The sequence below is a fragment of the Oryx dammah genome, unplaced genomic scaffold (genome assembly GCF_014754425.2).
Source record: "Oryx dammah isolate SB20612 unplaced genomic scaffold, SCBI_Odam_1.1 HiC_scaffold_1, whole genome shotgun sequence".
Classification (NCBI taxonomy): Eukaryota; Metazoa; Chordata; class Mammalia; order Artiodactyla; family Bovidae; genus Oryx; species Oryx dammah.
Genome location: NW_024070185.1, coordinates 99,965,720 through 100,087,615, shown reverse-complemented (window position 1 = coordinate 100,087,615; position 121,896 = coordinate 99,965,720). Strand labels below are relative to the sequence as shown.

Here is a 121,896-nt window from a genome sequence, read left to right as displayed (position 1 = left end):
TAAAAAGCCTCTTGATGAAAGTGAAAGAGAAGAGTGAAAAAGTTGGCTTAAAGCTCCACATTCAGAAAATGAAGATGGCATCTGGTCCCATCACTTCATGGGGAATAGATGGGGAAACAGTGGAAACAGTGGCAGACTTTATTTTTTTGGGCTCCCAAATCACTGCAGATGGTGACTGCAGCCATGAAATTAAAAGACGCTTACTCCTTGGAAGGAAAGTTATGACCAACCTAGACAGCATGTTGAAAAGCAGAGACATTACTTTGCCAACAAAGGTCTGTCTAGTCAAGGCTATGGTTTTTCCAGTAGTCAGGTATGGATATGAGAGTTGGACTGTGAAGAATGCTGAGCGCAGAACAATTGATGCTTTTAAACTGTGGTGTTGGAGAAGACTCTTGAGAGTCCCTTGGACTGCAAGGAGATCCAACCAGTCCATTCTGAAGGAGATCAGCTCTGGGATTTCTTTGGAGGGAATGATGCTAAAGCTGAAACTCCCGTACTTTGTCCACCTCACGCGAAGCGTTGACTCATTGGAAAAAGACTCTGATGCTGGGAGGGACTGGGGGCAGGAGGAGAAGGGGACGACAGAGGATGAGATGGCTGGATGGCATCACTGACTCAAAGGACGTGAGTCTGAGTGAACTCCGGGAGTTGATGATGGACAGAGAGACCTGGCGTGCTGCGATTCATGGGGTCGCAGAGTCGGACATGACTGAGTGTCTGAACTGACTGCCTGATTACTTCAGTAATGAAAAAATGAAGAAACATGATGCTGTGAGGTGGCGACTGTCTTTCACTTTCTTGTATTAGTTCAGTCCATTTAGTAAGTGAGGACTTTGGGCATTTTGGGATATGTGGCTTCTGGCCATATTATCAATTTAAAAGCAAACATATCTTTCTTCTAGTGGGTAATGATCTGATATTGCAGAGTCCCTTGAAATTATATTCAGTAAAATTTTTAAACCAAGCTTTGTAGGTTGCAGTATATCTTTATAAGAATAGTACATATATGGTTTATTTCCTGAATGTTATAACCAAGAATATGTCCCTTATCTTTACACATAAAATGTGTACAACACATAAAATGTTATCATATGCCAAAGTCACAACTTTTCCCCTCAGAATTTCCTATTGTTTCCTGGAACTTGGTGCAACAGAGAAGTCTGGAGTCAGAATGTTCTTTTGTTTTCTGATAGGTAACTTATTACTGTCTGACTGAATGAAAGGCTACAGGATTTTTCATTCTCTCTCCTTGGTAGTTTAAAATTTTGCCAGGAGGTGATTAGGAACAAATTTCTTTCGCTTTCGGCTTGGAATGCAGTGAGACCTTTCAATCTAAACATACAGATTTTCATTTTGTTCAGGGAAGATTTCATTTTTATAATGATATTTTTTGTCAGTCTGGTTTTTCCATCAGGAAAGCAAATGTCAGTAATATTAGCTAATGTTCTGTTTTTCGAATCCATTATCTTTCCCATATTTTCATCTCCTGTTTCTTTTGAAAGAACATTAGGAAGAAAATATCAAGTTTGCCCTTCACGTTTTTTTTTTTTAAAGCATCGGTATTATTTTCTATTTCCAATGTGGATTTTAATCTGTTACTATTTTCAGCTCCCTTGAAATCCTTCTTTCTAGTCTTTTTCATCGTATTCTGCCGTCTTTCTCGCTTAGTCCATCCCCGTCTTAAGGTAGCGTACTACTGCCGCACAGAAGCGATTCTTCAGTTCCTTCAAATATGACAGAGAGAATTCTAAAATTTTTTCCCTGCAGTAGATCACTTTCAAGTGTTCTGGAAGCTATTCATTTTCCTTGATTCAGTCACATTTTTTTTTTAATGCCCCATTTTTTTCTCTATACTCATCCTTAAATGCTGTCCTCAACTTCGTATTTGCCTTTGGTTATGCTATCTGTCCACTTAAGTGTTTGTCAAATCCCTTCTTTTGGATGTACAGGTTGAAGGTAAACAGATGTGCGTATTTCCAAGCCCAATTTCTACTTTCACACTTTTCTATTGAAGTGGCATCCTCTTCCTTTTTATTGCTTGGTTTTCTGGATCTCTGATCCTATACTGTAAGTGAAAAATCACAATATTTGCATATTCTGCTACTTGCTTATCTACTGTTTTTGTGTTTTTCTCAAAATGCATGATGCCACCGACAGACTCTCTCTGCTTTCTGCTCACGTGTTAGCCCTAGGACTTGGAGTTGGACTGAATGAAGAGGAGGTGGGTGGGGAGATGGAAGAGAGAATGGGATAGACAATCTGGTTAAGAGAAAGGATAAGCCAGTTACTTCCCTAGCGCCAGGGCTTTGAGTAAGGAGATAGACATGGTTAATGAGAACAAGTATTAAATACCTTTCAGATTTTCTGTTTCACAGAAGTTGTTTCATGACTCAAAACAAAAGAAAGCAGTGAGCTACAATCTGAAATGTTTTTTCTCAGTCCGCCTCCAGATGCCTTGTAAATTGTAAGATTTCTCCTATATTCTAGAATTGAGAGGCAGCCTTCTTCTGGGTCTTTATGAGTGTTTTTCTGGGAAGGCTGCAATTCACCAGAGGCTTCTGCTAGCCAGATGTTCTGCCAGACACAGTCCCATTAATGAATTTTAAAAAATCCAAATCTTCCCAGCTATGGTAAAGAGGGAAGATTCTGGATTAATTTTCCACTCTTCGCTCCACTACTTATTGCCTTGCTGACCTTGGATGGGCTCTTTAGTATCTCTGGGTTTCCATTTCTTAATGGTAAAATAGGGGGATTTGACTAGGCTATCTCACAGTTAACAACCAAAACCACCAGAGCCTTTTGTTTTTTTTTAAGTCTCAAAACAGAAAAACATGTACTCATAAAGGAAAGAACAGAAAATAGCTTTAGCTTAAAGATTATAAAAATTCTCTGATGTCAAAATTAAAAAGCGAAAGTAAAAACCCTGAGCATATAATTGTGACGTAGATTAGGAGGTCCTTTACGTTTCAGCAGTAATACCCATGTCAAAACAGGTACAGTTTGTAAACGACTTGACTTTTATTAGACTAAACTGGCATGATTATCTCCCTTTAAGGTGGACAAAAGATAATACAAGTAATTTACTGGATAAACACAGAAGGTTCTCGATAGGCAGACAATGTCATACTCATTCAGAGGAAACAATCAGGCTTTCCAGGAATTATTGAATTATATAAAAATATTAAATAAGTAAGAAAGCACATACAAGGTATGACACAATATGGTTTGAGAAAGAAAATATTTCCCAAACAAGCAGAAATTGTTTAATTTTTCAAAAGTTCTGTGATAGGGAGTTCACTGGTGGTCCAGTGGTTAAAACTTGGGCTTCCATTCCAGGGGGCATAGGTTGATCCCTGGTTGGGAAACTAATATCCCACATACTGGACAGTGTGGCCAAAAAATAAACATGTATTAAAAAAAAAAAAGCTCTGTGATAAATTGACCTCTTTGGGCCTGAAGAAGGTAGTTTAGGTTTGGGGTTTTTGTTTTTTTGGCTACCCATGTGAGATCTTACTTCCTGACTAGGGATCGGGGTCGGAATCCATGTCCCCTGCCCTGGGAGCATGGAGTCTTAACCACTGGACCATCCATGCCTCGAGCACTACATTTGGAGTGAGAAGCCTCGGGCTCAAACTTAAATTCTCCAATTTACTAGCTCTGTGAGACTTAGGGAGATTTACTTAACCTCTCTGAGCCTTGGTTTCTCAGTTAATGGGAATAATTAGACCTAGCTTGCAGAGCTGTTGTGAGAATTAAATGAGAATACAAGGCAGCCGTGAGAAGCACTTATCATAGTCAAATCTGAATCTTTCAGAAACTTATTGGAGTCAATCAGTAACAATAACTATGGCTAAATGTAAATTAATCAGATCTGTTATACTGACCATCAAGTATTTAGGAGCCCATTCTCATCTCAATGTCAGGGAGGGATCTACCTAATTGCTTTTAGTATTAATGGAAGCAATATGCATCTACATATAATCCAGTGATCTTTTTCTGGGTCTTAATAACTATTTCCTGAAATTATTAACTTCCAAATGAGCCACATTAGATAAATAATAAAGTATTTTAATTGAGCCTAAAAATCTGACTCTGATCAACAATTAAAACATAAGGAACTTCTCTGGATTTCTTGGGCTCTGAAGAACTAGAAGTGCTCCAAACCATCATCGTCATAATCGGTGAACTTGGCCAGGACAGGAGACCTCCCCCAGAGGAGTTTCAGGAAACCCCCTGATGTCAGGATACATGGGTACAGAACAGAGGGATTTCCAGATCAACTAGTTCTTCATCTCCCCAAAGCCTCCTCTTCTCTTAGAAAGGGAGTTTGGCTTTAGGTCATCACCAGTCTCCCTCTCATGTTTTTGCTCAGATAACAATTTATATGGGAAAATACAACAAAGATTCTTACCTAAGAACTCTGCCTAAACAAATTTGTTTTCTCTTAAAATAGAGCATTAAAAGACCACCCCCAAAGTAAAAGCATTTAAAGATATACAAGAATTTGAAACTTTTAATGTATTCTTCGGCTCAGGGCTGTTGGTTAATAGTTACTCAGTATGTATGGGCCTTAACTTAGACTAAATTGGAGCTCCTTAGAGGAAATGAGGTAACTCTTCTTTGAGGTCTTCATTGTTTGTATTCCTGGAAGGCTAAAGGTAACTGGTCACTAGCTCAAAAATGGTGAGCAATCCAGATTTCAATAAAAGCAACAAAGGGATGTATTATCTGATAACCGTAATATTTAAACATTTTAAGTGGTAACAATACATGTTAATTACCAATGGTAATTAGGTGTTAGCCTAATCTAAGAAAAATAATCAACATTCTGCTGCCTCCAGAGATAACAAACTATTAATTTTAAGGAGTTGTGAAACTTGAAACTTGAAGAAAATTATTATTCCTAAAGAAAGCATTCCAGTATACTGAGTAGGACTCATTGAGGAGATTGAGTGTATGATCTTGAGGACTTAGGAATTCTGCCTCCTGGTTTTGCCACTTCCTGACTAGACGGCCTTAAGGAACTGCAGAGATGTTAACAGTGATCACTCTGGAGATGATCGATTCGAATCATCTCGCCACACAGCTGAGGAAACGGAGTCCAGCACTGACCACCCGAGGAGAGAAGGTGCTGCCAATCTGGCCATCCTTCCTGTACAGCCAGAGGCTTCCACTTCTATAGGAGGACTATTTTGTCTAGACTCTCTCCGCGGCTGTCTATGAACATGCTGACAGAAGTAGGCATAGTGCTTGATGTTTTAATAAGGCTGAATTGAGATAAAAATCAAAGTAACAAGAGTTTCACATTTCTACAAATACCATGTATCAGTCAGGGCATGTTAATACAGCACATAACCCAAGGAAAGCTGGGAAATGCCACATCACTGAGGAGACCAATCCTTTCACAACTTTGGTTAGGTTTTCCCATAACACTCCCCTTTGCAAACACTGTAAACAATGGAAAGCTTTCTCATAAAGCCTCTCAGGGCTTCTCTGAAATTCTTTAACCATTTTTGCTTATATCTGAGGTATCCAGGCTTCGAGGGGTAGGAGGTAGAATTTGATGTGTTGGGTATAAATATGACCAGATTATAAGGTTTGGTTTCCTCTTCAAGTTTAACAGTTTAAAGGAGACTTTCCATCATGGAAGGAGTAAGTGGTATGAAGCAGGTTAGCTGAGTATCATTATTGCTTTTACCAAAGACTGTAAATACATAGGGAAGACTTACTGCATAATTACTGTATGTCCAGTGCTGTGCTAAAGCCTTTACATTTCAATGAAATCGCACCCTTCAAGCTGATGCCCCAAGTGTCTCTGGCAGAATAAACTTCCCAGGGGAGACTGGGGAGATTCTGGGGAGGAGGTACCAAGCAAGCAGGGCTCCCTTTAGAGCAGATGCAGAAATACTGCAGGCAAGAGCTCGCCCACAGGACTTGCTGGGTCCTCCCGAAGTACCTTCAGCCCCACCATTCCTGACAGGAGCCATGGCAACTTCTGCCTCTGTGAACATGCGAATTCCCCCTATTCAATTCCACTTATAAAAAAAAAACAAAACTACAGGTAAGTGGAGAAAGTACTCATAACCTTCCCCTTTCTTCTCTTGGATTCTCCCTGCTGCTGGCTTATTATTAGGCCAAGAGGAGAAAATCCCTGAGAACCCAATGGGTATGATTTAGAGCTGGCTGAAAAGATAGAACACAGCCTAAGCTTTGAAGGCTAGCGAGCTAGCTACGCGGCCCCCTTAGATCGCCTGACCATGGATGCAGCCATGTAGCAGGACAGGTGTTTGCCAGGTTAGTGGGTTTATTAGGTGTTCCTACCTATAAGCTTAAACTGTGTGTGCATACACACACACACCTCTACACACAAATACACAGCGGATGGCGCAGAGTAGCACCTGATACCTGTGCTCTTTCTCACTCGCGTTCCCCAAGGAGGCACGCGATGAAGGGCAATTAGGACGCTGAGACAATGACTCTTTCCTTCCATCAGGTATCACTGGAGATTCTACCTCCTGACTCTAATTATAATCATCCCCTTCAGAACTCTTGAGGGTTGAAAGTTCACCACATGGGTGATAAGTGACAAAGTTGAGGCAGAGATTGTTATTCAGTTGATGAAAAGCCACTACCGGCAGAAAGATTATAGCCTCTGGATCAGTTATTACTACTTTTGGAAACGTAAAAATCTGAAAAGATCCCAGCGACACCTAATGGCAATTTTTTCTTGAATCTATTTACAAGAAAAATGGAAGTCTTATTAATTAGGCTGCAGGCTCTGCCCAACAGTTTCATATAGGTTATATTTCTGTTTAACAGCAGTACTGACAAGAAAAATGACCATCTGCTTTCTTCAAGTGAAATTTCCTTTGGGTGTTCAGCAAATGAGGGCAACTGTACCTCAGGTTCTGTCTCTTTTTAATCAAAACCCCAAAATCCCTATAGGAAACCACAACAGTAGTCAATAGCTTATAATACTGCTTACTACATATTACCTGTAATTTACATACAGATGGAGACATACCAAAGTTAATCTATATTCAGGAAAGATCAACTGATAAAGTAAGTGTTGCAGGAACTAAAAAGGGAATAACATGAAACCTTAAGGCAGCATTGGTTAAGTCTTCTCCATTGAAGGAAGTACTACATATTTCAAGGGCCAGTGAATGATTTTTCAAAAATGATTAATACTAAAACAAAATTCTGAAAAAGAAATCTGACTAATTTTGAGACTCCTGCAAAATGAATGTATACTGGAATTTTAATTGTGGGTTAGAAAGCACACACAGGAACAAAATGGTGTAAGGTTGTGACAGTCTTTCCTCAGATACAAAATAAAGATTCCCTAGAAGTTATTTTTATTAATTAGTACTCTTTGGGTTCCTTTTTCATTTATAATTGAGAGCAGTTATGATAACTTTCTGTTAATGTGTGAATAACATATGGTCAGATTAAATCTCACCTAGTGAAATGTGTTCACGCTGTGTTAACAGCCTATCACCACGGTCTGATTTTTACCACTACGTCCTTGAGGCTGGGTTTGCTTACCTGGCAGGCTGACACATCACCGTGTCCCAAGCATTGGTGCCAACCTCAAATGATGACATCTCTTGTGGCTGAAAGAGTCGTACTTTGACAAATATACTTCAAAACTCTTTAATATAAACACATTTGGGGATTTGTTTTCTTTGCAGCTTATTTTGTTAGACTTTTTTTCCTGGGTAAGCCTGAAAATTACTTTCAGGTGTTTTACATATCCAGTGCTATATGCTGACAGAACAACTGCATGACACAAAGAACAGATTAAAAAAAAAAACAACCTCTAAACAGTGGTCAAACAAAAACACCTTTCACAGCACGCTGAGAAAGAAAATGTAGGCACTTCTGCTTCAGGAGGTTTTTCACGTTTTGATCACAGATCGCTTTTCCAAGACACTTTCTCTCACTGCAGGAAGTTCCCTCGAACCACCTAGTTCACTGGAAATCTTGTTCTCACACGCACTGTTTGGTGTATTAATCTTTTTTCATAAAACTGTCTCCATTGATGCAGAGATCAAGCTCCTCCCAGGGCTGAGAGCAGCCCTGCTTTCCCATCAGCATGACTGAGTGGCGCTCCGCGACCTTCCACCAAGCGAGGCGGCATACTCTGCAGGATCAAGTTACCCACCAACAAAACATAAAGAGGAGTGCCGAGCACAGGCTTCCTCCCGGAAGTAGTTCATCTGTCTGCCTCTCTCCTCCTAGATCCTCACTGTAAGTCATTAAAGTGTTTAGAGTCTTCAAAACATTCTAAAGCTACTAGGCTACTGGGATTTTTTTTTTTTTAATGACTAATGAAATAGTTTTTTTTTTTCTTTTTTTGAGAAAATCTGTGCTAAAAAGGCACTAGATAAAATGAACTTCCTTGCTCTTGTGTATGTAGTTATTTATACATTGTATTAGATTCTATAACTTAACAGAGGTGACACACATCTGGATAAAACATTCTAAATCTTCACTTGTCTACTTTCAGTTAAAAAAACAAATCTGAAGTCAAAGAAACAGAAGTCCCACACCGTGACCATGAAGTCATGGTCATCCCGGCCGCCTCGGAGCTCTAGCCTTGGCTGCGGGGCGGGGGGGTCGCCCCCTGACCGGGATGAGTGGGGTAATGGCCGGGACGCAGGGGACACTCACTGGCAGCAGCTGTGGGAGCTGAGCCTCCTGGACACCTGAGTGAATGAGACAAAGGTGAAGTTCTCACAGTTTTCCAGCTTGACCTTCTTGGCTAAGTTCGGGACAACTCCCCGAAGAGACCGCAGGCCCATCCTCTGCTCCTCGTACCACACCCTGCCCATGTCTGCAGCCTCCTTCCTGGCTGTAAGGTAGAAAGGGGACTTGGCCTCCATCTGGGTGGGCGGCCGGTGGACATACATGTACTTGTAGAGGAGGCAGTAAGGACACTGTTTGTGGCCCCGGGAATGCTCGTGGTAGATCTTGCCGTGGCAGACGCGGCTCGAAGCGCTCCGGCTCTCCCGCTTGACGCTGTCTGTCCGGGCGAAGTAGGAATGGTTCTGTGGGTCTGTGAGCAGCTCAATGTCGCCGTACATCAGGTCGGCATGCTCCTGCAGCGTCCTCATGTTCAGGTACTGGCTGTTGTACTTGACCACGGTGGACAGCAGCGTGATAGGGCTGTCATCCCCCAGACACCCCGCCTGCCACATCTCCTCCTCGTCCGAGATGGAGAAGTAGACGATGTTGCGAGAGCGGGCCCCTGACATCCCTGCCTTACTCAGCACCCACAGCTTCTCCTTGAGTTTCTTGGTGGACGAGCTGAAGGTGCTGCTGGTGATGGAGAAGCCCACCCCTGCATTCTTCAGGATGCGGTCCAGGCCTCGGCGGATGGCATGCAGCGACGTGGCCAGGAAGTCTGAGCCGTCACTCTTCTTTACGGTGACGTAAAAGTTCTCGAGCAACTCGTTCAACTTCACTGCAGGGATCTCAAATGAGACAAACACTGAGGTTACACGTTTTGTGGACACCCAGGTAGCCAGACCCCTCCTTCCTTCTCCTGATCCTCACTAGGGGCTGTGCTGGGGACAACCCTCTAGAGGGCTGCCCTCTTAGCATGAAATAATGGAAAAAACAGTGAGCTTCACACTGGGAGATCTAGGTTCCATACTAGGCTCTTTAGACATCAGTGTTTCAAGCAACAAGACAGGAAATAATACCTTCTCAAAGAACTACTGTAAAGCTTAAATAAAGCAGTGGACATGAAAGGGTCTGTAAACAGTGATGAACACATATACATACAACACAAGTATATATACACATATATTTTATTACTGGCCTTTGTAACTGACTATTTGTCTCTGGAAAGCCCTTTCTTCTCTTTTCTAGCAAATCATTTCCTTCCCTCCCCTTCAATAAAATCCAACCATCCTCTCTGAACCATGCCTGAATTAAACTGATCAAACTCTAAATCATTCCAACATTAATTTCCTTGATCTCTGCACTGTTTGGCACAGCTGGTATGAAACATTCTATAGAGAAAGACGACTAACATGTCCAATTTGTACAGCAAGATTTTGCTTTGATTTTTTACCTGAATTTATCTGAATAAGTCTGGAAATATCTCTGACTTAATGCTCCACAGAGTTTCAATATCAATATTTGCTCAAAAGATATGAAAAACTTAATGATTATACTGACAGTTAAAGACTGCTCCTTAGGTATGGTAGGAGGAGCAGGAAGGTTGGCTGGAAAGAAAGCTTTACTTTCAAGAGGGAGTGATAAAGATAAAACCAGACCCTGCTTATTGTCAGTTTAGGTTGAATACACATTCTAGGACAAAAGGTTGTCTCAAAACAAAATGTTTTAAAAGTAGAAACTATACAGGTAACTTTCATTCTTCTAAGAGACCTTGGGTCAAAGAGAAAATAAAAACAGAATTATACATTAAAAATGAACCAAACTGAAAACATTAGATATCAAAACATATGAGATGTCACCAAATACATTCCAAAAACATCACAGCCTTAAATGACTTTGTTAGATACTTTATTGAAAATAAGCAAACACTATTCAACACAAAAGGCTAGAAAAAGAAGATCAAATTCAAAAATAGTAGAGTGAATCAATAAAAATAAAACAAATTAATGAACTGGAAAAGACATAAATTGGGGTAAAAAATGAAACTATTACAAACTCCTAGCAAATATGACAGAAAGAAAGAGAAAGAAGAGAAAAGGAAATATACATACAGACAATTTCTTAAATGAGAAAAACTATAAGTACAGAAAACAAAGAATATTATAAACTTTATTCATATTAATTTGAAAATATAAATAACCTGAACAATTCCCTAGCAAAATGTAAGTTACCAAAGCTGGTTCAATAAGAGGTAAAAGATCTGAGTGAAATGATTGCCAAAGATGTATGTCACTCATAAAGAAATGGCATTATGGAGTCAATTCAGCTTTTCTTTTGTGTTTAAACAATTTCAGAGCACAGAAAAAAGAAGCGTTCTTCATTTTTTCCCCTAATCCAACTCTGACAGATACTATACCAAAAAACAAAGTACATGACTCTAAATGTACTAAGTAAAATATTGGTGATTTCTGTTTTGCATGGCACAAACGTTAAACAGAATGCATATGTGTTAGAACCATGCAAATGAGGCCATGGCTCTGGGCTACTTATGTTATCACGTCAAATTCAGGACTGCAGGAAAGCAATGGACATTGAGACCAGCAGGGATTATGGCAGAGTGTAAGGACGGTTCAAACGTAATACATAAGGTGACTAACTCATTCCATATACTAAGAGAAGTAATATGAACTTGATAATTACTGAAAAATTATTTGAAAGAATGTGCTATCCCATTTCAAATTTAGAAAAATTCAAACCAGGAACTTTCCTGGTGGCACAGTATATAAAAGAATCTGCCTGCCGATGCCGGGGATCTTGGTTCAACCCCAGGTTCAGGAAGATTCCACATGTCTAGGAGCAACTAAGACGGTTTGCTACAACTACTGATCCAGTGCTCTAGGGCTGAGAGTCCCATCTACCGGAGCCCGCACCCCTAGAACCTGCGCTCCCTCCGTAACAAGAGAAGCCACCTCAATGAGGAGCCGGAGCACCACAGCGAAGAGCAGACCCTGCTCACCGCAACTAGAGCAAGTCTGTGTGCAGCAACGGAGAGCCAGTGCAACCAAAAAATAAATTAAAAGAAAAAACATTCAAACTAAACTCAGGTTGGAAGAAAAGATATCCTCTTAGTATGATGAAGACTATTTTACAGACATGAACTATAAAAACTATACCCAAGATGAAAACATTAAAGTCTTTTTTCATGAAGTGAGTAATAGGATAAGAATGATGAATATCACTGCTATTACATAACACTGCTCTATTACATAACCCTGGAGCACTGGATCAGAATCTTTAGATTCTGACCAAGAGACGAAAAATAAATTACACACACACACACGTGTATATATGTATACAGGAAAGGAAACAGACAAAATTTAACTGTTCTCTGATAATCTAAATGTTAGTCTAGGAAACTCCAAGAGATTCAGTCAAAAAGCCATCAGAAAGAGGAGAGTAGCTGCACATAAAATATAAAAAGCAGTAGCTTTCTTACATACCAGTAACAGTTAATAAAACTTCCAATTACAATGACCCCCCAAACTCAGCTGGTTTCAGATTTTTATGCTGTCATTTGAAACTCCCTACTTGCAGGTATTAACCTCTCTTTGTATTAGCTGGGATTCCTGTGGTTACAAGAGAGAGAGAGAGACCAGACCTGAACAAGCCTAGGCAAAGAGGGCTATCAGAACTGGTGGATTCCAAGGCCTTCAGGATTCCATCTGTCACCTTCTGCTTCTCTGTACAAAGCAGCTGTCTTTATGTAGCCACCTAGCATTCCACAAGGTTTGTATCTCACAGTTTCAAATATTAGCAAAAGGCCAACCCTTCTTTTCAGTAGAACAAAAAATATGAAGGGAGGATTTCGACTGGCCCACTCTTGATCCCAACAACTGACGAAAGCGTGGGCCACCGTACTAGCATGATGGCTTCCGGGGCAACCACGGGGACTGTAGGAGAGCCCGATTTTCTTACATAAGAGGTTTTGAGCAGAAAATCACATTACCTTAGTATCTAAAAATAAAACAAGTAACTTCTGATAGCTTCCTGTTGCCTTTAGGGTAAGTTCCAAATCTTTCCCTTATATGCAAGTCTTCACGATCTGCTTCCATACAATAGTAGACTGCTTGCAAAGACAGACACCACGACCTCTCCCCATCCTGTTCCTATCTGTTCAGTTCAGATCAGTTGATCAGTTGTGTCCGACTCTTTGCGATCCCTGGGACTGCAGCACGCCAGGCTTCTGTGTCCATCACCAACTCCTGGAGCTTGCTTAAACCCATGTCCATAGAGTCAGTGATGCCATCCAACCATCTCATCCTCTGTCGTCCCCTTCTTTGCCTGCCTTCAATCTTTCCCAGCATCAGGGTCTTTTCCCATGAATCAGCTCTTTGCATCAGGTGGCAAAAGTAGTAGAGCTTCAGCTTCAGCATCAGTTCTTACAATGAATATTCAGGGTTGATTTCCTTTAGGATTGACTGGTTTGATCTTGCAGTCCAAGGGACTCTCATGAGTCTCCTCCAACACCACAGCTCAAAAGCATCAATTCATCGGCACTCAGCTTTCTTTATAGCCCAACCCTACATCCATACATGACCACTGGAAAAACCATAGCCTTGACTAGACGGACCTTTGTTGGCAAAGTAATGTTTCTGCTTTTGAATATGCTATCTAGGTTGGTCATAACTTTCCTTCCAAGGAGTAAGCGTCTTTTAATTTCATGGCTGCAATCACCATAATTTCATGGCTGCAATCACCATCTGCAGTGATTTTGGAGCCCCCCAAAATAAAGTCTGACACTGTTTCCACTGTTTCCCCATCTATTTCCCATGAAGTGATGGGACCAGATGCCATGATCTTCGTTTTCTGAATGCTGAGCTTTAAGGCAACTTTTTCACTCTCCTCTTTCACTTTCATCAAGAGGCTTTTTAGTTCCTCTTCACTTTCTGCCATAAGGGTGGTGCCATCTGCACATCTGAGGTGATTGATATTTCTCCTGGCAATCTTGATTCCAGCTTGTGCTTCTTCCAGCCCAGCGTTTCTCATGATGTACTCTGCATAGAAGTTAAATAAATAAATAAGGTGTCAATATACACACTTGTCGTACTTCTTTCCCAATTTTGAACCAGTCCATTGTTTCATGTCTGATTCTAACTGTTGCTTCTTGACCTGCAGTTTTCTCAGGAGGCAGGTCAGGTGGTCTGGTATTCTCATCTCTTTAAGAATTTTCCACAGTTTGTTGTGATCTACACAGTCAAAGGCTTTGGCATAGTCAATAAAGCACAAGTAAATTTTTTCTGGAACTCTCTCACTTTTTTGATGATCCAATGGATGTTGGCAATTTGATCTCTGGCTCCTCTGCCTTGTCTAAATTCAGCTTGAACATCTGGAAGTTCTTGGTTCATGTACCACCGAAGCCCGGCTTGGAGAATTTTGAGCACTACTTTGCTAGCGTGTGAAATGAGTGCAACTGTGTGGTAGTTTGAACATTTTTGGGCATTGCCCTTCTTTGGGATTGGAATGAAAACAGACCTTTTTCCAGTCCTGTGGCCACTGCTGAGTTTTCCAAATTTGCTGGCATACTGAGTGCAGCACTTTGACAACATCATCTTTTAGGATTTGAAATTACTCAGCTGAAATTCCATCACCTCCACTAGCTTTGCTCATAGTGATGCTTCCTAAGGCCCATTTAACTTCACACTCCAGGATGTCGGGCTCTAGGTGAGTGATCACACCATCATGGTTATCTGGGTCATGAAGATCTTTTTTGTACAGTTCTCCTGATGAGGTCGCAAAGAATCGGACACAACCGAGCAACTGAACTGAACTGACTCTGTATGTGTGCCAACTGACTCTGGGTATTCTTGCCATATCTTCTGTTTCTGTTAGGTCCATACCATTTCTGTCCCTTATTGTGCCCATCTTTGCATGAAATGTTGCCTTGGTATCTCTAATTTTCTTGAAGAGATTTCTTGTCTTTCCCATTCTATTATTTTCCTCTATTTCCTTGTACTGATCACTGAGGATCTCCTTGCTAGTCTTGCTCCTCCTTTCTTTTCTCTCCTTGCTATTCTTTGGAACTCTGCATTCAGATGGATATACTTTTCTTTTTCTTCTTTGACTTTTGCTTCTCTTTTCTCAGCTGTTTGTAAGGTCTTCTCAGACAAGCATTTTGCCATTTCCTTTTCGTGGGGATGGTTTTGATAACTGCCTCCTATACAATGTTACAAACCTCTGTCCACAGTTCTTCTGGGACTCTGTCTATCAGATCTAATCCCTTGAATCTATCTGTCACTTCCACTGTATAAAAGTGTAAGGGGTTTGATTTAGGCCATACCTGAATGGTGTAGTGGTTTTCCCAACTTTGTTCAATTTAAGTCTGAATTTTGCAGTAAGGAGTTGTTGATCTGATCCAGTCAGCTCCTGGTCTTGTTTTTGCTGTAGAGCTTGTTTTGCTATAGAGCTTCTCCACCTTCAGCTGCAAAGAATATAATCAATCTGACTTTGGTATTGACCATCTGGTGATGTCCATGTGTAGAGTCGTCTCTTGTGTTGTTGGGAGAGGGTGTTTGCTATGACCAGTGGATTCTCTTGGCCAAACTCTGTTAGCCTTTGCCCTACTTCATTTTGTACTTCAAGGCTACACTTGCCTGTTACTTCAGGTATCTCTTGTCTTCCTACTTTTGCATTCCAGTCCCCTATGATGAAAAGGACATCTATTTTTTGTGTGGTAGTTTTCGTTATACTCTGCTTTCCAGCCTCACTGAACGCTGTGCCAGTCATATAAACCACAAGGCTCTTTCATGCTTCCAAGTCTCTGCATATGCTACTTCCTCTACCTAGAAAGCTTTTTTCCCCCACTAATCTTCTCTACTTGGAAAACCTCTATTCCTTATTTCAGACTTAGCTCAAAATAGAAGACTACTCCAGCTTCCCTAAGCAAGTTACTGTCTCAAGTGGGATCCCACGAATCTTTTTAGAACAAATAACTCTATTTATTTATTTCGTTTTGGTTGTGCAGGGGCTTCATTCCTGCTCTGGCTTCTCTCTAGTTAAGAGAAAGCAGGGGCTACTCTCCAGCTGCAGTGTGTGGGCCTCACACTGCAGTCGCTTCTCTTGTCATGGAGCACTGGCTCTAGGGTGTGCTCGCTTTAGTAACTGCAGACACGTGGGCTTGTTAGTGCTGGCTCCCAGGCTGCAGAGCACACTCTCAGCAGTTGTGGCACCGGGGCTTAGTTGCTCGGCAGCATATGGGATCTTCCAGGATCAGGGATTCAACCCATGTCTCCTGCACTGGCAGGCAGATTCTTTACCACTGAGCCACGAGGGCAGCCCCGCATTTATAGTCTGTCTCTCAAGGTGGACTGAAAGCTTCCTGAAGGCAAGAATGACATCTCACACACGACTGGTTCTTTAGGTTGAAGACCCCCACTAGCAGGTCTGAAATGTTATCACTGATACCCCATGCACTGACAAACACGGGTTAAAGCAAGGACCTGACCTCAGAGTCAAGAGAACCAAGCTGAGTTAGGGTGCAGATCATCTCTCTTGATTTATACAAGTTTCAAAGAAAAACTAGAGCAAAAGCAATTCCTGGAGAAATGTCAAGGCACAAAATTTATATTCTTTGCACACAAGAAACTCTTCATTCTGGCCCATGTTGGCTGCCTCCTTTGTTTTCTCAGATTGTGTTTTGGTTGACGGTCATTCCTCCAGGTCTTTAATTTTTTATGAAGACATTGCCAAAAACTATTTCCCTCTATAAGCCACTCTGAATAGATTTACTACATTAAATTCACTATGGATTGCAAACCTGGCTTCCTTGATGTGAAAATGACCAAAGAGAAGTAAGAGCTTGGTCATAGGGCAGACGACGCCAGATAGGAAAGAACAGTATAAGAAGACTGACTTGCTGATAAATCTCAAAGTTTTGGAACTATGTAGTAATCCTTGGCAATTGAAAGAATTCTAAGACATGTAAAACCAAGAGTTACTTTTGGGGAATGCCTCAAACTTCCTTTTGTGATAATCTTGACCAAGGGATGAAGAAAGTAGAGAAAATGCTTGTGAACTATACATACTCTAATAGGAAAACAAAACAAATTTTCAAGTAACCATTGCTGACAACAAAAATGATTTCACTTTTGTAGTTACCAAATTTCCATTTATTGAGAAAGACAGATACAAACTTCAAGAGGCTCTATTTTCTCAGTAAGGCTAAGGAATATATAAATCAATGAGACAGCAACTCTGAGAAAGACATATTAGTGAGGATTAGATTACATTTATGAAGAAAAAACACTCTGTGGAACAAATGTAGTAGACCACAGGGTAATGAGAGTGAGACTGGCAGGGTTTACTCTGCTTATTGAGATGACTTGAGTCTGATCTGATTTCTTGCTTTCCTCCTTAAAAAAAAAAAAGAAAGAAACTAAATTTGAGGTCCAAAGTGAAGTGTTAGCTGCTCAGTCATGTCTGACTCTTTGTGACCTTATGGACTGTAAGCCTGCCAGGCTCCTCTGTCCATGGGATTTCCCAGGCAAGACTACTGGAAGGGTAGAAATTTCCTTCTCCAGGGGATCTTCACAACCATGGATCAAAGCCAGGTCTCCTGCATTGTAGGTGGATTCTATACCATCTGTGCCACCAGGGAAGCCAGCTGCCAGACCATGATCAACAGCTGCAACTGTCCTGTCTGCTGCTAGCTATATCTATCTTTAGAGACACAACTAGACTAAAAATACCTTGCACCAGGACCAAAAAAGTGAGAGTAAAGACTGTAGGTAGACCTTGATGCCACAGTTCCTTTTAACTAAATACTGCTAATTCTCTAAGAGACTGGCTTTTCTTAAGAACTTATCATTAAAAATATTTAAGTGGCCCATGTGAGACAGAGGATTGAAATACATTTTCTTCTTCATCCACATTCCTCTAGACAACACAGGAGAAACTACCCAGAAGTGATGATAAGGCACACCCAACTGGACAGGTGAGACATTTCACCACCTGGGATGGATGTATGCTACCTAAGCTGTGGAGGTTGTGGGGAAATGGGGTTCTTTCCACGGATTCCTGCAAGGAAGTGTAAAGTTTCCCAGTAACACATAACTGTCTTCACAGTGACTTCACAAAGTCTGGAAGACAAGATCCTCTGGCCTAGAAAAGGTTAAGGTTAAGGGCTAAAGAAATGGTGATAAGGGCCTACGAGAATAGATGAGTTTTTATATTTTTATGAATTAAGGTGAACTGTTTAAATTGATTTGCTAGGTTATTACAGTAAGATACACATACAATTTACTATCTTAATAATTTACAAGTGTACCATCCAGTGGCATTGAAAGTACACTCGCAATGTTGTGCAACCATCATCACTATTTATTTCCAGAATTTTTTAAAAAAGAAACGTACTCATTAAACAGTAACTCCACATTTCCTCCTCCTGCCAGCCCCTAGTAATCTCTATTACACTTTTTATCTCTGTAAACTTGACTGTTCTACCTACTTTGCAGGAATGGAACAAGACATACTTGTTCTTTTGTGTCTGAGATTTCATATAGTATAACACATTCAAGGTTCATCTATGCTGTAAGCATGTATCAGTACTTCATTTCTTTTTGTTGACAAATAATATTCCATTGTATAGATATGCCGCATTTTGTTTATCCATTTATCTGCTGATGGACATTTGGGTTGTCTGGATCATATTTTGGCCATTGTGAATAATGCTACAACAAACACTTGTGTGCAGGTTTTTGCAGATATATGTTTTAAATTTTCTTGAGTTTGTGTCCTTGAATGGAATTTCTGGGGGATACAGTAACTCTACGTTTAACTTTCAGGGAACTGCCAGACTGTCCAAAGCAGCTGCATCATTTTACTTTCCCACCAGGACCATGTAAGAGCGGATGAAGGTTCCAATTTCAACACTTGTTATTATCTTTTTCTTTTTCATTCGAATCTTCCTACTGAATGTGAAGTAGAATCTCATGTGGTTTAGGCCTGCATTTCCCTGAGGTCTAATGAAGTTGAGCATCTTTTCATGTGCTTTTATCTTCTTCATAATAACTGCTTACTGTCCTTGTCTGCTAATTCTAAAATCTGTGTCAGTTCTGGGTTGGTTTTGATTGATTCATTTTTTTAAGTGATATGTTTTCTTGCTTCTTGGCATGTGTGCAGATTTTTGCTTAGTTGCCAGACATTCTGAATTTTATTTCTTGGGGTCTGGATATTTTTATAATCCTATAAATGTTGTTAAGGTTTGCTCTAGGACATAGTTAAATTACTTAGAACCCTTGGATCCTTTTGGGTCTTGCTTTTTCTTCATTAAAAAATTAAGATGTAATTTCTATATAACACTGTATCAGTTTTGGTTATATAAATAATGTTTTGAAATATATATATATATTACAAAATGATCACCACAATAAATCTAGTCAACAGCCATCACCGCATATAGTTTAATTTTTTTCCTTATAATGAGAACTTTTAAGATTTACTCTTAGCAACTTTCAAATACACAATACAGTATTATTCACTACAGTCAACAAGCTATAACATTACATCCCCAAGCATTTTGACCACCTTCACCCATTTCAATACCCCTCATTCCCAATGTCTAGCAACCACCAATCTGTTCTGTGTGCTCTGAGGTTTTTGCTTTTAGATTCCACATAAAAGTGAGATCATGTGGTATTTTTCTTTCTCTGTCTGAGTTATTTCACTTAGTGTATAATGCCCTCGAGGTCCAAACATGTTGTTGCAAATGGCAAGATTTTCTTCCCTTTTATGGCTGAGTAATATGGTGTATGTACACCATATATTCTTCATCCATCTATGGACACTTCAGTTCAGTTCAGTCACTCAGTTGTGTCCAACTCTTTGTGACCCCATGAATCACAGCACACCAGGCCTCCCCGTCCATCACCAACTCCTGGAGTTCAGACTCACGTCCATCGAGTCGGTGATGCCATCCAGCCATCTCATCCTCTGTCGTCCCCTTCTCCTCCTGCCCCCAATCCCTCCCAGCATCAGAGTCTTTTCCAGTGAGTCAACTCTTCACATGAGGTGGCCAAAGTACTGGAGTCTCAGCTTTGGCATCATTCCTTCCAAAGAAATCCCAGGACTGATCTCCTTCAGAATGGACTGGTTGGATCTCCTTGCAGTCCAAGGGACTCTCAAGATTCTTCTAACACCATAGTTCAAAAGCATCAATTCTTTGGCGCTCAGCCTTCTTCACAGTCCAACTCTCACATCCATACGTGACCACTGGAAAAACCATAGCCTTGATTAGATGGACCTTTGTTGGCAAAGTAATGTTTCTGCTTTTGAATATGCTATCTAGGTTGGTCATAACTTTCCTTCCAAGGAGTAAGCGTCTTTTAATTTCATGGCTGCAATCACCATAATTTCATGGCTGCAATCACCATCTGCAGTGATTTTGGAGCCCCCCAAAATAAAGTCTGACACTGTTTCCACTGTTTCCCCTTTTATTTCCCATGAAGTGATGGGACCAGATGCCATGATCTTCATTTTCTGAAAGTTGAGCTTTAAGCCAAAGTTTTCACTCTCTACTTTCACTTTCATCAAGAGGCGTTTTAGTTCCTCTTCACTTTCTGCCATAAGGGTGGTATCATCTGCATATCTGAGGTGATTGATATTTCTCCTGGCAATCTTGATTCCAGCTTGTGTTTCTTCCAGCCCAGCGTTTCTCATGATGTACTCTGCACAGAAGTTAAATAAGCAGGGTGACAATATACAGCCTTGATGTACTCCTTTTCCTATTGTCTGTTGTTCCATGTCCAGTTCTAACTGTTGCTTCCTGGACACTTAGGCTGCTTCTATGTCTTGGCTATTGTAAACAATGTTGCAATGAACAGAGAGGTGTATATATCTCTTTGAGTTAATGTTTTCACTTCCTTTAGATAAAGGATTGTATGCTAGTTCATGTTTCGATAATAGCCATGCTAACAGATGTGAGGTGATAGCTCATTGTGGTTTCGAGTTGCATTTCCCCGATGATGAGTGATACCCTACCTTTTCATGTAGCTGGGTCTTGCTTTTAAGATTTGCTGGGTGGGATCAGAGCAGAGTTCAATCCATGGCTAATTCTTCTCCACATGTGATGCAAGACCTTTCTGAATACTCTACCGCGTGAATCCTGAGGTTTCTCCAGTCTGGCTGGTGGGGAAAGGCACCATCTCCAGCTCGGTGGAGCTCCAGGCACTAACACCTTTCATTCTTCTCCTCAGGCAGTTCCCTCACACGCAGGTGTTGATCAGTATTCAGCTCAACATTTGAGATGGAATGTGTTCAGTTCTCTCAGGTGTTCTTTCTGGGTAACTCTACTTTCAAATATTCTGTCATGACAGTCCTAGTCACCTGGGTCTCTCTGGACTCTTAGCTCCATTTCCTCAACTCAGCAAGTGTGCTGGGCTCTGCCTGCATGCCCTCTCCCTGCACCACAGCCCTGCAGACTCTCTCAAGGCAGCAAGCTGGGACACACCTAAGGCTCACCTTGTTTCCCATGTCTCAGACATCATGGCCCTGTGTGTTATACAGTAACTTACATATTAGTTATATCATTTGTCTGCTTTTTGGTTGTTTTTGGCAGGAGAGCAATCTCCTCCAAATTGGTTGGAAGTGAAAGATTTAACTAATTTTTCTCCTGGGTATGGGTTACATGTTCACACTTCTTCCTATGAATAGCAACTTCTGATTGGATGCTAGAAGCTATGGATTTAACATTTAATTCTGGATTTGTTCCATCTTTTCAATGAATGTCGTAATTTCTTTTTAGTTCTCATGTCCCCATCCTCCCTGAGTTCTGATTTCTGTCTCCCCTCAACTCAGCAAGACTGCCAGGCTCAGTCTGGGTTCCCCCTCTCTTCCCCGCAGTTTAGATATTGTCTCCAGGCAGAAAGCCTGAGAGGTGGTGGCACTCATTTTAGGGATCAAGGCTGTGTTGCCTGTTCTGTCGGAAGACATATTTCAAACATTTTGCTCAGTTTTCTGGTTGTTGCGGAGGGTAATTCTGGACCCTTCTATTCCCTTATGATCACAGGTGGAAATGATCTGCTGGGTCATTTTGATTAGTGTGCTGTTGCTCGTTCATTGTTATAATTCTTTTTATTCTTTCAACAAACATTACATACATACTTAGCCTATAATCTACTGTCTGAAGTTCCTGCTGTCTAAATCCACTTTCTGTTTCTAATCATTCTCATTCATGGTGGTTTATTTCCTTAAGTGGCTCGTGATTTTTTTTTTTTTTTTATGAGCACATATTTACTTGATCTTTATTAACCTGTGAAAAATTTGCACCTACATGTTGGATGTTTCCCTTCTAAGATTATTAGCATATGACTCTGCAAGGAGCCAGAGTATGCTATTGACTTAGAACTTCTTTAGACCCATTCAGGGTCTTCTCAATAAAGGGTTCTTCAGTTTGGCTCCTAGTGGTTTCCCTTCCTCAATGGTTGCTATTAACATAAGCCCTGAGGGGAGAGCCTGATTTTCATATGTGCCTACTGCTCACACCACTTCAGTTTCAGCCCTTGGATGACTCCATTTCTTTTTGCAAAGGTCCCTCACAGTATCTAGGGCACTATGCTTCCAGAAGTAGAAACTTGGATTTCCTATTTCATCTCTTGTTGGTACCCTAAACACAGGCTTCAACTTTGACTTCTATTTGCAACACCTCTGAATTTAGACTTCCAGCTTTAATATTTCCCCCATGTTTTAAACTCATGTTCCCAAATGTTTATTTGACATATACATCTGGTAGATGTAACTATTATTTATTTACACTCAACATATCCAAATCAAAGTACATATTTCTCTTCTCTTTTTTGGTCTTAAAAAACATGTTAATTTAATATAATTTTAGACTTACAAGAATAGTAGAGAGAATCCCCAACTAATCTTCACTGAGCTTCTCCTAATGTTAATATCTTTCAGAACAGTTATTGAAACCAGGAAATTAACATTGTTGCAATGCTGTTAGCTAAACTTCAGACTTTACTCATATTTCCCCATTTTTCCAGTAAAATTTTCTTCCTGTACCAATATAGTCCCACATTTCATTTAGCTGTCCTGTCTCCTTCAGTTCAGCTCAGTCGCTCAGTCATGTCCGACTCTTGAGACCACATGGACTGCAGCACGCCTTAGTTTCCTCCAAACTGTGACCATTTCTCTCTCTTAATATCTTCTGTGACCTTGATACATTCCTTGCTACATTTGGAGAGTACCAGTTAAGCAATCTGTAGAATTTTCCTCAATTTGGATTTGTCTGCTTTTTTATCATGAGTACACTGAGGTTATGAATTTTTAAGAAAAAAATCCCATACATGCAATGTGTTGTCCTAGGCACATGGGAAATATTAATCTTGATCACTATGAAAGTGGCATCTGAATAGTTACTATTTCTCTCTAGTACATATTTAAGAGGGTCTTACGTTGATGCAACACAAAAATCCTGTTTATCCTTACACTTTCACCACTAATTTTGCCATTACCAATGGATCTTGCCTGAAGCAATTATCATTGTGGTGCTCTATGGTGATTTTATACCTCTCTTGTTCTACATTTTTTAAAATTAATTAATTTATTTTAATTGGAGGCTAATTACTTTACAATATTGTGGTGGGTTTTGCCATACACTGACATGAATGAGCCACAGGTTTACATGTGTCCCCCATACCGAGCCCCCTCCACCACCCTCCCCATCCGATCCCTCTGGTTTGTCCCAGTGCACCAGCTTTAAGTGCCCTGTTTCATGCATCAAACTTGGACTGGCAATCTATTTCACATATGGTAACAGACATGTTTCGATGTTATTCTCTCAAATCATTCCACCCTTGCCTTCTCCCACAAAGTCCAAAAGTCTGTTCTTTATATCTGTGTCTCTTTTGCTGTCTCGCGTAATGGGTCATCATTACCATCTTTCTAAATTTCATATATGTGCATTAATATACTGTATTGGTATTTTTCTTTCTGACATCTGTCTCTACACATCCTAGAATTTTCCCTTCCGTTAACAAATGTCAAACATTTCAAGTCAGAAGAGATTTTAAGAGCTTGTTTTACAACTGGGAAAATTAAGAATCTACCAGATACATTTTTGCTCATCACTTCCAGTTAACTGCTCTAAAATGTTACATTTCTTACATTGCTTCCTGTTCAAAAAAAAATTCAGTGTTTCCCTTTCATCTGACCCTTAAGACATTTGCAGATCCTATGGTCAGTGTTCTCCCAGTTATGACAGTCCCTTCCCTGCTGCTCCTGCAATCATCTTTCAAATAAAATCTCTCCTTATAAAGAAACACAGGAAAAAACTTTAGTGGCCAATATTCACAAGGTTTTGGCTTGGCATTTAAGGGTTATCAGAATCTAGCTTTATAGTTCATTGTTCCCATACACAAAGCCTCTGCTGCAGGAAGGTGAATATGTCCCTCTGAATTTTACTCTTTCTTACATGATTCATCTAGAAGACTCATGTCTCTATCCAATTCTCTTGAAACTCTACCTCTCTCTCAAAATACAAAATTAAGTTTAAGTATCAATTCCTTTGTCAGTCTAAACAAAGTCAAATTAATTTACCCATCTGGATTTTTTGGCATTTAAATTCTGCTGTGTACTGTGGTTATTTTTCTATTTTAGGGTTTTTTCAAAGTTTCCCCAGACAGAAAGCACCTGTTCCATGTTCCCCGCAATGGTTAGCACCCTGCCTGACACAGGCAAGCTCAGTAAAGCTGGCTGTGAGAAGTCAAGTCAAGAGTTTCTTACCTTGGTGATGTCTGTGTGATCTTTGAGCCCATTGGTCATGCACCAATATCGCCACACATTCAGGGCATACCGCGTGGCTTTGGTCGTGTTTGGGCTTACTGCACTGGTACATAGATCATTCAAGTCATCATTAATATTAAATACAGGAAATTTGTTGAGCTTAGTAGAATAGGCTAGAAAGAAAAACAATAAAAGGCATTAAAATAATTTGCCATTCCCATCTTTGGAGAATTAAATCTTTGGATCATGTTAAATAACAGAAAACTTCTAAGAGACAACCTTTAAGAAACGAAAGTTTCTATCAAGTATATCTATATTAGAATATAGTATGAAACAATATTTATAGCTTTACATCATGCAGTATCCTTGGATTTAATCCCCCATATATACTAACTGATGCACTAATGCACGCATTTCAGTAACAGTTGTGGAAATACGAATGAGGAGAAACAAAGAATGATTCCAAAATTTTCACTGAAAAAAAATAGCATTTCAGCTAGAAAGAAGGGAAAGAAAAGGGAAGACAAGTTATACATTCTTTCTCTTTACCTTAAGCACATGAAGAACTGTTATTTTTCTGTAATAGTCTCAAAAGTGTTATGTGTCATTCTGGGCAGCTTCAAATTAAATGGTATTAGCATATTTCTTTATTTCTTTTCACAAACTGATAAAGAGAGAGATTTCAACCCTGACTCCACAACCCATCTGCTAGCTTAGAATCTGAATGGAAGGTCAAGTAGAATATTAGGGAAAGAGAAGGGGTACACCAGTCAGGTCCACATCTGAGAGTGAATAGATTGTAAATTATAACTGCTAAATGATTTTAGATGAAGACTCCTCTTTTTCAATGTGTCCACTGGTTGCCAAAGAGACAGCTAAATCTACAACCATTAGCTGGCCTTTCTTCACACTCTGTGATCTACTAAAGCTGGGCTTAAACTGTTCAAATTGTTGTCTTTCGATAGAAAAAAAAAGTCAAGGTAAAAACCACTGCAAAGTTAAAACAATGCCAACTTGTACTCTAACCAGTGATTCTGACCCACTTTGGAATGTTTCTGTATTCAAACCAGGCTCAAAAAGGCTGAGAAATAGCAAAACCCAAAGCTAACACATTACCAAGGTGATCTGCAAAGTGCTTGTATGTGACTCACCTCACCTGTCTCTGCTCCCAGTGAGGAACCCAAACCACCAGCCTCCTGTTTTCCAGCATCCACCTGTGCCCAGGACACCACATCACACCCTCCCACACCCTGAGAAATCTCACTCAGGTCTTTGCGTCAATCAAATAGCATGTTTCTTCAATTCCAATTGCAAAGTCGTTCCCCATATAATCCAACTCCCTTATTCTGGCTTTTGGTATGAGCCCCACATTTGCTTTCTTATTCCTTAGAACTAATAATCTAATTGTGCCCGGGAGATCTCTTCAGTTGGTTTATAGGCTCCTTAAGACTGTGTCTTCACGCTTTAAGTTGGCTTTGAATTGCTGAACACACAATATGCTTTAATAAATGCTTAAAGACAGAAACAATGCTAGAAATGCTTCACAAAGCAGCTGAGACATGCAGACATATTCCTCTCACCACCCTCCTAAACCGACATACAGCTTGTATTATTTCTGGGACTTGCTTGATATTAATGAAAGAATTCTAGTATAAAATTTACTATTATGCCCAGCACTAATTAAATGCTCACTATATGCTAAGGATCATATAAATTATCTGCATCTCTAAGCAATCCTACTGTTATGCCTATTTTACAGTAAGGAATCTGAACCTTATACACTTAGTAAGTTCATACATCATTAATCCAGTATTTACTGAGGTACTCTCTCTGTACCAGGCACTGTGCTGTCCCAAGTCATGGAGGTGGAAAATATTAGAGCCAACTCCTGGTTTGCTCCTGGGTCCTGCTGACTGCACTCTGGTCACTACAGCAAAGGAATCAGGTACTACAGGGATACAGCGTTTAGTAAGGAACACAATTTAGGTACTAGCCATTTGTGCTTCTGAGAAACATCCTTGCTTCCCAAATTTACTCAGATTAACCTTCATAAGTCTGATTTAAATAACCACTATAGGGACTTCCCTGGTGGTCCAGTGGCTAAGACTCTGAGCTCCCAATGCAGGGGGCCCAGGTTCGATCCCTGGTCAGGGAGCTAGATCCCACATGCTACAACTAAGACCCAGAGCAGCCAAATAAATAAATAAAAATTAAATAAATAAATAAATAAATAAATAACCACTATAGTTTCACTATAGCTTTTCTGAACAACAATACAAAAATGACTTATTTGCAACACAGCCTAGTCCCTATCACTTTAATATGCATAGGAGTAGAAAAGAGTACATCACAAGACAGGATGCCTAAGTTTAATTATTACATTAAACAATTATAAGGGCTTAAATAATTTAATTTTCTATCACAGAAACAGAGTCTGTACACTGAAAATGGAAACCAAGTCCTAGTATATAAAGAAACAGGGAAAGAATGCTTGTATACTTACATAATGGGAAAAGAAATTTGTTAAAATAAACAGCATACACGGTTCCTTCATGACTGTATTTAAGGATTAAATTATGTCTCTTTAACTGCTTTTTAAAAATTCTGAGTATAAGTTGTAGTGCTGTGGTGCTAGGGACATTTTTAGGAGAGCATCCTCATGGAGAAACAAACAAAAGTAAGAACTAACAGCTGAATACCAGGAAAAGAAGGGACTACTAAAGAAGCCTTTGAATGATTTCCCACTAGAGAATAGGCAAACTCTGAGCTCAGAGTTAGGAGGCGCTGTGGGAGTAGAGCCTAAGGATGGCCAGATCTGAATGATTATCCTACTTTCTATACACAGCTTCCACTTACATCATTTACAGCACAGTGTGTAAAGTGAGTGGATCTGCAGTGGAAGGCTGCTACCCCCAAGGTCAGAGAGAAAAGGGGGCACTGCCTAAGGTAACTCTGGGCAGCCCCATTGGATAGAGAGGGGAAAACAGGAAAGCAGCTATAAAAAGTAAGAAACCCCCAAGGTACTCCATCTCTCAAGTAGCATCTCTGCTGTGTCTACATTGGAGAGGGTTCCTGGCTTCCCAGCCTATCTTCTATTTTATACTGTGCAGGGAAGCTTCTTCATGGACACTTCTTTGTCCAGCATTACAACTGGGTGAAGTCCAGCTGCAGAACCCTGTGCTCAACTATTACCCACAAAAGTGAGCTCTGCCCAGGTTCAAACAGGACCCTTGAACATGGTCTAAGGAAATCCCTATAAGCTATCAATAATGTTAAACCTAGACTTTCATTTTAAAATGTGAGCATACAAACAAGCATCACCTGGCAACTGGGTAAAACTTAAAAGCATGGAAGTTACCAAGTTATACAAGCAGAGCAACTAATTTCATGTTCCCTATCCTCTACCTGAAAACAGACAATTCAGAAAACCAGAAAAAAAAAAAAAGAATTTAAGAGATCAATACATAGGTTTGAGAGGATAATGCATACTTAAAACAAGAACAGCTTTTATTGTAAAAGGAGAAGAGAACCAAGGGGGAAAGGGGGTGCATGGGAAGAACTGGGAGGTTGGGATTGACATATATAATTATTGACACTAGTATAAAATAACTAATGAGAACATACTGTATAACACAGGGAACTCTAATGACTGCTCTGTGGTGACCTAAATGGGAAGAAACTCCAAAACAGAGGGGATATATGTACATGTATAGCTGATTCACTTCGCTGTACAGCAGAAACTAACACAATACTGGAAAGCAACTATACTCTAAAAATTAATTTTTAAAAAAAAAAAAGGAAAAGAGAAGAACAAGAAAGATCCTGGAAAGTTTAAATGATGGAAAAAACACATTTTAAAAATTCTCCCAAGAGCCGAGTATTAGAATGAACATGGCTAAAGGACAAATTAGTTACTAGGAAGGAATTTTCCCTGAAGTGTAGGCAAAATAATAAAAAACTGATGAGAGTGAAGTTAAGAGGCATACAGGACAGATTAATGAAACTAAAAACCCATCTTATAAGAATTTAAAAGAAAAAGAGAACAGGATAAAATAATCCAAGATATATGAAAACCCCACTGATCAAAGAAAGATTTTAATCCTTAGAGTGTTAAGGTTCATGAACTGTCAAAACACACACACTGGAAAGACACATACGTAAACATATCTTGGTGAAATTTCCAAAGCTTGAGACCAAAAAGAAAATTCTGTCATCTTTCTGGTGCAGGGGGTGTGGAGAGCCATCGGGATAGTAACAAGAATCAGATTTTTCAGCTGTGATACCAAATACTAAAATACATTGACTCAAGTCTACTCAGAGTTGTGAGGGAAAACAACCAAAATTAAGAATTCTATTACCTAACTAAAGTATCACTTGAAAAAGAAAGGTATTTTCAATCATAAAAAGAGTATCATCCAAGCACCCTTTCTTAAAAAAAAAAAAAAAAAAAAAAAACTCATGGATATTTGCAAACAAAAGAAAAACTGAATCAAAGAGAGGGAAAGAGACTGGGTACAAGGTCTAGTGAATGAGAAGCAGGTCATTTACTCCTAACACCAGGTAATGTGGCAACTGAGCTCAACACAGGAGTTAAGACTGAAAAGAGATGGGGTGTGATAGAACAAAATCTTCAACTAAACTTCCCCATAATTGCAATAATAAGGGAAAAAGAGGAGAGGAAAGATATTAAAAAATATGATTAGGATCTCATCCTCTTTGGGAAGGATAAGGAACAAAGAAGAAAAAAAGGGAGAGATGACCAATGTGAATTAATTTTTTATATTAAAAATATATATTTAAATCTGTTAAAAACAAAAAAACATGAAAGAAATAACTATTAGAATGTATTTTCAAATAAGAGAGTAAACAAAAGGTATTAGCCAGAAAAAGTTAAACAAAAACAAAAGTCTAACTAACAGCTGCAACCTATCAAGCGAAACTTGGGACAAATTAACAAAATAAGGAACCCAGAAAGCAAGCATGATGTAAAGAAGACATACAGATGGCCAACAGGCACATGAAAAGATCCTCAAAATCACTTATCAATAGGGAAACGCAAATCAAATCCACAATGAGATATCACCTCACACCTGTCAAGAAGACAAAAAACAATAAGCGTTGGTGAGCATGTGGAGAAAAAGGAACAACTGTGCCCTGTTGGTGGGCATGAAAATTGGTCCAGCCACTATGGAGAAGCACACTTGTTCTTTTAGACATAAAGCTTATTGCACACTTAACAGACTACGGTATAGCATAAACATAACTATAGGCACCGGGAAATCAAAACTCTAATAAAATTTATCCAAGAGAGTAAATAATGCTTAAAAAAGGAAGGCAACTATTGCTTTCACATTTTTAGATCATTATAAATTTCAATAAAGTAAAAAACATTCAGTCTGAAAATGTTTGCCACCAAATTCAATATTTTTTAAACATTACCTTTTAGATACAGTACCAACATTAAATATTTTATACATATTAGTTATTTTTAGTAATTTGAAACCTTCTTAGAAAAGCTTATCATTAATTAAAAATAGATGAATAAAACTTTTAAAAAGAAAACATTTTCTGACTTGTAGGGTAAATATTCCTCAACTTAAATTCTAATATTTTTCCCCTACTGGGAAAATAAAATTTGTTACATTTTAAGTGTTTAACTTGTAAACACATTTAAAGATGAATCCTTTGTGTCTAGAGTTCTAAAAACACAAACTTAGTTATAACCATTTATAAAGTTGTTTCCAATACAATTTAAAGTATTATAATACAAAAATACAGTAATTATTTCTACTTGGAATGTTCAGCTTTCTATGAATAAATACTTTGGGAGACTATCCACAGATATGGAAGAAATTTATTTGCACTTTTGCAAAATAATGAACTGTGAGAGAGAAAATTATATGTTCTGGGGGTTTCTTTATTAAGTAATTTTAGTGACACAACAAGGATGTCTGAAACTGATAATCATTCTGAACAACCATTCCTATTCCAAGAACATTGTCAAATGTGCTAAACGCAACAGATTCACACAGAGAACTGCATCTGAACAGAAAACTTTTCCTACAAATGAAGTCTAGAACCTGACATCTACTTAGCTTGGTATGACTTCACACAGCTGGCTGACACAGCTCCATAGATGGACAGAAAGACAGAGTTTGCAGTGGAGACTTCTGCTCCACCAACAGGACTGTTAGGCCTGGGGCTCCAGGAAGCATGTGATTAATTAGCTAAACATGCCTTCCGAAAGCGTCTTCCCTACTTAGGAGTTTGTCTGACCGCTCACATGTAGAAACACTCCTTGCGTGACTTCCCCTCCTCAGTGGTTAGAAAACAACTGATGCGGAATGCTTTGCTCGGTCTGCACTGACTATAACCTGGGCTAATGCACGATGACCAGGACAATTTTTTTAAAATGCGGTTTAACTTGCCTTTTAAACTGTTTGTTGTAGCTATAAAAATCAGCCAGCTTTGCAGAAAACCATTGAGTAAATGAATGAAGACTAGTCATACCCAACCACAGATAAAACACTATGATTAAAGCACGCTCTCATTATAGAGACATCACTGATGTTCATTAACTGATTTTATTGGATTTTTTTATTTCTATAAGTTTTAGGCTGTACCAACAAATACTGAAAACAATAGAAAGTCACACTACATTAGAGATAACCATTATCACATAACAGAATAAGCCACTGGGACATAAAACTGTAATTTTATTTAGAGCACAGGTACACAGACAAATATGAAGCAAAAACTGAACTGATAAAGATGAAAACATCTTGGTGTTAAAGATCAGTGAGCAGCAAGACAAAAATGAAACCAACAGTATATTCTTAATAACACTGTATTATTACAAATATCAAAAGGCAGAGGATTAATTAACCAAGGGTATCACAGTTACACATTTTAAATATTAACAGAAATTTCCCTCTTCCTCAATTCACCTTTCTCTTCCTTCTTTCATACATTATAATTGTAGCAGCTTAAAAAGAGAATTTTAAATATGGTTTGAGTGAACAGGCACACATATACTTTTTTCATGTAAATCAATTAAAAGCTAAGTGGCCAGAAAATATATATTCAAATTGACAATCCATCAAAAGCGGGGAAATAAATCCATCTTCAAAGAACAGTACTGTATTTTTTTCATATGACTTTTCTAAGTATTAACTGTGTTAATTACATTTCTAAACAGATGCTTAGTGTTAAATTATACTAAATTGGTAAACCTATCTTTTTATTTCCAATTAACTTATAAGTGGTAGAATAAAAAGAATCTCAAAGTCATTCTTATAAGAAAGATGGAAGAACTTAAGTTGTATACAGCATTCATTTTATGAAATCACCAAGTTCTTTACATTAACAGATAAATGAGTTTCTATACGAGATTCTACTGAATCCAAAATGTTTCTCGTCATTATCTAACAGGCCTATGGGGTTATAAGCTACACTTTCAGGTTACAACAAAAAATGTCCAAACTATGAGGCTAATCTGGCAAATCTATGTCTAACTTTAGCAATGAAATAAAGTTTAAAGTCATGGTGAGAACAAACTCTATAAATTAGAAACCTAATAAATATATATTATTTGATTAAAAAGTTGCCCTAGGCATAAAGGCCTCAGGACAGACATACAAAATGTACAAAAGACCCAAAGAGGGCAAATAAACCCAAGAGCAGGATTCAATAAATGTATCCATAGCTATCTAATAGAAACTATTAGTCATCGTTTCAGGACATATTACGCCAGAATCTTTGGTGTTCATATAAACAGAATTCTAAGTACAAAGATCTCGCCTGAAAACTCCAGATGCAGGAAACAAGAAATATTTTTGTGTCACTCCGGAGGCCACTGGACAAGGGCATAACTTCTTTAGAACATACATAATTGAATTTCCTTTATTTCTTTGTCACCTCCATTGAGTGACAAATGTTTAAAGCATATTCTGGAGAAAAGGCTCAACATAAAATACACCTTTTTTTCCTATAAGCAAAGAAGTGGCAGGGGCCTTGATGAATTCATTTTAATATTCTTAGAATTAAATCAGCAATTTCAGAAGCAACGTTTCCATATACAGTATTGCCTGTCACCGACAGTCACACAGAAAGCCTCAGTGTAACTTGGAAGACTGTCCCTTTATTATAAGGATATTATAAGTATAAACCCACTGAACAGACAGAAGGAAATCCTGCACTTGAAGTGAGGAGCTTTGCAAAGTTGGTACGAAAAGGTTCTTTAAGAAGAGTCTTTTTTCTTAACGTTTTATATTTCCCTTCCATTTTAAGTGAAAGTCACTCAGTCGTGTCCAACTCTTTGTGACCCCATGGACTATACAGTCCAGGGAATTCTCCGGGCCAGAATACTGGAGTGGGTAGCCTTTCTCTTTTCCAGGGAATCTTCCCAACCCAGAGATCAAACCCAGGTCTCCTGCATTGCAAGTGGATTATTTACCAGCTGAGCCACAAGGGAAGCCCAATAATATATTAAATACATATGCAATTTACCCCCACTAAATTTTAATAAAGTAGAATTAACTCACTGGAATAATGTTCTAATGTCACAGTAAGTTGGGAATTGTTGAGGCAAGTCACAAATATCAGGAAGCAAACTAAAGACAGGTGGGCATGAAAGAATTCTGATGGTCATAAGGCAACCAGGTATCTTAAGTCTATGCAGATGCTAAATATACAAGTTAATACTTGGGAACTCTGGGGGTTTCATGTTGTTGTTTAGTTGCTAAGTCATGTCTGACTCTTGTGACCCCTTGGGCTGTAGTCTGCCAGGCTCCTCTGTCCATGGGATTTCCCAGGCAAGCCTACTGGAGTGGGTTGCCATTTCTTCCTCCAGATCTTCCCAACCCAGGGATCAAACCCGTGTCTTCTGCATTTGCAGGTGGATTCTTTACCACCTAGCCATCTGGGAAGCTGGGCTTTTCATGGCCCCTTATAAACAAAATGAAAATACTAAATACTCTTATTAAATGAAATTCAAACAATATGGCATGATAACCAACAAAGATAATGTATGTGCCACCACAGTCTTCTTTTATTATATTCTTCAACCTAAAATACCCAGATCAAGGAAAATTATGCTGCTACATTGACATTCTATGGAATTTCTCAAGTATCAGTGGGGAAAAAAAATTAAGGACGGGGTGGGTACTAGGAAAGTTCAGAATTCTTGCTTTCTCTTTTTACAAATGTTTCCCTTTCAAAGAGTTGGGGAAAGTGCAGAAGGAAAGCTGGAATTATAAATATGAAGCAAGACTTTGACGTTGGCATCACCTGACAATTACAACATTTCCTTCTGTAGAGGCCACGAAGTGCTGGCTCAAAATATTAAACAGCTAAGTACATATTTTCACAAGTCACACATACAAATGTTGACCGGCACAGCCTCTTCGCACAGTTTTTCAGTTTAACTACAATAAGTGATAGCAGCAATGGTTAACAATTCCACATCAACACCACAAACACACGTATGAAAGAGCACCTACAACCACATGCAAAATCTCAACAATGACATCACGGAATATACACAATGCATAGACACTGTAATGGTTTTTGGCAAGATGGTGTTTTTTTTTTTTTTTGTAACAAATACTTTATAAAACAAAAATTCTTTTGTTATAAATGCTATTTAAAAAGTTGTAATATAATGAATTGTAGATATAAAAGTTCAGTTAATCTGAGTGGATTAATACTAAAATGAAACTGCTATTTCATCCAGCATAAATAATCAATTATAAATTAATTTCTAGTGGAAGTATGCTAAGGTATTTGATTTATAAAATTTAAGAATCACAGAAAGTAAACAGGCATAAAAATCACTTAAATACAGTATGCACAAATACTGTTAGGATTCTATATTGCTGATTCTTCCTAATTCTACTTACCACAAATAAATAAACTATGCCAAAGCATTCTCAAAGCTCCTTAAAATGAGTGTATGATGGAAAAATGTCTAATTCCAGTGTAATACAAAGAACATTAGAACCCTAGAAAAATCCAACTCTGCATTCAAAAGACAAATAATTTCACTGTACTTTTTAACATCTTAGAATTTCATCTTTCATCATCAACTATGATCTGATAAATATAACTTACAAAATAAAAATTTGTGAGATTTAAAGTATACTTGTTTGAATTCTCGTTTAGAAGAGTAATCTGGATAATATAGAAATTTACAAATAGTTTGTATATCTTCCTGCTGGAGGCTTTTATTAGTTCCCATTTTCTTTCCCCTTTCTATCTCTAAATACACTTCACAAAATCCTAGTTATGTTGATAAAAATTTAATCATTTTGATTCAAGATGTCCCAAACCTCTAAGATGATTTTACCCACAAACTAAAAACTTCCCATAGACTAAAAAAGGTCGGAGTACATTCAAAACCAATAATACAGATGCTATATATCTGGATATTCAAAAGAATACCACTTTAAATAAAAAGTTACTTTTTTAAGTTCATAATCTATGACTGGAATTCACATATTTGAAAACTATAGTTTGTTTCTCCTCTAGAAATGAAAACTGAATATAAATGGGGTAGGCTGAAAGATGTTAAAATAAAAGATGACTGATTATATTTAAGGATTATCCCATCAAATCTCAAAAGAAGTTGCTGTAATCCAGGTATAACATTATACAATGAAATGTAAAAGTTCACATGCAAAATAGCCTATTTGGAAACTGGCAGTTTGAATCTATTTCTTAATAGAAACTTGAGAGCTTAAAAAACTATTACAATTTTCAAAACAAGAAAAGGATACCCCTTCTTACTCAGTGGGAATGTAGGGTTGTTCTTCCTCTCTGAGCCCTATCTACGGACTGGAAGTCAGGGTGTCTGGATTATACTTCGGCTCTAATTCTAACAAAGTGTGTACACCTGGGTATTCATCTCCTCTCTCTGGGGCTGTTTCTCTCTTCTATAAAACAAGAGGGATGGATTAGATGAGATGTTTCCAATCTTGTTTTCCAGCCTGGCACACAAGAAGGATATGTAATAGAGGTAGTTCATTCAGTCTAGTGAGTCTCCAACTAAGAAGTTAGGAGCACAGGGAATATGAGAATTCCTAGGGGATCTGTTTTAGAAAGTGTTTCCTATGCAATCTCCATCCATCCGTTTGCCCCCCCTGCCCCCTCCCTCCTAAGAAGACATGGTGACTCTTCACAGCACTGAAAATCACCAGGCCAGATGATCTTAGGTCCTTTCCAGGTCTGCTGCTGCTGCTGCTGCTGCTGCTAACTCGCTTCAGTCGTGTCCAACTCTGTGTGACCCCATAGATGGCACCCACCAGGCTCCCCCGTCCCTGGGATTCTCCAGGCAAGAACACTGGAGTGGGTTGCCATTTCCTTCTCCAGTGCATAAAAGTGAAAAGTGAAAGTGAAGTCGCTCAGTCATGTCCGACTCCTAGCAACTCCATGGACTGCAGCCCACCAGGCTCCTCCGTCTATGGGATTTGCCAGGCAAGAGTACCGGAGTGAGTTGCCAGTGCCTTCTCCATTTCTAGGTCTAGCCTCTATGATTATAATTCACTAAATAAAGATGGTGGTTACTTTAATACTCTGACCTAATTAATATTCTGATCAAATTAGCACTATGACCTAATTATAGAGTCTAATTCAATAAAGTCATGGTTTCTATAAAAACACAATTTCAATGTATTACAATGCTTTCTTTCAAAAACTAATGCAATCTTCAATACCAAATTATGTGTTTCCTTCAGCTTTGGCAGGCCCAATCAGTCAATTCACAAATAGGGCAGTGTAGGAGAGATTTTGATTATCTTTCTTTTCTGTCTAGAAAGTAAAATCAGAGTTGTAGGCAATTTAGCAAAATCATCCCCTTTTCTGTTTTTGTATGATTAGAAATACATCGACCACCATGGGACTTCTCTGGTGGTCCAGTGATTAAGACTCTGTGCTCCCAATGCAGGGGGTCTGGGTTCGATCCATGGTCAGGGAACTAGATACCTCATGCCAAACTAAGACCCAGCATAACCAAATAAATAGATATATTTTAAAAATTACACATACCACCAAAGGATGATCACATAGTACGTTTCTTTATCCCAGAATGTTCCATGACAAGATCTTTTAAAATCATATTTTCATCACTTTGCCTTATAAGAAGCTATGCATTCATCACCTCAGCCAAATTCAATGGGGAGAAGAAGCAATTATTTGAATACCATGCATTAAGGGAAAAATGAAACAAAAAATGATCAAAGATGCCCTTGCCAATGATGTGTTTCTTAGTAAGTAACTACATCACATCATATGATAGATATGGAGAGATATATAATACCTTGTATAAAGGAGTTCTATTTGAGAGAGATCTTTCACACTGATTGATAAAGAACTTGTTAATTCCTTAGTATTTATAACTACTTTTTCATGAATAAACCTTTTAAAAATACCTTACTGTAATAAATTATCATACACTCTCCCAGATTTTTCTCCCTAGGTTTAGAAATTTATTTCTGTTATCACACGGTAGAGAGTTTTTATCTACAGATGTTAAATAGTACAGCTTTATTTTGGCCAGAGGAACAAAGATCAAAAATGTTCCTTTCCTGTAGCTAAAGAAAACTAATCAGAAGAAAGCTGATTAAAATCAGAAATGTTTGTCTCTAATATCTAAAACTGTGGAGATAGTCAAAGTAGAAACAATTTGAGTGGTTCTAGTTGATCTCCAATACTGAGAATCACAGGATAGCATTTTCCCACAATGTGTTAGTCGCTGAGTTGTATCCAACTCTGTGACCCCATGGACTGTAGCTCACCAGGCTCTCCTGTCCATGGAATTCTTCAGAAATTCCCAGAGTACTGGAGTGGGTAGCCATTCCCTTCTCCAGGGGATCTTCCCAACCTAGGGATCGAACCTGGGTCTCCCGTATTGCAGGAAGATTCTTTACTGTCTGAGCCACCAGGCTTTCTGTTAAAAACCATTCCGACTGACTGAAAAACAAAAACAAAATAATAACAAAATCCTCTATTAAATAGTTAATTTGCTAGCACTGATTTGGAGAGAAGACTAAACTTTCTGGCAGACTGGCTATCAATATTCAGTATCTGGTGGATGACAATATCAGCTCCTGGGCTTAAGAGAGATATTCCCTCTGCATAGAACCTCCCCCTTTTCTGTCTAAATTAGAAGAAACTCTTTAGAAATAGATTTTTGGTTTACATGGGGTAAAAACAAAGGATAACCATTTGTTAAAAATATAATTATTTGTGCATATTCACGTTCACCAGAAGACAAAACTGAGAGTTCTTTAAAGAATGATACAAACTTTTGCTCTCTATTCATGTCTAAGCAAAAAAAAAAAAAAAAAAGGGAAAACTTTGCTGAATGTTTCATCTCAAAAGAACCACAGTTAGAGGGGCTTATACAATTTTATGCCAACAAACAGCCAGGTGAGGGCACTACTCTCAATTCAGAGTTGAAAAAATATGGATGATTTTATTACACCAGGAATTCCATTTATAATTTATCACTTCAGAGAGTCCACAGAAGCACAGTAAATCATCTGGTGAACAGGCAGCTACAGCAGAAAAGGCCAGTGCTTAATGGTATCTGGATCTAGTTTCAGCTCCTGATGCCCTTATGTATTAAGTGATGTGGGCAACCTATTTGACTTCTCTGGATTTCCTCATTTATCAAAGAGAAATGATGATCCTCTCACAGGACAATTGCAAAAATCAAATGAAACAATCTAGAAGCACTCAGTACCACGGTCCACTGTAAGAGCTCAGCAACTGGGATAACTGGCGCCCACTGACGATCGTCTGCACATCCCTGTGCACGTGTGTGCCTCTATGTAAACACAATGGACGGTGTAGAAATGGCTTTGTCTTATTACTGACTTGAAAACAGGCTCTAAGGAAGATCCACCACAAAATACTCAAAGCAGTATTACATATTCTACAACAAACCAACGTATTAAATGGCTAAATAATGGTCAGACGGTATGAGTAAAAGTTCGAGAAACTATGCAAAATAGCCCTGGCATAGAGTATTTTGCTGGGCTCTCAAAAATGAAATCAAACTTTTATCACAGTATCTTTTATAAACCTTTTGAAGGCAGGAACTATTTTATACATCTCTGTACCCCTCTTAGTTTCTAGACACTAGGTTTTCAAGTATTTGATGATATGACTATAAATTTTCATCTCAGCAAAGTCGTCTGATTTCACGGCACCTAGAACCTAAGCCATGTGACTTAGACAAATTAATTCAATGAAAGTATCGGCTAACCAAGGATACCCGATCTTCACTTCGACTATTCTTCTGTAGATCAGAAGTGATTTAACATAGGGAAAAATAACTATAATAAAAATACTTCAAGTACCTGATATATTATAAATCATATTCAGACCAGCCCTAACCATGGAAACAGATGGACTCTTAAGAATAAGTTCTGTTGGATAAACATCCTGAATATCTCTAACCTTTCAAGCAGTATGTTTGATTAAAAAAAAAAAAAAAACTGCTACCATCTATGATGTTCAATAGCCAGTCACCCACATGAATATAGAAGAAAAACTAAATTATGCAGCTATGTCACCGAAATGCTGACAAATGGGTTTGGCATTTTTGTTGTAGACAGAGCAAAACTTCCAGGCATAGGAGGGGCACTAGAAAATGTCCTACATGACATTACACTGACCTTAAAGTGTAAACTTTGCAAACATGGTCTTATTGTTTTTGTATGAGCCACGGGACTGCCTGGAAAGGCGACACGGTCAGTTATAGTGAAGACTGCTGGACTGCTGAATTTCTGCTAAAGCACAAACACAATTTTGGCATCTACTACTGCCACAATATGGATGTACGTTTTTTAAAGTTAAAATAACAAATAATAAAACGGCGTCTGGCAGTACTATATCCTCAGTATCGTTTATACAAAAACACGAAAGTTAGAGGTAGCTGCCAATAATTTTTCATAATTTAACTATCCCAAAGAGATAACATAATTCAGTGAAAATTCTACCAAGTCACTCTTCAGAAGACAGTTTTCTAAATCATGTCACAACGTTCCTATTTGGTTTAAGTTACCAAAGCAAAATATAAATAAGTAAAAAATAATTCACAATCTGCATTCTTCCATATGAAAATGCTAGAGGATTAAACAGGAGCTTTTCACTTTCGTACCTCAATATATACAAATAGAAATTCGAAATTTCCTAGTTCTGCTTTCTAAGAGCATACTGACTAACCTTCCCCAGGACAAACCTACTTTGCTGTCAAAAAACAAATGAAGAATTTTTAAAAGTATGTCAATGCAAAAACAAAACGCACAATTTAAATCTTTTTTTACGAGAGGTAACCTGTTAAAAAAATAATTTTTTTTTTTAAAGATCTTCCACAGTAGGCTGTCACGTGCACTTCTGAGCCCACTACAGAATAAGAAGAGGAATGTTTTGTAAGAGAACAGGGAGAATGAGGCTCTGTGGTTCAAAATAAGCAGAAGAGGGGCAACTAGGGGGCAGTGTGCCATCCTGAAAGATCACTCAGTCTTCCTTTTAATCAGGTAGACCTGAGAGATGGGAAGACATCGTGTCCCCATCTCTGGCTCAAATCACTGGAAACTAATTACAGGCTGGAACTCAGGTAAACAGAAAAAACTCTGGAGTCAGACAACAATACCATCTCCTTAGCATATAACCTGTTATGGATTGATCTCAATGTAAAATGGAGATAATTAACCTTCTTTTCAAAGTTGTGGAAAGGATTAAAGATTACGTATACAGAAATAAATATGTATGTACTGAAATCTGAATATATAGTTACCAAAATATTGGGTTGGCCAAAAAGTTTGTTTGGGTTTTCTATAGGATGTTATGGGAAAACACGAATGAACTTTCTGGCCAACACAATATTAACAGTGGTTATTTTTGGCTAGCAGATTTATAAGTATGTATTTTGTTTTCTTTATGCTTATCTGGATTTTCTAATTTTCATAAATTAGTACTACTTATATAAGGAGAGCATGTACATCACTTAGCACACACATTGCTGGCACAGAGACTGGCTCAAAACTAGTGGCTATCGTCATCACTAACACAAAAAATCAAAGAATGGTATCTTCTGGTCTTGCTTTTGGCTGCTTCTCTATGACAGAAAGTCATGAAATGAAGTTGATTGCTTAACACAAAGGCTGTGGCAGACTTCCCACTCCTAAGCCAAAGGAAAGGTCACAATTTAGAGAAATGGGTTTATGTGTTTATGACTTAGTGTTGGGAAGAGCTGCCTGGTCATGAGAAAGCTCAGCTAACAGGATGACTCAGCAAAGCAAATCAAAACAAAATTTGTCCTGGTCGTATAATTAAAACATAAAATGCCACCTATCTTCCTAGCTAATGTGAATTACAAGGATGCTTTGAAGAGTAAATACTTGCCAACAGGAAGCCCAGATCCAACAAAACAATTAAAATTAGGACTTTTTTTAATGTGTTAATGATTAGACAGGACAGGAACCTTGCTCATCTAAACTCTTTTATTATTGTTAAAGTATCTCAAGTAATAATTCACCACAGGCTTAAAAATAAAGACCTTGGAAAAACCACCACGAAGGGTTGCTTAATCAAAATTATAATTATTATGATTGCAGGATTATCACTCATAAGTGCATTTATATTTACTGTAGCAGAAACAGCACATTGTCAAGAGTGCTTTGAATTCAACTAAATTTGATAACAAAAATGTTACCTAAAGTGTGTGTCAATATTCCTTTTATCTCAATGACAGAGTCAAGCAATCCCCTTGGGAAAACAGACTGAAATTCAGTCCTAATAAATAAACAAGTCGGGATTTGGGGTTCGAAGAGTGTTAAGTTTTTTTGTCATCTTGACTAGTGTTTCTCGATTTTCAGTAAGACTTTTCCATTCTCTACTCTCTATGTTTGATACACAACCTAATGCTTGGGAACATTTCAAAGCTTTGGTAGTTTTTAAAATTTCTTGTAAATCTGATAATAAAACATTTACATTGATTTCTTAGAAAACAACTAAAAAATTCTATCCAGGCTCAAGAGTAATAAAAATGAGCTAGTAACAGTCTTTTTTGCCATAATATTGGACTTTGCATATTAAAAATTATATAGCTTCTAAAAAGAATGGCACCTTTATTCCCATCTTCTAGCCCTCTTTGCCCTCACAACAAGTTAGCTAAACATCTAGATTTTCATAAATTGAAAAAAATGAGGCAGAGAAGTTAAAATCTAATTATTCTTAAAAAAAAAAAAGCATATAAAAATCTGTCCAGTTTCTATCAACATTTTCATATTCTGGACCTGACAGTTTTGTGTAAGCAGGAAAGTTAGTGTTGTCTCCTCCTGATTAATGGAGAATTTTAAAAATTAAAAAGATACTGCCATTTATTAAATAGACTAAAAATGAGAGGTGGGGTGGGAAGGAAAAGCAAGAGTTGAGGACACAAGCATCTAGGCTGACTCTCAGTTTCCTTTCTGACAGTTTAAAAAAAACCCCAAAACGAAATTCCTTCTCTAGTTTGTGTTGCCTGAGAATATGGTTTTGTAAAGTCTATAACAGTAATTACATTTCATCACCACAAGTACATTTGTTTTAAGCCTATAAATACTATGTCAGTAATACTAAACTATCTCCATTGACTTATTTGTAAAAAGAAAAATATATTATATATTTATATTTGTATAAAGTTAATACTGAGGGCAGAGGAGAGGGAACAAGAACCAGTGCTTAATCACAGTTTGTCTGGACACAATCCCCAGACTGGGATCTTGCTCAAGCCACCTGGTCAAGCCGTGTCTGAGGACGAGTCATAGGAGGCAGAGACGATGAAATTGCCACTGTTGGAGTGCCCCGCCACTGACTGGGCGGCCTGCTGGCTCAGATTGTTACAGATAAGCACCAGCTGGTTGCTCTGGGCCTCGGACAAGGTGCTGCAGCTCTGATACACACTGAAGTTGGTCTTCCTGCCCGGGATGTTCCCCTTCTCGCACATGGTTTTCACCATCTTGGCCAGCTTGTTCTTGCCGAGGGCCTGGCAGTTGTACCAATGCAGAGCCGCCAAGTTCACAACTGGCTTGATGGACAAGTAGAAAGGGGCATCCTCATAGCGCATGGCAGGAGGCCGCCGCTGGGCATACTCCTTATAGTCCTGTACCGGGCAGGTCTGTGGCGCGTGCTGGGTGGCATACACACGCGAGTCTGTGCCCCCTCTCTTGGTTTTGGCATTTAGGTCACCAGTATCTTGACCCATCCACTCCAAGTACTCCAGTCCTGTTTCTGTTACTCGGAGCCGAATGTCACCCCACTTCAAGGTAGACCCGTGGAAGCCTGTGCAGTGCCCAAAAGCTTTTGTGTTGTTGAGCCAGACGAGGTTGAGCAGACCCTCAGGGTTATAGCGACTTAGCAGCCCTCTCTTTCGCAGAATGAGCTCATCAGCAAAGGTGAGCTTCATGGACTTGTGTGGCTTATTTCCTTTTCCTTTGCAGCGGAGTTCAATCTGCTTCTGTTTGAGTGCCTCTTGGGAGCGCTTGAATTCCTTATCCCTGGTGATACTGTAGCCATACCTGTGTTCTTTTAGGTACCGTTCAAGTCCACACTGGTAATTGGCCAAGCTGTTGGGTTCATACTCGGATCCATCCTTCTGCCTGGCATCCACAAAGAAAGATGCCAGGTAGGCATCCAACTCCTTGCAAGGGATGACATAAATCTCTCTTGTTTCAGAAGGATACTTGGAGATGAGGAACTCCCGGAAATTGCGGAGCGCAGTCTGCGTGCTCCGGATGGTTTTCTCGTTCTGCTCCCTGCTGAGCTCAGCTGCTCTTTCATCCTGGTCTGCAACAAATTGGGGAGGGGAGGGATAGAGAGGGTGTTCATGAGTTCAGACAATGCACTTTCTACTCTGAAATAAAGTTTCCTTTTATAATGAAAAGGGGAAGAAGGAAACAATTTTACAGAGATCACTGATAAATGTTATTTACATACCTGTTGCATTATAATAGCCAACTTCAGTTTCACAAATGATGTACTAGACATGAGATGACTCAGTATCATCAAAACGAGCTTCTCATGTCACTGGCACATAGTTTAGTGCACGAAGATTTGTGGAAAGAGTGAAATTAGAGGTAGCCTTTGTTTTGGGGGGGGGGAAAGAAAATAATAGAAATGTGCTATTTATTCTAATGCAGAGTGCAAGGGCCCCATGAGAGCAACATACTCATCTTGAACCACTTCATTTGTGAAACCAGAGGTTGTACTGGTTCCATTTTATTGAATTAAAATAAAAATATTCAAATGTGTTATTTAGCATTAACTCTACAGAGATCTATATTTAATAATTACTAAATAGATCATTTATAGCAGTTAATGTGCCATTCTACAGCAATTCAGGTAAACATAGTTTATAAATATTCTATATGTAATTACAGGGTAGATTATAAAAAGTGATAAAAAAATATTCTATGTTTTGCAAAATGAAAACAGACTCACAGATACAGAGAACAAATGGGTAGTTGTAAGATGGTAAAGGGGTGGGAGGGTGGGGAAAAATAGGTGAAGGGGAGTAAGAGGTATATGTAATAAATAATTCACAAGGATGAAATACACAGCATGAGGAGTATGGCCATGAATAGTATAATAACTGTGTATAGGGACAGATGGTTACTAGATTTGTGGTGATCATTTCATAATGTATTCAAATGTCAAATAATTATGTAATATACCTGAAACTAATATAATACTGTATATCAACTATATTTCAACACACAAAAAATTTGGTGTTTTGGGAAAGTAATGAGGATAAAACTTCATAGCTAAAAAGATAGGACAATGAAATCTGAGTAAGGCTATTATAAACAAGATATAAGGAAGGAGGTATGTTTCTTGGATAGTTTTATTTTATTAATTTATTATTTATATTCTGCCACCAAAGACTGGAGGTACCTCTTTCCATTATGAATCACTCATGATTAAGTAATGTTGCTCTGGAATAGCGGTTCTCACACTTCAGTAAGTTTCAGAATCACGTAAGATGCTCAATCAAAATCAGATTCCTAGGTACAGGCCCAGGAATCTGCATTTAAACTAACACCTCTATGCTCTGGGTAAGGTTCAAGAGAACACACTTTGAGAAAAAAGTTAAAGTGTTTATGGCTTATGAAGGAAGCCCTACTCTGTTGTACTAGATTTTTTTAAAACAATGGTTAAATCCAATGGTATCATTTAAATAATTTCCTCTCAGTAACATGTAATTTAAAATTGGGATGTTAATATTAACAATGAAAACATCTGTCAAAATTACCACAATTATGTCAGACATGGTCTGAGTGAAACTCAAAAGAGAAATTCTAAAAATGAAATCACACAATAGAAAAACCAGGTTATCCTAAGGATGTTGAGAGGCAAACACTGAGGTTAATTTAAAACAACATAAAAATATAATTTCTGACTCTATAAAGTATAAAATTATTTTATCCCAATTATCCTATTTAGGAAAACTTTAATTTGTAAGGCTGTTCGGTGGGAAGTCTTTGAAATAACAACAAACAATAAGAAAAATAAAATTTCTAGTAAGTTGAATTTTATTCATAAAGCACACTATTTTTGTATTGTACACATTTATGAGTGTCCATATTATTTTAAAATGACAGTTGTAAGGTATAACCACTAAAGTCCTCATAACTTTATAAAATGAAAAAAAATCACTAAACTAGCTAGCTAATTAGATATTTTTATAGGCATATTTTTGAGATATTTCTAAAATTCCAATACACAACAGTGTATTTTATGCTTCATTAGACTTAACTTTTGGCTGTGCTATCTTCTTCCAGTTGAAACTGTTTCTGGATCAACAATAAAAATGTGTATCTTTCCATTAGGAAGGTGAAGCCACCTTATTAACCTTTTACCACGCTGACTTCCCTGTTTACAATGCAAAGCCGAAGTGGTCAGCACGAAGTGGTCAGTGTTCATTGTGGCTACTTGTTCAAACATTTATCACAAGTTTTCAAACTTTAAACAAAGACTTTTTAAGAAATAAGCATTCACAGACAACTTTAGCGGAAACATTTCCAGTTCTTCAACTTTCACATGGAATCTTCTCTAAAACTTATTTTTCTCAGATGAAGATCGAGTTTTCCCTCCCAAACCTATTGTGTGATGTACTCTGGAGATATCAAAGGCTTTGAGAAGCCAAATAAAATTTAACTTCAGTTTAAGGCAGGTACTAACATATATTCCCCTAGACAGCCATGTAGCTGTTAATTAACAGAGGTGATCAAGGTTGTAGAGAAGGCAACGGTCAGCATAATCTTTCTCCCTTAGGGATCTCTTGATTGCATTACAGGAGTGGGAGCTGCGTAGCTAAATGATTATTTCTTTATCTGTGAATGGCTATAACTTTACTGTGCATCCATCTTTTTTTCTTCTGGTACACAGTGTGCCCTTCCAAGCCATAAACTCAAGCATCTCCCCACTGTCTTATCACTATGGCAAGTGACTTCCTGCAAAGACAGCAAGTGTGCATAGGTTCTCCATTCAGTCCTGCTTCCTCTACTACTCTCTGGTGTCAAACAGGGTCCAGGGAAGCTCTGATCACCAACCCAAGCTCGCCATTCCAGGTCTTCAAAAGTGATGATTAATTTTTTCATTTTTTGGCCACATCCCACTGCATGTGGAACTTCCCTGTCCCGGGAGCAAACCCATGGTCCCTGCTATGGAAGTGCTACCACAAGGGAAGCCCAACAGTGACTGTTAATTCTGCCACTCAGCAGAAGAAAACTGAGGTCTCACACCTCCATTTGATAGTTACAGTCATACTTCTCTTAGCAGCATATCCAAATCCCTGTTTCATCACTGCATCTGGCAGCCTTTCTTTACATACCATGGTTCCAGCTGAAGATTTCTAGTTTTATTTGAGAAAATGTTTGTTTCTGCTTCTTTTTGTCTTGAAGTGCTCTCAAACAGAAGTCAGAATTTTGATCCAGCTCTTTGTATATGAATGAGATGGCTGCAACTTCAGTTAATTTTAAAAATTTTATTTTTGGCCCACACCACACAGCATGTGGGGTCTTAGTTCCCTCATCAGGGTCAAACTGGGGCCCCTGCATTCCAAGTGCAGAGTCTCAACCACTGGACCGCCAGGAAATTTCCAACTGCTGCAACTTCTAGTGCCTGACTTGGTACCTTGCACTTAACACGGATCCCATAAGTGTTCACTGAATGCTTTCTGATCCATGAAATATACTCTATGAAGTAGTGTTACATTCCTGAAAGATTCTGGCATTCATCAAAAACTCAGCAAACTTCATGAAATTCTGCTTGAATGTATGTGGTAAGAAATAGAATTTGGATTCTAAATAACAAAAATTGTTTACAACACAAAGATAAAGATCACTTTTTATTTTCTTAAAAGAAGTATGTATATGGTTTAGCAGGCAAACTAAATGAGCCACTGTCATTAATGAAAAAAAATGCACTGAGATGAGCAAAATGCTTTTATTGTATCAAGGAAGTTGTGATTAATAACAAATTTTTTAAACTGAATGTGGGTAAAATCCCAAAGGTCTTGAAAACTGGATGAAGAAGACAAGGTGGCAGTCCAAAATATGCAAGTGCAAATTTTATTTTCTAAACAGATCGGGCATTTAAAAATTAGAAACGAAGTTTTACAAACGATGAATGAGTAAGCATCAGAATCACTTTTCCTACGCCTACCTTGACCCTCACATACCAAACAGCCTCATCAATGTTAAGTACCCAGACCTAAAACGTAACTTAGCCCTGTCTCCACAAATCTGCTCTTCCACTCAGTCAGTGCCTTCATCACCAGCCTATGTTCCCTAGCCTGAAACCCGAGTACCACCCTTGACATCTGCTTTCCCTCCCTGCTACAGCTAATCTATCAAGTCCTGCAGGCCCGCCGCATTTCAAGCACACTTAATAAGTAACTAAAACATGTCAGGAATTAAGTAAACTGAGTCTGAATGGATGAGTGTTTTTGTGGAATGTATCACAGACCAAGGGAAACAGACAATAACACAAATAAATAAATTTTAGACAAACTGACAAGTGCCATGAAGAAAAACAACTCAGTACTCTGAAAAAGAATTAAAGGACCAGCTTAAGGATGGATGTTCCAGGGAGGACTCTAAGAAGACCTTTCAGGTGAGACCTGAAAATGAGAAGCCGATCACACAAAGTACAGGAGGAAGAGTAGAGGGAACAGCGCGTGAGAAGCGCCTGCCATGGAAACTGAGTTAGTTTCCTGAAAGAACGTCAGTGTGCCCAGAGAAAAGTGATCCAAAGGAGAGTGGCACGAGGAGAGGTCTGAAAACCCACAGGCCAGGTGTTGCCGGGTCGTGTCTGTAAGTCATTATTAATACACTGCATTTTACCCTAACAAAACTAGTTGCTCAGAAAACTACATGGTCAGATTCGTAATACTCTATTATGATATAAACCTATCTCCTCCCATGCTAAGAAAATCTTCAACAAACTCTGCTCTATATTAAAATAGGGGTTAGTTCACATCTGGATGATCTGGTGGAAACATTCCCAGACAATGAAACGATCCATAATGTGAACCTCTTCAGTGGAAGCAGAAGGTCAGAGCCAGGGGGGACAAGAGAACGTCCGAGTCAACCCCCACCTCCCCTCCAAGAAAGCGTATTAGAAAAGGCATGAAGTTTTAAAGCAGATAGCTTTTCTCTGCTTATTTATAGTCTCTGTGCCCCATTAATCACATTGCTTTCATGTATTTACCATCTGTGAATTCTGAGTAGCCAGCATGTGTTCCAGCACCCCAGAGCTACCAAACAGCGCCTGGGTTTGAAGACTGCCTGAATGTGTACTAATAGTTTTAAATCCACGGATCCTGCACATGTATTTTAAACGACTCAATATCTTGAATTTTGGTCTAAGTCTGATATGAAAAAGGAGAACTTCTGGATATGCATGGCTTGCAAAAATGGATTTTAAAAAGGTCTGCCTCTCCCCCAGACCTTCGGTTTAGATTACCTCCCTTCTCACCACATAAGCCTGCTGGGCTACTGCTTTAGGGGTGCTTGCCATCACTATCACTAGTATGGTTTTGGCCATAAGTAGGTTGAGTGGGTAAACTTAGTACACAGAAGATGTGAGCGGCCTTGGTTCTTCAGATCAATGGTTACTTATTTCTTGCCTGTACCATGCAGAATATTTATTGCTATAATATTTATTACTAAAACTTACTCAAAGTTTGTAAAAAGGAGAAGCCATCCCATAAAACTAGTGTAGTGAAATGGGCCTTTGACAAATGTAGCCAACAGACTGAAAGGTTTTAAATTACTGACTTTCAAGGGATCTATGATTTGGAGAAGGGCCCCAGGACTCTTTGGAAAGCCTGCGTAAAAGTTTTTATGCAGAGAGTTTTTCTGTACTTATTTACATAGTCTCCATGCCCCATTAATCCAATTATTTCCTCCCTTGTTAGGAGACAGCATGAAAAAACAGGTAACTAGTTTGGCATCTTGTGTTCTCATTTAATCTGAGGAGATTTATATTAGATTTAAACTCAGAGTGGTTTACTTCTACTGCTGTGGCACTCAGTTTAACAAAAAATAAACTTACCTATCTCATCCCTTTTGTGATTTTATTAAAGCCATACATCTGAAGCAACAAGAAACATTTAAACATTTCCTGATGTTTAACTTCTTTTTAATTCAATCAAGACTATTTTGTCTTTTTACTTGATAGAGAAATGATGTTCAAATTCTCTTTATAAACCAGTGAAAGATAAGCCCATAAGCTTATTAAATAAAAGTATATTTTAAATTTGAAAAGTAAAAGAAATCTGGTGAGCAGATTTATATTTATGAGGCTGCAGTGGAATTAATATTTAATCCACGTGTGAGCACACACTGTGCCCACCTAGCATTTTAAGACGACTTGTGGGCTGTTGACAAAGGCAAGCCTCTGATGCTTACACAGATGGGATCATCATTAGAAGAGATAAGAAACACACATAAAACTAATAAAAAAAGACTGTGCATGACTGTGCAATTAGGCACTGAGTTTGTGGCATGGGTTGCAGATCCTACAGGAATTCAGAAAGAAAAGAGAGAAGTCAAAATGCGTTTGAGATGGGTTGGAGCTCTATATGATGGGGGAACAGAGATTTGGGTTAGGTATTAAAGGACGGGCATGACTTGGTTAAGCAGAACGGGAGGGGAGGACATTCCAGGAAGAAACTGCATGAGCAAAGGGGAAGGGATGGGAAGGTTTGTGTTCATGAGGACTGCGAAACACTGATCCTGGTTCGCGAGTGGGAGAAGGGCTGGAGTGGGGAATGAAGCCAGGCCAGTAGGATGGACACTTAGAGAGTCTTATATAGTAATTAGAAAGATATACATTAAAGAAAGGAGACCGACAAAGATCCCCCACATGCTAAGAAAGCTACTTCAAAAAGTAGAAGCTACTATTAAAAAAATCAACCCAACATTTCTCCACCTCTGACATTCTCTATTCCTCTTATGCTGTTATTTTCTTCCATATACCTACTACCATCTAACATAATATATATTTACTCAACAACCTGTTTAGCATTTATCTCTGCCCAGGTGAGCTGTGAGCTCTGTAAAAGCCAGGACTTTGCTGCTTTATTCCCAGGGTCTGAAAAAGCTCTTGAGAAGTAGGAGCATTCAGTAATCATTCATATTTTGTTGACTGAAGTAACATCAAAGCTGAAAGGACAGTTACTGAGATAACTGTGTATGCATAATTATACAATCTACTTTAGACCAACTGTACTGACTGCATTTAGAAAGAACTAAAAATTAAAATAGGCGACATAAAATTCCATTTGGGGACTCACAGAGTCTCAAAGTCACTTTATCCTTTATTAAGGTTCTTCAGAGTCAGCTGTGGTCAGGAACGGTGATCTGGATGTCTGTAATAATGAAATGACTTATAAGCCCACTGCAAGCTTTTCCTAGGGCTATTTCCTTAAGAAATAAGGATCTATCAGCTCTCACACAAATTGCGACAAGACAGTATCTTTATCTTACTATCGGGATAAGGAAAAAACAAGCAGTAATTCTTTAACCGTACCAGAAATCAATATATCCCCCCAATCCTGACCTCCACTTAAAAGAGATTATACTGGCATTTTGGTGTCATCCATCCACTAGGTTCTTACTTCTTCTATACATATGTTCATTTGATATAAATTTTCTTATGACTCTTATGTTCAAGGAAAATGATCTTGGTATTTTACAAAAATATGCCCTGGTTGGTAATCTTATGATCAAGGCCTACTTTAATTTTGTCAGGGGATCCAAAGTCATATTTGTCAACATTCATGTTTCATTTTTAAAATACTGCAATAGCTTCTAAACCCTGTAAATTTATTTTTAAAAAAACCACCACAAACAGGTATATTTACTTTATAGGTATAAAACAAAGTGCAGTACCCTTATAACTACCATAAAATATATTAAAAAGTCAATGTCATTTTTCTCCTTTAAACACTCAACTCATTGCACATTTCAATGCTTTTTCCTTAAAACCTTAAAACTCAGGCTCTTTTCTAGGATTGTTAACATCACTAACTGAAGCCAGACTTATATGCTATTATAGCTATCTGACCAGCAAATTATTTTTATGCTTGGTTAATCATTTCCAATAATGGAAGTAAAATATATTTCTTACATATACACTCAGGAGCATGAAAATTTAGCACAATAGTACCAGTCAGTCTGGTATGATTTTTGATAGTATTTTTCAATGAAGCAGAAATCACTTAAATAAACATTAGTCATCTGCTCATTTCTCCTGGTTGTACAGCATGTGACTCTAGAATCTCTGGAGAATTCTCTCCTTGATAAAAATTTAGAAATAAAATAGAGCACGAAAAACACCAGTATTTATTAAATAAACAAAGTGTAGGCCGAAGAAACTGAGGCCTCTTCCTCACCCATATTCACTGCTGTCTGCACGTATGAATTAAATCAGGCCAAGGAGCTATGTCTGTTGGAAGGTAAGGTAAGACATCACTTGTGTAAAGACTAGGTACTGACTTGCAGACCCCTGCAACAAGGAATAAATTTATGGCCAACAGGGTGCAGAGTCTCCATTTTTAACGAGCTCTCAGGTGGTTCTAATAGAGCTGTGGGTGAATAGGCCATGCTTTGAAAAACAGAGCTTCATCTCTACTCCCCCCTACAAGGCCTAGAAAATGACTCTTCTTTCAAATAAGCCTCAGCCCACGTCTCGGTTAGAGCAGCTGCCACGCTGCTGGGATGGCTAGATTTTCCAATCTGAATGTTTTTAATGTCCCAGACAGAAGAGGTGCTTCCTAAATGTTTAAGTGACTTATATTAAGTGAAAAATACTATTAAAAAATCATACTGGACTAATATAGTCATCCAACAAAATAATGGATGAGTCAAATAATTGTTTCCCTCTGAAACCCACTGGATTCAGATTTTTTCTTTCATAATACCTCCAAATTTATTAAGTTCAACACTGCTTCCCTAATTGCCAAATATCATTTTAAACTCTAACCTTGCCTGCTCCATCCTTCAAGGCAGTTGATGTAGGCAGTGTAGTCAATGGTTAATGGCTCCTGCTGAGAAGAACACCGATGTTCAAATCCCAGCTCTGCTGCTTCACCAGTTATGTGAATCTGCATACGCTTTTAAACTTAAGCCTCGGTTTTTTTCCACTGTTAAATGGATACAATAATTGCACCTATGTCTTTAGAGTTGTATGAGAATTAAGGTCGGAAAGCAAACCACTCAGCTCAGTGTTGGACACATGGAAGTGAAAGTGAAGTCGCTCAGTCGTGTCCGACTCTTTGCGACCCCAAGGACTGTAACCTACCAGGCTCCTCTGTCCATGGGATTCTCCAGGCAAGAACACTGGAGTGGGTTGCCATTTCCTTCTCCAGGGGATCTTCCCAACCCAGGGATTGAACCCAGATCTCCTGCCTTGCAGGCAAACGCTTTAACCTCTGAGCCACCAGGGAAGTCCCAATAATCTAATTCAACTCTATACTTATCACTGCTGAGAAATGTCTTCCAACTCACGAAATCAACGTCTTCCTACTTCTTTCGAGTCCTTCTCTATTGATGCTTTAATCTGTAGCAAATATTTACTAATTCTTCCAAGACAGATTTATAAAGGCCACCAACATTGGGCATAAGTGAACATCCCCGACCCTGGGCACATGGACACAACTAGAGTTAACATCTATCTCTAAAACAGCTCTCAGGAGACCTTTCATTCCACATGACCTAGAATCCTGTGATTTGACAAGCTCAGTGTGTCACTGTAAGAAGAGACATGTGACTGTATGAACTCAGTAAGGTACTAGACAAAGGTATAAGCATGGAATTCTCTCTTCTAAGAATGCTGCTATTTTGAATTAAATGAAGAAAATGAAGATTTTTCCTCAATTGCTCCTTCTACTCAAAAAGAGATGCAGCAGCCCGACTGTAATGCAGTAAGTCTCGAGGGCAGCCCCGTTAGCTAGGGAAGCTCGAGGCCAGCCATGCTGGCTTACAAGGGAGTAAATTCAAACAGGCTTCACAAAGGGGAGAGTCCACATTCCGTGACAGACTAAGGAGACACAAAAGGCAAAAGGGAGACCAGGCGACAGGCGTGAATAAAAACTAGATGAAGCTTCTCAAATCTCAAACTTAATTTCAAGTCACAGAAAATAAATTTAGCATTCCAAAGGTGAAAGCATAGAATGAGAGAATAAATATTGTACTGTATTAATCACAATAAGGAGCACTTTCATCTGGGCCAAAATATATTCTTAAATCAACCTTCGAATGTGGCTGCATTTTCAAGCTTAGCAGCATGAAACCCACATGACTGTAATTAACGTAATAAATCATGTTGCGGAATCTTCTACAGAACCTGACAGTGCTCACTGATATACTGCTTATTAGAGACTAGAGATTTCTCCTGCATTTTTTTTTATTATACTGCCAGAGACACTGAATCAACAATACCTTCTGATGTGTCTGAAGTATCTGCTGCTGGTGTGCTACATAAAATATACTGTGAGCTGCTATCAGACCTGGATATATAACACATAATACCCAATTTCCAAAAAGAATTTGTTTTTCAATTTTTACTTTTCCTGACTTAGGTCAGTCATAGAAGATACATGGATTCATTAGAGATGTGACATGCATATTTTCCATGGTTTCAGTCATGAAGTCACATGCTTCAAAGCATGACTCTACCATTCAGTTTATTTCATGATGACTCCATTAGTTTATAGTGCAGAATACTGTTAAACAGGCATTATTTTATCAATCTCTTTGTGTCCTTTCCCTTTCAAAATCTGACTCCTAAGTAAAATGTTCTTGAATGTTAACCCCTTTTCAAAAGTAAAACTTAGTCCTTGTGCAGTTCAGGAATTCAGCCATGAATGCATTTTACCTCAGTGGGTTTACATACTCTTAAGTATGCCTTGCATATGTAAGCATTTTCTAATTTAGAAATACTGAAATTTAAAAAAATACATAAAATTTTTTTTTAATTTTTAATTGGAGGATAACTGCTTTACACATACTGTAAAACAATTATCCTTCAACTAAAAAAAAATTTTTTTAAACCCACACTAAAAACATATGGCTTAATGGCCCTTTATTCACACGGGTACCTATTTACCTGAGGAAAAGATCATGTATACTTCCCCTAATATAAATAATTTTATTCATTAATCATGAAAGTAACACATTTAATAATAAAAATAATTTTATTCATTTTATCATAAAAGTAACACACTTACTATAAACAATTTCCCTAGAAAATAAAGGTTAAAAAAGAGAGAAAAACTGCCCATAAATCTATCCTTCAAAGACAGCCACTGGATACATTTTGATATATACCTCTTCAATATAAAATTTTAATTAAAAATAGTATTCTTTAATCACCAAGAGTCTAGTCCATTCTGTATTAACTATACACTTTTCTTGCAATTTTTTTTTTCTGAAAATATCGCTCTGTCTCACATTTAAGAGGAAAACTTTAACATGGTAATTCCTGGATAAGTTACTATTTCTGACATATTCCTTTTGATCATCTGAAATGACATATTTTAAGACTTTAATAAGAGTTTAGAACTGGATTTATTATCCACCAATTTCACAGAAATTCCTTTCTTGGCTATTGAGAATTCCCTATGTCCACTCTTGCCCCCTTTCAAACTGTTTTCTACACAGCAGCCCTAATGAATTTTCCTAAAAGAAACAGGAAATGAATGTTATCTCTTATTTTCTTTCTGGAAATTTTAGTATTTGCATATTTGGCTCACCACTTAATAAAAATGTATTTGGTGCTTCAACACGATCGGCACCATTCTAGGCACATCTGTACACGTCTCCTCAACTGTTAAAGCACTTTAATTTTCATCCCCTTGTGGTGGAGACAATTAGACATAAAAGCAGATGGAAACTGGAACTAAGAAAGAAGAGTAAAAGTTTGGGGGAAATGAAAAAAACTAAGGGAAAACTGGTCCACATCCTAAGAGGCCTGTTAAGCGCTAAAATGATGAATGCTGAAATGTGTAGGAGAGGAGTCCCCATGGTCAGGAAGCCTAGTGGTGAGGAGCATGAAACTTGGGAACCAGACTGCCTGGGTGAGAATCCCAGCTCTCCCAACCTCTTACTGTATGAATTTGGGCAAGTTCAACCTTTCTTTGCCTTAGTTTATTCACCTGCAAAATGGAGTTAATTATAGTCCTAACTTCATAGAGTTGTGAGAACTGAGTTACCAGAAGTAATTAGTGAGATCATAAGCAGTCTCTAAGTATTAGCTGTTATAACTGCTATTCTGCATGCAGTAATCAGAGAGCTAACTGTATTTGACCCTGCCTACTTAAGAGGATTTTGAAAGTAAAACAATCATCACCATTTGTTAACAGTTCATCAGTATGTCAGTACTGAGTATTTGAAAAGTGACTGTTCATGAGTTTGCTACAACTTTATGGCTTCAATGAGTGAGAACAAACTCAAGCAACATTTGATGAATTTAGGAGATGAAATGGTATATCACAATGGAAATGGTTACAGGAAACTTCTTTTTATTAGAAACCATTTCTTCCTTTAAATTTCCATGCAATTTATAGAACTGCATATCTTAATTAATAAGGATCAAAATGTGACAGTATCTTTTACTGAAAATGCATAATACAGTAAAAACCACAAAGGAATTATTCATGAACTCAGAAACAAAAGATGTATGGCACATAGAGTAAAAGAAAACAGATAACATGTAAAAATGAAAATGCACAAAACTCTAATAAATTACCCCCTCCTTTTCTGAGTGATACTAATAATATTCATTAGATTCCATCCAAGAAGTAATAACCCATTGGATAGGAAGATGCCAATTCTTCTTAATTGAGTCAATGGATAATAACAAAACATGTTTTTGAAAAGTTCATTATAAAATAAAAATTTTAATATTTATCTATATGAGTTAGCTTTCTATTGCACATTTATAAGTAGAGGCAAAACAGGAAAATAAAGCCCTTTTCTTAACAATGAGATGGCTGTTTTCCATTATATAAAATAATAACTTAGCAGCAGTAATTATAACAGTATGAAGGTGTTGAAAAGCTAGTGACTTGTAACATAAATCTGAATATACTCCAGAGACTAAAAATATTATATGAAATATCATTTCAGGTATTAAGAAATATGTATTTCTTATTCATTGAACCAAACCCTAAAGTCAAATTTACAGGCAGAGAACATTCTAGGATCATAAAGATCCTTTATTTTTCTTGCTGAATGAAGTTAGGTGAAAAATTAAGTAACACTTAAATTATCTAATTTTTAAATTTCTCAGGGCGAGACATCAGCAAGGTGGCCAAGTAAGACATCCCCACCCTGTCTCCCAACAACAATTTGGCATCTATCCATGTACAAAAGTGCCTTTGTGGGAGCTTTGGGACTGGGTCAGAGATTGTGAAACCCTGGTACAGTCCAAGACCAAGGATGGCTGTTTGGAGAAAGCAAGCCGGCGCCCAGGTGGCTGACTCACCGACTATGGTCCTGGTTACAAAGCCAGAAACAGTTCCATATAGTGAGGGAGTCAGCTACACCTCCGTCTGGCTTTGATCCTGTCACCAACACTATATGCCAACAGACGCAGGAGGAGTCACACCCGCTATAGGTTGGGTAATAGCGTACAGATCTTGGTTCTGGCTGTGGACACTAAGTGCTTCCAGCTTCTCCCGGCTGCGGTGTGGAGCCCCAGAGGGAAGCCCACTCAACTCAGTCTGGAGATTCTGAAAGGGCCTGCAACAGGGCTCTGGCCCATCCCAGCCACAGTCACCAAGAGTCAGGTTGACATAGGGACCTCACAGGAGATACTCTCATCCATGCCCCTGGAAAATTTGAAGGGACTCTGAACTTGGCTCCAGCCCCATCACAAGAACAGGCCTGCATGCCCAAGGACACAGAGGGAGATGCCCCTGTTCACACAATTGCAGATGCTAAACGGGCCAGACAAAACTGCTAAGAAAACTGAACAAACACATCACGGCGGGAGAGCTGAGGCTCCAACGTGGTGCTGGTGTCTGAGACCTGCCTTTGGACGCCTGCTGACCAGTCACCAATTTTCCAACTCCTCTCTCTACAAAGAGCCCTGCCTGGCAATTCCTATATTTCACTCAGGAAAGGACCGAGGGGAAGCAAACCTATTTACACAACTATAGAAGAAACCAACACCAGGTTCCTGTCCTGTGTTCTTAAATGGGAACAGACAATTAGATGAGGCATCAGAAGAAACGTGGCTGCATTGAAGAGAAGAAGAAAAAGGAACACAGAAAATAAAGGAAAAAAATTCAAAGGCAGAAAGTAATTTCTTTAAATCAAATTCAAATTCTCAAAGAAGATCTGATAAACTATTATAACTATAATCTTCATAAAAGAAACAAGTACTAATGGAAAACTTTCAAAAGTTATTTCAGAAAGGAATTTTCAGCAATTTAAAGACTCAAAGTTTACTTCCTACCTATCCATTCTTGGGAGATTATTTGATGAACTCCAACAACAAAAAAAAGAGGAGAAAGTAAAGGGAAACATGAAATCTAGAGAACAGTGGTTACAATCCAGGGGAAAACTCAGGATAGGTGGGAGGGTTACCTCAGGCTTACATTAAATCAACTTGTCCAAACTGCAGCAGCAAGGCTGAAGGCCCAGTGTGGGAACGTTGGAGGGACCACAAAGCTATGTAAGAGCACACTGTTCTTTTGTCAAAATATGCTACCAAAATTTTAGGAAAACAAACACACACACACACACAATCCCCAAACTAAACTAACACAGTATTTCACTGACTGTAAGATGCACTTCTTCACATTTTAACATCTCTGAAAGTATGCTGGGACACCTTAGTGAGAACTTACTCTCTGTACCAGGCATTGTTTTAAACCCTTTACATGGATTAAGTCATTAATCCACATAACAGCCCTTAGGCACATTCTCCTTTCAGTGTCCCAAATGCTGTGAAATTCATCAAGATGAAAAGTAACTCAGTCTTAGAACACTAATAGTTATGCACAATATGTACACTGTCAAAACAATATAAATGGTTTTGGATGTTTACAGTCAAACCTAAAAGGATAAAGAAGAAAATACTAGTTATGGCTACAGACGAAAATGAAAATATTGACAATCCTGTGAAGTTAAGAAGATGACAAGGAGAGGGGGAGAATAGTAGATGGCAGCATATGAACACACTAATACCTTCACCCTTGGGTTGAGGAAGCATATTTATTTCTTCTTTCATTATCTTTAGTTTTCTGTTGGTAACTGTGTGTTTTAATGACATTATAATCAAATAATGGGAGGGTAATACAAACTGAGTTAAATCCTCATCATTGATAACAAGGAATCTGAAGGTATTTTCTGAAGTTGATAAACCAAGAAAAAAAAAAAATCAAGAAACAGAAGTATAAGCAGTTTATTTCAAATTTTGGGAGAACTGAAAATAGACTCAAAAGAAGTTTCCTTTGAAGAGTGGAATTATGAGGTGATGAAAGATGAGGTGAGACTGTTATTGTTCATCATTTATAGACTGCCAAATACATAATAACTTTGACAAAAATGAAGAACACTGAAAAAGGCAATAAAATTATTGTTTTTGTCTAAGAAAGCAATCAAAGTTTTAAGGCAGTACTGAAGAATCGGGCTGCTATGTGTATCATAACTGAAGTCAATAAAGCACCTAGGATGCGTCAATCATTAAGTCAGATTTACTGTTCTCTGATCACTGTACTCATCACTGTTCTCACCTAAAATAAAGCTTAAAATTACCTTGCAGTCACAGAAGCACAACTCATCAATTTTGCCTTGTTCCATAAATAGTTTTTCTGGGTCTAATACACCCTTGGGAACACAAGCCATTAGTTACATAAATGAGATCCAGACTGAAAGAGAAGTGATTGCTGGGCCTAAACTACAGTGGGTCACCTGCACTCTGCCCACCCCTGCAGAGACCCAAGATGGTCAGGCAGCTCAATCTGGGAGGAGCGGGAGGAGGCCACTGCTTCTCGCAGGAAAACAGAAACAGGGATGACGTCTGGAGCTAACGAAGACTGCGGCACTCTTGACACTTCCTTGTCTGCCCACAGGCTGTACAGTATTTCATCTCTCCAGACCACAAGGAATGAAGACCATGGCTAGAATATCAAGGTCAATGCCGCCTCAATTCTCAACTGGCGCCTGGCTTCCTAGCAGTCTTACTCAAATCCAAATTCACTGAAGAGAATTAGATCTTCAGGTTTACAGCAATTTGCTAGGCTGCTGTATTTGGATGCACTTTGCCTATCTGGGAGGTCTCAAGCATATGCTGATGAGCTTTAAACATATAAAAACAACAGTTTTTGCTACTTTTACTGGTAAAATAGAAAAATGCCTCTATTTTAAAGAAATAAAAAGTCAACTGGGAAGATTTTCCTGTAAAATATTAAGACAAATGATACTTAAAAAGGAAGTGAAGCATTGGAAAAAAAAGCTGATAAAACTGATTAACTTCTCAGAAAATTATGCATTTGTACAACTGAGAGCAATTAACTTGATTTTCTACTTCTGCCTTTCAGAAAACTAGTAAACAATTATGTTTGTAATTCTTAAAGAAAGATCATTAGTTGTCTGCAAAAATAAGCAATATTACAAGTTTAACCAAGTTCATGTTATTTTTAGGTATGGAGAAAGTGTCTCGAATAAATTATGATGTGAAATAGGTTGCCTGTAGCCACTGTACTTTTAATTCCCAGCTAAGACAGACCTTCCTTTCATTTATCATAGTGGCCTAACTGTTCACTTCACCACTTTTAGCCATGTATCACCCTCGTCTTCATATATATGCTATCTAAAGGCAAACAATTCAGTCTTCTTATAAAGTCACTGATAGTTTAACAGCATCTTAGCTCAGGAAATATAAGACAAATTTTTGGTTTTTTAGAACTAGGAATGTTCTGAGAGAGGAAGAGTTAAAATGGCTGTCTCCCATTTAAAGGGCAGGCAGAGCAAGAATCCTGCTTTTGTCTTGTCCATTCATTACTTGTTCATTGAGTAACTGCAGTACCCAACCTGGACCTGGCATTTGGGAGGCTTCCAATAGGTATTTGCTGAATAAATGGTCATGGCATGTTTCAGAATTCTTAATGGCTGTTTCATCCTATATACAGAGAACTTTGAATATATTATAAGTATTTGGGGTCCTGAAGATCTTTCAGTGTTACTGAAATCAGTGTTGCACCTTGGACAGAGAATACAAAGGTGGCAACAGAGATCACACGAGGCCAAACACTCAGAAGTCACCAAGTCTAATTTCCACATCGCCCACCTGTCTCCTGCTGTCCAGTGCCTTTGCTGTTGCCTCATTTGAGCATTTACTGCCATCTCCCATCTGAATTACTGCCATTTTTACCCTGTAAAACAGTCCTCAGTCCCAGTGCCTACTTGCCCACTGCTATCAGGGTGATCTTCTAAGATCACACAGAGGAACTGTGTTCCTCTGCTCTCCCTGTACGTGCAAAGTCCTCCACAGGTGGCTGCAGTCCATCTTTCCAGCAGCAGCTCTCCTGGCCTCTTTGAAATTCACTCACACCACACTCAGACCTTTGCCTCCCTGCATGCTCATGCGCCAATGTCTTTGCTCATGTTGCTCCATCACCCTGAAATACCCTTCCCTGTGTCCCAAAAGGCCGAGGCAACTGCTTTTCATGTGTCCCACAGCATTTTATATCCCTCTTAGATATGGCCTAGTAGGTCTGCTGCCTCCTCCTCTACACAACGATATTCTGGGGTCACGGAATCTGCCATTCATCTTTGTATTTTCACTAGTCCTGTCATAGAGCAGATCTTGCAATAAATGTTTAATAAACTGAAGTGCAAGCAACTTGTCCGGAGGTTTAGTAGAAAAATGTTTCCTGCTTCTGATTAACAGAATCCTTCTATTAAACCCTAGGTCTTCCTAAAGATGATTCTCAGAAAAAAATAATCACTTTATGATATACTCTAGCAGCCCAAACTTCGGAAAAGTGATAGGCATGACCTAAAAATGAAAGAAACAATTTGGTGTGGGCTATTCCTACACCAAGACAGCCAGAGATAGAGACCAGGGACCAGAGTACCAACCCTTTCTCTCTTAGATAAAAGGCAGGAAACTACACTTTTGGAACTCCAAGCAAATCTAGTACCTCACTTCCAGTCAGTAAACTAAAGGAAACAATTTCTTCTGCACGGAACTCAAATAGTGCTGATCCTGGAAATGAAAGTGCTATGTATAGAGATAATACAGGACATTTTGCTTAAAAAATAATTCACCCATCATAATCATGAGGAAAGCCATAGTGAAATCTGTGAGACTAATTCTCTAATTCTTTGTCTATAAACAAGTATACTGGTAGATAATGTTAGTAAAGTTTGCTTACCAAAAAACCTTCTATATTCAGTAATAACAATAATGTCATAATGCCTTTATCATAAATATTCCACTATCAACTTGATGCTTCATAAGCTATATTATAAAAGTGAAAGTGAAAGTGAAGTCTCTCAGTCGTGTCCTTGCAACCCCATGGACTGTAGCCTACCAGGCTCCTCCCTCCATGGGATTCTCCAGGCAAGAGTACTGGAGTGGGTTGCCATTTCCTTCTTCAGTACTCACATTTAAAAACATACAGAAAAGTATGCAGAATACTAAATTATGCTTACCAATGAACCAGATGGCTTTATGTGGATTAATTTAACCCTTATATCAACCGTAGAGAATAGAGCCATTATTTTCTTCATTTTACAGATGATAAAGCTAAGAGACAGAGAGGTTAAATGACCTGCCAAAGTCACCCAGAAAATAAGTAACGGAGCTGGGACTTGAATCTAGGCAGTTGTGTACCCAGATTTTCATAATGAACCACCACCGTGCCTCTATTACCTGTATATAACATGAGCTCATGTTTCTGTCAGACTTAATACATGTTAATAATGTAATATCTATTCCATGGTTTTAAGAGAAAACATCGTAGATACATCTCAAGTTTCTGTGTACTCAATGTCATCCCTCCTCTCTCCCAAAGGCACACATCGTGTACTGGTATGCCTCCTCCCAGCCTACGTTTCGTAACTACATGTGGTATGTGAGAATGTAACATACAACAACACACAGTGAGGTTTATTCACTTTTTAAAGTATGGTACTCTATATATTATTTCGCAACTCCATTTCAAAGATATAGCTATACTAATGTATGCAGATCTGGCTGATGTATATATTCCACTGAAAAATATATCACAATTTATCTTCTGACAGGCACTAAGGTTGTTAAACGATTTTTCCTTGTTTTCACAAAGAAAGTTGCAGTGTACACCCCTGTACTTTTCTCCTTTTATATGTGAGGAAGTTTATCTAGGACGGACGCCTAGAAACTGGACTCCAAGGCTGTATGATATGCACACATTTAACTTTATAAGGTACTATAAATTGCTCTCCCAAGTGGATGTGCCAAGTCATACTGCCACCAGCATGTTCTCTATAGTTGAAGCAACATTTGGAGTAAAGTTAATAATTTCTGCCTTTTTGATGGTATCATATTGCTGTTTTACTTTGCATTCCCTTGATTACCAGTGAGGTTGAGCATTTTTCATATGTTTATTAACTATACGGGTTTCCTCTTATTAGAAGCGCCTCTTCATTTCCCTTGCTCATTTCCCTACTGGATTATTTGACCTTTTCCCTACTGATCTGTGGAAGTTCTTCACATATTCTGTATATGAATATTCTTGGTTATGTGCATTAAAATCATCACACAGGTTTAACTGCTTGTCTTTTAACTTTATGATATCCCTTGTACCAGCTAAGATTTTAATGGCTGTCAGCATTTTCAATCTTTTCCTTTATGGTCTGTGCACTGTTCCCAACACCAAGGCCACGTAGCAAGATTTCCTTAAAGCTGTTTCAAGTTTTATATTTTCATATTTAGATCTTTATATGAGACTTACTTTCATGCCTGATGTGAGGTAAGGATCTAATTTTATCTTGTTCTACAGGAGAGACCAACTGTGCAATGCCATCCATTGTCTGGTGGATCCTCTCCCACTGATCCATGACACCTCTCTTTCACACACAGTTCCCACACATGTGTACATGTGTTTCTGGGCTCTCTACTCTGTTCCATCATTCTATTTGTCTATCTTTTTGGTCAGACTATTCCACTTCTATTATTACAGCTTTATAATAAGTTATATATAAGTTATCATAAGTTATAAACTATATTATATAAGGTATGGTGGGTGTTCATTCCTGCCTTGGTAAAACTTTCTTATTTTTTTTTATAACAGAATGAGTGTATATACTTAGTCACATTATCTCCTCCCCATCTCCTTCCCCAAGTGTAGAAAACAAGCCTAAAAACTCACTTAAAACCACAACTTCTGTCTTTCTTAAGAACTACAAAAAAGGAAGGAAAGAAGGAAGGAGGAAAGTGCCCCTCAGCCAGAGGCTGGAGACCACCATCCCCAGTTCCTTAAACTCATTCTGATCACAGGTATTCTACTACACATGATAAAACCTAAGACAACTCCCACCACCACCACCACCCTGACAACTGCCCTTTGATCAGCTGGGGAGAAGGGAATCTGTGACGCTTAGGCAGAGGACAGGAGATCCTGTGACCCTCAGGCAGGGGAGTTAAGAGGTGGTTATCTTGTCCAGAAACAGCTGAGACCTGTGATGCTCAGCGCAAGGGTAGAAGGGAGCCTCCAAACGGCTATGGGAAGGGGTGCTGATAGAAATATCTTAGCGGGTTCAGAGTGTCAGTAACATGTTTAAGGATATGCAGTTTCATCAAGGTTTTGACCTGGTCTTTCTTCCTGTGGACATGAAGTCCATATCATAATGGGAGAGAGGGATCTGATTTCTTCCCTATGCAATTAGGTGAGTGAAGAGTTGAATGGAACAAAGTCACTGTTTTTAGATGATGTTGCAAATACCAAGCTGTGAGTCCTGGAAACTCCTGGGAGCAGGTATTTAACTTACCCCAGATACGTTCTCAACATTGAATACCTATCAACACATGGTTGCATGGTATCGTGCACAACGTGTTGGGATTGAAGAGGAGTGCTTGGTAGCTCCATTAAGCCGCCCTGAGCATTACAAGAGAAGTACATGAATAAACTAGGTAAGCATCTAGTCCACTTACCTTCTTTTAAGAGGTCTACGACAAACTGTGGAAAATTTTTAAAGAGATGAGAATACCAGATCATTTTACCTGCCTCCTGAGAAACCTGTAAGAAGGTCAAGAAGCAAGAGTTAGAATGGGACATGGAACTACAGACTGGTTCAAAATTGGGAAAGGAATACATCAAAGCTGTATATTGTCACCTTGCTTATTTAAAATACGCGAAATGCCAGGCTGGATGAATCATGAGCTGGAATCTAGACTGCTGGGAAAAATATCAACAACCTCAGATATGCAGATGATACCACTGTAATGGCAGAAAGTCAAGTGGAACTAAACAGCCTCTTGATGAAGGTGAAAGAGCAGAGTGAAAAAGCTGACTTAAAACTCAACATTCAAAAAACTAAGATCATGGCATCCAGTCCCATCACTTCATAGCGAATAGATGGAAAAAAAATGGCAACAGTGGCAGATTTTTTTTTTTTTTTTTGGATTCCAAAATCACTGGGGATGGTGACTGCACCCATGAAATTAAAAGCTGCTTGCTCCTTGGAAAGAAAGCTATGACAAACATAGACAGCATATACTGAAGGACAGGGAAGCCTGGAATGCTTCAGTCCATGGGGTCGCAAAGAGTCAGACATGACTTACCAACTAAACAACAACAAGAGGCCTAATGAAACATAGCTCACTCTCCCTTATTAGAGCTTACCAAACTTTCCATATTTTTGCCACTCACTACCAAAGGCAATTCAAGGGTAAAATTATCTGGAGGTTATATTTCTCCAGCTTCTTTGTTTAAAACAATGAAAGCCCAGTCTAGCTAGTTTAGGCAGAAAAAGAATTTAATAAAGGCCACATAATTTCCCAGAACACCAAGAAACCAGATATGGAGGTGGTCAAACCATTGATTTGCCCTGGTGGAGACAAACCAGCAACCAAACTCCAGCTTAGGCCTCGGGTGGTAGAATCCTGTTCCTGCTGCCTCTGGAAACTGGACTGTATTTTACAAAACAGATTGCGGTAGGGACCACTTTATTTATTTATTTATTTTTGCCCATGCTGTGCAGCATGTGGGATTTTATAGTTCCTCTAGCAGGGCTGGAACCCATGCCCCCTGCATTGTTAAGTGTTGAGTCTTAACCACTGGATGGCCAGGGAAGTTTTAGGTACTTCTGATTAGAGTCTAGAGTGAATGCATTTGAATGGCAAAGCCTCAGGTCACAAGACTGTGCCCTCACTGAAATATCAACTTGGAAAAGAGAGTTTCTGGCCTCTCCAATGGGGTAGTGCAGATACACAAAGGAGGGAATTCTCTCAAACAGGAAAAGTGTTCAAAGTCACTGTGCAGTCAGAAGGAGTAACAATGTGCCATCTAACGTGGAACCTGCATTTCCTACATCCTTGATTCTCAAGTTTCAGTGTGCATACAAATTACCTGGAGATCATGGTTAAAATGCAAATTCTGATTCTGTGGGTTTGGGGTGGAACCTGAGAACCTGCATTTCTAGTAAGAACCCAGGTGATACTTGTTCATGGACCATTTTAGTAGATGAATGAATGTTAATGCACAAAATCAGAATCTACTTGACTATTCAAGAGTATTGAGCACAATCTAATCACAGCAACAATGACAATGAAAATAATAATGATGGAGACTACTATTCACTGAATGTTTATCATATGTCAAATACTCTGTTCAGTGCTTCACCTATACTTTGCATTTGGTCCTCAAACAATCCTGTGAGACAGACGGTTCTTATTACTTTTCAAATGAAGAAACTGAGTGTCAGAGAAATGAACTGAGTTAAGGTCACAAGGCCAGTAGGAGACAGGGCTGGGAATTTACCTAGGCATGTCTGACCCCAAACCCTGAGTGGCCAAGCTCTACTATCTCAGCGCCCACACTCCCTGCCACCAATCCTCAGATAAGCACCCCTTTATAACAAGCAGGGAAATGATGGCATAAACTAAGCCTGACTTTCAACTCTGCTTCTCTTAGCTTTCAGAATTCATGTTGCAGGTCTTCCTGCAGGAAGGTACAAGAAAGACTGTGCCTAAGAAAGCAAATATAGTATTGGTCTGTCTGATAAGAAGAGTCATATATTTCTTGTGGAATAAGGAACTGTATAAAATTATGTTTGCGTGTATATGTATGTATACATATGCATACATATACACATAAGCATATATTTACTTATGCATATTTTTATCCCTTAGATTAGAACACTGTTCTAGTACATCCAGCATTTGAATTATATATATATATATATATATATATATATAAACAACTCTATCTGCCTCACAAAGAAAACTAAATTTTCAAAACAACAACAACAACAAAAACTCACCCTGTATAAATAGTAGTAGGTGGAGAAGGGAAAGGCTACCCACTCCAGTACTCAGGCCTAGAGAATTCTATGGACTGTATAGTCCACGGGGTTGCAAAGAGTCGGACGTGACTGAGCAACTTCCAAAAAAAAAAAAAAAAAAAAGTAGTAGGTATCTCTGGTATGCTGTCTCTTTCAAGATTAGAATCCAGAATGGCCCTGGAAGAACACTCCCATCTGACCCCCCCAGTCAGCTGTGTGGTCTGTGTAGAACTGGTCTCGGTATCCTTTCCAGGGTAGGAGTTTGACGCCTCACCGGAAACAAACTAAACGTTCACAAACTAAACGTTCACTGACAGATGAATGGATAAAGAAAATGTGGTACATGTATACAATGCAGTACTCAGTTCAGTTCAGTCACTCACTCGTGTCCAACTCTTTGCAACTCCATGGACTGCAGCATGCCCGGCCTCCCTGTCCATCACCAACTCCTGGAGCCTACTCAAACTCATGTCCATTTCATTGATGATGCCATCCAACCATCTTATAATCTGTCATCCCCTTCTCCTCCCACCTTCAATCTTTCCCAGCATCAGGGTCTTTTCCCATGAATCAGCTCTTCACATCAGGTGACCAAAATATCAGAGTTTCAGCTTCAGCATCAGTCCCCTCCAATGACTATTCAGAACTGATTTCCTTTAGGATGGACTAATTTCCTCTGGATCACCTTGCAGTCCAAGGGACTCTCAAGAGTCTTCTCCAACACCACAGTTCAAAAGCATCAATTCTTCAGCGCTCAGCTTTCATTATAGTCCAACTCTCACATCCATACAAGACTACTGGAAAAACCATAGCCTTGACTAAATGGACCTTTGTCAGCAAAATAATGTTTCTTATTTTTAATATGCTATCTAGGTTGGTCATAACTTTTCTTTCAAGGAGCAAGCGTCTTTTTATTTCATGGCTGCAGTCACCATCTGCAATGATTTTGGAGGCACCCAAAATAAAGTCTCTCACTGTTTCCATTGTTTCCCCATCTATCTGCCATGAAGTGATGAGACAAGATGCCATGATCTTCGTTTTCTGACTGCTGAGTTTTAAATCAACTTTTTCACTCTCCTCTTTCACTTTCATCAAGAGGCTCGCTCTTTAGTTCCTCTTCACTTTTTGCCATAAGGGTGGTGTCATCTGAGTATCTGAGGTTATTGATATTTCTCCTGGCAATCTTGATTCCAGCTTGTGCTTCATCCAGCCCAGCGTTTCTTATGATGCACTCTGCATATAAGTTAAATAAGCAGGGTGACAATATACAGCCTTGACATACTCCTTTCCCCATTTGGAACTAGTCTGTTGTTCTATGTCCAGTTCTAACTGTTGCTTCCTGACCTGCATACAGGTTTCTCAAAAGGCAAGTCAGGTGGTCTGGTATTCCTATCTCCTTCAGAATTTTCCAGTTTGTTGTGATCCACACAGTCAAAGGCTTTTGTGTAGTCAATAAAGCAAAAGCAGATTTTTTCTGGAACTCTCTTGCTTTTTCGATGATCCAACAGATATCAGCAGTTTGATCTCTGGTTCCTCTGCCTTTTCTAAATCCAGCTTGAACATCTGGAAGTTCACGGTTCACACTATTGAAGCCTGGCTTGGAGAATTTTGAGCATTACTTTGCTAGCGTGTGAGATGAATACAATTGTGTGGTAGTTTGAACATTCTTTGGCACTGCCTTCTTTAGGGATTGAAATGAAAACTGACCTTTTCCAGTCCTGTGGCCACTGCTGAGTTTTCCAGATTTGCTGTACTACTCAGTCATAAAAAAGAATGAGATAATGCTGTTTGCAGCCTGGTAGCTCAGACGGTAAAGAATCTACCTGCAATTCAGGAGACCAAGGTTCAGTCCCTGGGTTAGGAAGATTCCCTGTAGAAGGGAATGGCAACACACTCCAGTACTCTGGCCTAGGAAATCCCATGAACAGAGAAGCCTGGCAGGCTACAGTCCATAGAGTCACAAAGAGCTGAACACAACTATCACACATACATAGATGCAACTAGCAATTATCATACTAACTGAAGTTAGAAAGACATACCATATGATATAACTCATATAAGTAAGTAAGTAAAGTCACTCAGTCGTGTCCGACTCTTTGTGATCCCATGGACTGCAGCCCACCGGGCTCCTCAGTCCATGGGATTCTCCAGGCAAGAATACTGGAGTGGGTTGCCATTTCCTTCTCCAATCTGTGGAGTCTAAAATATGGCACAAATGAACCTCCCTACAAAACAGAAACAGATTCATGGACATAGAGAGCAAACTTGTGGCTGGATGGGGCGAGGAAGAGAGAGAGACTGGGAAATTGGGGTTGGTAGGGCTTCCCTGGTGGCTGAGATGGTAAAGAATCAGCCTGCAATGCAGGAGACCTGGGTTCGATCCCTGGGTTGGGAGGATCCCCTGGAGGAGGGTATGGCAACCCACACCAGTATTCCTGCCTGGATAATTCCATGGACAGAGGAGCCTGGAAGGCTACAGTCCATGGGGTTGCAAAGAGTCAGACTCGACTGAGTGACTCAGCACACAAACAGAGGAAACGATTGCATTTAGATGGATAAATAACAACGTCCTACTGTGTAGCACAGAGAACTATATTCAATATCCTGTGATAAAAGATGATGGAAAAGAATATAAAAAAAGAATGTATGTATGTGTATAACTGAATCACTTTGCTGTATAGCAGAGATAGGCACAATACTGTAAATCAGCTTTACTTCAATAAAAAAGGGAGAGTTCCTGCACAAAATCATAAAGGAAGCTGTGTGTATATATATATTTAAGAAATATACACATAAACACTCAACTTATAATGCAATAAAAATTTAAATGTGACAAATGCTCCAAATTTACATAAAAATCTCAAAAATTAATAGAATCCAAACCACTTGGAAATAGACAATAATTCTAACAATGGATATCCTCTTTACGCATGACTGCTAAGATTTGAGTTGAGCTTTATAACAGAGCTAACATGAAAATTAGTAGTTTTATTCACATCTTGTTAACATTTTATAACGCTGTGAGTTTAGTTCTGAATAGAAAAGAAGTAAGAATGGCTTTCCAATAGGGAACCAGATTTTGGGGGGAGGGGCATGCTGTAGCCTATGGGATCTTAGTTCCTTGACCATGACTGAACCAAGGACCATGGCAGTGAAAGCACTGGGTCCTAACCACTGGACCACCAGGGTGCTCCCAGGAAACAGAATTTAAATGGTATCAGTAAAACTAAACAAAATGGACAGTTTCTTTTCGTTTCTGGCTGACTCAATAGTCATTTGTCAAATTATTTATTTTAAAAATATTATTCAAAGATACACAGTATTTCTACAATGATCTGATAAATACTTAAGCGTATATAACATCCATTTTAAAAGTACCCAATGTTACTTTCAGCTAGTTCTTCTAGAACCTTTCCTTGCTTAGTCCTAAGCATGCTTTACATAGTAAGTGCTTATAGTCGATCTACACATATTTATCCACATACATTTGGATGTGCTGGATTCTGAATTTCTTTTTTAAAAAATCTATGTTTCAAAAAAATTTATCCTATTACTATCAGGGCTTCCCTGGTGGCTCAGACGGTAAAAAATCCGCCTGCAGTACGGGAGGACCTGGGTTTGATCTCTGGATTGGGAAGATCTCCTGGAGAAGGGAATGGCTACCCACTCCAGTATTCTTGCCTGGAGAATTCCATGGACAGAGGAGCCTGGCAGGCTACGTTCCATGGGGTCACAAAGAGTTGGACATGACTGAGCGACTTTCACTTCACTTCATTTTATTACAAATAGGCAAGAAACACAAATACTGATAAATAAGTAAAACTTTTAAGAGCACAGAACATAGTTTGGGCTCCACAGAACAAAGGTAAATTGTAAATTAACTTTATATATTTCTCATTAAAGAAGAGTATCAATCAGATTTTAATTTGTCTCATTGATGCTTCCAGTTCAGAAAGTGTTTCTCCAAAGCCAATAATTTCCTAACAATATAACATCCTTCATGGAACAATGGATCAAAATATCAAGATCATTCCTTAGGAAATTCCTATTACAGTTAGTTCAAGCTTTAATTTCTAATTTACTATACACGTACAGTGGACTAATATCCACTAGACAGATGCAAGGAAATCTTGCAACTTGCTTTTTGCATGGTTAAATTATTAGGATATACAACACAAGTGGCAGTTTTACTAAGCTGTTTTGTTATACTGGACCACTTTGTAAGATACATTTCTGAATTCTACCCTCAAACATAAAGTAGAATGTAGAAACTGCTGTCAGGCTATCTCCTATTTCACACACAAAAAGGGGAGGGGGACAAATAAACTAGATTCACAACTATTTAAGTGAAAAGGTACTTCTTACATCTTATAGATATCAAGAATCAGATTTCTTAGAAAAAACTTTCACCAGCCTAATAAAGACAATGTTGTGTCTAATGATGTGAAGATTAAGTCAAAGACCATTTTGTGATTAAGTGATTGAAGTAAAACAAGAAAGGAAGGACAAGGAAAAGACAGCCCAAGGAATGGGGGAAAATATTTACAAAATGTATATTTAATAAAAGGCTTAAAGCTAGAATTCCCAGAGAACCCTACAACTCACCAATAAAATGGCAACATAACTGGAAAATGAGCAAAGGATCTGAATGGATTTTTCTCAAAAGAAGATACACAAATTAAAACCACAACAAGATACCACTTCACACACCCAGCAGGATAATTTTTTTTTTAATGGAAAACAAGTGTTGGTGAGCATATGGAGAAACAGGAACCATTTAAAATTATTGGTGAGACTGTAAAATGGTGAAGATGCTTTGGAACACAGTTTGGCAGCTCCTCAAAAAGTTAAACATAGAGTTACCATATGACCCAGAGATTCCACTTCTAGACAGTTGCCCAACAGAAATGAAAACGTCAGTTCAGTTCAGTCGCTCAGTCGTGTCTGTATGTCCACACAAAAACATGTACATAAATGACATTAGCAGCAATATTTACCACAGCCAAAAAATGGAAACCACTTAAATGTCCATCGGTTGATAAAGAAAAAACAAAATGTGGTCTATCCACACAATGAAATATTATTTGATAATGAAAGGGAAAATAATGCTGATAGATAGACACTACCACATAGATTAACCTTAAAAAAAGTATGCTCAGTACAAGAAGGCTGTCACAAAAGGCCATAAGATAAGAATCCATTTATGTGAACTGTGCAAAACAGGCAGATCTATAGAGACAGAAGTAGATAAGCAGTTGACAGGGGCTGTGAGAAGGGGGAAAAATGACTGCTAACGGGTATGGGGTTTCTTTCTGGGGTGATGAAAATATTCCAGAATTAGACAGTGGCGATAGTTACACAACTCTGAATATACCAAAAAATACCAAATTGTTAAAAAGAGTTATTTTAAGATCCATGAGTTTTATCTCAATAAAGCTGTTTTTTGAAAAGAAAGAAAGATGAATAAACTGAAAACCATAATTCTGAATCAGATATGAGTATTTTCATTGTATATTTTATTAGTAGTATCAAGATTATATTTGGAAATTATAAATTGAAGATTTCCTTTTGGAATCTTAAGGCTGACGCTAAAATGCGGAAAGCATGTTTGCAAAGCAATGTCATTTCAGGAGGTTAGAGGGTAACAGCAGAGATAGCTCAGGCTTCCAGAAGCTTTTCCTAAAGTACATGACTTTATGAGAAGAACTAAAATGAAACCAAAACGTGCCATGAATGTCTGCTTTCTACACAGCACTCTGCATGTCTGTTCATCCCTTCCATGTTTCTGCTTCTGGCCTATCAGATTTGAATCATGAACCCAAAACCATGACACTCAAGCCCCTTCTACATAACAACAGCTCAGACTAAATAAACACTGAATGCTAGAATTACAGAACATTTAGAATGTTAGAATTACAGACAAGGGCCTCATACAACTATTTTCTTTTCCTCTCAATCCATTCTAGTTAGATCCATGTATTTCAGAAATGCAAGTTATCTGATTATTATATATTTTGAGAAAAAATATAAACTACTTCTTCTAGATATATTTGTGTGTTTTGTTTTGCTTTTATTTTTAAAAACCTGTCTTAAATTGCCACACCATTAAAATGAATAAAGTGCTAAATTGGTTCCAATAAATAATACTGGCAAAAAAAAATATTAGGTTTATTTTCATTATATGCCTAACCCAACATCATTTTGGCTTCAAAACTGTAACCAAATACCTTGATACTGATAGGAGAGCAAAGCTTTCAAAAATCATTTTACTGTATAAAAATTCAGCTTCAGATCAGATATAAACCTTAAATCTAGCCATGTGATATCAACAGCACAATCCTACAGCTGTCCTCTCAGCCCTGAGGTACACCGACTAGATGATGAATTTCCTTTTTATATCACCTGAGTACATTCTATTTCGTTATTTCTATCTTTCTGAGAATAACAAAGGCCCAAATTCTAGCAGATTGGGCCGACGGCTTTAGGAGTGCTGGCGGCGCACAACTCTCGGATGTGCGTGAACGAGGGACTCTGTCGCCTCCCGCGCCATACCTGGTATGCACTGTACCGGGGCCTCGGTGGTTACGGTTGGAGCGACTGGGGGCTGCTGCTGGCTGGAGCTCACTTCTGGCTCTGTGTTAACTGAGGGAGAAAGGGCCACCTCACAGGAGGAGACCTGGCTGGGCAGATGGGACAGGAACTCTTCGGAAGCAACTTGTTCATCCTGTCCCGGCAGCTGCAGGGCAGACAAAGGGATGCTGATCTGTTTGTTAGGATGGGATGTGCTCACGGGCATCTGCATGGCCACGTGCTGGCTGGTGCCCTGGGCACCAGGGGGACCCCTGTTAGGTGAAGCCAGAGATACCCTGGTGGTCTTCTGGACAACTGGTCTAGACATCACAGAGGGGGATGCGGACACACCATGTGGGTCCAGCTCTGTGCTGATGGCCGATGTTACGTGGGAAATCAGCTTAGCAGACCCTAAGGAGGGACCAGCATGAGTCTGAGACTTGGGTTTTGCCATCTGTGTCAATGACAGGGCTGGGCCATCTGCCCCTCCAGTCAGCTCTGCGTTTGCCACGATATAGTAATCTTCGGGAATCTCCTGTTTGATCTTCTTAATGATGACATCACTGCTGCATTCATCAATCATTTGAGTCTGGGAGCTCGAATGGAGAGAAGACGGGACTATTCCAGGCCTTTTTCGCACAATGCTTTGAGGCCTCTGCGGTTGGGGTTCAAAGTCACTATCTTCATCTGTAACAGAGGACTCACAAACCATGTCAAACAGAGTGTTTTCATCTTCATACTCTTCAACCGCCTCATCCAGTTCAGAGGGCTCACTGCAATAAGAGAAGTCACAAGAGTCTCTGGTCCGATTACAGTCTAGCTTCGTTTTCACTGGTCTCCCAGGGTACCTTTCAACGGGGCTAGTTTGAGTCTCAGAGGGCACGCCAATTATACTTGGACTATCAGAGTTAAAACTTCTGTTATCCTGGAAACAGACCCTTTCTTGGGAGCCAGCTCTGCAAGTAGCTGTCAGTGGCCAGTGATAAGCATGGCCTGCACTACAGCCCCACATTGCCGTCAGGTTCCCATGGGAACCTTCTGAAAGTAAGTGTTTCAGGTTTGGAATGAGGCTGCAAATGGTCCCATGGCTGTGGGCCCAGCTGACCAATTTGGATAGATTCTCAGATGAGGTATGAAGGCAATCCTCCATGTTACAGGATCAGCAGTGTCTTTCCTAAAAGGAAATAATCAAAATAAGAAGCCATTATTACCCAATATATTCCCAGATCTCAATCACTTCAATTTCCTTGAACTATGATTAGGTGGCACACAATAAAAGTAATAGTTAATACCATGTATATGGGTAGAGACTGGAAGAGAATGTAGGGGAAAAGTAGAAACAGTTTATGGTTTCTGGCTGTGGGATTTGAGAATTTCTGTTATTTCTTTTATTGTTATTAATATAATGTCTACATAAGAAAAAAAGTGAAAAAAAAAAACAAGCAATAAAAAAGAGGTGAACTTTTTTATAGCACATTTTACTTTCAAAGTTACAGAGAGACAGGTTCAATTAACCAGGAGGATGAACTTCCAATTTCACCTTCCACCACCATAAACTTCATCACTAGAGGAAGAGTCAACAAAGGCTCAGATCCATTCTGGGATGGATGGGAGAGAAGGGAAGTCTGGCTGTTTTCTGCTGGATACCAGAAAACAAATGACATTACTGGGAATCCATGAAGGAAATGTGGGGCTAAATCTGAGATGTGGGGAAGAAAGATCTTTTAACAGAGAAGGGAAAACAGACTGAAAGGAGAGCCACTAGAGGCCCCTGCTGGGATGGGGTGCAGGCAGGCTGCAGACCGGAAGCAAGGATGAGCAGGCCGGGTGCCAGACGCTAACCAAGTCTTAGGAGCAGGGTTCCCATCTTCCTGCTGTCTGAAATTCCTGACACACTGCCTTTATCTCACAGTTCAGAGGTAAAAAGATTCATCCGGTCTATTTTACCATCTTAGGTTCCTATACACACAAGTTGGTATATAACCAACTACCAAATAGAAATAAATCATTCTTTATTGGACAGAGGTCAAAAAGAATACTTGTCACGGGTCCTTGACTGGGTAAGAGTAAGGACAACATAACAGGCAAAAAAAGTGAAGAAGGTACAGACGGAATCCATGTGTGATTGGAAACGTCTAACGAGGCTCTGTCAAAAGGGAGACCCTGGGAAGAACCAGCAAGAAGGAAGAAGGGTCTGGATGTGTGTGCCCTGGTCATCTGCAGCTGGAGTAACAACAGGCACCTCGCTAGTAGTGGGCTCCGTACTAAGGTGCCACAGTCCAACGGCAAGGCCAGGTGGCCATCCGGAAGGGTGCACTTGAGCCTCTATTCTCTGCCCTGCCTCCATGGCACACCATCAGCAAAGTCTGGTAAACTCAAACCCTTTACGTGTTTCATAACATGTGTGCGACAGCCTCTCTAATACAGCCATGGCCACAGTCAACGTCCCAAGCCTCATTTTCTACTATGGCCTTCTCGCACATTTCTCGTGGTCTCCTCCTCCCTAAACACAGTTTCTCACTGGCCCTGGGCCACTAAAAGCTTTCTTTACCTGGATATGCAGCCGCCTTCTTTCTTTACCTGGAAAACCCATTCAGGGATGACCTCAGGACTACCTTCTGTTGAAGTCATTCTAGATCCTCTTTGCGCCTCAGAGATTTTAGATTCTCTTCCTGTACTTCCATCATCTCAAAGAACTTGGCCTTTACTGTACCATTATCACTGACTTTCTTATCCATCTCCCAGACTCGCCTAAGGATTACCTGAGGACAGGGACTATGACACAATTTTTCATTCATCAGTGAGGACCAACTTAGGTCAGAAACTAATAAGATATGGTTATGCTTGAGATCTCATAATCTATTGTAGATGTTTAATATATGAATGAAGAGTGAATGAAAAAATATATAAATACTGGAAGCACCATCCACACTAACAAAATGAACATATAAGACCCTCAAATAAGAAACATGAAATTCCCTATGACTTTCATTGTAATCATTTAAGGGATAAGAGGACTTTCTCCCCAAGGGTGTAAACAGAACCACAGCTGTGAGAATAATACATGAACGACCAGATTTTATGAAGCAGCACAAACTGGGAAGATCCCCTGGAGGAGGAAATGGCAACCATTCTGGTGTTCTTGCCGTGAGAATCCCTTGGACAGAGGAGCCTGGTGGGCTACAGTCCATGGGGTTGCAAAGAGTCGGACACAACTGAGCATTTGAGCGCACAGACACAGCAAATCAAAAGAACAGGGACTGGTGTGGGAGTCAAGAACTTCAAATTTTCGTTCTGGAACTTATGTCTTTGGCCTCTTAATTCACTAATTATCTCTAAGTCTAAAATGACAGGACTATGATCTTTATGCTTCTTTCATGATCTAGCAATTTAGGATCTTATTTCATTTATATTCCTTTCATATAACTTGAAAGTAGAAATGCAGATAAAAGAGAGACTGGGGGAGGCGTTGGGATTTGTTTTTTTGAGCTTTCTTAACATACCTGCTTAGTTAGTATGGCAGAGACTTCTATTTGCCTACCCAGTATCCATCCTCTCTTATTTATTACAGAGTCCCAGTCTGTTGGGGCAGCAACATGCTCACCTAAGACATATTTCCCAGCTTCCTTTGATATGGAAAATATCATATGACACAGTTCTAGCCAATGATATGCAAACGGAAGTCACTGGGTGGGGCTTCTGCCAAAGCCCTCAGAAATACAGACTTGTCTGGTTTTTGCCTTTCTCCCTTTGTCCTTTCCTGTCTTCCTTCTGGGAACAAGGACATGATGGCCGGGCCCCCAGAGGTCATCTCAGGAACAGGAATCAAGGACTGAAGGATGGGAAAGAACAGCCAGAGGAGCTTGGTAACAGGATGGAGCCCCTGCATCAGCTCCGAACTGCCTAAGATTCCTTGTTACGTAAAGGGAAAGATTAGACCTGATCTAGCTTAAGTCACTGCCACTGAGTATTTGATTATACAAAGCTAAACTCAACTACTAACACAAAAAAAGAATATTCATCTCTGGGTTTGGAAACCTTACAGCAGAATCCTTCTTTTTCTTTGCACTATACTCCAGGACAATTGTTTCTCGGACTGGATTCAACAAATGAACCTTGGGAGGGCTATAATTTTATATCATAATGTTAACCCTTTTCATTTTTATCAGAATAAAATACAATTAATATAAGCATATTATGAATCATTTAAATCTTGTATCTAAGTATTGCCTTGTAATTTTAGTTCTGCTTTGCCTTTGTATCTATACTCACATTAGTGTCCATAATCACCGAAAGTGACATCATTCAACTCTCATTTGTTGGGAAACCTGTTCATGATGTATTCTTTTTTACCGGGTATAAATACAAAACTATTTTTTGGCATTAATAATGGCCAAATGAAAAGTATTATGATTTGACATCAGGAAAATAGCATATTGGAAGGACTGATGCTGAAACTCTAATACTTTGGTCACCTGATGCAAAGACCTGACTCATTAGAAAAAAACCCTGATGCTGAGAAAGACCGAAGGCAGGAGGAGAAGGGGACGACAGAGGATGAGATGGCTGGATGGCATCACCGCCTGATGGATGTGAGTCTGAGCAAGCTCCGGGAGTTGGTGATGGACAGGGATGCCTGGTGTGCTGCAGTCCATGGGATTGCAAAGGGTTGGATACGACTGAGCGACTGAACCGAACTGAAATGGCATATGTGATGGTGAAGTAATATACCTCTTTAAATGTCACAAACTAAGGAGAAAAGAAGTAAATGATACATGCTCATAGGAAAAAAACCATATACATTATGGCACAGTATTTAAATGATAACAGTTCAAACTGTAAAAATGTGGCAGAATCAAAATACAAAACTGTATATGGCTGTGGAAGTCAAAAGTACTTACTGTCCAGGTAAAAGTTACCATACAGAAGTTAAATAGTATGTTTGCTAAAGACCCACATCCAGAAAAAAATTATAATTAAAAGGCAAAGTGGATAAAATTTTATTAAAAGCTTAGCCACTTAATTCTATAATAATCATCAACTTTAAGAACAACAGGAAGTAATAATAAGTCATTTTTATTACATTCTGAAACTCACTTGCAATCTCACGAAGAGGCTCTTAAACTTTTCTTAAGTACCATAAAATGAAAATATTTTTCCAGTATTACTATTAATATAATTTAACTAGGCAACCAATGTTAACTGGTAGTTATGAGAACATAATTAGCTAATATTTAAAGTACTTAAATGAACTGAGTCTAAGCTGACAAGGAATAGCTATGAATATACTACAATATATTCTAAGTTTATACAAAAGAGAATCAAAAATAAGGCAATCAAGGTATTTTCAAACTACTGAGAATAAGTACAGCTAGCTCTTGAACAATGTGGATTTGAACTGTGCAGGTGTACCTATACACTGATATTTTTCAGTAGTAAGTAGTACTACAGTACTATGCAGTCAATGGTTGATTGAATTCATAGTTGTTGAGGAACCATAGATATTGAGCTCCTACTATAAATTATATACAGATCAACCCAGAGCAGTTCAAGGATGAACTATAGTTTCTAGAATATACTGATTTCCATCAGCAGTCTGATGACAAGCTCTATGCTCAAAAATAATGCTTTTTCTATATTTTCAAGAATTCAAAATAACTTCAGGAAAGATTTCCCCAAATCTTATATGGGTGATGACTGGATTAGACACTCAGTGTTACAGATTATGGGACACCTCATTAAAAAATGAACCTCAAAGAGGCCTGCCCAGCAGAGTCTAAGTTAAGTATGAGATCTGATTATCCTAAATCAGCAAAGCTAAAAAGTTATTATCACCACACTGTATGTTAACTTAGGTAAGCAGACATTCTATGCATTAGTATTCATATTGTTAAAGCCAAAATCAGAAACATATTAAACATAGAATCAGACTTGCTACCATCAACCCTAACATTAATCATTAGGTTTCAGAATGACAATATAAAACAATTGTTATAGTTAATATTTATTGAGCAATTATTGATTGCCAGGCACTACTCTAGGACTTGACATGTCAAGAATTCTATCAAAAATCCTAATAAGTTAGGTAACTTATCATCTTGGGAAAAATAATGGTAGAGCCAAAATCTGAACTTCACTCTTAACTCTAGAGCCCGTGCTCTTAATTAATATACTATACTGCTTCCAGCAATATAATAGTAGAAAAATACTATCTCAAGTCTAGTCCTCTAGCACATTAATGTTGTTACCTTGAGCCTATGCTGGTTTTATAGTTTTACTTAGTTGAATTTGTATATCTTTTCTGATTTATAGCTTTATCAGAACTATAAGCATGCATTTTATGTATAAACATACTTAAGTAACATTATGATAAAAAATACCATAAACCAGCACTAGGTATAAAGAAGATTCATGGAAATATGTTTTTCAAAAGTTTGAACAGAATTTTTTGTAGAAAAAAAAAAAAGGTATAAAAAATTATGTCACTTTTCCAAAGCCTGACAAAGTGGGCTACCAGTCAAATACTGTGAATATCTAGTTGGCTTTCACCCGACTTTGGTTATAACAATCACCCCACAGTTGTTGCAGTCTCTCTCTTTATGAAGTAGTGAACCTTTCAAAGGATCTGTTATTTTAATACCATTAAATGTGGTGGTAGTTTAGCTGCTAAGTCGCTAGTCAGTGAGTTCAACCAGTGCAACTCCAGTAACTGTAGCTCACCAGGCGCCTCCGCCCATGGGGTTTCTCAGGCAAGAATAATGGAGTAGGTTGCCATTTCCTTCTCTGGGGGATCTTCCCAACCAGGGACTGAACCCGAGTCTCCTGTGTTGGAGGCGGATTCTTAACCAGTGAGCCATCTGGGAAGCCAATATATTAAATACTTAGGAATAAACCCAAGACTTCCATACTGAAAACTACAAAATGTTACTGAGAGAAACTAAACATGACCTAAATAAAGAGATATATACCATATTTGCAGATTGGGAGATTACAATATTCCTAGGATCAATTCAAGATCAATCAATTCAGGATTCAATTCAGGATCAATTCAATCCTGGACTCATCTATACATTCAATGGAATCCCAATGAAAATTCTACCTGACATTTCAAGTAGAAAATGACAAGTTGATTCTAAAATTTATATGGAAATACAAATAACTTAGGATAAGCAAAATTCTAAGAATAAAGTTGGAAGACTCACTCTACCTGATTTCAAGACTTAAAATGATTTCCAGCTCAGTAATCAAGATCATGGGCGTACTGACAAAAGAAAAGACACATACATCAAAGGAACTGAGTAAGTATCTAAAAACAGACCCACACATATTTGGTCAACTGATTTTTGACAAAACTGTAAAGATAATTCGATAGGAAAGGAAAATCTTTCCAACAAATGGTGTTGGATCAACTGGATATCAATTTTTTAAAAAATCAACCTTCAGTCACACTACACATAAAAATCAACTCAAAATGGATCAGAGATCTAAATCTAAAACCTAAAACTAGAAACCTGAGAAGAAATCATAGACCATCTTTGTAAACTTGGAGTAGGCAAGTTTCTTCCGATGCAAAAAGCACTAGCCATAAAAAATTTCTATTAAGTTTTACTACATCAGTTGTTAATGGAATGTAACTATTAGGCCTTAGCAGGGATGGAGAACAGATCCATTAAACTTAAACACACTTAACATAGTTACTTCTTTCAAGAGTTCCCCTGAGTAACATTCAGTGCAAAGGAAACTTGGGTATGGTCTAAAAAGCTCTGATGATGTCTCACTAAACTAACAGATTAGTGACTTAAAAACCCAGAAATAAAAGAAAATAAAACAAAAAATGGGAAGTACTGGCTCTTTAAAAACAAAAAAACAGAAATAAGGTTACTCTGTGTTTTCTTATTTACTGAGGATGACATAGCTTTCTATTTTATTTGCCCACTAACTAGGACTCTTAGAACCTAAGAAGTAGATCACATAAGCTTAATTTCTCCATATTCCCATTAAAGGATACAATTTATTATATAGGTTAAATATGGAAAACTACTCAAACAACAGAGATTTTACCAAAAAAAATCTGAAGAAAAAAGCTACAACATTAATGTACAATAGTGTGCAGAAAGGAGGTACAACTTAAAACAGAGTAAAGGATATAGACAAGGTATTTACTGCTATTGAGGCCTACAATGTGCTTTCCAACTTTAAAATACATCTATTGTTTCAAAACTTTTACATGTACATTATATAAATTAGTACAGACATTAAAAGTGGACTTAAAAATAAAGAATTTGGAGAACACTTGCTTTTACTTTTAATATAGTATATTTATTAATTTTCAAATGTCACAAGTACCATGTAACTATTATGTAATTTTTGGAAATAGATAAATCTAAAAGATACTTTGTACATAGTAATTTTGAAAATCACACTAAAAATATTTTAATTATATACCATGAATGTATAACATACATTTCATTTATATTTCAATTCAGTACATATCTACTGAATACTTATAAGCTAAACACTGGAGTAAGTTGTATCCCCTCCAAATATATATTTTAGTCCTAACTCCCACTACCTCAGAATCATCTTACTTGAAATAGGGTCATTGCAGATGACAGTTGAGAAACAGTTAAGTTTCGATGAGGTCATACAGAGGTAGGGTAAGCCCCTAATCCGACATGACTGGTGTCCTTGTAAGAAGACAGATACATATGGAGAAAGCCATGTGACAGTGAAGGCAGAGATTGTTGTTACGCAGCAGCAAGCCAAGGGATACCGAAACCTGCCAGCAAGCCATCAGAGAGAAGCTGGAAGAGCAAAGAGTCCCTGCAGTTTTCAAAAGGAATGTGGTCCTGCCAGCATCTTGGTTTGGGACTTCTAGCCTCCAGAACTGTGGGACAATAAATGTGGGTTTTTTTTTAAAGCCACCCAGTTTGTGGTACTTTGCTAGGCAGCCCTGAGAAACTAACGCACATTGTGTGAATCATTCAAAAAAAAAATACACAAAACTAGTGTTCCTAACTTCTAGAAGTTCAGAGTTTAATAGCACACTATGTAAGTCAATTTATTAATAGACTATAACACAATGTAAGTAAATGTTTCAAGTATGGGGATAATGATTAATTCTACTTCTTGGCTGAGGAATGCAAAGGAAGTCAGGATTTGCTTCCCAAAAGAGATTCTACACAAAGGCACAGTGACTTGAGTCAGTATGGTGATTTTAGGCAACTATAAGGATTCAGTTGTGACTTCCCTGGTGGCTCAGACGGTAAAGCGTCCACCTACAATGCGGGAGACCTGGGTTCAATCCCTGGGTTGGGAAGATCCCCTGGAGAAGGAAATGGCAACCCACTCCAGTATTCTTGCCTGGAGAATCCCATGGACAGAGGAGCCTGGTTAGCTACTGTCCATCGACTCTCAAAGAGTCGGACATGGCTGAGTGACTTCACTATCTACTATCCATCTATAATGATTCAGTTATTACTGGCTTGTGACATATAAGATGGGAACAATGGAAAAAGATTAAACTGCAGAATAATGCAAGGGCAAAAGCACGATGATCAAAGAGCTTGAGCGTTTACCTTGTGAAGGACCTAAACCAGAAACAAATATATGGGCCAAACTTGTATAAAGATCATTTTTGAGGTAGATTAAAAGGTAGCAAGGGGCAGAGGAGGCTATCTTAGAAGTCTAAACCAGAGGCCTAAGGAATTAAAGAGAAAAAGAGTACAGATCTGTTAGAAGATAACAGGCAGCAACTGGGGATGAACTGCTTTTGAGGAACAAGGGTGAAAAGAGACGCTAGAATAATTTCCAGGTTTCTATCCTGAGGGCCAGCCAGAATAGATCTTTCTCAGTCAAGACAAATATCGGAAGAGGAAGAGCAAATGTAGAGGTTAGAAGTGATGATTTGTTCCATTTCCTTTAAAAAGTAATAGACTTAGGAATCACTGATATTAATAGCATAACATGAACAATCTATGCAACTTACACATAAAAATCTCCCAATTTATTTCCCAGGTAGACAAGTATGCCTTTCTATGAAGAGTATATGCCTTACCTGACTTTGCAACACCAGTTAAGATAATTTGAAAACTGAAAACCATTTCAGTTGACTTTTAAAGTCATTTTAGTCAGGATTCTTGGGTGAGAGTATAAAATATGTGCCTTCAGAAAGATTCACTGTTCACTGAACTTACTTCTGAGTCAAATGTAAAACGTCACCTGTCAACCATACTTTCAACAAATATGAATTAAGCATTGCGAAGCACTGGCTGCATCCTGGAAAGAAAAGGGTGATAAAGACACACAGTCTACAACATCACAGAGCTTAGTCCAGAGGCCAGCCAAACGTTAAAACAAGAAATTGCACAAGCGTAGTAAGTGCTACAAAGAGACAGAACATGGTGTTACAGGAACACAAGGCTTGGGCATCTAATCTGGACCAAGACGAGTCAAGGAAAGTTACCTAATGATGTGCAAGCTGCGTACAGAGGGGTGCACAGAAGCTAGTAGGGTGAGAGGCAGGAAAAGCGTCCCATTTGAAGGTTCAGAAAACACAGAGAATAACAATGTTTGAGAAAATGGAAGTTGTTCAGTTCGGCTGAATCGAAGAATCTAAGGAGGGGTCCACAAGGACTGAAGAGTGTGCAAGATGCATCTGGAAAAACAGGTAAGGGCCAGTTCAAGAAGATTTTCTAGACTATGTAAAAAAAAAAAAAACAAACAAAAAACAAACTTTGGGCTTTATTAGATGATAAAAAAAGTATTCTATGATTACAAGGAAGTGACTTTTGAATCATCATTCTGGTAATAGTTGGAAGTGGGCCAAGTTGGAGATAAGGACCCAGATAGGAGAGAGAATGCAATAATTCAGGTAAGATATAATGGTAACCCACCTTGGATAGTGGTAGGAGGGATTTTATGAGAATGACAGATTTGAAAACCAAGTTAAGATGCAGAAGATGAAAGATTAGATTTGGGAAGCAGAAGGAAGGAAGAACTTGGCTACTGAGAAAAAGTCTGGTTTATGCCATGTTACTTTGAGGTGCCTTTAAAACATCCAAAGGGAGGTATCAAATAAACAACTGAATATACATATAGTTCAGTTCAGTTGCTTAGTTGTGTCTGACTCTGCGATCCCATGGACTGCAGCACAGCAGGCCTCCCTGTCCATCACCAACTCCCAGAGTTTACTCAAACCTATGTCCATTGAGTCCGTGATGCCATCCAACCATCTCATCCTCTGTCGTCCCCTTCTCTTCTAGCCTTCAATCTTTCCCAGCATCAGGGTCAGTTTCCCAGCAAATGAGTCAGTTCTTCACATCAGATGGCCAAAGTATTGGAGTTTCAGCTTCAGCATCAGTCCTTCCAATGAATATTCAGGACTGATTTCCTTTAGGTAGGCCTGGTTGGATCTCCTTGCAGTCCAAGGGACTCTCAAGAGTCTTCTCCAGCACCACGGTTCAAAAGCATCAATTCTGTGTTCAGCTTTCTTTATAATCCAACTCTCACATCCATACATGACTACTGAAAAAACCATAGCTTTGACTAGACGGACCTTTGTTGGCAAAGTAATGTCTCTGCTTTTTAGTAAGCTGTCTAAACTTTAGTCTCTGCTTTTTAGTAGGCTGTCTAAACTTTAGTATGTTGGTCATAACTTTCCTTCCAAGGAGCAAGCATCTTTTAACTTCATGGCTGCAGTCACCATCTGCAGTGATTTTGGAGCCCCAAAAAAATAACAGTCTCTCACTGTTTCCACTGTTTCCCCATCTATTTCCCATGAAGTGATGGGACTGGATGTCATGATCTCAGTTTTCTAAATGCTGAGCTTTAAGCCAATTTTTTCACTCTCCTCTTTCACTTTCATCAAGAGGTTCTTTAGTTCTCTTTGCTTTCTGCCATAAGGGTGGTGTCATCTGCATATCTGAGGTTATTGATATTTCTCCCAGCAATCTTGATTCCAGCTTGTGCTTCTTCCAGCCCAGTGTTTCTCATGATATACTCTGCATATAAGTTAAAGAAGAAGGGTGACAACATACAGCCTTGACATACTCATTTCCCCATTTGGAACCAGTCTGTTGTTCCATGTCCAGTTCTAACTGTTGCTTCCTGACCTGCATACAGATTTCTCAAGAGGCAGGTCAGGTGGTCTGGTATTCCCATCTCGTGAAGAATTTTCCACAGTTTGTTGTGATCCACACAGTCAAAGGCTCTGGTATAGTCAATAAAGCAGAAGTAGATGTTTTTCTGGAATTCTCTTGCTTTTTTGATGATCCAACGGATGTTGGCAATTTGATCTCTGGTTCCTCTACCTTTTCTAAAACCAGCTTGAACATCTGGAAGTTCACAGTTCATGTAGTGTTGAAGCCTGGCTTGGAGAATTTTGAGCATTACTCTGCTAGCCTGTGAGATGAGTGCAATTGTGTGGTAGTTTAAGCATTCTTTGGCACTGCCTTTCTTAGGGATTGGAATAAAAACTGACCGTTTCCAGTCCTGTGGCCACAGCTGAGTTTTCCAAATGTGCTCGCATATTGAGTGCAGCATTTTCACAGCATCATTTTTTAGGATTTGAAATAGCACAACTGGAATTCCATCACCTCCACTAGCTTTGTTTGTAGTGATGCTTCCTAAGGCCCACTTGACTTCTCATTCCAGGATGTCTGTCTCTAGGTGTGTGATCACACCACTGTGATTATCTGGGTCGTGAAGCTCTTTTTTGTATAGTTCTGTGTATTTTTGCCACCTCTTCTTCATATCTTCTGCTTCTGTTAGGTCCATACCATTTCTATCCTTTATACATATAGATCAGTATCAAAAGATGGCTAAAAGGAATGATGTAAAGTATTTATGAGCATTTTTCCACAATCATAATATACAGGATAAAAACTGGACATACAAAATGACATCAGCGTTAGCCTGGTGAGCTCTGAACTCAAGGATTTTGAGTTCATTTAGGGATTTACTTAAATTTGGTCATGGTGCTGGGGAAAAAGACGGGGGAACGGTCACTTTGGCAACTGACGGCTAATTTCCCTTTATCTCAGTAGTGCACATTCCCTCCGCCGTTTCTATTTCTTTATGCAGGAATTCAAGATGAAAGGGAATTAAATGTATGACCTTAAACTGAGACTGCAGAAACACCATCTGACAAGTGTCGATGTTGAGATTACCTGAGAGATGAGACGTGGTAAATCAAAATAAGGATTATAGGAAGACAGATACAAAAGGAAGTTGAGGTCACTCAGGTGCAAAGCAAAGAATCAGCAACATTCTCCAGTGACTAATGTAGATAAAGGGATTTCTAAGTCTCCCAAAAAGCACCTCACTGGTAGACGCTGTGGATAAGTCTGGTTAAGTGAAGGTCACATCAAACTTTCTAGAAACCCAACTACCCTCATCCAAAACCAATCTTACATTAAAAAAAAAAAAAAAAACTAAAGTAGTTGTGTACACAGACTATTCTGGAAGTGTACAAAGGGACATATCATGTAGGCTGGGAGAGCGCAGGGGTTAAGAGCAGGCACTCCACTGCCAGATCCCTGAGTCTGCATGGTGACTCTACCACTTGCTAGCTACTGACCTTGGGCAAGTTACTTCACTTCTCTGCACCTCAGTTACCTGATCTGTAAAATGACAGTAACAATAGCATCAACCTCAGGGACTTCCCTGGTGGTCCAGTGGTTAAGACTCTGTGCTTCCACTGCAGAGGGCGTGGGTTTGATCCCTAGTCGGGGAACTAAGATTCCACATGCCTCGCAGCATGGCCAGTGAAAAAAGACCACAACCAACTTCATACTGTTATTGTGAGGATTAAACTTTTCATACTACAAAACTCTCAGAACAATTACTTGACAACTGTTCAACTGAAATTAGGGGCTTTCCCCCCCCCCCATTTTGGTGGTCTGAATATTGCACAGAGAACAAGAGATACAGCACCATACACTCATGGAAGAATGAGATCCAAAAAAAAAACAAAACCACACTTCAGCATGGGATGCTTGGTCAAGAATGAGCTCCTCCTTTAACTTTCTCAGACTCTTCAGATTAACACAGACCCATCAGAGTTCACTCCTAAATTCAGAGCAGCAACACAGAACAAGGTTCAGTCACCCTGACATCGCTGGGAGTCATGCATATAGATCCTTAGACTTGATACAGGACTTATTCTGCAGCTACCTTAAAAGTTCAGTCCCAGGGTTTCTAAAGAGCAATCTTCTGGACTTCTCTTTATCTGCCAATACTGAATGACCTTAGGCCACCAGGCACTAGGAATACTAGTGAGCAAGACAGTCATACTCTGTCACTATACAAAGCTCAGGGTAGCACAGTGAGAGGGGACAAACAATTAATCATACATGAAATATTTCTGTTGCCATTGTGATAAAAATTTTGCAAAGTCATATATATTGAGTGCTCAGTTCAGTTCAGTCGCTCAGTCGTGTCCAACTCTTTGCGACCCCATGAATCGCAGCATGCCAGGCCTCTCTGTCTATCACCAGCTGCCGGAGTTCATTCAGACTCAAGTCCATCGAGTCAGTGATGCCATCCAGCCATCTTATCCTCTGTCGTCCCCTTCTCCTCCTGCCCCCAATCCCTCCCAGCATCACAGTCTTTTCCAATGAGTCAACTCTTCTCATGAGGTGGCCAAAGTACTGGAGTTTCAGCTTTAGCATCATTCCTTCCAAAGAAATCCCAGGGCTGATCTCCTTCAGAATGGACTGTTGGATCTCCCTGCAGTCCAAGGGACTCTCAAGAGTCTTCTCCAACACCACAGTTCAAAAGCATCAATTCTTCGGCACTCAGCCTTCTTCACAGCCCAACTCTCATATCCATACATGACCACAGGAAAAACCACAGCCTTGACTAGACGGACCTTTGTTGGCAAAGTAATGTCTCTGCTTTTCAATATGCTATCTAGGTTGGTCATAACTTTCCTTCCAAGGAGTAAGCATCTTTTAATTTCATGGCTGCAATCACCATCTGCAATGATTTTGGAGCCCCCAAAAATAAAGTCTGACACTGTTTCCCACTGTTTCCCCATCTATTTCCCATGAAGTGATGGGACCAGATGCCATGATCTTATGTTTTCTGAATGTTGAGCTTTAAGCCAACTTTTTCACTCTCCTCTTTCACTTTCATCAAGAGGCTTTTTAGTCCCTCTTCACTTTCTGCCATAAGGGTGGTGTCATCTGCATATCTGAGGTTATTGATATTTCTCCCGACAATCTTGATTCCAGCTTGTGCTTCTTCCAGCCCAGCGTTTCTCATGATGCACTCTGCGTATAAGTTAAATAAGCAGGGTAACAATATACAGCCTTGACATTGAGTGCTAACAGAGTATAAAACCAGAGAAACTTGTTCTATTCTGGGAAATCAGAGAAAGCTTCCCTGAGAAAGTGGGATCTAAACTAAGAGCTGAAGGATTAGTAGGAATTCATAGATGAAGGTGGAGGGGGCAAAAGCAAAGAAGAGATTACCAGGCAGAAGGATAAGCATAAGCAAAGGGCCTAAGAAAGGTTCTAAATCCCCCCTTATAAAACCACCCTTAGCAACTACCCTGCCACATCCTAGAACACCACAGAGGGTCAGGCTAATAGACGCAGCAATGTGAAGTAGTTCTTACCCAACCCATTCCACCATACTTCACCTACTTCCTCCTAACAAATGCTGTTTACCATCTCTGTGACTCTTTTAGTTTTAAGTCCTAACTTAAAACACACATTTATATCATACAAGCCAGTTATGCCTTTAGCAGGAAAATAAGTAATTTAAAAAATAATTTTAAATAAAATTTCTACTCTTATGAAAAATATATACCTCAACCTTAGTCAATAATTTGGTACTGATAGTATATCAAAAATGCTTTTAAAAATATTAATGTATCTAAAATACTTACCCATTAAAAACCGCCAAATTCTTGATAACTCCCAATTATTCATGATTTTAATTTCTGCAGTTTATACTAAGCATAAGTGTCTACTACTATTAGAAAAGGACTAAAATTAACTACAATTACAATGGCATTCCATTCATTCAAAATGTTCCCTGTGTTGACTAGCAGTATTACTCAGAGATATTTTTAAAGTGGCTTTCCCATCAATGAACATGACTTGACAAGATGATTCAGGCTTTACAGCCCACTCAGAACAGCACAGTAAACAGAAAAACTGAAATTCTATCTCAAAGTGACTGATGCTAACAATTCTAAAGCTGTCTTTAAATTCACACAGCCTCATCCTCCTGATGGAATTTTCCAGGACGTAAAGGTCTAATAATGAAGAATCTGTCCTAGAAGCTGAAAATACAGTCCCGTCTTGGTAAGCGAGGTAAAGGAAGGCTGACACCTGATTTCAGAGAACACTGTGCAAGAACCCGCTGCTCTACTGTCCACTGGAACTGCTCTGACCAAGGTCACCAGTAACCCCATGTCAACAACTTCAGCTGACACTCCTCGGTTCTCTCATTTAGCTTCTCAGTGGCTCTCAGAGCTATTCCCCGCCTTACTAGAAACTCTAATTCTCCTTGGATTCCATGGTACTGCCTTGTTACTTTCTCAGTTTTCTTTGCTGGGATGCATCATCTTTTTTTTTTACCTTTAAAATTATAATTTATCAGTGGTCCTAACATTCTTCTTATATTACTCACTTACCAGATGATGCTTTCATCCATCCCTACAAATCTGGTTATCAGGTACATACCCTGATAATTAACATCCAAATTAACACTGCAATAAATGGCATTACCATCCCTTCAGTAGATGAAATCCAAACCCTACAAGTCACCTTTGACTCCAATGTTTCTTCACATCTCTATGTAGGAAAAAATGCGAACAGTAATAGACTTTATTTTCTTGGGTTCCAAAATAACTGTGGACGGTGACTGAAGCCATGAAATTAAAAGATGCTTGCTCCCTGAAAGAAAGCGATGCCAAACCTAGACAGCATATTAAAAAGTAGAGATATCATTTTGCCAACAAAGGTCTGTCTAGTCAAAGTTACAGTTTTTCCATTAGTCATGTAGGAACATGAGAGTTGGACCATAAAGAAGGCTAAGTGCCAAAGAACTGATGCTTTTGAACTGTGGTGTTGGAGAAGACTCCTGAGAGTCCCCGGGACTGCAAGAAGATCAAACCAGTCAATCCTAAAGGAAATCAGTCCTGAATATTCATTGGAAGGACTGATGCTGAAGCTGAAACTCCAATACTTTGGTCACATGTTGCGAAGAGTTGACTCACTGGAAAAGACCGTGAAGCTGGGAAAATTGAGGGCAGAAAGAGAAGAGAATAACAGGATGAGATGGTTGGATGGTATCACCAACTCAATGGACATGAGTTTGAGCAAATTCCAGGAGGTAGTGAAGGACAGGGAAGTCTGCGTGCTGTACAGTCCATGGGGTTACAAAGAGTCTGACATGACTGAGTGCTGAATTGAACTGATTTCTATGCAGAGGAACCTCCACGCCTGGTTCAATTCTAAGACCTCACCTCTCGCCACTTGTTTCCAAAATTACTAGATTTTACAAAGCTTCTAGTTTATATTACTACTACACTTTTAAAGCTTGTAATAAAAGATGAAACATTCAGACAAAGACGTATTTTCTTTATGCACAGTAGATAAATCTTAAACATTTAAATGTGGTAATAAGTTATTTAGTAAGTGTAGATATAATTACATAATATACAGCTATATATATATATAGCTATGTAATACATAAATCAGTTCTTATATCTTAACTGATTCTTAGGAAGGCAGGACAGGTCTTTCTTATTATTGTGAAATATTTGCTCCTGGGAATGAGACTGTGAAACTACTATATATATCTTATTAACAGTCCCTCCATTCTGACTTCCATTTTTAAGAAAGAAGATGGTGAGTACTGAAAGGGTAATAATTGTTTCAGATGAGATGGTGAGTAAGTGACAGGAACTGAGAATGTGAGTAACCTATTTTTGTTCACAAAGCTAAATATTTTAGAAACTCTGAAAAAGGTTTAATAGGTATCACGATGACTTGAATTTCAGGGCACTGGTAATAGGACTAAATCCTCCAATTTAAGACCATAGCATTTATCTGTGTAAATCCTCAGAGAAAGAGACCATTTCCCTAAGAAATGCAAAGGAATTTAAAAATTCGTATGGTTTTGGTTGAGAATTATGGTCCCTTTGCAAAAGCACAAAAATTTCCTTGCTTTCGAATATATTTCTAGAGTTTATATTCTGATTCACTGATCTATGTATCTATTTGACAATACTGAATCATTTAAAATCCCAGTAGCTGAATATGTTCTTATATTTGGGAAGACAAATCCCTCTTTGTTACCCTTACATTTCAAAAGTTTTTTCTGATTCTTAATTTTATGGCCAAATTAACAAATTATCATGTTAAATGTTTGTTCCTAGTAAGCTTTTAACTATGTTAAAAATGTGTTCTAGGTTTCTTAATTAAAGGATGTTGGATTTTATCAAGTATTTACTCAACTATACATGTGATCTTTTTCCTTTTTTACATCATAAGTTACATGTAGAGATTTCTCAGTCTTGACCAACCCTGCATTTCTGCCCCTCCTCCTCAGTTTCTGTCATTATACCACCTCTCAGGTGATGGTGCTGGACCCTGTATCCACACCAGGCTCAGTGTGCTCCCCAACCCCTTGGCCCATCAGAAAGGGATCATGTGCTGCAGCGCTGCAAACAAACGGTACTCAAGCTTGATGTCAACTTGAGCTCTTGCATCATTCAATAAGAGATAGCTGCGCCCTCGCACTGTCACAGCTGCATCCATTTCTCCATAACCCCCAGGTGCTAGAGAAGGAAGATTTTCTTTGTTTCAAATTTAGTACTGATTCTCCAAGCCAGGCTTCAGCAATACGTGAACCGTGAACTTCCTGATGTTCAAGCTGGTTTCAGAAAAGCAGAGGAACCAGACATCAAATTGCCAACATCCGCTGGATCATGGAAAAAGCAAGAGAGTTCCAGAAAAACATCTATTTCTGCTTTATTGACCATGCCAAAGCCTTTGACTGTGTGGATCACAATAAACTGTGGACAATTCTGAGAGAGATGGGAATACCAGACCACCTGACCTGCCTCTTGAGAAACCTATATGCAGGTCAGGAAGCAACAGTTAGAACTGGACATGGAACAACAGACTGGTTCCAAATAGGAAAAGGAGTACATCAAGGCTGTGTATTGTCACCCTGCTTATTTAACTTCTACAGAGTACATCATGAGAAACGCTGGGCTGGAAAAGACACAAGCTGGAATCAAGATTGCCAGGAGAAATATCAATAACCTCAGATATGCAGACGACACCACCCTTATGGCAGAAAGTGAAGAGGAACTTGCCTATTGATGAAAGTGAAAGAGGAGAGTGAAAAAATTGGCTTAAAGCGCAACATTCAGAAAACGAAGATCATGGCATCTGGTCCCATCACTTCATGGGAAATAGATGGGGAAACAGTGGCTGACTTTATTTTTGGGGGCTCCAAAATCACTGCAGATGGTGACTGCAGCCATGAAATTAAAAGACGCTTACTCCTTGGAAGGAAAGTTATGACCAACCTAGATAGCATATTGAAAAGCAGAGACATTACTTTGCCAACAAAGGTCTGTCTAGTCAAGGCTATGGTTTTTCCAGTAGTCATGTATGGATGTGAGAGTTGGACTGTGAAGAAAGCTGAGCGCCAAAGAACTGATGCTTTTGAACTGTGGTGTTGGAGAAGACTCTTGAGAGTCGCAAGGAGATCCAACCAGTCCATCCTAAAGGACATCACCCCTGGGATTTCTTTGGAAGGAATGATGCTAAAGCTGAAACTCCAGTACTTTGGCCACCTCATGCGAAGAGTTGACTCATTGGAAAAGACTCTGATGCTGGGAGGGATTGGAGGCAGGAGGAGAAGGGGACGACAGAGGATGAGATGGCTGGATGGCATCACCAACTCAATGGATGTGAGTTTGAGTGAACTCCGGAGTTGGTGATGGACAGGGAGGCCTGGCGTGCTGCGATTCATGGGGTTGCAAAGAGTCAGACATAACTGAGTGACTGAACTGAACTGAACTGAATTCACCCATGCTGATAATTTTTTGGTAATCATTTCCACATTATAACATATTAGAACATTAAGCACCACTGTTTCATGAGGATGTGGGGTGGGCCGGGGGGAAGTCAAGTGATTTCTGATTTACAGACTTCTCAGGCTAAGAGTAACTGCTTCATGTGATGACTCTGGTTGACACAGATTTGGCGCCCGTTGGCTGGCAATCTGTTTCTATACTCGCATGCACGTTAGGTCTATAAATGCTAAGGATGAAGTACTCTGAACACAGTGTGAGCAGAGAAGGCATTAGAAACTGGGAAACTTGTGAAGGCTTAAAAACAAAAGCCTCTGTCATTCTGCCAAACTTTTTAAAGTATGACAACTTAAAAGAAACACATTCTGTGGCATTTCTGTGAGGAGCATTCACTTACTTTGGGCCCGGAGTGAATTATTGAGCATTCACTCACTATTCTCACGAAGTACAAGAGTCCTCATTATCCAGATACATTAACCATGACCCTATAATCATGAGACTGTGAAGAGAAGCAAAAGTTGTCATAACACAAATACTCATCAATGAGCTGACCAGTCCTCACCCCCTCTCTAAATACTAGAACCTACTTCTAGGAACCTCTTTATGTCACTCTCTCGTTTCCGGACATGGCAAATACCTGACCACATAAATGCACCCAAAGTCGAAGCGCTAGTCACTCAGTCATGTCTAACTCTTTGCAATGCCATGGACTGCAGCCCCATGGACTGCAGCCTGCCAGGCTCCTCTGTCCATGGAATTCTCCAGGCAAGAATCCTGGAGGGGGTAGCCACTCCCTTCTCTAGGGGATCTTCCCAACCCAGGAATCGAACCCAGGGCTCCTGCATCCCAGGCAGATTCTTTACTATCTGAGCCACGAGAGAAGCCCACATAAAAGCAGGATGAATGTAAACTGAAATTACAAACTTTTCCAAAAATGCATGATTTGAACAAGTTGCTGAAAAATGCTGGAGAACTGCTTTAATCACATGCAAAACCATTTTTACAAATTAATGTCTGGCAGACTCAGACCAGTTAGCAAACGTGGAGAATTCTCAAAGATGATATAGTAGATATTTCAAAAAAGAGTGAATTAAATCTTCTGGTACTAAGAGAGGCCCTTAGGGAAACTGAAGAAACCAAGGACATTTCTGCAAAAACATCCCTTTTCCTGACCTGGCTCCGTGAAATGAAACTGGCGAAGCACACTGGCTTGTGCTCTTATATAATTTTGTCAGAAAAGCATGCCCCTCAAATGATCGTTCTAGCTACTTGTTCATTCTAAGGGTTAGCACAGAGCTTCAGTTATATAAATTTTGTTACATACAAGATTAAAAAAAAACATTATTAATGTACGTTTTTCCCCCAAGTTGAAGCCTGTATAATAAAGAAAAGTGTTAAAAAGGAAAGATTCTAATTACATGCTGGAACATGGAAAGAAATTCTAATTACACGCTACAACATGGATGAACCTTAAAGATACTATGCTAAGCGAAATAAGTCAGTCACAAAAGGACCAATACTATATAATTCCACTTATATGAGTTATCTGAAACAATCAAATTCAAAAAGACAGGAAGTTGAATAGCAATAACCTGGGGTTGAGGGAGACTCGAATGGGGAGTAACCATTTAATAGGTACATATAATTCAATTTAATATAATTTCAATTTCAGATAAGAAAGTTCTGGAGATGAACAGTGGTGTTCTGACTGCATAACAATGTCCAATGTGAATATACTCAATACCACTGAACTGTACACTCAAAATGGTAAATTTTATCATAATTTTTTAAAAATCATACTAAATCAGGAATAAAACATAATTTCCTTAAACCTTAAAGAAAACAAAACAAACAAACAAAAAAGCCCATGCAGTAAAAGGTTAATTCAGCAGGCTGCTGCTGCTAAGTCCCTTCAGTCGTGTCTGATTCTGTGCGACCCCATAGACGGCAGCCCACCAGGCTCCGCCATCCCTGGGATTCTCCAGGCAAGAACACTGGAGTGGGTTGCCATCTCCTTCTCCAATGCATGAAAGTGAAAAGTGAAAGTGAAGTCGCTCAGTTATGTCCGACTGTTAGCGACCCCATGGACTGCAGCCTACCAGGCTCCTCTGTCCATGGGATTTTCCAGGCAAGAGTACTGGAGTGGGGTGCCATTGCCTTTTCCAATTCAGCAGGCTAGGGTTGCTCAAACCCTGTACATTCAATGAAAGGAGAATTAACCCTTTACCAACTTCTGGGAGATAACCTCTAAATTCCTAGAATACCCTGCCTGATAAAGAGCGTTTTGTATGCCTGAGACTTTGGGCCACAATATATATTCTGACCTATGCATGGTTTCTCCTCAACTTCACCCACCTGCCTTTTCCCTTAGCTAGCTTTAATCTACATTCTTTCACTGTAGTAAATGGTAACAGTGAGTCTAAGAGCTTTCTGAGTTCTGTGATTCCCAGAAAGTCATCAACCCTGGGAGTGGTCTTGAGGACCACTCAAGACAAAGCTCCCATCAAGTCCTCTCACTAGCTACTATAAATTTTTTGTCCCTAATTTAAGCAGGTGAACATTAATGCCCTTTCAGTGCCAATTATCCTCAGCTAACAAAGACCTCCCTTACACAGCCTGATGAATAATCCTTAGTAGATGGGTAACCAAGAAGAGTTCAGACAGGACAGAATAGCTGTTCTCAGTCACAGTGTTTCACCACGGTATCTACTGATAAACAGATTTGTTACTAGTTATAAAGTACTAGAGTTGTATAAACTGTTTACCTGTCAGTGAATTTACCCTAGTGTGTATTCAGGGTTTGCCTAGTAAAATCACTCTCTATCAGTCTCCAAAAAGCCAAGGAGAAGACATTCCAATTTTCTCAACGTGGCTTTTTGAGGCATGTGGATGGGCCCTACTAGTGAGGCTTACTGCTCTAACCTAATTCATTCCCATTCAAAGGCTGAGCTCCAGCCATATTAATTCATTCTTGTTTCTAGCTGTGGTATCTTAACTAACTTCAGATATTTACAAAAACTGCTCTATTTTTTTTTTTTGCCCAACTAAACATCATCCTACTCAATCTTTGTAGCTTGCTTTAGTGTGAGGTTTTTCACCCATCAGCACTACTGACATTTGGACAGGAGAATGCTTCGTTGTGGTGACTGTTCTGTGCATAGGATCCTTGTGCATAGGATCTATGTGTACCATCCTTGGCCTCTACCCACTGGAAGTGAGTAGCACACTCCCTCCCACTCAAGTTGCGACAAACAAAAATATCCCCAGACATTGTCAAATGCTTTCTTCTCTCCCAATTCCATGAGAATCAATGATTTAGAGGTATTTCTTCAACCCCGTTTCCCCCACCCAAAGGCTCTGTACGTGCCACTTCATTGGCTCCTCTGGGACTTGATGTTACCCTACTTAAATGTCCACCTCTGTTAAGAGTGTTAAGAGAAGTGGCTTTTCCACTCTGAGCATGATTTTATTCATTACACTTTCAGCTCTGAGCCCAGTGCCAGGCACATAATGAGGCCTCAACAAATACTTAGACTAATTAAATGGATAGGGTTGGGATATGCAGTGTCAGAATTATAGGGAGGAAACAATGTTGAGTAAAGGCAAGAAGGTGGGAAGTTCAAGATGTACACAGAAGAGCAAATAATTTCATTTGCTTGAGAATGGAGTAGGTAAGGAACATGGCAGAAGGAGTTAAGAAAAATAGATTCAAATAACATGGAGAGTTACAAAGGCCAAGCTAGAGCCTGAACCTTACTGGGAAGAAGAACGCAGGGGACTGAAACCAATGCTATTTGCTACAGTCCCTTCCACGTGACAGTCCCTTGGACTGCAAGAAGATCAAACCAGTCAATCCAAGAGGAAATCAACTCTGATTATTCATTGGAAGGACTGACGCTGAAGCTGAAGCTCTGATACTTTGGCCACCTGATACAAAGAGCTGACTCACTGGAAAAGACCCTGATGCTGGGAAAGATTGAGGGCAGAATAGGGCAGCAGAGGATGAGATGGTTAGATAGCATAACCGACTCAATGGAGATGAATTTGAGCAAACTCAGGGAGACAGCGAAGGACAGAGGAACCTGGCGGGCTAGTCCATGGGGTTGCAAAGAGTCAGGCATGGCTGGACTGAGCATGCATGCACATCTGACGTTGAGAGGGTTCTAAATTAATTTGCCAAAAAACTATTCACTAGGAGCCAATTCATAAACAGATCAATTCACTAAGTGTGCCAAATTTATACTTTCACTCTTTGAAGATTTCAGTGAAATTTCAGTATTTGCTTTAGTATTTAGTATTTGCTGCTTTGCTTCAAAGCAGCATTTTAAGAACTATTTAATTTACAAAAAAAAAAAAAAAGCAAGAACTATAGAGTGGTTTAGTTTTCTTATGAATATATTCTTAACAAATATATTCAATAAAAGTGAATATATTCTTTATAAGATTATATTCATGAATATACCCTCCTCATGAATATATTCACGAATATATTCTTCTTTGCCCTACTGGGAAAACGTTTTAACACAGGTTAAAAATTAATGAATACCAATATATTCATGAACATTTTCATAAGTTTATATTCATATTCATGAGCTATGTTCTTGACCATATTGGGGCATTTTTGAACCTGGTTTAAAATTTAATGACTATCAACACTATTCATTAAGATGATATTCATATTTCATCAGCATATATTCATATTCATGGCCTGTACTCTTGACCATAATGGGAAATTCTGAGTTCAGTTTAAAATGTAATGAATATCAATAGATTTGTTAAGAATATATTCATAAGACTATAATCATATTCATTGTATACATTCAAGAAGAGTATTACTTCTCAAGGCAACTAACCTATCCAACGTTTTAACCTATGACAAAATGAACATTCCTTTAAACAGTGCCAAGAATATATGTTTTTATTGGTGAATTGGCATGCTTCCCTCTAGCAGGGCTTTTATCTCCAAGCATACATTAGCCCTAGGATTTACCCAATGAAACCTATTTGGGCATGCACCGGTACTATCCCAGTATTTATTGGATCTCTCTGGTTTTCTTCTTTTACTCTAACACTCTGTATTGATTTGGCATACATTCAGGACTAACAGGAATTTTTTTTTTTTGCCTGAATATAAGAACTTCTAGCAATCCTATCAGCTGATTACTCCTCTCTGCCTTCATTAATCATTTCTGTTCTACTTTTTAGAATTGTTTTTCATCAGCTTTTTTTCCATTTAATTCTCTGATTTGATTGTTCTTTACTTAACTGTTAGAAAATTTCATTAATCCAATAAACAGTATTTATTCCAAAACATAAAATCTTAAAACTAGAAAAAGAGATTGCCATCAAAAATTAGAAATTAATAGTCTAATCATCATTATCATTCAAACTGCTCAAAATGTGCTAGCCTACCTCTACAATACAAGGACACAGTAAGAAGATGCCTGTGAATGAGAAGGAGAGATCTCATTAGACTTCAGATCAGCTGGTGCCGTGACTCTGGACTTCCCAGCCTCCAGGATTAGCACCCCAAAGTTAATTTCTTTTTATGATTAAAAATATTCTGGAGAGCAGCCAAGATGGAGTAGAAGGACCCTAAGCTCACCTCTTCTCATGAGAACACCAAAATCACAATCTGCAGAACAACCATCATTATTAGAAAAGACTGAAATCTACTGGAAACAATCCTCTACAGCTAAAGACATAAAGACAAAATCACTAATAGGAGGGGTGGACTCATGATATAATCAAACCCCATACTCCCTCAGTGGGCGACCCAGAAACTAGAGAATAATTATATTACAGAGGTTTTCCTGCAGGAGTGAGAGTTCTGAGCCCCACAGTTAGGCCCCTGACTGTGTGGGATCCGGCACCAGAAAGAGGAGCCCCCAGAGCATTTGGCTCTGAAGGCCAGCAGGGGATGACTGCAGGAGCGCCACAGGATTGGGAGCTTGAACACATTATCTTAATGGTCCATAGATGGACCTTGAAAACATTATCTCAAGTGAAATAAGTCACTTATAGGACTGACAGTGAAGTGAAAGTGTTAGTCACTCAGTCGTGTCCGACTCCTTGTGACCCCATGGACTGTAGCTCGGCAGGTTCCTCTGACCACAAAACTCTCTAGGCCAGAATACTGGAGTGAGTAGCCAGTCCCTTCTCCAGATCTTCCCGACCCAGGGACTGAACCCCGGTCTCCCACAATGCAGGCAGATTCTTTATCGTCTGAGCCACCAGGGAAGCGTACATATCACTCTTACATGAAATGGGCAGAGTAGGCAAACCTATAAAGACAGAATGTAGACTGCTGTTTGCTTACAAACAGGAGTGAGTTTGAGGGGAAACTGAAAGTAAACACTAATACATACCAGGTTTCTTTTCAGGGTGATAAAAATGTTCTCATTGATTGAGAGTGATCAGATTGCAAAATTCTATGAATATGTGAAAAACCATTGCATAATTAGCTTAAATGGGCACATCTATAGTATGTGAAATATAACTGAAAGTTATTAAAAACAAATTAGTTACAGTGATATCAACTGACGTCTTTTTTAAAGGTGTTCCCCAAAGTATGCTTATATAAGGAAAGCAAGATGCAGAAAAATGTGCATATGACAAGATTGCACATATGAATATATGTGTATGTGTAATCATACGAGCATGGAATAAATATGGAAGGCTACATACTAGGATGTCAGTATGAGTTACCCAGATAGGCGGTGCTAATGTGAGGAGAGGGTAACAGGAGGGTAAAGGAGTAGTAGCCGTGCAACAGATGGTCTGTTCAGACAAACTGTACTTAAAAAGAAAGCCACGATGTGCCATGTCTGCAACTTACTTTCAAATGGTTCAGTGAGAAAGTACGATGGGCTTATGCACACAATTTCATATATACACATGTGTATACACACACACACATAAAGATGGATAAAGTCAACATGACCCCAAGTTAACAATAGTTTTTTATTATATGATATAGAGTTATATCTCAATTTTGAAATAATTTTTGGAATAGCTAGGTTTTATTGCAATGATTTTGAAGGCTACTCCAAGGGCCATTATTACGAAAAGAAACACTGCAGTTTTGTAGTTTTTTATCATTTTTGTGTACTGACCAATCCCATTATGAAGAATTCATGGGCATTCTACTAAAGGTACATTCTGCTATCAAGACACAGGACAAAGCTGACACCACACACCGGCACACCAGCAGACTGGAGGAACTAAGACCCCACACATCATGAAATGAGGGTACTACTAGAATGCAGACCCCAGTTTTGATGTTGCAATCCTAACTCCAGAGCCGAATTACCAAATGCTGTGGGAATGACACCACTATTTTATATATGAATCAGAATCTTCTATTAAAACACCCCAGGGGGCAACCAAGGAAATAATCACTCCAGTCTTTCTTCTCTTGCATGTCAAAATATTTCCTAGTGGCACACAAGTGTCTTATGGAAAAGAAGAAATCTTCTTCTGGCTTAAAGCCAAAATAATGTTCTTTTGAATATATCTTTAAACTTGGAAAGAAAAGTATGATCTTTTTTTTTTTTTAAGGTTTTACAAAAAGAAAAGATTGTAAATGCATCTGCCTTTGTGTTCAGTTCAGTTCAGTCGCTCAGTCGTGTCCAACTTTTTGGGACCCCATGAACCGCAGCACGCCAAGCCTCCCTGTCCATCACCAACTCCCAGAGTCCACCCAAACTCATGTCCATTGAGTCAGTGATGCCATCCAACCATCTCATCCTCTGTTATCCCCTTCTCCTACTGCTCTCAATCTTTCCCAGCATCAGGGTCTTTTCCAATGAGTCAGCTCTTTGCATCAAGTGGCCAAAGTATTGGAGTTTCAGCTTCAATATCAGTCCTTTCAATGAACACTCAGGACTGATCTCCTTTAGGATGGACTGGTTGGATATCCTTGCAGTCCAAGGGACTCTCAAGAGTCTTCTCCAACACCACAGTTCATAAGCATCAATTCTTTGGTGTGCAGCTTTCTTTATAGTCCAACTCTCACATCCATACATGACTACTGGAAAAACCATAGCCTTGACTAGATGGACCTTTGTTGACAAAGTGATGTCTCTGCTTTTTAATATGCTGTCTACGTTGGTTATAACTTTTCTTCCAAGGAGTAAGCATCTTTAAATTTCATGGCTGCAGTCACTGTCTGCAGTGATTTTGGAGCCCAGAAAAATAAAGTCTGACACTGTTTCCACTGTTTCCCCATCTATTTCCCATGAAGTGATGGGACCAGATCCCATGATCTTAATTTTCTGAATGTTAAGCTTTAAGCCAATTTTTTGACTCTCCTCTTTCACTTTCATCAAGAGGCTTTTTAGTTCCTCTTCACTTTTTGCCATAAGGGTGGTGTCATCTGCATATCTGAAAGTAAAAGTGAAAGTGAAGTTGCTCAGTTGTGTCTGACTCTTTGCAACCCCATGGACTGCAGCCCACCAGGCTCCTCAGTCCATGGAATTTTCCAGGCAAGAGCACTGGAGTGGGTTGCCATTTCCTTCTCCAGGGGATCTTCCCAACCCAGGGATTTAACCCGGGTCTTCTGCACTGCAGGCAGACACTTTACCGTCTGAGCTCTCCCAGCAATCTTGATTCCAGCTTGTGTTTCTTCCAGCCCAGCGTTTCTCATGATGTACTCTGCATAGAAGTTAAATAAGCAGGGTGACAATACACAGCCTTGACGTACTCCATTTCCTATTTGGAACCAGTCTGTTGTTCCATGTCCAGTTCTAACTGTTGCTTCCTGACGTGAACACAGGTTTCTCAAGAGGCAGGTCAGGTGGTCTGGGATTCCCATCTCTTTCAGAATTTTCCACAGTTTATTGTGATCCACACAGTCAAAGGCTCTGGCATAGTCAATAAAGCAGAAATAGATGTTTTTCTGGAACTCTCTTGCTTCTTCGATGATCCACCGGATGTTGGCAATTTGATCTCTGGTCCCTCAGCCTTTTCAAAATCCAGCTTGAAAATCTGGAAGTTCACGGTTCACATATTGCTAGAAGCCTGGCTTGGAGAATTTTGAGCATTACTTTACTAGCGTGTGAGATGAGTGCAATTGTGTGGTAGTTTGAGCATTCTTTGGCATTGCCTTTCTTAGGGGCTGGAATGAAAACTGACCTTTTCCAGTCTTGTGGCCACTGCTGAATTTTCCCAAATTTGCTGGCATATTGAGTGCAGCACTTTCACAGCAACATCTTTCAGGATTTGAAATAGCTCCACTTTGTGTTACTCTTGCAAATTTTTTGAAGGCTGGAACATGTTTGTAAACTACAATCACCTACACCCAGAGACATCAGTCTGCAAAAGCTACTCTGCAACATCCAAGGCTCACTTCACCTCCCTTTCACCACCATAGGCTAAAAAATAATAATAATAATCAAAGCAGATAGCACAGGTATTTTTAATCCAGAGAGGCTCCCCAAGGTATCTATTGAGGCCATCAGTCTCCTATGAGAGAAATGTAAGGCTGTCCCTCAAAATGTGGTCCCTCTTGTTAGCAGCTGTGGCAGCAGCAGCAGCAGCAGCAAAGCAGCTAAGACTTCTGTGGCCTTTGAGGCCCTGTGTCTCCATCGCTGCCCCAGGGGAGTGATGACATTATCAAAGTCATGGTTTCAATACATCAACATCAAATGTTAACCTCTGATCCATTTGTGTGCATAATTGAAGGAAAATCTATTAAAGATTTTAAATGAAATAGGATATAGTCTAAATCTGTAATCTGTATTATTATTATAAAAATAAGAACTGGCTCACCAGATCATTAGGGGAGAAACCAACCAAATTATGGAATATTTTTTTAAAGGCCATTTAACTTTCAATATTCAGAATGGGGCAAACAAATTCTCAACTAATAGAAATCCTTTTCCCAAAATTCAAAAAAATGCCCTCATTTCCTCATTAAACAAGTAACACATGCCAACTTTTTTTTAAATTGGAAAATAACAGGAAAGCTGTGTCACGCCACAGAATAAGAGACAGAACAGGCATCCACTATTAACAATTTTAGTTTTTACCTTGTAGTCTTTTATTTGTACTTGGGGTCAGTCAGATTTCCTTTTAAATAAAAGTTGTAATCAAACTAAATATTACTGTTTACATGCCGTTATCTTAAGCATTTCCCGTGGTGTTTTATAATCACATGTCATTCGTTATTCCATCAGTTGTAACTCAAGAATAAGCTGAACATATAATACATAATGGAATTACTGACAGTTTCATAACAGTCTCTGAAATATTTAGTTAGAGATAAACATATGAAGAATTCCAGGCTTCTAAAAGCTAAACTTAATTTCTGGCAAGCACGACTGGTAATTATAACCAAAAGCCAAATATTATGGAGTCCTTTTTTAGACTAAGCAATCTTACCACTCAGCATACATAATCACTGAAACACTTCCAGCATAATGATATCTGCTCAGCTACTGGCAACCATAAATTTCTCTGAAAGCCAGAGAAATGTAAAAATTCTCTAATATGAGTTGCAAAGCAAAAATTACATCTGAACAAACTGTAAGTATAAAACTGATCATAAACATAATATATTCTGAGAAAACTCATACTCATATATATACTTATCTATGAGAAGTAGCTAGGCTTCCCTGGTGGCTCAAGTGGTAAAGCATCTGCCTGCCATGAGGGAGACCTGGGTTCGATCTCTGGGTTGGGAAGATCCCCTGGAGAAGGGCATGGCAACCCACTCCAGTATTCTTGCCTGGAGAATCCTCATGGCCAGAGGAACCTAGCAGGCTACAGTCCGTGGGGTCGCAAAGAATCGGACATGACTGAAGCAACTAAGCACATGAGAAGTAGCTACATAAATCATTACAGAAATAAAGCCAATCAATATTGAAAGATGTTTTATCTACCTAAAGTAAGCCTTAAACTCATCACTTGCTCAGTAGTGTCCAACTCCTTGCAACCCCATGGACTGTAGCCCACCAGGTTCCTCTGGCTTTGGATTATCCTGGCAAGAATGAGTGGGTAGCTGTTTCCTTCTCCAGGGCATCTTTCCAACTCAGGGAACTGAACCTGGGTCTCCTGCATTGCAGGCAGATCCTTCACTGCCTGAGCCATCAGGGAAGCCCTAAAAGCACCTCAAATTATTTTCAAACTCTGTATGAAATCACTGAAGGGAAACTAAACTTTCAACAAAAAGGATACTCAAGCACCCTGATATTATCAGAAAATAAGAAAATGCTCAAAGCACAAACCTATAGGAACACAGGAACACAGAGCCAATTCAAAGAGCTCCAAATGGCCCAAAGTAGAACAGTTTGAGCAATAAAACAAAGCAGAACTGGATTACAAACCAAGGTCATAAAATAAATATCCATCAGTCCATACTGATATAAATAAATGATTACCAATAAATGAGAGAGTAGAGACAAGTCTACTGTATAGAAGAATTCAGAAAAACTTATGTAAATGCAGCTTCCTCAAGAAGGTGGAGCATCATTCCCCAACCCTTAAATGTGGGATCCACACAGTGACTTCCTTCCAAAAAGTAAAGAATGGTGGCCAGGGAAGAGGGGAGTACTTTAATCTGTAAAAACCTGATAAATACTACCTCAGCCAAGTGATATCTGAGTCAAGGCCTCAACAGTGATAATGCATGCTGATAGCATGTACCATTAATATGATGTGATGAAAATGGCACTTTACCACTGTAGTCTTCTCCCCCAAGAACCCATAATTCCCATCTAATCATGAAAAAAATATCAGACAAACCCAAACTGAGGGGCATTCTCAACTCTACAGAATGCACCATCACTCCTGAAAACTGTCAAGGTCATCAAAAACAAAGACTCTGAAAACCTGCCACAGCTCAGAGAAGCCAGAAAGGGTATGATGCCAAATGTAATGGGGTCATGAATAGGATCGTGGACAGAAAAAGGAGATTAGGAAAAAACTAAGGATTCGGAATAAAGAACGGACTTTAGTTAACGGTAATGTATCAGTATTGGTCATTAACTGTAACAAACGGACGCTCCTAAGGCATGATGTTAATAATAGGGGAAACTGCATACGGGGTGTATGAGAACTCCTTGTACTACCTTCACTGCTTTTCTGTACATCAAAAACTATTCAGAATTAAAAGGGCATGTATATATACAGATACATGTGCATACACCCATGCACATACATACACACACACACAAATACACAGATGACCCTTGAACAGCATGGGAGCCAATCCAGGTATCATTTATCGTCGGTCCCCTCCACATCTGTCCTTCCTCCAAGACCACAGATCCACCCAACTGCAGGCCACGTAGCAGTGTAGTGTCTACTACTGAAAAATATCTGAGTGTAAGTGGACCCGTGTGGTTCAAACATGTGTCGTACAAGGGTCAACTGTGTGTGTGTGTGTGTGTGTATGTATAGAGAGAGACAGAGAGATCAAAATGGATATACAGGGATGGATGGATTACAGACACATCTAAGGTATAAGACAGCAGGGACTTTGTTTATTCACTACTCATACTCCGCTGTTCTCCAGGGATTCTAATAAACATTTCTGGAATGAATAAATGAACCTTTATGTTATGTTATGTGACACTGGTTTTATTTCTATAATTTCACCCACAAAAAGAATACAATATAAGCTACCACCTAACACTAGCCAAGAAATTATAAAACATTAACAGATCCATGCCACAAACATTTTATCTTTAATCTAAAAACTGTGATGGATGTTGGGGATTCAAAATCAAAATATACAAAATTCACAGTCTAAAACTGAAAAACAAAGTTAAGTAGCTGGTCAGTTCATAGATGACAAAGACAGAAAATGATTAAGTATCAGGGTCTTGCTTTGAGTACCACGGGAGTGCATACCAAAGTGCATCTAACTCTACGTGAGATGGTAGGTGGAGAAGGATTCATAAACAAAGAAGGTCAAGTGGGCCCAAACAAGTTCTGACTAGGGGGTACAAAGCATAGTGATGGCTGCTGCTTGAAAGGCAAAGAGGACCAGACAGTCAAGGGGTCTAGGGAATCACTAGAGGGTTTTAAGGAAGACAGCGGCATGGAAAGATGGGTGGGACAGGGTTCAAGCAGAGTGCTATCAGTTGTGAAGTTGTGGGAGCAGATCAGACAAAGATGGTGAATTGAAACAGAGGGGAGGGGACAGAGTTAAGAACTATTTAGGAGGTAAAATATCAAGTTTGACAATTATTGAATATGGATGGTGATGCCTCTTAACTTGCTTCTCCATTTTACCCCTTGCCATCTTCAATCCACTCCCCCCACAGCAGATATAATTATCTTTTTAAAGCAGGGCTTTCCTGGTGGTCCAGGGGTTGTGAGTATGCCTCGCAATACAGGGGACACTGATTCCATCCCTGGTCCGGGAAGATGCTACATGCCATGGAGCAATCAAGCTCATGTGCCACAAATACTGAACCCCTGCACCCTACAGCCTGTGCTTTGCAACAAGAGAAGCCACCACAATGAGAACCTGCGCACTGAGATAGAGCAGCCTCTGCTCTCCAACTAGAGAAAGACCATGCACAGCAACAAAGACCCAGTGCAGCCAAAAATAGCTAAATACATGAATAAAATTATGTTTTTAAAAAACCTCACCTGCAAATATTGTGAATTTTATTAAAAAAAAATAAAACAGATCATCTCACCCTTGCAATTAAAACCTGCCAATGCTTTCATATTAGATATTCCAAAACTAAATTTCTCAGTGTGGTCTCCAAAAGGTAACAATCAAATTCTTGCTTTCTTTTCCAACTTCATCATGTGCTATCCTCCTCCAGCTACAATGCTTTTCTTTCATTTCCTTAAATACATCAAGCTCCTTCCATTTTAGAGCCATTGCTTCTGCCTGAAATATTCTTTGTCTATTTGTTCCATGGATCTCCACTTAAATGTTACCTCTCAAAAGGTCCAAAACAAAAAGAAGGTCTCTTTCTTATCATCAATTACTCTCCATCACAACATCCTGTTTCCTTTTTTTGCACTTAATATAATTTTCAAGTACAGCTGATTCTTGTTATCTGCAGCGGTTATGTTCTGCAAAGTCACTGCACTGAACTGGTGAATACTGAACTCCCAGAGGAAATATATGGTTAGGTTCCTATGAGCCTCTGGTCAAAAACTTTTCACCAACTGAACAACCCATGATTTTGTTTTATCTGTGTTTCTGTTTAATGATACCTATTCAATACACGTACAGTATTGATTCATGAACACTGAATTCATGGCCAACAGTGCTATAACTCATGCCTGAACAAAGCTTTTGTTGCTATTCACACCAAGTCGTGTCCAGCTCTTTGTGACCCCATGGACTACAGCACGCCAGGCTTCCCTGTCCTTCTCTATCTCCCTCAGTTTGCTCAAACTCATGTCCACTGAGTTGATGATGCCATCCAATCATCTCATCCTCTGTCGTCCCCTTCTCCTCCTACCTTCATTCTTTCCCAGCATCAGGGTCTTTTCCAATGAGTCAGTTCTTCCCATCAGGTGGCCAAAGTATCAGAGCTTCAGCTTCAGCAGCAGTCCTTCCAATGAATATTCAGGGTTGATTTCCTTTAGGATTGACTGGTTTGATCTCCCTGCTGTCCAAGGGACTCTCAAGAGTCTTCTCCAACACCACAGTTCAAAAGCATCATTCTTCGGTGCTCAGCCTTCTTTAGGGTCCAACTCTCACATTCGTGCATGACTAATGTAAAAACCACAGCTTTGACTAGATGGACCTTTGTCGGCAAAGTGATGTCTCTGCTTTTTAATATGCTGTCTAGGTTTGTCTAACAAGTATTTTCTCTGTAAGAGACATTACAGCTTCTTGTGCTTAGGAACACTACATAGCACTCTAGTACGCTCTGGGGCCACAAACAGCGGAAAGACCCACGAAAGCACAAATACGCAAAATACACTTGGCACCAAAAAGACCATGAAAAAGAGATCTGTTTATAGTATGACAGTTGAAATAAGAAGGTCAAACGTTGCCCTGTTCAGCTTCAGCTGGGAATGTGTGCATCAATTCTAATTTTTCGCTGCTCTGTGCATGTCTGTGAATGACTACACAAGTGCAGCAAGTACTGATTTCAGTTACAAACTAATGTTAGCAAGTACGCAGCTTCACACATTATGTCAGAGACCAGGAGTGTTTGTCCTCTTAGCATCTGGTACTCAGTAGACATTCAATAAATATTCAAGAATAAATAAATGCATGAATGTCTAACAGGTAGGTGAATATAGAAACCTCAATCAGAGAAGAAGCTTAAGATAAAATACAGACATGTGAAGTAATCACAGGATGTGGTTAAATGCTGGAAAAGAATTTAAACAAGGTGCTATATGATATGGGCTTCCCTGGTAGCTCAGGCGGAAAAGAATGTGCCTGCAATGCAGGAGACCCCAGTTCGATTCCTGGGTTGGGAAGATCACTGGAGAAGGGATAGGCTACCCGCTCCAGTATTCTTGGGCTTCCCTGGTGGCTCAGACGGTAAAGAATCCACCTGCAATGTGGGAGACCTGGGTTCAATCCCTGATTGGGAAGACCCCCTGGAGGAGGGGATGGCAACGCACTCCAGTATTCTTGCCTGGAGAATCCCCACAGACAGAGGAGCCTGGCAGGCTACAGTCCAAGTAGTTGCAAAGAGTCAGACATGACTGAGCAACTAAGCACAGCTATATGATAGAGAATTATTGAGGAGACTTAATTAGGATGGTTCAGGAAGTTAATTCTGAAAAACTGACTCAAGCTGAAAACTGAGAAATATGAAGGAGCAAGTCGTGAAGCTGAGTGAGGGGGATATTCCAGGCAAAGAGAACACGGAGCATAAAGAAAATGAAGCAGGAAGTGTCTAGAAAATACTTTCTATTTAAAAGCTGAGATGAAAAGGTGGCTATATGACCGTGTCAGTGCCTGAATGGCTTCATCACAAACACCTTCCAAGCTTTCAGAAGCAGTAACTTCAATCAGTTTAGCACTTGCCAGAAATGTACAAAGGGAGTTAACTTTCACTGAACTCTGTGAAAGTGAAGTCGCTCAGTCGTGTCTGACTCTTTGCGAGCCGTGGACTGTAGCCCACCAAGCTCCTCCGTCCATGGGATTCTCCAGGCAAGGATACTGGAGTGGGTTGCCATTTCCTTCTCCATTGAGAAGTTGTTCTCTGTAGAACAACTTAAATAAATATGGACATCAAGTCTCCTGACAGTCAAAGATTAGGATGGCACTGAGTTGGGAAAATCCCATGGACGGAGGAGCCTGGTGGGCTACAGTCCATGGGGTCGTGAAGAGTTGGATACGACCGAGCGACTTCACTTTCACTTTTCACTTTCATGCACTGGAGAAAGAAATGGCAACCCACTCCAGTGTTCTTGCCTGGAGACTCCCAGGGACGGGGAGCCTGGTGGGCTGCTGTCTATGGGTCGCAACATGACTGAAACGACTTAGCAGCAGCAGCAGCAGCAGAGGGGAATTAATTCACAGGGATAAGTCAAATAAAAAACGTAAAGGGAGTTTTCCAACTTCTCCCACTCCCAACACCCTTAATAACAGGGCCTGAATCCCTTTGTTTTAGTCCTTCTCTTTGTGCTCACTCAGATTCACTAAGTTAAGGGAATGTTTGTTCGTATTTTGACTATGCAGTACGTCTGCAAAACAGAAACTGAGAAATAATCAAGGGCACAATGTGGCTTCTCTCATCCAGAGGAAGCACAATTGTGGGACCCTATAAGGACTAGAAAATTACATACAAGAGAGATACATAATAAATTTCCCTTCGTGTAACAAGTACTGGGCAAAATTACTTTTATATATGAATAATTGCAGCAATAAACACCGATAAAGCAGGAGTAATGGCATCATTAGGAACAACCAAATAATTCAGGCAACAAACAGACCACCAGTGGTCCCGAGAATCAGCCTACCTCACCTTACTGAGAACAAACCATTATGAATAGATGGAAACCACAGGAAATGCTCATTTTCTCAAGATTTGTACGTTTATACTCAATCAACTGCTGTGGATTCCAGGAGAGAATGTACTTCTAGGGTTTATGGTCCTGAGAGGATGGGCAATGGGTGAATAATGGGAAACCGGAATAAAGGAGAAAAGGAAATGTCACAGTCAACTCACAGCCAGCAGAGTGAAATGTTCTCTGCTTATTCAGTATATAGAACACCTGTCCAAATACCTGTAGTGATGCAATCATCTCTGACACACCAGTTAAGAGTCAAAATGTGTTAAATCTGCCTTACATACATTGTGTTGCAACCTTCTGTGGAGGGAACCTGGGGAAATACAACACATGGCAAGTCTCTTCTAGAAGACTGAGGTCCACAGATGGTAAATCAACTGGTACAGACTACAATTAATGATTTTATCATAAAAACAATGCTTTTATAATTAGGTTATCAGTCACTTCAGTTCAGTCACTCAGTCGTGTCCGACTCTTTGTGACCCCATGATTTGCAGCACGCCAGGCCTCCCTGTCCATCACCAACTCCCGGAGTTCACTCAGACTCATGTCCATCGAGTCGGTGATGCCATCCAGCCATCTCATCCTCTGTCATCCCCTTCTCCTCCTGCCCCCAATCCCTCCCAGCATCAGAGTCTTTTCCAATGAGTCAACTCTTCGCATGAGGTCGCCAAAGTACTGGAGTTTCAGCTTTAGCATCATTCCTTCCAAAGAACACCCAGGACTGATCTCCTTTAGGATGGACTGGTTGGATCTCCTGCAGTCCAAGGGACTCTCAAGATTCTTCTCTAACACCACAGTTTAAAAGCATCAATTCTTCGGCACTCAGCTTTCTTCACAGTCCAACTCTCACATCCATACATGACCACAGGAACAACCATAGCCTTGACTAGATGGACCTTTGTTGGGAAAGTAATGTCTCTGCTTTTGAATATGCTATCTAGGTTGGTCATAACTTTCCTTCCAAGGAGTAAGCGTCTTTTAATTTCATGGCTGCAATCACCATCTGCAGTGATTTTGGAGCCCCCAAAAATAAAGTCTGACACTGTTTCCATTGTTTCCTCATCTATTTCCCATGAAGTGATGGGACCAGATGCCATGATCTTCGTTTTCTGAATGTTGAGCTTTAAGCCAACTTTTTCACTCTCCTCTTTCACTTTCATCAAGAGGCTTTTTAGTTCCTCTTCACTTTCTGCCATAAGGGTGGTGTCATCTGCATATCTGAGGTGATTGATGTTTCTCCCGGTAATCTTGATTCCAGCTTATCACCCAAAAAAATTCATTTAGCCCACTGCACTGACCAGAAAATACAGAACTAATACTTCTACTTGAAACAGCCAATTAAAAACTTTACCATTATTTCTATGAGAAAATGCAGTCCTAATTTACCATAGACAGTAAGCAGTGACTCCTCTGGAGGCATCAAAGCCCTATCCAGCAAGACCCTTAAGGTTTCAGTGCAACACCAGGGTCACTGAAGTCTTACTAATCCTCTCCTGCAGTGGCTATTTAAAGTAAAGCTTAATAAAATATAATTAAAATTTTGGTTCCTTACTAGCCACAGGCAAAACGCTCAACAGCCACATGAGGCTAATGGCGATCATATCAGACAGTGCAGAAAGAGAACATTTCTAGAATATTTCCATCATCACAGCAAGTTCTAGACAACACCACTCAACATCTTTATGAAGGAAAGCGTCTCAGAGCACCATAAAAGGGCTCTCTGGGAACAGATGGTAGTGATGATAGCACAACAGTGTGAATGTACTTAACGCCACTGAACTGCACACTTAAAAAGGGTTAAGATAGTAAATTTTATGTTACCCACCCCCAAAAGGCAGATTTCTCAGTTACATTCTCCCCTCATATTCCAAGGTGTGGCACAAACTGTGGCTAATAGCTAGTTACTAAACTGAATCCCCGTCAACTGTGGGGCTCAGCAAAGCCAAGAATTTCTAAGTGGTTCTAAACATATGAAAAAAGGCTAATGCCTGCAGTCCATGTGCAGGACCACTACCCACGCTCTGGTTTTGAGATTTCACATATCCTTAGTTGGATCCATCCACATTCTATTTCAACAGCACTGTTATTAGACTGTTCTCAAATCCACCCGCCCCAAACACACACACACAATTCCCCCCTTCAGAGATGTTAATCCCTTGGCACTAACACCGGTGCCATTACATCTTGTTGGCTTTGCATACATGAGAATATAGATGGGAGATGACGGATCAGTACTGAAAAAACATGGGGGGTGGGAGGGAGGCTCAAGAGGGAGGTGATACATGTATACTTATAGCTGATTCACAGTGGTGTACAGCAGAAACCAACACAACTTATAAAGCAATTATCTTCCAGTTAGAAAGAAATTTAAATTTTTAATTAAAAATAAAAAATACTGAAAAAAAGAGCTGAAATCAACAAGAGAAATAAGATGGGTGGAGAGAAACCAAAAAACCCACAAAATTCCATTCTTTAGAAATTCAAATTAGAAATGGTAAATCAGCTTGCTGGACAGAACAAGGGCAGCAAAACCTTGTGTGTGTGTGTGTGTGGGAGGGGGGAGGTTGACCAAGGCCCCAAGGTAAGAATAGCTCAAAATCTCTGTAATGTGATCTACAATTGCACTTGTTATTCGACTACAAACCTCAGTGCTCCCTCGGTTATGAAATCTTACTCAAAAATCTGGCTTTAACCTATGAGGGGGGGTTGCCCATTTGGAACATACTTGATATATGCAGGGACATCTAAGAACACAACTCTCCACATAAGCAATGCATATCCACCGAAAGGTCCAAGAATAAATGTGGAGCCATTTGAATCAGAGCCAACTTTATCACGTATTTCCATCTGGGGTTTTGATTTAGCATGTTCTTTATAGAGAGAGAAATGCTAGTAACAACTTTATCAACCATTCTTAGGTCATATACACTGAATTTTCTGTGGTTCTGATAAAATACCCACACTTAAACCTTTCCAGTCTGATGGAACAACCTGCCTTTGAAAGAAGCCAACTCTCCTGAAATGGCACCATATGTGTGATGTGGGCTCGACTGCAACAATAGAGCAACTTACTCAGATGCACTGCTGGATGGATCCTGAACATGCCAGCCCTCATCCCAAACACAAATCTTAAACGTAAGAGCTACTTGCGAATTTCCATTCATGACAAAGTTCCTGTTAAGTCTGTCTGTTAAGACAGACTAGGACAAACTTAAAGCCTTTTTTTTTTTGACTTAGCATGTTCTTTATAGAGAGAGAAATGCTAATAACAACTTTATTAATTAACAACTTTATTATCAATTCAAGAAAAGAATTTAAGATACACATTACCCCATAGGTCTTATCTCATCTGCTGCACACAGTGGGTCAATACACCATGCACAAGCTTTGGCATCAGACAGATATGTTTCAAATCCTGGCTCCAGCAATTACTAGCTGTATAACTTTGAACAATTCACTTAACCTCTAAGACTCAATTTTCACATTTTAAAGACGAAAATAATAGTAACAGTACCTTGGTTTTACGGCTGTAGTAAGATAACATAAGTAAAAGACTGACATCATGTCCAACAACAAAAAAGGCTTTTAGAAAACTTCTCTGCGCGACTGCCACTGCCCACTCCAGTCAATCACCTCTCCAGTTTTGCTATATATTCAGCACTTAAGTCACACAGTCCATCCTCAATAAGTGGTCACTATTATTTTTACAGTACTACACAGCTCATCCAAACTAGCCCTATCCCCTGACCTCACCTCTGCTAGACTGCAGATTCACTGACCCCATCTGCTCACTAATTAAGGCACCTCAGAGTATACTCTTCAGCTAGCCAATGCCCCTTCCTCTCTCCACATGGCACCCTGACACCCCCTCAATAGCTGATTCGGCAGTGCCTGCTAATACTGGGCCAGTTTCATAGAGTTCTATACTAAAATGACATTAGAGCACATGTTCATATACACACCTTCCAGAATGATTTTGCACGAAGGTTCACTTTTAATCATTTTTAGAAAAACATTTCACTAAGAAATTCTAAACTACCTTCCCTAGGACTTCCGCAAATATAAAACAGGATGAGGAAATTTCAGGCCTGAGACCAGACTGACAAATGGCTTAAATTTCATGTAATCCAGGACAAAGCTTCTAATGCCACATGGTTTGTGCTTTAAAATCAACATATCTAATAATGCATGTATATGAAAAATCTCACCATCTTTCCAAAACCATCCTCTACCCTTAGCATCTGATTCTGACGTCACTTCTCAAATTAGGAATCATGAGCACCAAAAAGAAATCAGCTTCTGATGAGTGGCTGTAATGACGGGTGGCTATGATGGCAGAAAAGATACTGGCCAGTTGTCATCGCATAGCCCTGTATCTTGCTGATTTAGGTCACCCACACTTGTCACCTGGAGCATTCCCAATTGACTCTAAAGGAAGTCTGGGCCATATTAATTCAAATTTTCATTCTACCTATTGTGACCAAAAGACAGATGCTGAATACTAGGTCCGCCTAATGAGACTTGAGTTCCTGTACCAGTGCCATGGGCAGCTATACCAAAGACCCACTAGAGGCTAAGCCAAGTCCTTCTGAGTTAGAATATTCATCTTGCCCACTTGTAGACTCAGGGCTGCGTAAAGGGGATAAGCTTTATGGCTATACCCAAGGATCAAGCCACAGAAAAGGAGATAGGACAGATGGAAATAAGGAAGCTGATCTCATCTGGGCTCAACAAGGGTCAGGGTCTATGTCAAAGCAAGCAATGAGAATGACTGCACATTTCAAGCCAATCATGTCCACGGTATGGAACCAAGGAGGAGGGACTCATTCATGGTTCCTTCAAAGGCACCAGGAGCTGAGACAGGTGTAGGAAGCACAGCAACGGGATAGATATCAAACATGGTTCAGGCAAAGGAAAGCTGGCCTAGAGCTACTTAGAGATGGCAGACATACTAAATACCAAGACAGTATTAAGACTTGGATGGCTATTACTGGAGAGCAGTTATCAGGGATAAAGCACTAAAACAGAATGTGAGCTACCTCACCAGCAACATAAAATACTAGAGGACAACAAAAATCTGTAGTTTCTTAGGGAAAAGCTATTCAAAATCAGAATTCTATGTCCAGCAGTGATCATTCAAGTGTATGGACCAAAACAAAGTCATTTCATTCAGGGCATTTAAGGGTATAAAATAATCAGCCCAATTCACTTTTACTGGGGCCAAAAATAGAGACTGTATTCTGATAACATGAAAAAGAAATAAGAATAAAGATTCAAAACAGATAAGAGAAAATCAGAAAAACAGAATTAGACCAGAATAGATATAAATTTTTTTTCAAATAGAGAATACACTCTTTTTCAATGCACACAGAACCTTTCTGAAAAATGATAATGCAATATGCTAAAAAGAAACTCTCAAAGTTCTAAAACCCCAAAATCATATATAGATCAGGGAATTCCCTGACAGTTCAGTGGTTGAGACTCTATCCACACTCTTATCACTGAGGGCCTGGGTTGGATCCCTGGTTGGAAAACTAAGATCCCTTAAGTCATGTGGCATGGCCAAAGAATAAAACAAAATACATTAAAAAAAAAAGAGACCCTATTTATGATCAAAATGTAACAAAACTGAAATTATAAAAACCAAAATAAGAAGCATTTTCAAAATGCTATTTTAAATAGTAGTGTGTAATTTAGAAATACAAGACTCTAAGTATATCACACATTGAAACCCAAGGAGAACAAGCAAACTTACAGACCCAGGAAGATGACTGCCTTATCTGCTTTAGAAAATTAGAAAAAATGTTTCAAAAGATTGAAAATTTTAAAAATTAAATATTAAACAAGCTTGAACATGATACAAAAAAACAGAAGAAAGAGATTATAAGGTAAAAGGAGAAATTAATAGAATCGAAAACGAAACAAAGGAGGAGATGGCAACTTACCAAGTCACATCTAAGGGAGAATAAAGATCAAATATAAACATCATTTAGTAAGCACCTCCTAGCTCCAGGTCAGAGAAGGCAATGGCAACCCACTCTAGTACTATTGCCTGGAAAATCCCACGGATGGAGGAGCCTGGTAGGCTGCAGTCCATGAGGTCACCAAGAGTTGGACACAACTGAGCGACTTCACTTTCACTTTTCACTTTCATGCATTAGAGAAGGAAATGGCAACCCACTCCAGTGTTCTTGCCTGGAGAATCCCAGGGACGGGGGAGCCTGGTGGGCTGCCGTCTATGGGGTCGCACAGAGTCAGACATGACTGCAGTGACTTAGCAGCAGCTCCAGGTACTGTATGCCAGAATTGGGGACAGAATTGAAAAGGACCAACATATGCTGGCTAGGTCCAAACCACAGATGGTCTAGAAAGGTTTACTAGAAGGAAAACTTGACATTAGCATTTCTAGCTTCCATTTTTAATCTCTGTAGTTTGACTTTGTTCTTATTGGAAACTGAAAGTTTACATTTATTTGTATTTAATAATACAAACTTTTGATAATCTGGGCTTTTTCCTCTTTTAGAATACTTATAGTGAATAGTTACACTGAAAAAAATCCATGTTATTTCTCACAGTTTCAAGTCTTGTTTATTTTTCTGTTCCTTCAGTTTCTTTCTGATCAGTGCTTCCGCTTCCCCTGCCACTCTCTTATCTGTAGGTTAAGCTTGGGGGTGTTAATTTACAAAGTGAAGTGAAGTGAAGTCACTCAGCCGTGTCCGACTCTTTGTGACCCCGTGGACTGTAGCCTACCAAGCTCATCTGTCCATGGGATTCTCCAGGCAAGAATACTGGAGTGGGTTGCCACAAGGATGCCCACAATTCTTGACTGTAAAAATGTTCACCTGGGACCAATGTATCTACTTACCTGGAGTACAGAGTGTTATATAAGTGGTGGTAAAAGCATCAGATACATGCTGTTGCTTTATCAGACATACTAAATAATGCACAACTAATCCAAAGTATCAATTTCATTCTGTCTCTAGTTACTCGAGATTATACTACATGCATTATCTTATCTACAACTGAAGGGTAGTACTTATACTCAAAGCCACTGCTAGACTGAATTAAATCTTGTAAATAATATACACATAGTTTATCTACCTCTGTCTTTTCTATTTTCCATCTTAAGAGTCTTTAAAATGTAAAAGCAAGTTGAATTTTCTGCTTCCTCTCTATTAGCCAATTTAATCGATCAAGCCAAGTGTAAAACAGCAAAAAATTGTTTTCACTTTGCCATTTTCCCAAACACATGAAACTTAAGAACTCTTTGATCTTAAGATGACATTACCAGGGGGACTGAAACACCTCTCCTCTATTATACTGGTCCACTTCCCACAATATTGCATAATTAGGAACAAGAGACAAAGTGATGTATTTATATCAGCACTTACTGAAATACTAATTAAACGCTTTAATAATTCAACAATTACATGAACATAGTCCAATGGGATCAAATCATTCCCAAGCAGTTACTGTTTTATCAGAAACAAGTTAGTATAAAAATGTTTTTGAGCTCTAAAAGGTACAACAGCACTTCTCATTATCATCACTTGTAGCAGCAATATTTAACTGCTGGAAAGGCCTGAAAGAACTGCACGATTTGGAATTTATTTTCATGATCACCACACCTGTTTTGCTTCTCTTATACAGTATTTATTCTTCCAATAAGCAATCACTGAACCACTACGTACCAGGCAGGAAGGCACAAATTATTACAGAAATGTTTAGAAGAGACACAAGGATAATTCAAAATGGCAACAAATTCCTAAAGGCCATCTATAGTTGCCTTTGATAAGGCTTTTGTTATTGTCAAATAACACTTAAATACAAAAACATGTGATGTCTCACTGTGTCCAACACATAACAACTAGATCATAACTTGCCATTTGTGACAACGTGGATGGATCCAAAGGTTATTGTGCTCAGTGAAATGTCAGACACAAAGACAAATACTGTATCATCTCACTTATACGTGGAATCCAAAAAACAAAACAAATAAACAAAGCAAAATGAAAACAGACTCACAGATATAGAGAGCAAACTGGTGGTTGCCAGAGGGGAAGAGGCTGAAGGGTTTGGCAAAATAGGTGAAAAGAATTAGGAGGTACAAACTTTCAGTAATAAAATAAACAAGCCAAGGAGGATACAGTATACAGAACAAGGACTACAGTCAATAATACTGTAATAACTTCGTATGGGAACAAATGATTACTAGACTTACTACAGTGACCATTTCATAATGTAGGTAGATATCTGATCAATATGTGGTACACTGGCAACTGACATATTATACATCAACTTACATTTCAATTAAAGAAATTAGATGATACTTTCAAAAGGATCCTAAACAGTTTGCAATGCTATGATCATAATCTCAGACATCATAAAGAAACATCTAATTTGTGTTAAATCTCATGTTAGTATAATAATAGTATAGATTAGTAAAAACCACCTGATGTTCTATAGAGCAATCAACAGAGAAATAAATAATGAGTTAAAAAAGCAAGGAATGATATTTCTTCTGCTTTCTTTGAATGTCACTTATTTTAATTCTATGATTATTTTGTTTATATTTATTTTATAGTTTTAGCTCTTACATACCGTTGTTGATCCATTTTGAGTTAATTTTCACATTATGGCAGTCACTATGGAAAACAGTGTGCAAGTTCCCCCCAAAATTGAAAATCAGGTGGCCATATGATTCAGCAATTCCATTCCTGGGCATGTATGCAGACATAACTCACATAGAACTATAATTTAAAAGAATACACGTACCCCCATGTTCACAGCAGCATTATTTACAACAGCCAGGACATGGAAACAACCTGAATGCCCATCCATAGATGAACGGATAAAGAAGATGTGGCACACACACACACACACACAACAGAATATTACTTAAGCCATTAAAAAGAATGAAATAATGTCACCTAGAGACTGTCATACTGAGTGAAATTAAGTCAGAGAAGGAGAAATATTGTATGACATCCTTTATATATAGAATGTAAAAAGAAGTGATACACATGAACTTACTTACAAAACAGCAACAGACTCACAGACTTAGGCAATGAACTTACGGGTGCCAGGCAGGGGGAAAGATGGGGTAACGGGTTAGGGAGTTTGGAATCAATATGTACACACTGCTATATTTAAAACAGATAACCACCAAAGTCCTACTGTATAGCACGGGGAACTCTGCTCAACGTTACTTGGCAGCCTGGATGGGAGGGGGTTTGGGGGAGAATGGGTACCTGTATATGTATGACTGAATCCCTTTGCTATCCACCTGCAACTATCGCAAAATTGTTAATCGGCTATACTCTAATAAAAAATAAAAAGTTAAAAAAATTTTGTGAAATAAGTCAGAGAAAGACACACACCACATGACTTCCCTTATATGTGGACCTTTAAAAACAAAGTAAGACAGAAAACCAAACTGAAAACAGACTCCTAGATACAGAAAACAAACTGGTGGATGCCAGAGGGGAGAGGGCTAGGGATGGGGGGTTAAATAGGTGAAGGGGATTAAGAGGTACAAACCTCCAGTAATAAAATAAGTAAGCCACAGGGATGCAATATACAGCGTAAGGAATTTGGTCAATAATACTGTCATAATTTGTATGAAGACAGATGATTATTAGGTTTATGGTGATCATTTCATAATGCATGAAAATGTACATCACTATGTAATAAACATGAAACTAATACTGTACATCAACTACATACTTTTAAAGCAATAGCAAAATGGTAAGAGTATATTAAAAACAAAACAAAAAACAATTCTCAAATGTTTAATAATATATATTTTTAAGACATGACTTTCAGCTGCTGTCTCGCCTTCCAGCTAGACTGAATCAGATTTTAAACCATCCTTATGGATATGCAGGGAGCAAACACAATCTATTGAAGCGAAGCAGTGTGTGTAAAAGGGCTCAATTAAATGGTGGAATGTTTCTTGTAAATTAAAGCCCTACTGAGTAATCATCTTCCATGCAAATTATCTTTCATGGGGTGTTCCAACAATGTGCCATCATCATATGTAGCCACTTTAATACATGCTTATTTGTATTGCTTGACATAATGAATTCTCCCTCTTTATTCCATAGAAATGAGAATGAGAATTTAAGCTTTTTAATTTTTCCTTGCTAGACTGCCTTTGTGAGTGCACCAGTAGTGAGACACTATTTTTTCAAAACCTATAGTGCAGAAAAATGATTTATCCATATGCATACTTCTAGCACATTTATCAGAAACAGCAGTTTAAATGGATTTCTGATGAATAAAAAAAACCATATTATCCTCTCCTCCTCCAACAAAGTAAAATTTCCCTGGATGCCCATAAGCTCACTCTCCTAATCCTTATCTCAAATCTTTAAGGTTTCTATCCTTAAACAAAAAGTCATATGCTAAAACAAAAGTACACAAAATAGAATCTGTTAGCATAATGCATCAGGGGTCCACATATTTTCTAAAATTTATACAAAATCAGATGTTGCATAATAAAGTGTATACTTTCTGAGAAGGCAGTCTTTTATTCTTTCCAAAAAGTATTTTATTGAAATATTACTGACATAATGTGTTAATTTCTGCTGTACATCAAAGAGATTCAGTTTTATAATGTATACACATGTTCTTTTTTCATATTAATTTTCTATTATGGTTTATTCTAGGATATTGAATATAGTTCCCTGTGCTACATACAGTAGGACCTTGCTGCTTTAGAGTGCAAAGTTTTTAATCTGATTCCTAAAGGAGTGAAAAAAAGACAAAAAGATTAAGAATTAATAAGTAAAGCTAAAAGATATACTCTCACAGAGTCACAGTTGATGGTACAAGTACAGAAAGTTTGACTGATGTCCAGTGGATACAAACTTAGTTCCCTTGGTGCTAACATGCTACACGTTTATCACACAGAACAAAGATTTCTACTCAAAAGGATCAAATTAAAATACTCATAGTCATTTCTTTAAACCAAAAGAGAGATCCCACATATCCTTCCTAAGCACTCCAGATTAATTACATGCATTTGAAGTATCAACTGAAGCCCTGAAAAGAATAACTGACAAGGGTGTTAAGGAAGGACTCTGAGTCATATCTGAGGACAAGAGCCCGGTGTACCAGCAGAAGGCTGGTCAAGACAGGCTAATTCAGTGGCATGGCTTCATGTTTCACGAAGGTCTCTGTAAACATAAGGTTTCCTTCTCCTCCCCCTAAAGGGTCCTCGAAGTCCTTAGCTTAACTATTAACTAAATCATAAACACTGAACTACATTTTAAAAAACTTCTCAGAAGTCTTTCCAATCACTTTAATATAATGAACTAGAAAAATTCCCAGGGACCTGTAGGTTCAATTAAATACCACAACTGCTACAACAGCAGTATACTACTGAGGGAGCCCTGTTAGGAACTCACTACCAAAACCGCTACACTTCTAGTTAATAAGCACCATTCCCAGGTTCTATTCAAAATGAATGTGCCCCCGGAAACCCTAAGTAACAACGCATGACTTTGCAAGGAAGGCAGAACTTTCTTACAAAGCTAGTGTGGCAGAAACACTGCTGACCGTATCTGCATTGATCCAAATATGTTTTAAAAAATTTTTTTAAGAAAAGCAGCTTGAGGAAGGACTACTTCTGAAGACACAGCACTGAACAATATCCACATTGCAAAAAAATTTCAGTTTTTTCCGAGTGAGTATAAGCAACAGAATCTTATGCAATCCACAAATAGGCAAACACACAAAATACATTAGGGACATTCTATGTGTATAAAATCATCTTTAACTAAAATAAAGAACACGAAGGAAAACACAATTAACTTTTTT

At 39.0% G+C, this 121,896-nt stretch overlaps 1 protein-coding gene and 1 non-coding gene across 3 annotated transcripts; one reads left to right on the top strand and one right to left on the bottom strand.

The window, feature by feature from the left end:
* Positions 1–1,459: 1,459 nt before the first annotated feature.
* On the bottom strand, positions 1,460–74,259 carry KIAA1958 (KIAA1958 ortholog). Of its 2 annotated transcripts, XM_040239346.1 has the most exons (4): positions 73,029–74,259; positions 43,168–43,251; positions 24,418–24,590; positions 1,460–9,482 (listed from the first exon to the last, which is right to left on the bottom strand). In XM_040239346.1, the coding sequence occupies exons 1-4, from the start codon at positions 74,194–74,196 to the stop codon at positions 8,676–8,678; spliced, it is 2,232 nt and encodes a 743-aa protein (XP_040095280.1). In that variant the 5' UTR covers positions 74,197–74,259; the 3' UTR covers positions 1,460–8,675. The 2 variants fall into 2 exon arrangements, with proteins under 2 accessions (XP_040095280.1, XP_040095279.1); XM_040239345.1 differs by lacking the exon at positions 43,168–43,251 and having other exon boundaries at positions 73,029–74,258.
* On the top strand, positions 26,500–26,572 carry TRNAG-CCC. The gene has a single exon. It is a non-coding gene; the product is annotated as a tRNA-Gly (tRNA).
* Positions 74,260–121,896: the final 47,637 nt, after the last annotated feature.

Bases quoted from the DNA above. Each gene is read 5' to 3' on its own strand.
- KIAA1958 (XM_040239346.1), bottom strand. From the start codon at position 74,196: ATGGAGGATTGCCTTCATACCTCATCTGAGAATCTATCCAAATTGGTC. The intron at 43,252-73,028 runs GTATGGCGCGGG...AATTTGTTGCAG, and splicing joins CCCGGTACAGTGCATACCAG to ACCAGGATGAAAGAGCAGCT. The intron at 24,591-43,167 runs GGGAGTTCCTCA...TTTTCTTTCTAG, and splicing joins GACTGCGCTCCGCAATTTCC to CCTATTCTACTAAGCTCAAC.